The 144,179-nt window shown below is 44.6% G+C and overlaps 1 protein-coding gene across 1 annotated transcript; it reads right to left on the bottom strand.

Moving 5' to 3' along the window:
* Nucleotides 1-61,955: 61,955 nt before the first annotated feature.
* LOC136620006 (calcium-activated chloride channel regulator 1-like) lies at nt 61,956-127,950 on the bottom strand. Its single transcript, XM_066594739.1, has 15 exons — nt 127,792-127,950; nt 122,979-123,116; nt 119,266-119,416; nt 107,084-107,192; nt 90,935-91,115; nt 90,616-90,840; nt 88,710-88,934; nt 76,301-76,478; nt 72,637-72,743; nt 71,904-72,125; nt 68,230-68,500; nt 67,041-67,208; nt 65,909-66,145; nt 62,170-62,443; nt 61,956-62,067 (listed from the first exon to the last, which is right to left on the bottom strand). The coding sequence occupies exons 1-15, from the start codon at nt 127,948-127,950 to the stop codon at nt 61,956-61,958; spliced, it is 2,757 nt and encodes a 918-aa protein (XP_066450836.1).
* Nucleotides 127,951-144,179: the final 16,229 nt, after the last annotated feature.

Genomic DNA, 144,179 nt, shown 5'->3' with positions numbered 1-144,179 from the left:
CAGGTTCCCACAGACGGTACATAAAGAAATCCCACTGCAGTGCCCCGGATAGCTGCAGTTACGTGAGAGGAAATACATGTTGGCTGCAGCCCACACGCCATGCCCTAGACATTCTGTTTTGTTTTTTTTAAAGTGCCAGGCAGGTACAACTCCGCTATGGCAAGTCTGTGTGCACCTGCAGCATGGGTGGCTAGCAGGAACCCACAGACGGTACATAAAGAAATCCCATTGCAGTGCCCCGGATAGCTGCGGTTATGTGAGAGGAAATACATGTTGGCTGCAGCCCACATACCATGCTCTAGACATTCTGTTTTTTTAAAGTGCCAGGCAGGTACAACTCCGCTATGGCAAGTCTGTGTGCACCCACAGCATAGTTGGCTAGTAGGAAGCCACAGACGGTACACAAAGAAATCCCATTGCAGTGCCCCGGAAAGCTGAGGTTACGTTAGAGGAAATACATGTTGTTCTCGGCCCACACTCCATGCCCTAGTCAGTCTAGGTTTTTTTTTTTGGGGGGGGGGCCAGATAGGTAGAACACTGCGATGGGAAGACTTAGTGCACTCATAGTATATACAGACCCCTGTACTATTCCTGTAGCAAAGGTATAAGCTGACCCCAGTAACATTTATGTTGCAGAAGTCTAGGGAGACCCCATTAACATTTCTGTAGTAACAGTATAGACAGACCCCAGTAACATTTCATTAGCAGAAATATAGGCAGACCCCTGTAACATTTATGTAGCTGCAGTATTGGCAGACCCCTGTAACATTTGTGTAGCAGCAGTATATGCAGACCCCCCTGTATAATTTACGTGCCAGAAGTATAGGCAGACCCCAGTAACATTCTTGTAGCAGAAGTATAGGCAGACTCCTGTAACATTTAAGTGGCAGCAGTATAGGCAGACCCCTGTAGCATTTATGTGGCAGAAGTATAGGCAGACCCCAGTAACAGTTATGTAGCAGCAGTATAGGCAGACCCCTGTAACATTTCTGTAGCAGCATTATAAGCAGACCCCTGTAGTATTTATGTAGCAGAAGCATAGGCAGACCCCTGTAACATGTCTGTAGTAGAAGTATAGGCAGACCCCAGTAACATATCTGTTGCAGCAGTATAAGCAGACCCTTGAAACATTTATGTAGCAGAAGCATAGGCAGACCCCAGTACCATTTTTGTAGCAGAAGTATACGCAGACCCCCCTGTAAAATTTATGTGGCAGAAGTATAGGCAGACACCAGTAACAGTTATGTAGCAGCAGTATAAGCAGACCCCTTTAACATTTACGTGGCAGAAGTATAGGCAGACCCCAGTAACATTTATGTAGCAGCAGAATAGGCAGTCCCCAGTATCAGTTCTGTAGCAGCAGTATAGGCAGACCCCAGCACCATTTCTGTAGTAGAAGTATAGGCAGACCCCAGCAAAATTTACGTGGCAGCAGTATAGGCAGACCCCAGTTGCATTTTTGTAGCAGAAGTATACGCAGACTCCTGTAACATTTCTGTAGTAACACTATAGACAGATCCCAGTGACATTTCTGTAGCAAAAGTATAGGCAGACCCCTGTAACATTTACGTGGCGGCAGTATTGGCAGACCCCTGTAACATTTATGTATTTCCTCTCACATAACATTGATGTTATGTGAGAGGAAATACATGTTGGCTGCAGCCCACATACCATGCTCTAGACATTCTGTTTTTTTAAAGTGCCAGGCAGGTACAACTCCGCTATGGCAAGTCTGTGTGCACCCACAGCATAGTTGGCTAGCAGGAAGCCACAGACGGTACACAAAGAAATCCCATTGCAGTGCCCCGGAAAGCTGAGGTTACGTTAGAGGAAATACATGTTGTTCTCGGCCCACACTCCATGCCCTAGTCAGTCTAGGTTTTTTTTTGGGGGGGGGGGGGGCAGATAGGTAGAACACTGCGATGGGAAGACTTAGTGCACCCATAGTATATACAGACCCCTGTACTATTCCTGTAGCAAAGGTATAAGCTGACCCCAGTAACATTTATGTTGCAGAAGTCTAGGGAGACCCCATTAACATTTCTGTAGTAACAGTATAGACAGACCCCAGTAACATTTCATTAGCAGAAATATAGGCAGACCCCTGTAACATTTATGTAGCTGCAGTATTGGCAGACCCCTGTAACATTTGTGTAGCAGCAGTATATGCAGACCCCCCTGTATAATTTACGTGCCAGAAGTATAGGCAGACCCCAGTAACATTCTTGTAGCAGAAGTATAGGCAGACTCCTGTAACATTTAAGTGGCAGCAGTATAGGCAGACCCCTGTAACATTTATGTAGCAGAAGTATAGGCAGACCCCAGTAACAGTTATGTAGCAGCAGTATAGGCAGACCCCTGTAACATTTCTGTAGCAGCATTATAAGCAGACCCCTGTAGTATTTATGTAGCAGAAGCATAGGCAGACCCCTGTAACATGTCTGTAGTAGAAGTATAGGCAGACCCCAGTAACATATCTGTTGCAGCAGTATAAGCAGACCCTTGAAACATTTATGTAGCAGAAGCATAGGCAGACCCCAGTACCATTTTTGTAGCAGAAGTATACGCAGACCCCCCTGTAAAATTTATGTGGCAGAAGTATAGGCAGACACCAGTAACAGTTATGTAGCAGCAGTATAAGCAGACCCCTTTAACATTTACGTGGCAGAAGTATAGGCAGACCCCAGTAACATTTATGTAGCAGCAGAATAGGCAGTCCACAGTATCAGTTCTGTAGCAGCAGTATAGGCAGACCCCAGCACCATTTCTGTAGTAGAAGTATAGGCAGACCCCAGCAAAATTTACATGGCAGCAGTATAGGCAGACCCCAGTTGCATTTTTGTAGCAGAAGTATACGCAGACTCCTGTAACATTTCTGTAGTAACACTATAGACAGATCCCAGTGACATTTCTGTAGCAGAAGTATAGGCAGACCCCTGTAACATTTACGTGGCGGCAGTATTGGCAGACCCCTGTAACATTTATGTGGCAGAAGGATAGGGAAACCCCAGTAAAATTAACGGGCAGCAGTATAGGCAGACCCAAGTAACATCCTTGTGGCAGCAGTATAGGATGACCCCAGTAAGATTTATGTTGCAATAGTATAGGCAGAGCCCTGTAACATTTAAGTGGCAGGAGTATAGACAGACCCCTGTAACATATACGTGGCAACAGTATAGGCAGACCCCTGTAACTGTCTTGTAGCAGACGTATAGGCAGGCAGGCAGACCCCAGTAAAATTTCTGTAGTAATAGTATAGCCCAACCTCTGAAACATTGGGATACCATGAGCGTAGGCGAAGGTCGGAAAAATTAGTTGGATAAGAGTGTAGGCGTGGTCCCGAAAAATTAGTGTACCAAGAGTACAAGTGTACCTCTGAAAAAGTTATCAGCCGAGAAGGAAGGGAAACCCATAAACATTTTTTAAAGATACAGCTCACTGTTGCTTAATTTGTAGCAGAGCCTGGAGGCAGCCCTGTTGAAAAAATTGGTTCATGTTGCAGTCTCAACACTTTTGAAACTTTGAAAAATTGTAAAAAAAATTGGTAGATGTATATGAGCCTTTTGGGCCGCAGAAAAATTGGCCGTTCAGCGCGATGACATGTTGTTTCTGGAGGAGGAGTAGCAGGAGGAGGACTAATGTCAGAGACAGATTGACAAAGCTAAATGCCCTGTTTAACCGGTGATATAAAGGAGAGTGCTTTTATCTGTGGTCTCCTCAGGTGGGAGAGGAACGATTTTTTCCCATTCAAGGCAGGGGGCCGAGAACAGTTCCTGGGAGTCTGCCTGCTCATTAGAATGTGTCATTTTCATTGAGTGAGGAGGCTGGGAGGAAGGAGGAGCAGCAGCCAGAGGATTCAGAGTTGCAGCAGTGGACGGCGTAGAAGACTGGGTGGTCGATACATTGCTGGATGCATTTTCTGCTATCCACGACAGGACCTGCTCACACTGCTCATTTTGTAATAAAGGTCTACCACATGGCCCCAAAAATTGTGATATGAAGCTGGGGACCTCAGAAACTTGCCTCTCTCTTAATCCCGCAGCAGCCGGCTGCGATTCACCTGGACCAGGAACTCGGCCTATGCCCACACCCTCACTTGGACCTCCGCGTCCTCGCCCACGTCCACAGCCATGTCCTCTAGGCCTACCCCTACCCCTCAGCATGGTGTATTTCGAATACAGCAGACACTGAGCGGTGTAAAAAATTAGGCAATTATTGGCCTGCACTTGGAGGCTGACAGTGGTAATGTAACGCACACTGTAGGCCGAAAAAATTATATGCTGGGCTGCAGAAAGGCCTAGCTGGCTAATAGTGAGCCACTACAACTCCCAGGAGCCATGCAGTAAACTGCACACGCTCACAGGTAGCCCTAAGGAGGATTTTTTAAAAGTTTTTTCGGATAAAACCAGCAGCCTAGATAGCGTGTATTTGTCTTTCCCTCTATGAGCGGCTGTGGCCGTACACTGTGCGTGAAGTTGACGGGACGCACAGAGCGGTGTAAAAAATTAGACAATTATTTGCCTACACTTGGAGGGTCACAGCGGTTATGTAACGCACACTGTAGGCCCAAAAAATGATACGCTTGCCTGCAGAAAGGCCTAGCTGGCTAATAGTGAGCCACTACAACTCTCAGCAGCCACACAGAAAACTGCACACGGTCACAGGTAGCCCTAAGGAGGATTTTTTTCAGCTTTTTTTTTTGAAAAAGCCAACAGCCTAGATAGCGTGTATATGTCTTTCCATTTATCAGCGGCTGTGGCCGTACGCTGTGCGTGAAGTTGACGGGACGCTCAGAGCGGTGTAAAAAATTTAAGCAATTATTGGTCTCCACTTGGAGGCTGACAGCGGTTATGTAACACACACTGTAGGCTGAAAAAATTATACGGTAGGCTGCAGAAAGGCCAAGCTGGCTAATAGTGAGCCACTACAACTCCCAGCAGCCACAACAGTAATGTACATGGTCACAGGTAGGCCTAAGCAGGAGCTTTTTTGGGGTACTTGTTGACAGGATTCTACACTACCACTGTCCATGCCTCACCAGTACTGCCCCTATACTCTGTATAATTGGCTGCAGACTGAGAACGCAATAGTTTGCAGAGCCCAAGATGAAAAAAAAAAATTGGTGCAAAACTGCTCCCAGCAGCCACAACAGTAATGCACATGGTCACAGGTAGCCCTAAGCAGGAGCTTTTTTGGGATACTTGTTGACAGGATTCTACACTAGCACTGTCCCTGCCTCACCAGTATTGCCCGTATACTCTGTAAAATTGGCTGCAGACTGAGGGCTCAGTCAGATGGGCCTTTTTTTGCGCGATTTGCGCATGCGTCCGGCGATTTTATAGACACATGAGCACTTTTTATGCGCTCGTCCGATAAATTATAGAACAGAAATCGAAGATCGCACCTATCTGCGATCTGCGATTCCTGTTCTCTTCTCTATATACGCTCAATGGGGCCGGCGGCAGCAGCGCTGACCCCATGGAGAACATATACCACAAAGATCATTCTCCTCTGCCACAGCTGTAACAGCTGTGGCAGAGAAGAACGATGTTCGCCCATTGAATTCAATGGAGCCGGCTGTAGCAATGGGCTGCCGGCGAGCGCGGGATGAATTTTCGGGAAGTGCTTAAAAATATAAGCCCTTCCCTGAAATTCATCCAGAAATGTGTAAAAACACAAAAAAAAAATATACTCACCTGGTCCCGGCAGACGAAGTTCAGCCGCGGCCGGCGGCAGTTCTCCTGAACTGCTCTGAGTAGTATTCAGCAGCCGGGGATTTAAAATCCCCGCCTGCTGAATGAGCTGCCTCTGATTGGTCACAGCCTGACCAATCAGAGGCAGCTCTCACTCACACCCATTCATGAATTCATGAATGGGTGAGTGAGTGCTGCCTCTGATTGGCTCAGCGCAGGGACCAATCAGGGGCAGCTCTCAGCCACACTCTAATTCTAACTATAGCACCAGCAGCACCCTCCCTAATCTCTGCCAGCGTGTGTCTGAGGTGAGCCGCGGGCGGGACCGCTTTAAATACTCGGCGGTCACTTGATCTCACCAGCCACTCACTGCAGGGGGGTGGGATAGGGCTGGAGCGTCACAGGAGGAAGTTGTAATGCCTTCCCTGCATGTCTATTGGCCAGAAAATGGCGCAAAACATGCAAGGAAGGAAATGGAATTGACTCGAGTACCGCGTGGTGCTCGTCTCGAGTAACGAGCATCTCGAGTACCCTAATACTCGAGCGAGCATCAAACTCGGACGAGTACGTTCGCTCATCTCTACTTATAAGACGAAAGATCATTTATCTACAGAATCCCCGAAGAATGTCCTGCAGTCTATTGTTTACCCATCACCCAGTGGTCATTGTGACCCCCCCAGATGGGCAATTGCTCTGGTCAGCCTGTCGATTCACACCAGCCAATCCCAGTGTTTTTAATATCAAATCTGACCAATGTGCCCAGTAACATAGTAAATGGTCGTGATTGGTGCTTTCTAGGACAAAAGGCCATCGTTGGTGGTACTATCTCAATGAGCACTGTGATTGGCCAGTCTGTGCAACTGAACAATCACAGCATTAGTGGCCATTGTAAATTAAACGTGACCACTTTGCTTGTCTCATTCCAGACTCTCATTGCGAGCATTGTGCCCCCCCCCCCCCCCCCAGATTTGCACTGTGTTATGGGCATGCTGACCTGTGTTGGTGGCCTTAGTGATGCTCAGTTGTGGCTTTAGTGGCTGCATATCTCCATTTGTCCCTGTCACTTCAATACCATTTAATCTCTGTATTGTTCTACTTCCCTCTGTGTTGCCTGCTTCCTGCCCTTAAGTGGTCCCTGATATATAATTAATCAGCCCCTTTTGTGGGGTGCAGGGGTGTATATAATTTCCCAAATCCCTTCCAGTTGCTTCATCTGACTGGTCCTATTTGTTATCCACCTGACTGTGCTGCGTGACCCTGAGTGCTGATTGTCGATACAGTGATATATCTCTAATCAGCCCCTTTTATAACCCCCAAGTTCTTCCTACCGATGTAGCAACGTTTAATCTGTGTGGGTTGTAAATTTCTACAAGTTATCTTATCTTAAAGGAGTTACCAGCGAAGAGTGGACCAGTGTTTTGCATGAAAATCATCTTGTTACTAAAGGAATAGTTGATTAAAGACTACAGTTTGTGCTCTAACCTTGGAAATGGCGAACGGCTCGTCAGTCAAATAGTTATATGAGGACACTCTTACATATCAATTATTAGACATTTCCAGTTAAAAAAACATTTAGTTGCCATATAGAGATGAGCGAGCACCAAAATGCTCGGGTGCTCGTTACTCGGGACGAAATTATCGCGATGCTCGAGGGTTCGTTTCGAGTAACGAACCCCATTGAAGTCAATGGGCGACCCGAGCATTTTTGTATTTCGCCGATGCTCGCTAAGGTTTTCATGTGTGAAAATCTGGGCAATTCAAGAAAGTGATGGGAACGACACAGCAACGGATAGGGCAGGCGAGGGGCTACATGTTGGGCTGCATCTCAAGTTCACAGGTCCCACTATTAAGCCACAATAGCAGCAAGAGTGCCCCTCCCCCCCTCCCAACAACTTTTACTTCTGAAAAGCCCTCATTAGCAATGGATACCTTAGCTAAGCACCACACTACCTCCAACAAAGCACAATCACTGCCTGCATGACACTCCGCTGCCACTTCTCCTGGGTTACATGCTGCCCAACCCCCCCTGCACGACCCTGTGTCCACAGCGCACACCAAATTGTCCCTGCGCAGCCTTCAGCTGCCCTCATGCCACGCCACACTCATGTCTATTTATAAGTGCGTCTGCCACAGGAAAAGCAGGCACACACTGCAGAGGGTTGGCACGGCTAGGCAGCGACCCTCTTTAAAAGGGGCGGGGCGATAGCCCACAATGCTGTACAGAAGCAATGAGAAATAGAATCCTGTGCCACCGCCATCAGGAGCTGCACACGTGGGCATAGCAATGGGGAACCTATGTGCCACACACTATTCATTCTGTCAAGGTGTCTGCATGCCCCAGTCAGACCGCGGTTTTTAATTCATAGACACAGGCAGGTTCAACTCCCTATTGTGAAGTCCCTGTGGACCCATAGCATGGGTGGCTCCCTGGAACCCACCGGCGGTACATAATAATATCCCATTGCATTGCCCAACACAGCTGAGGTAGTAATGTCGTGCTTAATGCAGGTGGGCTTCGGTCCACACTGCATGCCCCAGTCTGACTGGGGCTCTTTGGAAGTGGACACATGTAGGTTAAACTCCGTGTGCACCTACAGCATGGGTGGCTCCCTGGAACCCACCGGCGGTACATAGAAATATCCCATTGCATTGCCCAACACAGCTGAGGTAGTAATGTTGTGCTTAATGCAGGTGGGCTTCGGCCCACACTGCATGCCCCAGTCAGACTGGGGTTCTTTACAAGTAGAAACAGATGCATTTATAATTCCCTGTGGACCCACAGCATGGGTGGGTGCCAGGAAGCCACCGGCGGTACATAAAAATATCACATTGCATTGCCCAACACAGCTGAGGTAGTAATGTCGTGCTTAATACAGGTGGGCTTCGGCCCACACTGCATGCCCCAGTCAGACTGGGGTTCTTTACAAGTGGACACATGTAGGTTAAACTCTGTGTGCACCTACAGCATGGGTGGCTCCCTGGAACCCACCGGCGGTACATAAAAATATCCCATTGCATTGCCCAACACAGCTGAGGTAGTAATGTTGTGCTTAATGCAGGTGGGCTTCGGCCAACACTGCATGCCCCAGTCTGACTGGTAATATGTACCTTAACAGTAACCGCGTTGGTGGTAATGTGGTGGTGACTGCGGACCTAGTAGCGCGGTTTTATTTTGTTGGTTTTCGGAATGTGGCCAGGATTAAGTGGGCTGTGGCGGGGGATGTTTTTGAGGCACTACGTGTCCTCTCCACGTGTCCGTGGTTATATGCACCCTAACAGTAACAGCGTTGGTGGGAAATGGCCTCGCCGCCATCTTGTCTTTGGGAAGCCTCTGTTTCCACACCCCAGAGACATACCATTAGCAGCGGTATAGGCAGAGCCCATAATTAGTAACATTTCAGCCGTAGCATTAGGACAGGCCCCACTAACATATCACTAGCAGCATTATAGGGGGAGCGCAGTATTCGTTCCATTTCAGTAATAGTAGCACTCAAGACAGGCCCAAGTAACAATTCCGAAGCAGCAGTATAGTGGGAGCACAGTCTTCGTTCCATTTCAGTAGCTGCAGTATAGGCAAGGCCCAAGTTACATTTATGTAGCTAAAGTGTAGGCCAACCCCACACACCTTTCTGTACCATGAGTGCAGGCGAAGAACATAGAATTTGCTATGATTACACTGTAGGTGAGTGCCCAAAAAAATTGGTGTACCAACAGTACTAATGTACCTCAGTAAAAATTGGCCATGCCCAGCCAAGATGGCAGGTGAAACCCATTAATCGCTTTGGTTAATGTGGCTTAAGTGGTAACTAGGCCTGGAGGCAGCCCAGTTGAACGAAAAATTGTTTCAAGTTAAAGTTCCAGCGCTTTTAAGAGCATTGAAAAGTATAAAAAAATTTTAGAAAAATTATTTGAGTGAGCCTTGTGGCCCTAAGAAAAATTGCACGTTCAGCGTGATTACGTGAGGTTTCAGGAGGAGGAGCAGGAGGAATATTAGACACAGATTGATGAAGCAGAAATGTCCCCGTTTTGGATGGTGAGAGAGAACGATGCTTCCATCCGCGGGTGCAGCCTACGTATTGCTTAGGTATCGCTGCTGTCTGCTGGTGGAGAAGAGAAGTCTGGGAAAATCCAGGCTTTGTTCATCTTGATGAGTGTTAGCCTGTCGGCACTGTCGGTTGACAGGCGGGTACGCTTATCTGTGATGATTCCCCCAGCCGCACTAAACACCCTCTCCGACAAGACGCTAGCCGCAGGACAAGCAAGCACCTCCAGGGCATACAGCGCTAGTTCAGGCCACGTGTCCAGCTTCGACACCCAGTAGTTGTAGGTGGCAGAGGCGTCAGGGAGGACGGTCGTGCGATCGGCTACGTACTCCCTCACCATCCTTTTACAGTGCTCCCGACGACTCAGCCTTGACTGGGGAGCGGTGACACAGTCTTGCTGGGGAGCCATAAAGCTGGCCAGGCCCTTAAAGACTGTTGCACTGCCTGTGCTGTACATGCTGCTCGATCTCCGCACCTCCCCTGCTACCTGGCCCTCGGAACTGCGCCTTCTGCCACTAGCGCTGTTGGGTGGGAATTTTACCATCAGCTTGTCCGCAAGGGTCCTGTGGTAAAGCAACACTCTCAAACCCCTTTCCTCTTCGGGAATGAGAGTGGGAAGGTTCTCCTTATAGCGTGGGTCGAGCAGTGTGTACACCCAGTAATCTGTAGTGGCCAGAATGCGTGTAACGCGAGGGTCACGAGAAAGGCATCCTAACATGAAGTCAGCCATGTGTGCCAGGGTACCTGTATGCAACACATGGCTGTCCGCACTAGGAAGATCACTTTCAGGATCCTCCTCCTCCTCCTCCTCCTCCTGCTCCTCAGACCATACACGCTGAAATGATGACAGGCAAGCAGCATGGGTACCGTCAGCAGTGGGCCAAGCTGTCTCTTCCCCCTCCTCCTCATCCTCCTCATGCTCCTCCTCCTCCTCCTGAACGCGCTGAGATATAGACAGGAGGGTGCTCTGACTATCCAGCGACATACTGTTTTCCCCCGGCTCTGTTTCCGAGCGCAAAGCGGCTGCCTTTATGGTTTGCAGGGAACTTCTCAAGATGCATAGCAGAGGAATGGTGACGCTAATGATTGCAGCATCGCCGCTCACCACCTGGGTAGACTGCTCAAAGTTTCGAAGGACCTGGCAGATGTCTGCCAACCAGGCCCACTCTTCTGAAAATAATTGAGGAGGCTGACTCCCACTGCGCCGCCCATGTTGGAGTTGGTATTCCACTATAGCTCTACGCTGCTCATAGAGCCTGGCCAACATGTGGAGCGTAGAGTTCCACCGTGTGGGCACGTCGCACAGCAGTCGGCTGCCGAGCTGCAGAGCTGCCACCAGGTTACGGCCGTTGTCACACACGACCATGCCCGGTTGGAGGCTCAGCGGCGCAAGCCAGCGGTCGGTCTGCTCTGTCAGACCCTGCAGCAGTTCGTGGGCCGTGTGCCTCTTATCTCCTAAGCTGAGTAGTTTCAGCACGGCCTGCTGACGCTTGCCCACCGCTGTGCTGCCATGACGCGCGACACCGACTGCTGGCGACGCGCTGCTGCTGCTGACACATCTTGATTGTGAGACAGAGGTTGCGTTGGAGGAGGAGGAGGAGGAGGGTGGTTTAGTGGAGGAAGCATACACCGCCGCAAATACCACCACCGAGCTGGGGCCCGCAATTCTGGGGGTGGGTAGGACGTGAGCGGTCCCAGGCTCTGACTCTGTCCCAGCCTCCACTAAATTCACCCAATGTGCCGTCAGGGAGATGTAGTGGCCCTGCCCGCCTGTGCTTGTCCACGTGTCCGTTGTTAAGTGGACCTTGGCAGTAACCGCGTTGGTGAGGGCGCGTACAATGTTGCGGGAGACGTGGTCATGCAGGGCTGGGACGGCACATCGGGAAAAGTAGTGGCGACTGGGAACTGAGTAGCGCGGGGCCGCCGCCGCCATCATACTTTTGAAGGACTCAGTTTCCACAACCCTATACGGCAGCATCTCAAGGCTGATAAATTTGGCTATGTGGACGGTTAACGCTTGAGCGTGCGGGTGCGTGGCAGCGTACTTGCGCTTGCGCTCAAACACTTGCGCTAGCGACGGCTGGACGGTGCGGTGCGAGACACTGCTGGATTGGGCCGAGGACAGCGGAGGTGAGGGTGTGGGTGCAGGCCAGGAGACAGTAGTGCCTGTGTCCTCAGAGGGGGGTTGGATCTGAGTGGCAGGTTGGGGCACAGGGGGAGAGGCAGCAGTGCAAACCGGAGGCGGTGAACGGCCTTCGTCCCACCTTGTGGGGTGCTTGGCCATCATATGTCTGCGCATGCTGGTGGTGGTGAGGCTGTTGGTGGTGGCTCCCCGGCTGATCTTGGCGCGACAAAGGTTGCACACCACTGTTCGTCGGTCGTCAGGTGTCTCTGTGAAAAACTGCCAGACCTTAGAGCACATTGGCCTCTGCAGGGTGGCATGGCGCGAGGGTGCGCTTTGGGAAACAGTTGGTGGATTATTCGGTCTGGCCCTGCCTCTACCCCTGGCCACCGCACTGCCTCTTGCAACCTGCCCTGCTGCTGCCCTTGCCTCCCCCTCTGAAGACCTGTCCTGAGTAGGCGTTGCACACCAGGTGGGGTCAGTCACCTCATCGTCCTGCTGCTCTTCCTCCGAATCCTCTGTGCACTCCTCCCTCGGACTTACTGCCCTTACTACTACCTCACCAATAGACAACTGTGTCTCATCGTCATCGTCCTCCTCACCCACTGAAAGGTCTTGGGACAGTTGCCGGAAGTCCTCAGACTCATCCCCCGGACCCCGGGAACTTTCCAATGGTTGGGCATCAGTGACGATAAACTCCTCTGGTGGGAGAGGAACCACTGCTGCCCAATCTGAGCAGGGGCCCGAGAACAGTTCCTGGGAGTCTTCCCGCTCCTGAGCATGTGTCATTGTAGTGGAGTGAGGAGGCTGGGAGGAAGGAGGAGCAGCAGACAGAGGATTCGGATTTGCAGCAGTGGACGGCGCAGAACTGTGGGTGGATGATAGGTTGCTCGAAGCACTTTCTCCAATCCACGACAGGACCTGCTCACACTGCTCATTTTCTAATAACGGTCTCCCGCGTGGACCCATTAATTGGGCGATGAATGTGGGGACGCCAGAAACGTGCCTCTCTCCTAATCGCGCAGCAGTTGGCTGCGATACACCTGGATCAGGAGTTCGGCCTGTGCCCACACCCTCACTTGGCCCTCCGCGTCCTCGGCCGCGTCCACGTCCTCTAGGCCTACCCCTACCCCTCAGCATGCTGTATTACCAGTGATTTGATTTCACAGGCAGGAAATAAATTGGCGCAAGCCTGCAGGCCAAATATACTTTTTTCCCTTTTTTGTAAAAGGAAAGGCCCACTGCATCTATTCACTGAATAATAAGTTTAATAACTGTGTTGTGCCCCTGCAAATGTGTGACAGAACTTTAGTGTTGCAGAGTTATTAACTACAGCTGAGCAAGGAATTTCACAGACAGGAAAGAAAGTGGCGCAAGCCTGCTGTAAAAGGTAGCTGGTTGCGTCTGATTTTTTTACGTTCTCCACGCAGCACACACGTACCCAGAGCTCCGAGGACTGTCAGAGGCAGGCCAAATATACTTTTTTCCCTTTTTTGTAAAAGGAAAGGCCCACTGCGTCTATTCACTGAATAATAAGTTTAATAACTGTGTTGTGCCCCTGCAAATGTGTGACAGAACTTTAGTGTTGCAGAGTTATTAACTACAGCTGAGCAAGGAATTTCACAGACAGGAAAGAAAGTGGCGCAAGCCTGCTGTAAAAGGTAGCTGGTTGCGTCTGATTTTTTTACGTTCTCCACGCAGCACACACGTACCCAGAGCTCCGAGGACTGTCAGAGGCAGGCCAAATATACTTTTTTCCCTTTTTTGTAAAAGGAAAGGCCCACTGCGTCTATTCACTGAATAATAAGTTTAATAACTGTGTTGTGCCCCTGCAAATGTGTGACAGAACTTTAGTGTTGCAGAGTTATTAACTACAGCTGAGCAAGGAATTTCACAGGCAGGAAAGAAAGTGGCGCAAGCCTGCTGTAAAAGGTAGCTGGTTGCGTCTGATTTTTTTACGTTCTCCACGCAGCACACACGTACCCAGAGCCCCGAGGACTGTCAGAGGCAGGCCAAATATACTTTTTTCCCTTTTTTGTAAAAGGAAAGGCCCACTGCGTCTATTCACTGAATAATAAGTTTAATAACTGTGTTGTGCCCCTGCAAATGTGTCACAGAACTTTAGTGTTGCAGAGTTATTAACTACAGCTGAGCAAGGAATTTCACAGGCAGGAAAGAAAGTGGCGCAAGCCTGCTGTAAAAGGTAGCTGGTTGCGTCTGATTTTTTAACGTTCTCCACGCAGCACACACGTACCCAGAGCCCAGAGGACTGTCAGAGGCAGGCCAAATATACTTTTTTCCCTTTTTTGTAAAAGGAAAAGCCCACTGCGTCTATTCACTGAATAATAAGTTTAATAACTGTGTTGTGCCCCTGCAAATGTGTCACAGAACGTTAGTGTTGCAGAGTTATTAACTACAGCTGAGCAAGGAATTTCACAGGCAGGAAAGAAAGTGGCGCAAGCCTGCTGTAAAAGGTAGCTGGTTGCGTCTGATTTTTTTACGTTCTCCACGCAGCACACACGTACCCAGAGCTCCGAGGACTGTCAGAGGCAGGCCAAATATACTTTTTTCCCTTTTTTGTAAAAGGAAAGGCCCACTGCGTCTATTCACTGAATAATAAGTTTAATAACTGTGTTGTGCCCCTGCAAATGTGTGACAGAACTTTAGTGTTGCAGAGTTATTAACTACAGCTGAGCAAGGAATTTCACAGACAGGAAAGAAAGTGGCGCAAGCCTGCTGTAAAAGGTAGCTGGTTGCGTCTGATTTTTTTACGTTCTCCACGCAGCACACACGTACCCAGAGCTCCGAGGACTGTCAGAGGCAGGCCAAATATACTTTTTTCCCTTTTTTGTAAAAGGAAAGGCCCACTGCGTCTATTCACTGAATAATAAGTTTAATAACTGTGTTGTGCCCCTGCAAATGTGTGACAGAACTTTAGTGTTGCAGAGTTATTAACTACAGCTGAGCAAGGAATTTCACAGGCAGGAAAGAAAGTGGCGCAAGCCTGCTGTAAAAGGTAGCTGGTTGCGTCTGATTTTTTTACGTTCTCCACGCAGCACACACGTACCCAGAGCCCCGAGGACTGTCAGAGGCAGGCCAAATATACTTTTTTCCCTTTTTTGTAAAAGGAAAGGCCCACTGCGTCTATTCACTGAATAATAAGTTTAATAACTGTGTTGTGCCCCTGCAAATGTGTCACAGAACTTTAGTGTTGCAGAGTTATTAACTACAGCTGAGCAAGGAATTTCACAGGCAGGAAAGAAAGTGGCGCAAGCCTGCTGTAAAAGGTAGCTGGTTGCGTCTGATTTTTTAACGTTCTCCACGCAGCACACACGTACCCAGAGCCCAGAGGACTGTCAGAGGCAGGCCAAATATACTTTTTTCCCTTTTTTGTAAAAGGAAAAGCCCACTGCGTCTATTCACTGAATAATAAGTTTAATAACTGTGTTGTGCCCCTGCAAATGTGTCACAGAACGTTAGTGTTGCAGAGTTATTAACTACAGCTGAGCAAGGAATTTCACAGGCAGGAAAGAAAGTGGCGCAAGCCTGCTGTAAAAGGTAGCTGGTTGCGTCTGATTTTTTTACGTTCTCCACGCAGCACACACGTACCCAGAGCTCCGAGGACTGTCAGAGGCAGGCCAAATATACTTTTTTCCCTTTTTTGTAAAAGGAAAGGCCCACTGCGTCTATTCACTGAATAATAAGTTTAATAACTGTGTTGTGCCCCTGCAAATGTGTGACAGAACTTTAGTGTTGCAGAGTTATTAACTACAGCTGAGCAAGGAATTTCACAGACAGGAAAGAAAGTGGCGCAAGCCTGCTGTAAAAGGTAGCTGGTTGCGTCTGATTTTTTTACGTTCTCCACGCAGCACACACGTACCCAGAGCTCCGAGGACTGTCAGAGGCAGGCCAAATATACTTTTTTCCCTTTTTTGTAAAAGGAAAGGCCCACTGCGTCTATTCACTGAATAATAAGTTTAATAACTGTGTTGTGCCCCTGCAAATGTGTGACAGAACTTTAGTGTTGCAGAGTTATTAACTACAGCTGAGCAAGGAATTTCACAGGCAGGAAAGAAAGTGGCGCAAGCCTGCTGTAAAAGGTAGCTGGTTGCGTCTGATTTTTTTACGTTCTCCACGCAGCACACACGTACCCAGAGCCCCGAGGACTGTCAGAGGCAGGCCAAATATACTTTTTTCCCTTTTTTGTAAAAGGAAAGGCCCACTGCGTCTATTCACTGAATAATAAGTTTAATAACTGTGTTGTGCCCCTGCAAATGTGTCACAGAACTTTAGTGTTGCAGAGTTATTAACTACAGCTGAGCAAGGAATTTCACAGGCAGGAAAGAAAGTGGCGCAAGCCTGCTGTAAAACGTAGCTGGCTGCGTATGAATTTTTTACTATCTCCACCCACCACACACGTACACAGAACGCTGAGGACTGACAGAGGCAGGGCACATAGAATTTTTCCCTTTTTTGTAAAAGGAAAGGCCCACTGGCACTGACTATATTCAATCAGATAAGAAATCAGTTCCACAGAAATGCAGTTATATGAAGTGCAGCAGAGCGGTGATTTTTCCCAGGAAGGCAGGAAATAAATTGGCGCAAGCCTGCTGTTAAACGTAGCTGGCTGCGTATGATTTGTTTACTATCTCCACCCACCACACACGTACACAGAACGCTGAGGACTGACAGAGGCAGGGCACATAGAATTTTTCCCTTTTTTTAAAAAGAAAAGGCCCACTGACTATATTCAATCAATAATATATGTCTTCTGGCCCTGCCTACACAATTCTCTCCCTGTAGTATTACTGACGGGCGCAATGCTCTGCACAGCTGATTTTGAAAAAAAAAAAATGCAACACTGCTAACAGCAGCCTGCACAGTACGGCACACGGTTAAATGTGGCCCTAAGAAGGACTGTTGGGGTTCTTGAAGCCTACACTCACTCCTAACACTCTCCCTGCCTAACCACCACTTCTGTCCCTGGACTATTAAAGCGGGGCGCAATGCTCTGCAGACAGCCGATTTTGAAAAAAAAAAAATTGTGCAACACTGCTAACAGCACCCTCCACAGTACTGCACACGGATAGATGTGGCCCTGAGAAGGACCGTTGGGGTTCTTGAAGCCTACACTCACTACTAACACTCTCCCTACAGCAGCTCCGGCACCAGCACTTTCCCTCAGCTAAGGCATCTGAGGCGAGCCGCGGGAGGGGCCGACTTTTATACTCGGGTGACATCTGATCGCTCCAGCCACTCACAGCAGGGGGGTGGTATAGGGCTTGAACGTCACAGGGGGAAGTTGTAATGCCTTCCCTGTCTTTCAATTGGCCAGAAAAGCGCGCTAACGTCTCAGAGAGGAAACTGAAAGTAACCGGAACATCGCGTGGTACTCGTTACGAGTAACGAGCATCCCGAACACGCTAATATTCGCCCGAGCATCAAGCTCGGACAAGTACGTTCACTCATCTCTATTGCCATACCAACAAAACAAAATGCACGTGACTGCTGTATTATTCATAGACTAAGATAATCTTTCTATCTTGGGAAAATTTGATTACAAGAGTCAGGAGGTTATTTCCTTCACTTATACCTTACAAAGCACTTTTTATTTTGCGTCACAGATTTTTTTAGTTGATATTGCTGCATAGGGCACACATGTCATACATTGTTATAGCATATGCACAATTTAGGAGATCATTTTATAATTTATACATGATAGAGTATTAGTATGAGAAATACAGATTATTTACTTTTTTTGCTGTAATCCAAAGAAGCATTTACAATTTTTTAATTGCTGTTCTATTTCACAAGAAGGGTGTAATACGCAGGCGTGTGAACTGGCATTTTGATTGCAAAAAAAACGATCGGTCTGCTAGCACGGACGTATCAGCCTGCTTTTTGCCATCTCTTCATTTTGTTCATACGAAGATACATTTTGTACCAGCGAATTTATTTATGCATATGCTGGTCTGAATAATCTGCTACTGTGGGTATTGTTCTCCATAAACTGCATGAATGTGCCGAATTGTCTATAAGTGCATCCTGTAGAAATATTCCACATCTGAGAAAGGTCTCTTAAGCTCCTACTTGTACGAAGACCCAGGTGCAATGGTTACCTCTGTACGACCCAGCTGTCAATATAAATGCTGCCTGTTTCCAATATTAGTATTTTATGACTTAATCTGTGGACACTCAGGTCCTATAATTAACTCTCATATGCTCATTCAGGCATAGTGTTAGCGTCTTCAAGAACCCCAACGGTCCTTCTTAGGGCCACATCTGACCGTGTGCAGTACTGTTGAGGCTGGTGGGAGCAGTTTTGCTTTTTTTTTCATCTTGGGCTCTGCAGACGTGTTGTCAGTCTGCAGTCAATTATACAGAGTATAGGGGCAGTACTGGTCAGGCAGGGACAGTGGTAGTGTACATTCCTGTCAACAAGTACCCCCAAAAAGCTTCTGCTTAGGGCTACCTGTGCGCGTGTGCAGTTTACTGCGTGGCTGCTAGGAGTTGTAGTGGCTCACTATTAGCTAGCTAGGTCTTTCTGCAGCCTAGCGTATAATTTTTTTGGCCTACAGTGTGTGTAACATTACCGCTGTCAGCCTCCAAGTGCAGGCAAATAATTGCCAAATTTTTTACACCCTCTTCGCGTCCCGTCAACTTCACGCACAGCGTACGGCCACAGCCGCTGATAGAGGGAAAGACATATACATGCTATCTAGGCTGCTGTTTTTTTCAAAAAAATCTGGAAAAACACTCCTCCTTAGGGCGACCTGTGAGCATGTACATTACTGTTGTAGTGGCTCACTATTAGCCAGCTAGGCCTTTCTGCAGCCTAGCGTATAATTTTTTTGGCCTGCAGTGCGTGTCACATAACCGCTGTGACCCTCCAAGTGCAGGCCAATAATTGCCTAATTTTTTTACACCACTCTGTGCGTCCCCTCAACTTCACGCACAGCGTATGCCCACAGCCGCTGATAGAGGGAAAGACATGCTATCTAGGCTGCTGGTTTTTTCAAAAAAATCTGGAAAAACACTCCTCCTTTGGGCGACCTGTGAGCGTGTGCTTTACTCTTGTAGTGGCTCACTATTAGCCAGCTAGGCCTTTCTGCAGCCCAGCGTATAATTTTTTCGGCCTACAGTGTGCGTTACATAACCGCTGTCAGCCTCCAACTGCACGCCCTAATTGCATAATTATTCAGATCGCTCTGTGTCTGCTCTATTGGTAATACACCATGCTGAGGGGTAGGCCTAGAGGACATGGTCGTGGACGCGGGCGAGGACGCAGAGGTCCGAATGAGGGTGTGGGCACAGGCCGAGTTCCTGGTCCAGGTGAATCGCAGCCGGCTGATGCGGGATTAGGAGAGAGGCAAGTTTCTGGGGTCACCAGCTTTATATCACAATTTTTGGGTCCACGTGGTAGACCTTTATTACAAACTGAGCAGTGTGAGCAGGTCCTGTCGTGGATGGCAGAAAATACATACAGCAATGTATCGACCATCCAGTCTTCTACGCCGTCCACGGCTGCAACTCTGAATCCTCTGGCTGCTGCTCCTCCTTCCTCCCAGCCTCCTCACTCCATGAAAATGACACATTCTTATGAGCAGACAGACTCCCAGGAACTGTTCTCGGGCCCCTGCCTTGATTGGGAAAAAATGGTTCCTCTCCCACCTGAGGAGTTTGTCGTGACCGATGCCCAACCTTTGGAAAGTTCCCGGGGTCCGAATGATGAGGCTGGGGACTTCCGGCAACTGTCTCAAGAGCTTTCAGTGGGTGAGTAGGTCGATGATGATGAGACATGGTTGTCTATCTGTGAGGTAGTAGTAAGGGCAGTAAGTCCGAGGGAGCAGCGCACAGAGAATTCGGAGGAAGAGCCGCTGGACGATGAGGTGACTGACCCCACCTGGTTCGCTAAGCCAACTGAGGAGAGGTCTTCAGAAGGGGAAGCAAGTGCAGCAGCAGGACAGGTTGGAAGAGGCAGTTGGGTGGCCAGGGGTAGAGGCAGGGCCAGAGCGAAGACTCCCCCGACTGTTTCCCAAAGCATCCCCTCGCGCCAAGCCACCCTGCAGAGGCCTAGGTCTTCAAAGGTGTGGATGTTTTTCAGTGAGAGCGCGGACGACTGACGAACAGTGGTGTGCAACCTGTGTTGCGCCAAGATCAGCCGGGGAGCCACTAGTACCAGCCTCACCACCACCAGCATGCGCAGGCATATGATGGACAAGCACCCCATGAGGTGGGACGAAGGCCGTTCACCGCCTCCGGGTCGCACTACTGCCTCTCCCCCTGTGTCCCAACCTGCCACTCAGATCCAACCCCCCTCTCAGGACACAGGCATGAGCGCCTCCCGGCCTGCACCCATACCCTCACCTCCGCTGTCCTCGGCCCCATCCAGCAATGTCTCTCAGCGCAGCATCCAGCTGTCGCTAGCGCAAGCGTTGGAGCGCAAGCGCAAATACGCCACCACGCACCCGCACGCTCAAGCTTTAAACATGCACATTGCGAAATTGATCAACCTGGAGATGCTGCCATACAGGCTTGTCGAAATGGAGGCTTTCAAAAACATGATGGCGGCGGCGGTCCCACGCTACTCGGTCCCCAGTCGTCACCATTTTTCCCGGTGTGCCGTCCCAGCCCTACACCAGCACGTCTCCCGCTACATCAATCGTGCCCTCACCAACGCGGTTACTGGGAAGGTCCACTTAACCACGGACACGTGGACAAGTACTGGTGGGCAGGGCCACTATATCTCCCTGATGGCACACTGGGTAAATTTGGTGGAGGCTGGGACTGAGTCAGAGCCTGGGACCGCACATGTCCTACCCACACCCAGAATAGCGGGTCCTTCCTCGGTTCTGGTATCTGCGGCAGTCTATGCCACCTCCTCTAAACCTTACTCCTCCTCCTACACAACCTCTACCTCTCAATTAAGAAATGTGAGCAGCACGTCGCCAGCAGTTGGTGTGGCGCGGCAGCACAGCGGTGGGCAAGCATCAGCAGGCCGTGCTGAAACTACTCAGCCTAGGTGACAAGAGGCACACCGCCCCCGAGCTGTTGCAGGGTCTGACTGAGCAGACTGACATATGGCTTTCACCACTGAGCCTCCAACCGGGCATGGTCGTGTGTGACAACGGCCGTAACTCTGCAGCTTGGCAGCCTCACACACACATCTTATTCTGAAACCATATGCATTATCTGAAGTTAGTGTAGGGGCCTGAAAAAGGGCACCACGTAGCGTTGTTTAGCTGTGGGGACCGGTAATATAAGAACCGGCCCTACAGGTTTAATCGGAGTAATTTTGACAGGTGATGCAGGTAACCTGGCAACCAGTTAGGTCGTTTTTATTCAGCTGCACAGGATAGAGAAAATGCCTAGAGACTCAGGTGATGCAGGTAGCATTGCAACCAAATAGGTTGTGATTGGCTGCAGACAGACTGATCAAGTGACTGAGGTGATAGATAGGGGGACACAACGGTCACAGGAGGGAGAAAAAGGAAAGAAGAAAGGAGAGGGGAAAAAATGGAGAAGAAAGAGAGAAGCAGAAAAGGAGCGTCAGCTGTGAAATGTTACTAGGATCTGTCAATAGTCTTACTACTGAAATGATACAGGGGTCTGCGTATGCTTCTACTACAAAAATGTTACTGGGGTCTGCCTATACTTCTGCCACTTACATATTACAGGGGTCTGTCTATACTGCTGCCACTTGAATGTTACAGGGGTCTGCCTATACTTCTGCTACAGAAATGTTACTGGGATCTGTCAATAGTCTTACTACTGAAATGATACAGGGGTCTGCGTATACTTCTGCTACAAAAATGTTACTGGGGTCTGCTTATACTTCTGCCACATAAATGTTACAGGGGTCTGCCTATACTACTGCTACAGAAATGATACTGGGGTCTGCCTATACTGCTGCTATATAACTGTTACTGGGGTCTACCTATACGTCTGCCACATAAATGTTACAGGGGTCTGCCTATACTACTGCTACAGAAATGATACTGGGGTCTGCCTATACTGCTGCTATATAACTGTTACTGGGGTCTGCCTATACTTCTGCCACATAAATGTTACAGGGGTCTGCCTATATTGCTGCTACAGAAATGATACAGGGGTCTGCCTGTACTGCTGCTACATAACTAGTCCTGGGGTCTGCCTATACTTCTGCCACATAATTGTTACAGGGGTCTGCCTATACGGCTGCTACTGAAATGTTAAAGGAGTCTGCCTATACTTCTGCTACAATAATGTTACTGGGGTCTGCCTATACTTCTGCCACGTAAATGTTACAGGGGGGTTCCGTATACTTCTGCTACAATAATGGTACAGGGGTTTGCCATGCTTCTGCTACAGAAATGTTACAGGGGTCTGCTTATACTGTGGTGACAGACATGTTACTGGGTTCTGCCTTTACTTCTACAGAAATGGTACTGGCCTCTGCCTATACTGCAGCTACCAAAAAGTTAAAGGGGTCTGCCTATGCTTCTGCTACATAAATGTTTCAGGGGTCTGTTTACACTGCTGTTACAGAAATGTTACAGGGGTCTGCCTGTACTGCTGCTACAGAAACGTTACTGGGGTCTGCCTATACTGTTACTACAGAAATGTTACTCGGCTCTGTCTATACTGTTACAACAGAAATGTTACTGGGGTCTGTCTGTACTGTTACTACTGAAATGTTACAAATACTGGGCTCTGCCAGTACTGCTGCTACTGAAATGTTACAGGGGTCTGCATATACTGCTGCTACATTAATGTTTCAGGGGTCTGCTTATACTGCTGCTACAGAAATGTTACAGGGGTCTGCCTATACTGCTGCTACAGAAACATTATTGGGGTCTGCCTATACTGTTACTACAGAAGTGTTACTCAGCTCTGTCTATACTGTTACTACATAAATGTTACTGGGGTCTCCCTAGACTTCTGCAACATAACTCTTACTGGGGTCAGCTTATACCTTTGCCACAGGAATATTACAGGGGTCTGTGTATACTATGGGTGCACTAAGTCTTCCCATCGCGGTGTTCTACCTATGTGGCCCCCCCAAAAAAACAGACTGACTAGGACACCGTCTGTGTGTACCTGCTAGCCACCCATGTTGCGGGTGCACACAGACTTGCCATAGCGAAGTTGTACCTGCCTGGCACATTTAAAAAAAAACAGAATGTCTAGGGCATGGCGTGTGGGCTACAGCCAACATGTATTTCCTCTCACGTAACCTCAGCTATCCGGGGCACTGCAATGGGATTTCTTTCTGTACTGTCTGTGTGTTCCTGCTAGCCACCCATGCTGTGGGTGCACACAGACTTGCCATAGCGGAGTTGTACCTGCCTGGCACTTTAAAAAAAAAAAAACAGAATGTCTAGGGCATGGAGTGTAGGCCGAAGCCAACATGTATTTCCTGTTACGTAACCTCAGCTATCCGGGGCACTGCAATGGGATTTCTTTCTGTACCGTCTGTGGATTCCTGGGAGCCACCCATGCTGTGGGTGCCCACAGACTTGCCATAGCGGAGTTGTACCTGCCTGTCCCCAAAACACTGACAGACTTGGGTAGGGTGCAGAGTGCAGATGGTTTACCCCTTGCATTGTCAATGAGGTATCCGACACCCAAACAGAATGAGTAGTGTGTGGACACATGGAGTCCCCATTGCTATGTCACTCGCAGCACCTTGGGCCACACAAGGTGTTTGCTGGGACAGAGGCTGACCCAGGGCCCGCTCACATACTTCCCACACCGAGTATTGCTGCATTGTGGAGATGTGTAGAAGTGCTGGGCTGGCAGCGGAGTCCCCTTTATGCCCGCGTCTGCAGCTCCTGACGGAGGTGGCACAGGATTGGAATGAAGATGGAACGTCAATCTATTATCAATTCTCAACAGCATTTTGGTGCTCGCTCATCTCTAGTTGCCACACCTCCCAGACAAGTTACACCCCTTTTAAACAAAAGTGATATGAGCCACGTACAATGCAAAAAGTCAACATTTTTTGCATAATAAGTTTGATTTAATAAATGAATGAAGGCCTGGAGGCTGGAAGCAAGAGGACAGAGGGGATACTAGCAGCAACCAGGGCACCAGAGGAGCAGGGAACTGCTAACTTTTATTTTATAGTATTCAGGGCAAAACTTTCATTTGGGTTGTACACTAGTAACAGCATTCTACTTATAAGGGTTATCGTACTAGAAATTTTTAAAAAAATTGCTAGAGAAAGCCTTGGTATCTTTGCATGGACTTTCTGCTCACTTTGGTTTGTGCACCAATTGTACTTTGCACATGTGTCAGTGTGTATAGCGCCCCCTACGTGCCGGCGCCAGCACTCTCACATCATTTCAAACTTATACTTTGTGTTCAGTGAACCTTGATTACTGTTTCCTGATAAACACCTTTATTTTTGTAAAAGGTATTTATAGCCCCTTCTCGTTAACTATGATGTAAACTGGATATCTGCCACTTAGCAAAGGTGCATTCTTTGCCCCAGGATACCTATTTCTGTTTAACTCCAGTCCCTTCAGTTTAACATCTTATCTACGGTATCTTTACAACTTAATGATATATAGTATCTTCATAATTCTTCTATTTTTTTACTTCGTGCTGGGAAGGAGCTCAACCTAGAGGCAGAGTACATCATGAATTGCTCTGCTCTGAAAAACAAAATGTTTCCTTATTCCTTCACGCTTTTTCTGGCATTATCAAAACCCTGTAACATTGTAATGATGTGGCAATTAAAGTTAGGCCACACTCACAGGAGTTTAAGATTACCAGGTATTACACGAGCGCTGTATGCATGTGTGCAGTAATTTGCAGGCAATCAATTACATTGCATTACGCAGTTCCGATCACATTTGTAATACGGAAAAAGAACGCAACATGTTCTACTTTGACGTGCATGTACGCGTGTAAGAGCCCATTGTTCTCTATGGGCACATATATATGCCGCGCATACACAATTACATTATATATACGTGCTGTACCGAAGTGACAGCATGGGAAATGTAAACAAAAAAACCCCAGGCAGACTGTGCTTGACAGAATTGATGAAATACGCTGTGATGCGGAATACACTATCGCTGCTGGCATGTCTCATGCAGCATTTTACACATACAGCCTCAAGAATGTAAACTATTATTGTAGTGCTATATTCCTGCTTAGACCAATTAAAAAAAAAAATTTACTACAGTAAACAATGCTTTGTATACTACATAAACATTCTTAGCATTTTTGCATTAAAGGTGTTGTGTCAAAATGCAGAATCCCTTTAGGCCTCATGCCCATGGCTGGGTTGGATTCCGACTGCGAAGCCTCACAAAGAAATCAGACCTGGTGCTCCAGCAGTGACCCCCATAGACCCATACTCACCTGTGCGTATCTGCCACGAGTGTCTCTGCCGGCAAGCCGGTGCACCTGCCCGGTGCAGGGCATGACGCGCCGGCGATGACGCAGATTCACGCTGACTCACCGCAGGACGGACGGCTTCTGCTGACTGCATGATTATCCACACAAAATAGAGCATGCTGTGACTCTTCCCCAGGAGCAGAAAATCTCAGTTGATTTCCGCTCGTGGGCGTGGAAAAATCTTTTAACATGGCATGCTATGAACGGACATTGCTGCAAAATTCGCGGTGGGGGCGTCAAAATTCGGCAGCGTAATCCGTCTGTGGGCATTGAGCCTAAAAGGGGCACTCCAGCAAAAACACGTTTCCATCTCTGCTCCCTCACTTGATTGCCTGTCACACTCTGGAGGTCTCCTCTGTGTATTCCAGCCACTTCCATGCAGTGCAGACCCTGTCTTATGCTTATCAGGCACCATTTTGAGCTTTTCTACTTTTAGTTTCACATCTATCCCATGATGCATCAGCACAGCCATACCAGTGGCTTACCATTTATTCCTGCAGGGGGGGGGGGGGACAGTTATCATTATCGTTTATATTCGCCTAAATAAGCTACAGACCATAAGTATACAGTCAGGAGTGTGAGCTGTGATCTCCTTTATTATAACTGTGTGACAGCAGCTGTGTGATCATCATCAGTTACTATGATAGGAGATGTTGTGTCCTCTCAACACAGTTTATGTGGCGTTCATGTAATAGCATGACAAAAAGTGAGAATTTGACAAAAAAATGAATACATAACCCCAAGAGCCCATGAGTTTCAAACCGAAAGAAATAACCAGCCAGGGTAACACTAGTTGACTTATATATACTGGGGGCTAGCTACATAAAGAATGAAGTTTAAAAAATCACCGGAGTGGCACTTTAAGAATGTGGGTCTAAATGTAATGAGCTAATCCCCTTATTGGAAGTATGAGGCTGAGCCCAAACCCCCATAAACAGCCCCATACCATTATCCCTCTTCTACAAAATTTTACAGTAGGTAGTATGTATTCCAGTAATTCGTGCTTTCAGGGCATTCCCCAAACTTAAATACATCAGACTGCTATATAGTGCAACTTGATTCTTTACTCCACAGAACACATTTCCACTTTTCCAGAGTCCAGTGGTCGCTTGCCTTACACCAAAACAACTAGTGCTTGGCATTGCATATGGTGAACTTAGGCTTGGGTAGAGGTGGTTGACCATGGAAACCCATCTCATGTTGCTCCTTTAAGGCTGGGTTCACACGGGACAGATTTCCAGTGGAATTCTCGTGGATTGGCCGCACCGAAAAGATTGTTAGAATTCCGCTGGAAAAGCGCAGCTGCGCATTTCCACTGCGGCCGTCTCTCCCCATAGAAAGGAGAGCCCGCTGTTTTCCACGCCGCATGGCCCTTTCTGCACGGCTTGGCCGCAGCGAGTGCACGAGATTTTTGCACAATCGCGTCCACTTTGCTGGATTAGGAGCCGCATGCAGAATTGCCGTGCGGACTGTCTGCACGGAAATTCCGCAGCAATTCTATCCCGTGTGAACCCAGCCTTACAGTTCTTATGCTGATTTCGCTTTCACAGGTAGATTGAACTCTGTAGTGAGGTTACAGAGGACAGCTGGTTTTTACATACCACGCACTTCAGCACTTGTCAGCCTTGGCTTTGTGGCTGAGCTATTGTTACTCACTTCACTATACAGATAGTCCCCGACTTGCGAACATTCGACTTACGAATTTCGCAAGATACGAACAATCTGTTCTGCACAGTATGATGTAATGCTATGGCATTACATCATACTGTGCAGGGACTGGACAGGCTTCTATCAAGCCTAATAGAAGCCTGTCCGGTCAGATCGCGGGACACTGTGCGGTTGCTAGGCAGCCTGGGGCCTTCTGAAAGACCCTAGGGCTGTCTATGCAGAGCGCCTATCAAGCCGTGTGCTTGATGGGCACTTTGCATAGGCAGCCCTGGGGCCTTTCAGGAGGTCCCTGGCTGCCTAGCAACCACACAGCGTCCCGCGATCTCATCGTGGAACGCTGTACGGGCCCCCAGAACGTCGGGTGCAGGCTGTTTCTTACAGCGGGCACCCGGCTGCAGCAATTCCGACGAGCAGCCGGCTGCAGCAGTTCCGCTCGTCAGAACTGTTAACAGTTTAAATACCGCTGTTAGAGCGATATGTAAAGTGTTAACAGTTCCGAAAAGCGGCGCGGCTCGTTAGAAATGCTGCCGCCGGGTGCCCGCTGTAAGAACAGCTTGCACCCGACATTGTATGGAGCGGGATCCACCCGCGATCCCGCTCCATACAACCATTTGTTCGGACTTGCGAACAGGCTCCTGGAACGGAACCTGTTCGTAAGTCGGGTACTAACTGTATAGTTGTCAAGAACAGATTTAGCAGATCAGGTATTTCACCAACTCACTTATAGCTAAGGTAGCACCCTATGATTGTGTTAGGCCACCTTTACACATAGCAGCAACGTTGCAGAATTTCTACAGTGAATTTTGCTGCAGAAATTCCACAACAATTACAGTACAAGCCATACACAGGAGATTTAAAAAAAAGTTTTCCACAATGAATCTGCAGCATTTTTGTAAAACACTGTGAATTGTAAATTTGCGCCTTGCCTATTTTCGCAGCGAATTTCAGTCCTTGAAATACAAGCTTTGAAATATGTGACAGATCCGCAACAAAAACCACAGCAAAAACTACCATTTAGGTTCAATTTTGGTCATTGTAGATTTGATGTGTATTTGCTGCGTGTCTTCCACTGCGGAAAGCCCTCAGCAGATATGAGCCATGTGAAAGCGGCCTTAAGAGTCAAGCCATGCTACTACTAATGTTTGTTTATGGAGATTCAATGGCTGTTTGCTTGACTTCATGCACCTGGCTACAATGGATGTGGTTGAAACACATGAACTCGATAATTTAGAGGGGCGTCTGTTATGGAAATTTCTTACAAATACTGCTGGTTCACTCTTGAGTTAGGTTGCTATTACACAAGCTAGCAGGTGCCAGCTGAATTGCCAGAGCAGTCAGTTGTTTTTAATGAGAAACCTTGCATTGCAATGCACAAATCTTGCACGATTTTCTTGGCCATGTGAAAGCGGGCTTAGAGGGGATTTCCAGTTTCAAGCTATTGATGAACTATGAACAGGATAGGTCACCAGAGGAGTATGTGGATATCTGAACATTGTTTAGAAATTGGCTTGTCAACTTCTTATTCTGAAACCATATGCATTATCTGAAGTTAGTGAAGGGGCCTGAAAAAGGGCACTACATAGCGCTGTTTAGCTGTGGGGACCGGTAATATAAGAACCGGCCCTATAGATTTAATCTGAGTAATTTTGACAGGTGATGCAGGTAACCTAGCATCCAGTTAGGACGTTTTTAGTCAGCTGCACAGGATAGAGAAAATGCCTAGAGACTCAGGTGATGCAGGTAGCCTAGCAACCAAATAGGTTGTGATTGGTTGCAGACAGACTGATCAGGTGACTGAGGTGATAGATAGGGGGGACACAACGGTCGCAGGAGGGAGAAAAAGGAAAGAAGAAAGGAGAGAAAAAATGGAAAAGAAAGAGAGAAGCAGAGAAGGAGAGTCAGCTGTGACAGTGAGTAGAGGAGAGTCTGGCTGTCGCAGTGAGGAGAAGAGGAGATGCTGAGATGCAGTAGGACAGGAGAGATAAAGAGAGGGAGATAAAGAGCTGTAGATATGAAAAGGGATGGAGAAAAGAAATTCAGAGAAAACTCCCAGTATATAAACGTGTTATACACAAGTATCTTCATTGTTGCAACTTGTATATAATTCACTGGTAATTCTCTGGAGATATCATTTGTTAGGGCTCCTTCCCACGGACGGATTTCCGCCGTGTAATACGTGGCAGAAATCCGCTGCGTTGCCCGCAGCTATTAGGTTCTATTGAACCTAATAGCACAATGCTTACGATGCGGAATTCCGCGGTGGAATTCCGCACCATAAAATCACCCGTCCTCACCCACGGCATGCTCTATTTGCCGCGGGTGTACGCGCAGGCGGCTTCCATTGCAGTCAATGAAAGCCAGCCGTCAAGCTATCTTCCACTGTAGCACAGCGGAAGATAGCGTGAAACCGCTTCCCCGCCTACCGCCAGCCGCGTCATATGACGCAGCCGGCACGTCATGTGATGTTGTGGGCGTGTCATATGATGCTGCCAGCATGTCACATGATGCTGCGGCGCGTCACGCGCGCCGAAGCGTCTTGCGGGACGTAGGACTCCAGATCCTGAGGTAAGTATTGGGGTCTCTGGGGGGGCACCGTGACCGGCTCTGCCGCGGAATTCCGCAGCAGAGCCCGTCACGGCCGTGTGAAGCCGGCCTTACTCACTGTTTCTGCTGAAGAGAATTACCTCATCTTCCTGTCTGACTTAATAATAACACCGTGTTTACTACAAGTTAAGCAGAATATCTGGCTCCGTGTGTTATTCAGCACCTCACTACTCACCACTACAATTCGTGCCCAAGGGCACTAGCCGACTAAAGCTGCCTTCTCCTTCCATTAGACGCGCTTGCGCTGTCCGGTCTTCTGCTCTGTTGAATGGGGCCGCTCCGGCGTGCTCGCGCCGGAGAGCTGGTCTGCGCATGCGCAGAAGACATGTGCGGCGCGACCACGCCGGAGCGGCCACATTCAACAGAGCAGAAGACTGGACAGCGCAAGCGCGTCTAATGGAAGGAGAAGACAGCTTTAGTCGGCGCCATGGAGACGGGGATGCCAGCACCGGAGGAGGTAAGTGTATAACTTCTGTATGGCTCATATTTAATGCACGATGCATATTACAAAGTGCATTAATATGGCCATACAGAAGTGCATAACCCCACTTGCTGCCGCGGGACAACCCCTTTAACCTTTATCAGAGACCCTTTGCTTGTGTTTACCAGAACAGAGATTAATAGTAATACAAGCTCATTACGGAGAGCCATCCTAGGCCGGGTCCAGACAGGGCTGACTTGCAGTGGACATTCCACAGCAGATCAATAATGGAAAGTCTGCCTCAAAACCCGCAACATTTGGTGCAGATTTTGTAGCGGATTTTATTGCATATTTTTGTACGGAATTCAGCCCTTCATTGAGAAGAGGTGAACTCCACAGCGGAAACGGCAATAAAATTGACATGCTGCAGAGTTGAATTCCATACTGCATGTCAACTTCCACATGGATTTTGTGCGGATTATTTCCGTAATTTGTGATTGAGATTTTTAAAATCCCTTTCACTTTGCTGGTGCTGTAAATGCCGCAGAATTTCTGTGCGGAGGGTTCTCCTTGTCTGGGTCTTCCCTTACATTTCATTCAGTCACAAACTGAAAAAAGTTTCTTGAGAGTGATTCACTGTCTTGTCATATGAACTTTGATACTGCACACCACGGATGCATGCACTATGATAGCTGTCCATTACACCAAGTCCTAATGACTATAATAAAATGATTGGAATAAACTTAATCTTCAGAGATAGACTATATAAAATATGACTTTTATTAATGATAATAATTAAAAAACATAAACCACTGTAGGGCACACCTAACTTACAACACAACAAATAGACGAACATACGGGTGAAACACTAAAGATTGGCAGCCTGGATCATACAATAGTATGTATAAAAAGTGCTCGCCAATCACATTCTCTTTAAATCAAGCCGTCCAACTATCCTGCCAGATGCCTACTGCAGGAATTACCAAGAAAATAATAATTAATAAAAAGGTGCCCACAGTCCTGAGTGCTCTATGTCCACCATCAGGACTGTGGGCACCTTTTTATTATTTTCTGTGTGAATGGGGGCAAACTAGAAAAGAGAAGGGGAATTATTGGATGAGGGTTGAATCTCAGGTTGTGGCTAGCAGAGAAGTATTAACTACAAAGGCTGAATCTATATGGCACCATCTTTGCAGTGGCCTGAAGCTCGCACTTATGAGATACGTGGCAACACAGCTCTTGTATAGAAAGTGCCTATTGTGCTTTCAACAACTAACTACACAAAGGCCAGATATGGGAGCATATAGCCCTCATTAAAGTTTGAGCGTGTGCATTGAGCTACAAACCAAATGAATAGGCTACCGGAATTTATTTTCAGTTGTATTTAGATATCTTATCTTTTATCAATTTTCTGAAGGCGGTAGCCGTACTAAAGCTTTAGACAGCCCTCTGAACTTAGCAAGTTACCTGAGCCTATATTTGGTGGTGCTCAGATACTTTATCAATATGCATCATTATTAAAAGGTGGAAGCCTGATATCCTCGCCGACCACCACCACTCCACCCTCCCCCATAAGTACTTTGCACATCGCTATCTGTGTGGTCATACTTCTACACTGATCCCTATTTGGGGAATGATCACACTGCACGATGTTGCAAATATCCACTTCGTACCCCATTCAATAATACACGTAAGGGTCAGTGTACTCGTTGTGTACTGAACTGATCATATGAGCTATAAGAAATAGCGTTTTTAGCCTCATTACCTTGGGAAATACACTATGCCTGTTATCCTATTGACACATTTACCATCCTATTTATACTAACTTCCTGATGATCCGTGGCATCTCACGGAGAAACGCGTCGAAGGTCGAAACCATATATATTAGGAGTAGGTCTAAAGTACACATCTTGAAGGGTTATGTTATACCTTAGTCATCTGAATCTCAAGCCGTACTATAAGTAAAGTGCAGGACCTCATCTTATTAAGATCACTGGGGCCTTACACCAAATAGTGACCTGTTACTTTCCCCATTGCTATGGGGCTCCTCTTTCTCTCTTGCATAACCCCAATCGGTTGTGCATACCAAAGGCGAGTCCACCTCTGGAGAGTCACTGATCATCTTGGTAATTCCTGCAGTAGGCATCCCGCAGGATAGTTGGACAGCTTGATTTAAAGAGAATGTGATTGGTGAGCACTTTCTATACATACTATCTAGAGATGAGCGAGCACCAAAATGCTCGGGTGCTGGTTGCTCGAGTCGAGATTTCTGCAATGCTCGAGAGTTCAATTCGAGTAACGAACCCCATTGAAGTCAATGCGCGACTCGAGCATTTTTGTATATGACCCATGCTCCGCTAAGATTTTCATTTGTGAAAATCTTGAAAACCTACGAAAGTGAAGGAAACGACACAGAAACGGATAGGGCAGGCGTGGGGCAACATGCAGGGCTGCATCTCAGGTTCCCAGGTCCCACTATTAAGCCACAATAGCGGCAAGAGTGCCCCCCCTAACAATTTTTGATTCGGACAAACCCTCATTAGCAAGGCACACCTTAGCTAAGCACCACACTACCTCCAACCAAGCACAATCACTGCCTGCGGGACACACCGCTGCCTCTTCTCCTGGGTTACATGCTGCCCAACCCCCCTGCATGACCCTGCGTCCGTATCGCACACAAAAGTGCCCTGCGCAGTCTTCAGCTGCCCTCATGCCACACGCTGGCCTCATAGCCACACCACCCTCATGTCTATTTATAAGTGCGTCTGCCATGAGGAGGAACCGGAGGCACACACTGCAGAGGGTTGGCAGGACCAGACAGTGACCCTCTTTGAAAGGAGGGGGCGATAGCCCACAATGCTGTTGAGAATTGATAATAGATTGACGTTCGATCTTCATTCCAATCCTGTGCCACCTCTGTCAGGAGCTGCAAACGTGGGCATAAAGGGGACTCCGCTGCCAGCCCAGCACTTCTACACATCTCCACAATGTAGCAATACTCAATGTGGGAAGTATGTGAGCGGGCCCTGGGTCAGCCTCTGTCCCAGCAAACACCTTGTGTGGCCCAAGGTGCTGCGAGTGACATAGCAATGGGGACTCCATGAGGTTACGTGAGAGGAAATACATGTTGGTTGTGGCCCACACTCCATGCCCTAGACATTCTGGTTTGTTTTTTTTAAGTGCCAGGCAGGTACAACTCCGCTATGGCAAGTCTGTGTGCACCCGCAGCATGGATGGCTAGCAGGAACACACAGATGGTACAGAAAGAAATCCCATTGCAGTGCCCCGGATAGCTGAGGTTACGTGAGAGGAAATACATGTTGGCTGCGACCCACACTCCATGCCCTAGACATTCTGGCTTTTATTTTTAAAGTGCCAGGCAGGTACAACTCCACTATGGCAAGTCTGTGTGCACCCACAGCATGGGTGGCTAGCAGGAACACACAGAGTATGCAGAAAGAAATCCCATTGCAGTGCCCCGGATAGCTGAGGTTACGTGAGAGGAAATACATGTTGGCTGCTGCCCAAACTCCATGCCTTAGACATCCTGTTTTTCTTTTTAAGTGCCAGGCAGGTACAACTCCGCTATGGCAAGTCTGTGTGCACCCACAGCATGGGTGGCTAGCAGGAACACACAGACGGTACAAAAAGAAATCCCATTGCAGTGCCCCGGATAGCTGAGGTTACGTGAGAGGAAATACATGTTGGCTTCGGCCCACAAATTCATGCCCTAGTTAGTCGTGTTTTTTGGGGGGCCAGATCAGTAGAACACCGCGATGGGAAGACTTAGTGCACCCATAGTATACACAGACCCCTGTAATATTCCTGTAGCAAAGGTATAAGCTGACCCCAGTAACAATTATGTTGCAGAAGTCTAGGGAGACCCCAGTAACATTTCTGTAGTAACAGTATAGACAGACCCCAGTAACATTTCATTAGCAGAAGTATAGTCAGACCCCTGTAACATTTACGTGGCAGAAGTATAGGCAGACCCCAGTAACATTTTAGTAGCAGAAGTATACGCAGACCCCCTAGTAACATTTATGTGGCAGAAGTATAGGCAGACCCCAGTAACAGTTATGTAGCAGCAGTATAGGCAGACGCCTGTAACATTTCTGTAGCAGCAGTATAAGCAGACCCCTGTAACATTTCTGTAGCAGAAGCATAGGCAGACCCAAGTACTATTTTTGTAGCAGAAGAATACGCAGACCCCCTGTAACATTTACGTGGCAGAAGTATAGGCAGACCCCAGTAACATTCTTGTAGCAGAAGTATAGGCAGATTCCTGTAACACTTAAGTGGCAGCAGTATAGGCAGACCCCTTTAACATTAATGTGGCAGAAGGATAGGCAGACCCCAGTAACAGTTATGTAGCAGCAGTATCGGCAGACCCCAGTATCATTTCTGTAGCAGCAGTATAGGCAGACCCCACCACCATTTCTGTTGTTGAAGTATAGACAGACCCCAGTAACATTTTTGTAGCAGCAGTATCGACAGACCCCTGTAACATTTATGTGGCAGAAGTATAGGCAGACCCCAGTAACATTTATGTAGCAGCAGTATAGGCAGTCCCCAGTTTCAGTTATGTAGCAGCAGTATAGGCAGACCACAGCACTATTTCTGTAGTAGAAGTATAGGCAGACCCCTGTAAAATGTACGTGGCAGCAGTATAGGCAGACTCCAGTAACATTTCTGTAGTAACACTATAGACAGATCCCAATAACATTTCTGTAGCAGAAGTATAGGCAGACCCCTGTAACATTAACGTGGCAGCAGTATTGGCAGACCCCAGTAACATCCTTGTGGCAGCAGTATAGGCAAACGCCTGGAAAATTAACGGGGCAGCAGTATAGGCAGACCCCCTTAACATCCTTGTGGCAGCCGTATAGGAAGACCCCTGTAACATTTACGTGGCAGAAGTATAGGCAGAGCCCTGTAACATTCAAGTGGCAGCAGTAAGGCAGACCTCTGTAACGAGTAAGTGGCAGCAGTATAGGCAGCCCCCTGTAACTTTCTTGTAGCAGAAGTATAGGCAGGCAGACCCCAGTAAAATTTCTCTAGTAATAGTATAGGCCTACCTCTGAAACATTGGGATACCATGAGAGTAGGCGAAGGACTGAAAAATTAGTTGGATAGGAGTGTAGGCGTGGGACCGAACAATTAGTGTACCAAGAGTACAAGTGTACCTCTAAAAAATTTATCAACCGAGAGGGCAGGTGAAACCCATAAATATTTTTTTTTTAAAGATACAGCTCACTGTTGCTTAATTTGTAACAGAGCCTGGAGGCAGCCCTGTTGAAAAAAATTAGTTCATGTTACAGTTTCAATACTTTTGAAACTTAGCAAAATTGTAAAAACATTGGTAGATGTGGATGAGCCTTTTGGGCCGCAGAAAAATTGGCCGTTCAGCACGATGACATGTTGTTTCTGGAGGAGGAGTAGCAGAAGGAGGACTAATGTCAGAGACAGATTGACAAAGAGAAATGCCTCGTTTTCCTGGTGATACAGAAGAGTACTTTTATCTGCGGTTGCAGCGAAAAGATTCTTTAGGTTCCGCTGCTTTCCGCTGGTGGAGAAGAGAAGTCTGGGGAAATCCAGGCTTTGTTCATCTTTATGGGTGTATGCATGTCAGCACTGGCAGTTGACAGGCGGGTACGCTTGTCCGTGATGATTCCCCCAGCTGCACTAAACACCCTCTCTGACAAGACACTAGCGGCAGGGCAAGCCAGCACCTCCAGGGCATACAGCGCAAGTTCATGCCACGTGTCCAGCTTTGACACCCAATAGTTGTATAGAGCTGAGGCATCACGGAGGATGGTGGTACGATAGGCTACGTACTCCCTCACCATCTTTTTACAGTGCTCCCTCCGACTCAGCCTTGACTTGGGAGTGGTGACACAGTCTTGCTGGGGAGCCATAAAGCTGGCACAGGCCTTGGAGAGTGTTCCCCTGCCTGCGCTGAACACGCTGCCTGATCTCGGCGCCTCCCATGCTACTTGGCCCTGGGAAGTGTGCCTTCTGCCGCTAGCGCTGTCAGATGGGAAGTTTACCATCAGTTTGTCCACCAGGGCCCTGTGGTATTGCATCACTCTCAAACCCCTTTCCTCTTCAGGAATGAGAATGGAAAGGTTCTCCTTATACCGTGGGTCGAGAAGGGTATACACCCAGTAATCCGTAGTGGCCAGAATGCGTCTAACGCGAGGGTCATGAGAAAGTCAGCCTAACATGAAGTCAGCCGTGTGTGCCAGGGTACCAGTACGCAACACATCGCTGTCCTCACTAGGAAGATCACTTTCAGGATCCTCCTCCTCGTCCACAGGCCATACACGCTGAACAGATGGGAGGCAAGAAGCATGGGTACCCTCTGCAGTGGGCCCAACTGTCTATTCCCCCTCCTCCTCCTGCTCCTCCCCCTCTTCCTCCTCCTCCAAAGCGCACTGAGATATAGACATGAGGGTGCTCTGACTATCAAGCGACATTCCCCCGACTCCTGTTCAGACCGCAAAGCGTCAGCCTTTATGCTTTGCAGCGAACTTCTCAGCAGGCATAGCAGAGGAAATGGTGACGCTAATGATTGCAGCATCGCCGCTCACCATCTGGGTAGACTCCTCAAAGTTTCCAAGTACCTGACAGATGTCTGCCATCCAGGCCCACTCCTCGGTAAAGAATTGGGGAGGCTAACTCCCACTACGCCACCCATGTTGGAGTTGGTATTCCACTATTGCTCTACACTGCTCATACAGCCTGGCCAACATGTGAAGCGTAGAATTCCAACGTGTGGGCACGTCGCACAGCAGTTGGTGCTCTGGCAGATTAAACCGATGTTGCAGGGTCCGCAGCGTGGCAGCATCCGTGGTGGACTTGCGGAAATGTGCGCAGACGCGGCGCACCTTGCCGAGCAGGTCTGACAAGTGAGGGTAGTTTTTCAGAAACCATTGAACCACCAGATTGAAGACGTGGGCCAGGCATGGCACGTGTGTGAGGCTGCCGAGCTGCAGAGCCGCCAACAGGTTACGGCTGTTGTCACACACGACCATGCCCGGTTGGAGGCTCAGTGGCAAAAGCCAGAGGTCGGTCTGCTCAGTCAGACCCTGCAACAACTCGGGGGCTGTGTGCTTCTTTTCACCTAGGCTGAGTAGTTTCAGCATGGCTTGCTGACGCTTGCCCACACCGACTGCTGGTGACGTGCTGCTCACTTTTCTTAATTGAGGGGTAGAGGTTGCGTAGGAGGAGGAGGAGGGGGAGGGTTTAGAGGAGGTGGCATAGACCGCCGCAGATACCAGAACTGAGGAAGGACCCGCAATTCTGGGTGTGGGTAGGATGAGTGCGGTCCCAGGCTCTGACTTGGTCCCAGCCTCCACCAAATTCACCCAATGTGCCGTCAGGGAAATATAGTGGCCCTGCCCGCCACTACTTGTCCACGTGTCCATGGTTAAATGGACCTTCCCAGTAACCGCGTTGGTGAGGGCACGATTGATGTTGCGGGAGACGTGCTGGTGTAGGGCTGGGACGGCACACCGGGAAAAATAGTGGCGATTGATGACCGAGTAGCGTGGGACAGCCGCCACCATCATGTTTTTAAAAGCCTCCATTTCCACAAGCCTGTACGGCAGCATATCCAGGCTGATCAATTTGGCAATTGCACGTTTAATGCTTGAGCGTGCGGGTGCGTGGTAGCGTATTTGCGCTTGCGCTCCAATGCTTGCGCTAGCGACAGCTGGACGCTGCGCTGTGAGACATTGCTGGATGGGGCCGAGGACAGCGGAGGTGAGGGTGTGGGTGCAGGCCGGGAGGCGGTCGTGACTGTGCCCTGAGAGGGGGGTTGGATCTGAGTGGCAGGTTGGGGCACAGGGGGAGAGGCAGTGGTGCGACCCGGAGGCGGTGAACGGCCTTCCTCCCACCTTGTGGGGTGCTTGGCCATCATATGCCTGCGCATGCTGGTGGTGGTGAGTCTGGTACTGGTGGCTCCCCGGCTGATCTTGGAGCGACACAGGTTGCACACCACTGTTCGTCGGTCGTCCGCGCTCTCACTGAAAAACATCCACACCTTTGAAGACCTAGGCCTCCGCAGGGTGGCTTGGCGCGAGGGGGTGCTTTGGGAAACAGTTGGGGGATTATTCGCTCTGGCCCTGCCTCTACCCTGGCCACCGCACTGCCTCTTCCAACCTGTCCTGCTGCTGCACTTGCCTCCCCCTCTGAAGACCTCTCCTCAGTTGGCTTAGCGAACCAGGTGGGGTCAGTCACCTCATCGTCCAGCGGCTCTTCCTCCGAATCCTCTGTGCGCTCCTCTCTCGGACTTACTGCCCTTACTTCTACCTCACAAATAGACAACTGTGTCTCATCATCATTGACCTCCTCACCCACTGAAAGCTCTTGAGACAGTTGCCGGAAGTCCCCAGCATCAACACCCGGACCCCGGGAACTTTCCAAAGGTTGGGCATCGGTCACGAAAAACTCCTCAGGTGGGAGAGGAACCATTTTTTCCCAATCAAGGCAGGGGCCCGAGAACAGTTCCTGGGAGTCTGTCTGCTCATCAGAATGTGTCATTTTCAGGGAGTGAGGAGGCTGGGAGGAAGGAGGAGCAGCAGTGAGAGGATTCAGAGGTTCAGCAGTGGACAGCGTAGAAGACTGGGTGGTCGATAGATTGCTGGATGCATTTTCTGCCATCCACGACAGGACCTGCTCACACTGCTCAGTTTGTAATAAAGGTTTATCAAGTGGACCCAAAAATTGTGATATGAAGCTGGGGACCCCAGAAACTTGCCTCTCTCCTAATCCCGCATCAGCCGGCTGCAATTCTCCTGGATCAGGAGCTCGGCCTGTGCCCACACCCTCTCTTTGACCTCCGCGTCCTCGCCCGCGTCCATGTCCTCTAGGCCTACCCCTACCCCTCAGTGGATTATGAATTAGATTACGAATAGAGCAGACACAGAGTGGTCTGAATAATTATGCAATTAGTGGCGTGCAGTTGGAGGCTCACAGCGGTTATGTTACGCACACTGCAGTCCCAAAACAATAATACGCAAGGCTGCAAAAAGGCCTAGCTGGGTAATAGTGAGGCAACTCCCAGCAGCCACGCAGTAAAAAGCACACGGTCATAGGTAGCCCTAAGAAGGAGCTTTTTAAAAAAATTTTTTTGAAAAAGCTAACAACCTAGAGAGCGCTTATATGTCTTTTCCTCTATCAGGGGCTGTCGCTGCATGCTGTGCGTGACTTTGCAGGCACACACAGAGAGGTGTAAAAAAATATGCAATTATTGGCCTGCAGTTGGAGGCTCACAGCGGGTATGTAACGCACACTGCAGTCCCAAAAAAATTATACGCAAGGCTGCAAAAAGGCCTAGCTGGGTAATAGTGAGGCAACTCTCAGCAGCCACGCAGTAAAATGCACACGGTCACAGGTAGCCCTAAGAAGGAGCTTTTTTGGGGTACTTGTTGACAGGATTCTACACTACCACTTTCCCTGCCTCACCAGTACTGCCCCTATACTCTGTATAATTGACTGCAGACTGACAACGCTATAGCCTGCACAGCCCAAGATGAAAAAAAAAAATTGTGCAAAACTGCTCCCAGCAGCCACAACAGTAATGCACACGGTCAGATGTGGCCCTAAGAAGGAGCGTTGGGGTTCTTGAAGATGCTAACAGTACCCTAACACTCTCCATATAGCAGGAACAGCAGGAACAGCACTCTTTCTAATCTCTGCCAGCGTGTGTCTGTGGCGGACCGCGGGCGGGACCGCTTTAAATACTCGGCGGTCACTTGATCTCACCAGCCACTCACTGCAGGGGGGTGGGATAGGGCTGGCACGTCACAGGAGGAAGTTGTAATGCCTTCCCTGCATGTCTATTGGCCAGACAATGGCGCTAAACCTGCAGGGAAGGAAATGTAATTGACTCGAGTAACGCGTGGTGCTCATCTCGAGTAACGAGCATCTCGAGGACCCTAATGCTCGAGCAATCATCAAGCTCGGACGAGTACGTTCGCTCATCTCTAATACTATCGTATGATCCAGGCTGCCAATCCTTAGTGTTTCACCCATATGTTCTATTTGTTGTGTTGTATGTTAGGTGTGCCCTACAGTGGTTTATGTTTTTTAATTATTATTATCATTAATAAAAGTCATATTTTATATAGTCTAAACTGTGAAGGGCTTGCAATAAGAATACTTGCCCGTGTGAACCAATCTTCAGAGATATTTTACAGCGAAGCTTGGATAGTTGTAATTTCTTGCTGACATAGGAAGCAGGAAACAATATAGCACAGTCTCATTGACCCAGCAATCATCTTCTCAGCAATGTAATGGGTTGTGTGGGCAGACACTGGATGGTAAAAGATGTCACCAGCCTCTGCCTGCTTGCTCCATAGAGGAGTCTGTGCCCTCTTGGTTGGACTCAAACTACTACTTTTCTCTACGTGCTATGTGGGAAATGGAAATCTCTACTCATTGCCAGATCTGTAGCACATGCAGTCTAGCTTTTCAGCCCTTATCGTTTTGTTACAAATTCCCCTCCAACTGCAGGGTCACCTTAAAGGGCTTGTATCAAGATTACAAATCATTCACAGGTTAGGCAATAACTTCCAGATTGGTGGGGTTCTCACCACAGAGACCCCCACTGATCTCAAGAACGGGGGTCACATGTCCCCCTCTGCTTGTGAATTGAATTGAGCAATGGCCGAGCATGCGTGGTCGGCGCTCCATTCATTTAAATGGGGCTGATGGAAACAACCAAGAACTTACTCATCTATTACTGCAGTCTCATTCAAAGCACTGGCGTAACTATCGGGGATGCAGGGGATGCGGTTGTACCCGGGCCCTGGAGCCTTAGGGGCCCATAAGACCTCTTTTCTCCATATAGGGAGCCCAGTACTATGAATAAAGTATTTTAGTTGGGGGTCCTGTTACAGGTTTTGCATTGGGGCTCAGGAGCTTCAAGTTACGCCTCTGCATAAAGAGGTTATTTGAAGTTGGGGGCCCCGGGATAAACTTTTGCACCCGGGCCCATGAGCCTTTAGCTATGCCCCTAATTCAAAGTGAATGTGACGTTTGCGCGCTAGCATGACCACTGCTTCATTCAGTCTCCTCCTCACTGAGGGGGTTGCAGTAGCCCCACAGTGAGGAGGACAAGGAGCATGGGACCCCTGTTCTCGAGATAGGCGGGGGTATCACCAGTGAGAACCCCCACTGTTTAGCAAGTTATCCCCTACCCCTTTCTTATTTGTTTGCCCAGGCCCAGAGGGTCACATTAATGATATTACTTAAAGGGGTTGTCTCGCGGCAGCAAGTGGGGTTATACACTTCTGTATGGCCATATTAATGCACTTTGTAATGTACATCGTGCATTAAATATGAGCCATACAGAAGTTATTCACTTACCTGCTCCGTTGCTAGCGTCCCCGTCGCCATGGATCCGTCTAATTTCGCTGTCTTCTGGCGTTTTTAGACGCGCTTGCGCTGTGCGGTCTTCTGCCTGGTGAATGGGGCCGCTCGTGCCGGAGAGCTGGTCACCGCGTCGTCATCGTAGCTCCGCCCTGTCACGTGTGCCGATTTGGACCGCACAGAGCCCACGGTGCACCATGGGAGAAGACCCGCGGTGCATCGTGCGTGAAGATCCCGGCGGCCATCTTGGTGAAGGAAGAAGGAAGAAGTCGCAGAGCGTGGATTCGGGTTAGTAATATATATATATATATATATATATATATATATATATATATATATATATATATTTTTTTTTTTTAACACATGCCTTGGGTTTGTTCTGCGCCGAACGGGGGGCCTATGGAAAAAAAAAAAGAAAACGTTTCGGCGCGAGACAACCCCTTTAAGTCATTACTGAAGGAATTATTGCTCCCTTACCCCATCTTGTGGTTAAAAGATGGTATTAAAAAGTGTGTTAATATGAATGACACCTCTAGTGGTCATTTTTATTATTAGTGTAAGAAAATGATATGACAAAAGATTTGCTTTTCTAGGTGTGAGCCTCTTAGGGTTTCCATAGTTTTAAAAATAAAAAAAGTAGAGTTTTTGCATTATATTTTAACAAGATTTTATCTATATTTATGTATGTACTGTATATACTGAATGTATTTATTTACTTATGGTACTGAAGCATTGACCCAGGCCATTTTTAAGGTCCAATGACCATGGGCGAATTTGATTTGCGTAACCCGCGCGGGAGATCCACAAATCAAGCCGTCTATAGGGATGCATTAGCATCTGCAAAACAATTTAAAGCATGCAGATGTAATTGTTTTCCCGTAAAGTCAATGGAAGCAGTCCGATCTGTGGCACAGCCACAGCTGTCACTGTGGACGTGCCGTGGATCCTCGGGAAAGCAGGAGCTTTTGAAAAAAAAAATGCACTGCACATGCGCTGGGCATGCCAGCCAGCACGTCCGGATGCTTCCACCGTGCAGAAGAAAGAAGGTCCGGCCACAACGGAGGAGATCCACACTGATCTGGACAGGTAAGAAAATGTATTTTTTTGTCCATGTCTGCGGGCATGGCTGGATTCTGCTGCGGGATTCAGCAGATGGAATCCATGTGTGCAAGTGAACAAGGAGCCTTTACCCCTTAACGACCAGCCCATAGTGTTTTTACGTCCTCCCGAAGTGGGCCTTATTCTCTGAGGACGTAAAAACATGCTTCCTGGAGAGAATAATGCCCCTCGGGCTGTGGACGTGACAGCTCCATGCTGTTGGTGTCCGCAGGTAGCTGACAGCATGGAGCTGCCATCCCGGGCTGTTCGGAGCCCCCCCCCCCCCCCCCCCCCGGCATTGCGATCGGCGCTATGCAATGGATAGCGCCGATCGCAAAAAAGTAAATAAAAGTGCAATAAAAGTTAAAGATTCAGCTGCTCTGATGGATCGGATCCATCGGAGCAGCTGAAATTACTCACCGATGTCCGTCGCACGACTCCCAGCTGTCCCGATGCTCCGGGCGCCGTAGCCGTCCTTCTGCGCATGCGCGCCTGGCGGCATTACGTCAGCCGCATGCGCAGAAGGTCCGGCGGCGCGGGAGACTTAAAATCTCCTGGCTTCCGGCTCCTGTAGGTAGCCGGGAGGCAGGAGATGTCAGCGGGGACTGCGGTGAGCGGTCCCCGGTACCGCGATCGCTGTTATCCAATGGATAGCGGCGATCGCAAAAAAGTTAAAAAAAAGTGTAAAAAAAGAAAAGTTTCACCTCCCCTCATGGATCGGATCCATGAGGGGAGGTGAAAATACTCACCTCAGGTCCGCCGATGTCCTCCGGCCGGTGTCTGGACCCCCCGCTGGCTTCTGCGATGTGCCGATGCGGCGCGCATGCGCAGAAGCCGGCGAGCCCGGCAAATTCAAAATCTCCCTGCACCCGGCTGTCACAGATAGCCGAGTGCAGGGAGATATGACTGGGGACCGCTGTATGCGGTTTCCAGTCATATGATCGCCGTTATCCATCAGATAACGGTGATCATATAAAGTTAAAAAGTAAAAAAAAAAAAAAAAGTTAAAAGTAAAAAAAAGTTTAAAAAGTTTAAGTTTCATCTCCCCTTATGGATCGTATCCGTAAGGGGGGATGAAATTACGTACCCAAGGTCCCGGATTTGTTCCCTGGTTGGATGTTGATCCGCGGATGTTACCCCAGCTTCGGCGCATGCGCCCGTCAGCATGATGGCGGACGCATGCGCAAAAGTGAAAGATTGCCCAAGAAATATAAAATCTCCCTGCTGCTGGCTACAAAAGGTAGCCAAGAGCCTGGAGATGTCACGGGGAGCCGTGGTATGCGGTTACTGGTCACGTGATCGCCGTTATCCAATGCATAATGGCGATCACGTAAAAGTTCTTTAAAAAGCGGCAGTTTCATTTCCCCTCACCGATGCGATCGGTGGGGGGAGATGAAACATCTTCTCGGAGGCTTCCGCATTTGAATCCAGATGCGATTATCCTCCATGGACCCTTCCGGCTGCTGCGCATGCGCCCGCCGGCAAAATGCCGGACACATTCGCAGGAGCCGGGAAGCCCAGGAAATGTTAAATCTCCTTGCTCCCAGTGACCAACGGTCGCTGAGTGCTTGGAGCAGTGACCGGTGGCCTCGCTGAGCGGTCCCCGGTCACATGATAAAGTAGCGAACTAACATTAGGCCGGTCACGTGTGACCGGAGAGGAATTACAGGTTCTGCATGCGCTTGATCAGCGGTAATCCACGGATCAATCGCATGCATTGGATTACACAATTCCCCCCAATTAGCGGGTCGGAATTACGTAATCCACTCGCAGAAACAGAACACAGCATGCTATATTTTACCACGAATATCTGCGACCTAGAGCCCTTTGTGCTCTATGACCGCGGATATACTCGCACCCCATATGCAAACACATTGTGTACGGGCTGCGGGTACCCGAGTCATCTCTAAGCGACGGCGCGGGAAATGCAAACAAAAAACCGCCTGTGTGAGTAGGCAGTTATGTGCAGTACGCAACCGTACGCAGGGTCACAGCCGGGCTCACAGCTGGAATCTGCTGCGGGCCTCCGCAAGCAGATTCCGCCTACGGCTACGTGAGCCCGGCGTTATTCAGACCGCTACCTGTAATCCGTAATTTACAAGGAGCCCCGGGAACGCTCGCCTTCCTGCAGTTCCAGGAGCAGCTTGTTGAGCGCCTTCTCTGTGAGACCGCTGCACCGCAGCAAGATTACAAAGCCTCACAGCGCCACTTTCTACACCCCATCCCCGCTGCTGAGGTTACGAAATACCCCCCAAAATACATGAGAGGAGGGGGGGATACCCGGTTTTCTTGCCCCATGTGCCCAGCCCAACCAGCCTCCATAATTACCCCTGTCTTCGGACATAAAACGCATTTATATTATTACCTTTATCTAATATTTAGGGAATGCCAAAAAATGGGGATGGCGGGGGGAGGGGGAGGGATTATTTTTAGGAAGTCAATTTTTTTTCCGTATAAGTGGGCAATGGGGCCTTGAATTTATTCAGTTCTGCCCTGAAATCCAGCGGGCATTCCCTCCATTATGGGCCTAGCCATGTGTCCTGTAAGTAGATTAGGGCCACAATGGGTATGTTTCTGAACAGGGGACAAACAGGGGTATCCATTTTGGGGTGAAAGTCTTCATTCCTATGTACACTTTCCAAAAAAAACAGTTTTTAAATTGACACAATTGCCAAAAAAATGAAAATCGTAATTTTTTCCTTCTGCTTGGCTTAGATTCATTCAAAAACTGTGAAGTCAAAAAAGTCATTATACCCCTAGATAAATTCGTTAGGGGGTCTACTTTTCAAAATGGGGTCACTTGTGGGGGTTCTCCATCGTTTTGGTCACTCAATGGCTCTACAAGTGGGCAATAGGGCCTAAATCTCCTTCAAGCAAAATTTCTGTTCCGAAAGCCACCGGTGGTCCTTTCATTTTGGGCCCCATTGTGCATCTAGACATATGATTAGGGCCACAATGGGTATGTTTCTGAGCACGGGAGAAACAAGGGTATCCATTTTGGGGTGCAAGTCTTCATTCATATATGTGCTGTACAAAAAAACTGCTTTTAAAATGACAGAATTACCAAAAAAATGAAAATTGTAATTTTTTTCCTTCGGCTTGGCTTAGATTCATTCAAAAACTGTGAAGTCAAAAAAGTCATTATACCCCTAGATAAATTCGTTTAGGGGTCTACTTTTCAAAATGGGGTCACTTGTGGGGGTTCTCCATAGTTTTGGTCACTCAATGGCTCTACAAGTGGGCAATGGGGCCTAAATCTCCTTCAAGCAAAATTTCTGTTCCGAAAGCCACCGATTGCTCCTTACATTTTGGGCCCCATTGTGCATCCAAACGTAAGATTAGGGCCACAATGGGTATGTTTCTGAGCACGGGACAAACAGGGGTATCCATTCTGGGGTGCAAATCCTAATTTTCATGTGTACTATAGAAAAAAGTCCTGTCTTTAAAATGACATATTTGCAAAAATATGAAATTTTTGTTTTTCTCTTCTAAATTGCATTGACTCCTGAAAAAAAACTGTGGGGTTAAAATACTCATGACACCCCTCAATGAATACGTTAAAGGGTGTAGTTTTTAAAATGGGGTCACTTGTGGGGGTATCTATCATTTTGACTCCTATGAGCCTTTCCAATCTTGGATTGGTGTAGGAAAACAAAGTGTTCCTCAAAATGCTGAAAAGTAATGTTACATTTGTACGTCTCCTAAATGGTTAAAAAAACGAAAGTTTTTCCAATGTGCGCCCAAAATAAAGTAAACGGATGGAAATATAAATCTTAGCAAAAATTTCTATATTATGTTTGCACATATTTGAGATATTGCAGTTGGAAATGTGAAAAAATGACGATTTTTTCAAAATTTTCCCAATTTTGGCGCTTTTAATAAATAAACACAAATTCTATCGGTCTTTTTTTTCCACCTAAATGAAGTACAACATGTGGCGATAAAACAATGTCAGAATCGCTTGGATATGCAAAACCTTTCTGGTCTTTTTCCATGCTAAAGTGACACGTGTCAGATTTGCAAAATTTGGCCTGGTCATTAAGGCGTAAACAGGCTTGGTCACTAAGGGGTTAAGGTATTTTAGCTTCACTACTATTTTTGTTATTAATTCCTTGTGTTGCAATGTTCCGCTCTTAGCGTCCAGCGCCAAATGAGACTGTGTATGCACAGTGTCCCTGGCAGAGCTGTGCCCGCCTCCCAGATCTGCCGCTAGCCACACCTTAACAGTATTTATCACCTAACCAGAAAAATTATAATTGCAAGCTTTGTAATGCCAGGCGTTAAATTTCGTCCTTGAGTCAATGACTAGAAAGTTTTTTCTTGTTCAAATACCAAGGCAAACTGATAAGAACTTTCCAATTATTGACCCAATGATTAAATTTAATGCCTGGTTTCAGGTACTAGCCCTCACCTATTAACTTTCCATCCAAACACGATCCTAATTTTTATTGCTCTGCCTTATCTCAGTGATGTTTCACCCCATAAAGAATGTTTTGTTTTAACTCTTAGATGCTGCACTTTTTCTCGCAGTGCTCCATTTGTTATCTCCCTGACAAAGGGGCCTGTGTGCTCTAAAAGCTTGTAAATATATTTTTTTGCCTAGTGAATAAAAATATCAGCTCTATAAGACTTTTTTGGGACAGAGCGTGCACAATGGTCTGAAAAAGAGTCAGATTTTCAGTCCACCTGTGGACTTCACCGGTGGACGCGCCAGAATGTGTGAGTACAAAAATTACATCCCCCGGCTCCTGGTCACTTCCCAGAACAGCGCCATTACTTAGTTTATGGTTCTGTTTGGAGGTGTCAGGTTCCCTTTAAATAGTGTAAAATTTGCAGGCTTTATGCTGACACTTGGTGGACATAAGTAAAAGACTTTTTTTGTATATATATTCTTTATTTATTCGTTAAGTATATAGGGAGGGGGAATACAACAAATGTGTAATCATGGTAGGCCAGCAATCACAATGGGAATCATTCGAACAAACAATAGACAGACAACAATGGCAGCTCTGTTGAGATATGCAATATAAAGTGTCAGGTGAGTATACAAAGATTATACATTGATAAAGTAAAATGAAATGGTGGGAAGAACATAATCCGGGGGTTAGTGGATATTAATTGACTGTGCAACACAATTTTTGTAACCGATAAGCAGATAGGTGGCTTATAGTAACTTTAGTGCACTGAATTCAAATAGGATATCCGTTTTTTCTGCCATGTAAGGTTTTCCAGTTATGGGGAATAATGTAATCCAATTGCTGTTGTACTTTATTTTTTAGAAATATGCCGTTAACATAGCCTAATAAAAAGAATAACAAAAGTGATTGCGCAACTATTTCGCAATTCCTGTTACACACCACACGCTGACTGAACACTATAAGGGGAGGTTTATATAACATATAGGGTGTTTCCACATGGCGGAAACGCTGAAGATCATCCACCAGTGAGTTGTAATTAATGAACTGTGTTTTTACAGGTCATTGGTTAGACTGGGACTATTTTTTAAAATTTAATAACAATATGGCTGAGCGGCGTGGATTTCTGAACAACCCAGATAATTATTGATATGTCTGTGGACAGTTCACAACAAAGACACGGCGGAGGAAAATAACATCCTTGGTAAAGCGTGCCTAGCAAAAGTATGTCGGAGTAAAGCTTGGTGTCTAAGATAGGAAGTGGCACGCACATCATCTATGTGTCCTGTAACACTCATTTCATATAGTGGCTGAAATGCAAGAGTAGAATGCCATTCGCCATTCCAATTTTATGGCGAGAACAAAGAGACCACCATACTGACTGGTATTTCTGCAGGTCAAGTACCAAAGGTTTCTCCAGTAAATAGAAAAATAAAATTCTGTATCCAGATATACCTTCTGCAATAAAACCTGTACCTCATGATGCCAGATTACCTATTCCTGATCCAATGGGAAGGTTGCCATTGGCCTCTGGCAGGGCAGCATCCCTGGAACTACTATGGTGGCCACTATTACTACTCGGGACAATATAGGGGACACTGTAGCTACTGTGGCCCCTGTGGGGGTTACTATTACTACTGGAACCTAGAGGAGGTTGAAGTCAAATGCGAGTTATGTAAAATTTTTACGTATATTACAAAGTGCATTGTAATGGCCATACAGAAGTGCACACACCCACATCACATAATGGGACAACCCATTTAATTCTGTCTCCAATCAGTGTATAAAGGTGGGTTGTTGCTCATTCTGTGTCAGGGCCCTGTATATTTTAGAGATTGTATTTTTAACAGGTTGTGGATTCCAGAATAATTTGTGAAATAGCAAGTTCTGTTCTCTATCAATGATCTTTGGAGAGTGAGTCATGATTGTGTCCCTAATAATGTGTAGGTCACGATCCTTGAAGGCAGTCTTCCCCAGATGATTTATGTGGAGTGGCCCAGAACGTCTATTCCTGGCCCCTCCATAAATGTCATACATGTAATGTTTTGTGTAGATGCACTGTACAGTAATTGTCCTGTCATTTGTTATGTGTGCTGCACAGCTGCAGTGGGTGAAGAGTTAATATCTGCATGAAGCTGGGATATGTTTGTGTATGTATCCATTTCATGTCATGTGGTATGAGAGACTTTATAAGTATGAGTGCTTGAGAACAAGGAGAGGTCTTTTGAGTAGTGGAGAGTTCCAGAATCTTCAATGGTTTCCAGAATCTTCAATGAGAGGAGAGTAGTGCCGGCCACCTGGGGGTACCTTCAACCCTCATGGGGTGAAGAGGATGGAAGAGGAAGAAAGGTATCTTCAGGACATCTATGTGAAGAGCTAGTAGCGAGTGAGGAGAGAGTGAGCATCAAGGCGAGCCCATTCCACCGTGCAGATGGACAGGGCTTTTCCAGGAGCAGTCCCGGACAGATTACTAGGACTGTCGGGCTGGTGTGATCCTGAGTATATCCCTTCCAGGAGTGGTTCCATACAAGTCCTAAGGATTGTAGTACCAGCATCATCCTGAGTTCCTCCCATACCATCTTTCTCTGTAATTGCCTGCATTGGTGTATCAGTGTACCTGTGTGAAGTGTTCCAGTTGTTACAGTAAAGTTCCCCCAGGCCCTGACCGTTCCCAGAGCCTGAGGTACTAAAAAGTTAACAGTGTGTGGACTCTGCTTATTATCGCCAACGTCCTATACCGGTGGGAAAGTAATGGTGGCGTCACCTGTGACAACCTAAAAATCCTGTTAAATGTTTATTGGCCATCCATACCCTAGGTGTGTCAGAAAGTGGCTTTGTGGCACCTGAGCCAAGGTCGCATGTAGCCCTCCGAGAAGGAGACTGGTGAGTGTCACCGTGACCAGTGACTGTTTTACCCTCCCAGCTCCTCCTGGGCCTCCTGTCCCTAGTGGACCCTTCGGGTCACCACATATGAACCGAATGTCTTGAGGTACAGAATCATCAGTTATGAGACAGCAAGATTGTAATGAAGACAGATTGGTATCTCAGATAATTTTTTGTTTAAGTGCTCTAAATTTGTTAGGGATTAGTTAGAGCAGTGGAGGAAAACTGCTAAACCAGGGTATGAGTTTGTGTTTTTTTTTATTGGTGTTATGCCAAATATTAAAGGTCAGTTCGGTAAAAGGGTTTTGGATCTCTTGGAGTTTAATTTTATTGCATGAAGTGGACCACAGTAGATGTTTTTGATTATCCTGTAGAGAGAGAAGTTTCCGCTCCACCCAAAATTTGGGATTTGATTGGCGGTGGGATCCACCAGGCAGTACAAGTGTGAGACAATCCTATAAATTTCAAAGTCTGAAAGATCTATGCCATCAGATCTTTAATAAGGATTGCTTTAATAAGAGTTGCATGCTTAAAGGGGTTGTCTCACGCCGAAACAGGGTTTTTTTTTTTTTGCATAGGCCCCCCGTTCAGCGCAGGACAAACCCAAGGGATGTGTTGAAATTTAAAAAAAAAAATTTACTTACCCGAATCCCCTCTCTGTGACTTCTTCCTACTTCTTCCTTCTCCAAGATGGCCGCCGGGATCTTCACCCACGATGCACTGCGGGTCTTCTCCCATGGTGCACCGTGGGCTCTGTGCGGTCCATTGCCGATTCCAGCCTCCTGATTGGCTGAAATCGGCACACGTGATGGGGCGGAGCTACACGATGACGCATAGAAGGGGGCGGAGCCAGAACACAGCTCGTGCCCGGACCGACCAGAAGGGAGAAGACCCTTCTGCGCAAGCGCGTCTAATCGGGCCATTAGACGCTGAAATTAGACGGAGCCATTGAGACGGGGACGCCAGCAACGGAGTGGGTAAGTGAATAACTTCTGTATGGCTCATATTTAATGCACGATGTATATTACAAAGTGCATTAATATGGCCATACAGAAGTGTATAACCCCACTTGTTTTCGCGAGACAACCCCTTTAACCCTATGACCCTTTCCCTGACAAATAAATATTGTTACAAGGTGTTTCAGCTTGGCAAAAAAATTTTGAGGGCTCTCTATTGGTAGGGTTTGAAGTAAATATAAGATTTTTTACAAACATATCATTTTAACTAGATTCTTCCTGCTGAACCAAAAGATCGTCAGGGAGCTCCAAGAGATGAGATCCTTTTCAATTTTATCGAGCAGGGGTATAAAATTTAAATTGTAGAGATCTGCAAGATTCTGGGGTATTCTTGCCCCTAGATATCTAATTTGTTTACTCATGTTTTTGAAAGGTGAAATCTTTAAAATTTCTATCCACGAGCCCGGCTCTATGTTTATGTTTAGCAATTCTGATTTGAAGAGGTTTAATTTGAAATGAGATATTTGGGCAAAATGTTAAAATTCTCGTAAAATGGAACAGATTAAGGTTTTAGGATCTGTGAGAAAAAGCAGCATACCATCTGCGTAGGAGGCTGTTTTGTGTACTCTGGGGCCACATTTCATGCCCATAATTTAGTTATTTTGTCTGATTTTGTCCAGAAGCGTCTCCATAGTTAGTACGAATAATAAGGAGGATCAGGGGCCTCCCTGTCTGGTTCCATTATTAACCCTTTCCACTGTCTGACGTATGCAGGGTATTCTTACTGTATATTACTGTCCGCTCTGTTGTTGGGGGCCTCTTGGGCATGTCCATACCACACTACTGGCTCTAGCCAGCAGATGGCGCCATTGTAAAATGGCAGAAAGAGAAAGCCCCCTAGGAAATCCTGAATCCAAAATTGGATTGCAAAGGGTTAATCTGGACTGTGGGGGAAAATTCTGCATTTATTTTGATTCTAGCAGAGGAAAGGATATACAAGGCCATAATCTTATGTATAAATACATCTGGGAAACACAATTTTTGCAGAGACCTTTTGAGGAACGACCAATCTACCCTATCAAAGGAGTAAGAAGGGCTAATGGTGATTTGTTCCGATTAGCTAAGGGAATCAGATTGAGCAATTTGGAAGTATTATCGTTTGCTTCTCAATTTGGTATGAAGTAACTTGTTCCGGGTTAATTAAACTAGGCAGAATTGATTTAATTCTGTTGGCTAAAATCTTAGCATATAATTTAACATCATTGTTAATTAAGGATATGGGCCTATAACTGCTACATAAGGGGGTATCCTTTCCCTCTTTGGTGATTAAGGTTATATGAGCTGTCAATCTTTTTGGAAAGGATTTTCTTTGCTAAGGGCTCAGTCAGATGGGCATTTGTTTGCTGCACATTTTTTTTGTGCAAAGCGCATGCACACAGAAACGTGCGTGACCAAAGCGGGCGTCACGCTGAAAAAAATGCACTTAGCTGCGTTGAAAATTCACACATAAAGTACGGTGCCATTGCTATCCCATGCTGTGGCTGTGACAGCTGCAGCAGGGGATTCCTTGGATGTGAAACCCCTGGATGCTGTCACATCCAGCAATTTCACCTTGTGGGCAATGGGGCTGGCGGCAGCAGCGCCGACCCCATTGAGAACATACAGTGAAGATCACGATCCTCTGACACAGCTATGGCAGAGGATTTCTTCATATCCGCCGGGAGTCCCCTCATCACTGCACTGTGACAGCATTGTCACAGTGTCCAGTGACAAGGGAACTCCCCACGGGGATGAAGAATTCCCTTGCCATAGCTGTCACAGTCAGGGGTGTAACTAAAGGCTCAGGGGCCGTGATGCAAAAGCTGAGCAGGGGCCCCCCTCTTTCTCTGTCTGTACCCGTACCCATACCTAACCATGCTGCACAGAGGCATAACTTGAAACTTCTGGGCCCCAATGCAAAACCAGTAACAGGGCGCCCAACTATAATGCGTTATTCATAGTACTGGGCTCCCTATATGGAGAAGAGAGCCCTTATGGGCCACCTAAGGCTCCTGGGCCCAGGTGCAACCGCATCCCCTGCACCCTCTATAGTTATGCCCCTGGTCACAGCTGTGGCAGAGGAGCGAGATGTTCTCCCATTGCTTTCAATGGGGCAGAAGCTTGTACGGCCCCATTGAAAGCAATGGACTGCCAGCAACCCCTGCAGTAATTTTCGGGAAAGGGCTTTAAATATAAGCCCTACCCTGAAAAATCATCCCTAAAATGTGTAAAACAAAAACAAATGTAAAATATATACTCACCTCCCCGCTGCTGCTGGGGCTCATTTGCATCCAGCCACTTGTCCTCCTGAACTGCTCTAAAGTGCTTTCAGCAGCAGGGATTTAAAATCCCTGCCTGCTGAGAGGGCTGCCTCTGATTGGCTGAGCACTGTGACCAATCAAAGGCAGCGCTCAGCCATTGAATGACAGCTGAGCGCTGCCTGTGATTGGTTCCTGTTCTCAGCCAATCAGAGACAGCACTCAGCCATTTATTGAATTCAGCCATTCATTGAATTCAATGAATGACTGAGCGCTGCCTCTGATTGGCTGAGCACAGGGACCAATCACAGGCAGTGCTCAGCTGTCATTCAATGGCTGAGCGCTGCTTCTGATTGGTCCTCAGGGCCTGGCCATGCCTGAGCGCCGGCAGCGGCGGGGAGGTGAGTATATATTTTAAAAAATTTTTCCACATTCTAGGGATGATTTTTCAGGGTAGGGCTTATATTTAAAGCCCTTCCCCGAAAATCACTACATGGGTTGCTGGCAGCCCATTGCTTTCAATGAGGCCGCAGAAGCGTCGGCCCCATTGAAAGCAATGGGAGAACAGCGCGCTCCTTTGCCACAGTTGTGACAGCTGTGGCAGGGGAATTCTTCATGCCAGCAGAGAGTCCCCTTGCCACTAGACACTGTGACAATGTGTAGATGAACTCTGTGCCAGAGGATGGCAATCTTCACTGTATGTTCTCAATGGGTTCGGCGCTGCTGCCAACCACCCTATTGACCACAAAGTGAATCCCCTAGATGTGACAGTATCCAGGGGTTTCACAAACAAAAAAAATCCTGAATGCTGCAGTTACGTGCGTTTTTAAATCTGCTGCCATATATTTACTGGTGCAAATTTTTGTGCGCAGGTAAAAAACGGACTTGTGACTGCTGCCATTGAAACGCATTGGTTCTAATAGATGCGCATCGCAAACGCAAAAAACATGCACAGCAAAAAACGCCCATCTGACTGAGCCTTAATGGAGTTGAAATATTGTCTTTGAATCATTAGGGCCTGGGTTTTTTCCATTTGGCCTAGCCTGAATACTTTCTTCCACTTCCTGAGGTGTAATCGGCTTATAGAATACTGTGTTTCCCCAAAAATAAGACACTGTCTTGTAGTAATTTTTGCCCCAAAAGAAGCATAGTGTCTTATTTTCGGGGGGGGGGGGGAATATTATATTTTTAACCTCCCTGAAAACTGGGGTAGGTCTTATTACCAAGGTAGGTCCTATTTTGGGGGAAAAATGATAGTTGTAATTGATTTTGTGAGTATACTAGGAAGAGTAACCAAGTCCGAAAGCCACAGATTATCTGGTGCTTATCTGCTAATGACTCTATGGGGCTTTGGATATTATATAAATAGGTATAATACACATGGAAAATTTTTGGATAGGTCCGATGTTTTATTATGTTGTTTTTGCATTTTTATCTTTGATTTTGGGAATGAATGCTTTAGCATTCTGCTTTTTAATTAGGGCTGTGAGGTTTTTTTTACCACATTTGTCACAGAACGCATAGTGTTTATATCTTGAGTAGAGGAGGTACTTTTCCGATTTTTGGTTGAGTAGCTCCTTTAGTTTAATGTGCAAATTGAACAGGTGCTTTTCATGTTGTTGTGACAAAGATTTTTTGTTGCAGGTTTCTATAAGCTTAATCTTTTCAATGATAAATGTAACCTCTGTCTCTTTTTCCTTTTTCTTCCTTGCACCTAGTTTGATAAATAAACCTCTTATTACAGCCTTATGGGCCTCCCACAATATAGTGGGGTTGAGTGTCTCCAGGGTGTTCCTGAATTAATGCTGTAGGCCCGTGTGAATATATTCAATATCATCTTTGTTTTTCAATAAATTATCGTTTAATAACTAGTTGGATGCAGACCTCCTCTTGGGGGAGATAGGAGACAGGAGACAGGTGATGAGCTGTTAAAGGTAACTAAGGTGGGAGTGAGCAGAACGTTGAAATCTCCATCTAAGCTGAGATAACCTTTGGAAAACACATGCAATTGGTGAACAACGCTAGTGCAGAAGGAGTCTTGGTGAGAGTTGGGGGCGTAGATATTAGCTATGGTGAATATCTTGTCACATATCGTACCCTTGATGAAGAGAAACCTGCCCTTTGGGTCCATTTTGGTATTTAACGCTTTGAAAAGACCTTTTTTTATCTGAGACTGTAGCTACACCTCTATGTCTTTTGCAATGGCGAAGAGGAATTGAACCATTGGGTAAAGGATTTATTTTTGTCAGTAGGGGTGTAGTTTTTTTTTTTAATGTGTTTCTTAAAAGAAAATTGCATCAACATCTTGTTTCTCTAGGCAATGTAAAATTGGTATCCTTTTCTGTGGTATATTAATACCCTTCACATTGAATAAGGCTAAATGTAGGTCAGCCATATGTAGGATTATGGGGAGTACTTTGTAGATAAACAGCATTGGCAGAACTGTCAGACAGATTCAAAGCAAAATCTAAGAACACAAAACTATAACAACCGGCCTTTGCTGGGCCGACAATAAACAGACACATTAAAAACTTTTTGCTGCTGGACTAGATTTTAGGGTGGAATCCTATGTGGTGCCAGATTATAAAGCAAGAATTAAAGATTTGAGGGGACGTGGAATAGCACAGTGGATCCATGTCTACCAGAGAAGTCTGCTAACTGCAAAGGAATAATTAGTAGAAAGCAGAAGTAGATAAACATAAGCCAACAAAAAAAAAAGGAAAACAGTAAGATTGCCATATAATGCCACACAGTTCAAGCATTGTCATTGGAAGGCCCTCTTCTAGGAAATTTGTATCAAGGGTTTGAGATTTTGTATTTTTGCGTGGTGTTACCGATGACCATGTCTCACATCTAAGAAGGGTGGGTATACTCAGGAGGTCTTCAGCTGTGGTCCAGTCGGGTATTTGAATATGGCCTAGGTCTAATTTAGCGAAGACATGCGGAAGATCTTCAGCGTTTCTGTTGGTCCAGGTTTTATTGTGACCAGATATTGCCAGGCGAAAGGGAGCAACCACTTGTAGACCATAGCTTTTTCTTTCAGCGTTTTAGTGAGGGGCTACAGCTGTCTTCTTAGGTCAATGATCAATTTGGATAGGTTTTGAAATATTAAGATTTCTTTATCAGCATATTTGATCTTTTTAGCCAATCTGACTTTGTGAAGAATCTCCTCCTTGACTTTAAAGCTTTGCAGACAATATAATAATTCTCTTATCGCTTATCTGCGTTGATTGATCTTGACCTAAATACTTGGTGTGCTCTTTCCAGGCCCAAGTCATAGTTATCTGTTTTGCCCAGACACTCATTAAAAATGGCAGTTAGAACCGCTGGTATATCTTTGTCCAAGACCAATTCAGGGACTCCTCTAATTCAGGGACTCCTCTAATTCGGGTGGTATTTCTCCTCGAATAATTTCCGAGGTCATCGATTTGTAATTTCTGGAAGTAGGATTCTTTTTGTTTTTCAATAAGGATCTCTGTCACCCTTTCTGAGTGGTTGACCACCTGAGTATAATTATCCTCCAGGATTTGTACTATTGAATAGACTTGTTTGACATCTTTTCTCAGCTCCGAAATTTCATCTTTAATCATCTGAGTAAATTCTTGGAATAAGTCTCTTATACAATCTTAGGTTGGCGAGGCCTTAGGCTGCCTGTCCATGGGCAGGTTTGCATTGCGTTCCCTGTGGTGATAATCCGGCCGTGTGGAATGCGATGCATGCTTTCCATAGCGATTCTCCACTCGCGGGCGGCAAATCGCAGCATGCTGCCAATTGCCGCGATTCTCTGCGGTCAGCCTATCTGTCAGATAGGCTGACCACGGAGATCCGTCTGCAGGCTCCTTCTCCCGGGCGGCAGCTCCCACGGCGGAGATCCGCTGCTGGATACTGCTACACCCCTGGACAGGCAGCCTTAATATAGTTTCTTAGTTCAGAGACATCCTGTGCTTGCGCCTCTTCTTCAAGATCGCTATCTGAATCTGAAGGTGGGGCTAGCGGAGATGGTGATGTGTCTTCTTCTGTGATATTCCTAGTTTTTAAGGGTTTAGGATTTTCAGGCATAAGTTTTTTTTAAGGAATTTTTTGCTTTCCAGTGACCTATTAGGTGTTTTACTATTTTTGTTTACATTCGTAATGACAACTCTGTTATTTTTCCCCATTGTATCTGCTTTCGAATATCACTCCGCTGAGAGAAAAGTAGATCTTCTTTATTCACATTAGTAAATTGCTATTTCACGGTTGATTTTCAGAGACCAACAGAACCATAGTAGAGTGATCTGTATTACACGTTGGGCTGGGAGGTTGGACTTTTAGTGTTACTGAAAATTATGTCTTATTTGTAGGCATGGAGATTTTCTTTCTGGTGAATTGAATTGAATTAATTCTGTAGAAATGCTCTATAGAGAATATATCATTTTCAACCATTAGGTGGTGGTTTAGTCTACTAGTAAGATGTCATTGATATGGAGACTGTGTGTAGTAGATATAGGTTTGTTGCTGCTAGCAGATGAGGCTTGATATGTTCTGAAGTGACTCTGGGCAGTACAATTAAGGCTAATGCCCATGGACGGATTTCTGTCGCGCTCCCCACTGCGGAAATCCGCGGCGAAATAATGCAGCTATTAGGTTCTATTAAACCTAATAGTTTTTCTGCCTGTCAGTGCTCACATGTGTGATTCTGCCGCGGATTTCTGCAGCAGGAAAAAAATTGCGGCATGTTCTATTTCACAGCGTTTTCCACAGCAGAGGTCTCCATTATTATAGTATTAATGGAGACCGTGAAAAAGCATGCGTTTTTCCATGATCACCAGTGGGGACTATTTGTTTACCACCGCGGTACTCCCACAGCGTAAATCCGCAGGTGTATCCCGCTCTGTCCGTGGACATGAGCCCTTAAGACTCTTTTCAACTGGCGCACATCTGACTCTAATATGAGACTAATATGAGACGCTGTCTCACAAATGCAGACGTATTGCTGCTGGAATGTATTGGGCGAGCAAACTGAGGTGGTCTTAAATAGCTTTGATGTTGTTAGCTCCAACAGAAAAGATATGGCTTCCTGACTGCATATTACTGGCCCCTTGTTTCAAGCCCTAAGGCCTCATGTCCACTAGGAAATCGGGCCTGCGTGGATTCTCCATGCAGAATCCCGCAGCAGGAGCCTCCTTTCCCGGGGACATGAGGCCTGAAAATAGATTTTTCTTACCTGTCCGGACACTGCGGGTTGCCGTCCGTCGCTGCCGGATCTTCTTTCTCTCTGCCTGGCGGATGTGCTCCGCACACCGGCATGCATGCGCTGTGCACTCTTTTTTTTTTCTTTTTGAGCCCCTGCTCTCCCGCGCCGGAGAGCAGAAATTCAGCTGCGGGTGTACCGCGGGACCGGACGGCTTCCATAGGCTTCTAAGCCTATAGGAGACCTGCAGAAAATGGAGCATGCTGCGTTTTCTCTCAGGTGCGGGAGAAAACGCAAATCCATTAAAATGCCATGTGCGTGTGCAAATTTCAATTCAATTGCCCGCGGATGGCCAATGGATCCCTATGGTCAAAATTGAATACGGATTCTGCAGCGGAAATCCGCAGCGGAATCCACAATTCAATTTTGCTAGTGGACATGAGGCCTAACAGTCATGGTCAGACTTCTGTAAGTGACTTATGTGGCAAAAAGTGGCAGTGTGAAGTGAAAGCAACACTCTCTTCCAGTCGTGGGTCTCGCTGGTACAGTCCAGGGATGTGAGTGGATGAACGGGCCGGGTTAGGCTGTGACCCTCTGCCCGCAGTGCAGCACTGGAGATGTCACAAAGAGCTCCACAGGAGCAGGAGAGCGTGTCCGGAGGGCACAGAAAGGTGCTCTAAAGCTTTTTCCTGCCAGATGGCTTAGATTTCTGGCTGTAAACCGCTTTTAGACTTTTTTAGGTTGGCTTCCTATTCCTTTTTTTCTTTTGCACTGTTTTTCTGTTCTGCCACTTAACAATTCAAAAGCAAGTGATAACAAAAAAATCTATTTCATTTAGTTTTCATGCAACTCCTCAGTATTATTAATTTCCACTTGCTTATATAGCACTAAATTATTTTACATCTCTGTACAAATTGTTTTAAATCACATGAATCTCTGCCCTGCATAGGGCTCACAATTAGAGATGAACGAGCACCAAAATGCTCGAGTGCTCGTTACTCGAGTCGAACTTTTAGGGATGCTCGAGAGTTCGTTTCGAGTTACGAACCCCATTGAAGTCAATGGGCGACTCGAGCATTTTTGTATATCGCCGATGCTCGCTAAGGTTTTCATTCGTGAAAACCTGGGAAATTCAAGAAAGTGATGGAAATGACACAGAAACGGATAGGGCAGGCGAGGGGCAACATGCTGGGCTGCATCTCAAGTTCCCAGATCCCACTATTAAGCCACAATAGTGGCAAGAGTGAGCCCCCCCCTCCCCCCGCACTGTCAGTGTAAAGATCGTTCTCCTCTGCCACAGCTGTAACAGCTGTGGCAGAGAAGAACGATGTTAGCCCATTGAATTCAATTGAAAGCAATGGGCTGCCGGCTATCGCGAGATGAATTGTCGGGAAGGGCTTCATGAATGGGTGAGTGAGTGCTGCCTCTGATTGGCTCTGAATGTCATTCAGCTGAGAGCTGCCCCTGAGCCAATCAGAGGCAGCACTCACTCACCCATTCATGAATTCCTGAATGGGTGTAAGATCTGCCTCTGATTGGTCAGGCTGTGACCAATCAGAGGCAGCTCATTCAGCAGGCGGGGATTTTAAATCCCCGGCTGCTGAATACTACTCACAGCTGTTCAGAGCAGTTCACGAGGACTGCCGCCGGCCGCGCTGAACTCCGTCCGCCGGGACCAGGTGAGTATATATATATATTTTTTTTTTTTACACATTTCTGGATGAATTGCAGGGAAGGGCTTATATATTTAAGCCCTTCCCGACAATTCTCCCCGCGATCGCAGGCAGCCCATTGCTTTCTATGGAGCCGGCTGTATTGCCGGCCCCATTGAATTCAATGGTCAGTGCTCGTTTAATTGAGACGAGTAACGCGTGGTGCTCGTCTCGAGTAACGAGCATCTCGAGCACCCTAATACTCGAACGAGCATCAAGTTCGGACGAGTATGCTCGCTCATCTCTACTCACAATCTAAGCTTCTTAGCACACACTAGGGCCTGTTCAATATTAATTCTATTAACCAAGCAATGGGTTTTTATTTGAAAAGAATGGGATTTGTATTCCATCAGTTGATTTCAGTCCACTTCTACTTGGTCAGGTTGTTGTTTCGGCAGGCGGTATTGTGCATACTGTTCTATTCGACCCACTTAAATCTGTGCCACTGATAAAGGTAACTAGAAGCAATAATCTTTACACTGCATCTTGTGGGTGCTGTCCATATCATTAGAGCCTCAACATTTGCATTCAGGTTCACTTGGGTCCTGGATAGTCAATCATTTAGGGCTTCAGGCATGGCTTTTATATGTGGAGATGGAAAATGAAAAATGTCAGTGTTTGCCCTGGTAAGTGATTAACATCAATGTAGAACAATACAGTAAAACCTGCCTTCACATCTAAATTCATCCCAGATCATGCTTAATTCGAGGCAATTGTACCTGCGCAAGACCCCTAATGGTAGAATTCAGTGCCGATTCTTAGATGTTTAAAGAAGATAAATTACTTGTGTAACGTCATTCAAGACAACCATTATAGATATATTTCATTGTACGTTTACTAAGGGTCACTATAGCTTGTTCCCGAAAGTGTGCCTAACATTACACAATCTCAACCCAGCCTAAGGCCTCATGTCCACGGGCAAAAGAAGAATTAAAATCCGCAGCAGATTTTACCTCTTCTCCCGCCCGCGGATCCGCATCCCATAGGGATGCATTGACCACCCACGGGTAGATAAATACCCGTGGATAGTCAATAAAAGGGAATTTTTAAAAAATGGAGCATGAAAAAAAAGTGACATGCTCCATTTTCGTGCGGGTCTCCCGCGGGGACGGCTCCCGCAGGCTTCTATTGAAGCCTATGGAAGCTGTCCGGATCCGCGGGAGACCTAAAATAAGAATAACTTACCCGCAGCGGACCGGGAAGGTCTTCTCTTCTTCACGGCTGGATCTTCTTGCTTCGGCCTGGCGGATGTGCCCGTCGCATGCTCGCGGCACGCCGCCGACGTGCCGAGTACTTCCGCCGGCCGAAGAAAGAAGATCCGGCTGTGAAGAAGAGAAGACCTTCCCGGTCAGCTGCGGGTAAGTTAATTCTTATTAATTCTTCTTTTCAGCACTCATGTCCGCAGGGCAGGAGGGACCTGCTTCGGATTCTCCATGGAGAATCCGTAGCGGGCCTGATTTTCCCCGTGGACATGAGGTCTAAGGCTGTTGTACTGAAGAATTAGATGTAGTACAGCCTGGAATTTTGTTGCTGATCTGTACATGTTGGGTCTGTTTTTCCTTCATTGGATCTGGTTCTGTAAATACTGGATTTTCTATACAATTCTATTTCAAGAGTTCACTATTCGGTAGAAATACCGTGATAACTTTCTTATCTGAACCAGCATGATTACTGCGATACCAAGTTTATATAGATTTTGTTATGTTTTCATTGTGCTAAAGCACTGAAAAAGTATTTTTAAAGAAAAAGAGATTCATCTGCATCTCCACATTCTAACATCCAAAAAATTTTTTTTTCCGTATTCTACATTCCTGGCTGTTAGAGCAGAAGCCTGGCTGTCAGTAGTCAGCCAAGCCTCTGCCTTAAAAAGATATATGTGTTTGGTTTAAAACCCATTAGGGACCATCATAAAAAAGCATATTGGTAATCACTAAGTGGTTAATGTTTTTATCTACATGTCCTATTTATTTCTGCAAAAATATATCAAAAATGAAATTGACATTTTAACACACTAATAGCGGTAGTTTTCCATTTCACACTCTCACTTGTGGATTATTTTGGTTTTTTTTACAGCAGACAATGCAGACAGTAATACTTATAATGATTCAGATAATGATTACTGCTATGCATACTATCAGTGTAATAACAGTTGGGTTCAGTCCATTAGAACTGCCTTTAGTTGTGGGATCAGTTTTCCGTCTAGTAACAGTGGTAGCCCGTTCAGTTGTAGCCCGTTTAGTGGTAGCCCGTTCAGTTGTAGCCCGTTTAGTGGTAGCCCGTTCAGTTGTAGCCCGTTCAGTTGTAGCCCGTTCAGTTGTTGGTTCAGGTGTGGGAGCCGGTGTTGGTGGAATAATGAGAGCAGCCTGGGCTATGTTAGACACATCTGATTGTTGAGAGACTTTATCAATCGCTACTAAAGCAAAGTAAAGAATAGTCCCATTTTTTATAACAATGTTTTCGGGCACAAATGAGAATGTTTCTGTTGATCCAGCTGGCGAGGGAGAAAGAGCAGTAATGTTGATTGGTGTTGATCCACTAAAGTTGGTTCTGAGGTCACTGGGGTTGATGTTCATTCTTAAGTCATAGCTTGAGGCTAGAGAAGAAGTGAAATATATAACATCACATCATTGACTCATGTTCATATATATCTCTATGTGCTGCGGAATAAGTTGGCACCATACAAATAAAGATTATTATTATCTGTAGTTTTTTTACTTGAAATATTTTATTTTATTCTTTCTGTGCTAAAATAATCTACCTCAGATCTGTCTGTCTACATAAAATGTTTGATATACAGCTGAAATTGAAATTATTTAACCTTCATTAAAAATTGGGTTTATTTGCCAAATTTCCAAGCTTTAAATAACCATTTAAATAGCTCAACACAACTAATATAACAGGTGGTTTCTACAAAATCAACACAAAATGCCACTTCTAATGACTACTGCAGGCTGAAGTATTCAATCTCTTCATGACAAGCACCTTTTGCTGATATGACCCGCTGCAAACATGATGCATAGCCAGACACCAGCTTGCAACAGTGTTCGGCCGCCTGCACACGGGCGGAAATCCTTGTGGAGTCAAGATTGGGAGGGGGGTGACGCCCCCAGCACATGATTGGCTGCAGAGCTGGATGGGCTGCAGGTCCTTGCAGCAAACTAAGCTCATGCAGCAGCTTACATGTATGGAGACCTTCACCTCCGTTCTACCCAGCACAGTGTAATGATTTATGTCACGGATGGAAGGTTTAGGGTGAGGGGTAAGTGTCACAGTTAGACCTACAGTTTTAATATAAGGCTAACTGTTACACTTACTCCTCACCCTAACCCTCCATTCATGAAACAGATAGCTGGACAGCTACTTTTCCCGTGCTTGACCACTTACAGGATTTCTCCCCTCCATCCCCACTACGGCACCGGCTGCTCCCACTGACGCACCCCCAGGAGTGCGTGTAGTGCCGTCCCTGATGCCATCAATCACCCGGCATCCGGCACTGTGCAATCGCGCTGCCGCTCCCCCTGCGGCAAAACAAGCCGGGAGCGTGGTAAGTCGCATCGGCAGTGTTGTTGCCGGGCGGCACTCCTGTACCACCGGCAAAGTTGCGTCCCTCTTGCACTCCCCCTAAATGGCAAGCAGGCAGGAGCACTGGCACTGCTGTCCCCGGTGAAGTTCCGTACTGTAGTCTCCTGTGTCGGCTCCCCCTTCGGCCAAAGCAGGCGGGAGTACTGTCAGTGATGTTCCCGAGTGTCAGTCCTCCAGCAGCATCTCTCCCGCTTCGACTCCCCTGCGCTGTAAGTAGCCTCCCCAACTCCTAGGTCCTTCCAGGACCTTTGCTTCTTGACCCTATCGGGAGCTGGGGGTGTGATGGGGGCGTTCCTCCTGTCAAACCCCTAGCTTCCGGTGGCGTCAAGATACACTAATACCCTTGGAATCATTGCCCTGTTGGAACATTCAATGACACCCAAGCTTCTTCACAGAAGGCAAGACGTTTCTCAGAGGATTGCCTGATTATTGATTGAATCCAACTTGACCTCTACATGCTGCAAGTTTCCAGTGCCAGATGAGGCAAAGCAGCTGCAAAGCATCACAGAGCTACCGCCATGTTTCACTGTAGGCAGGGCGTTCTTTTCAGTGTATGCTTTATTCTTCCTCCTTCAGACATACCACTGATTCATGGGGCTGAAATGTTCCAGTTTTGTTTCATCGCTCCCCAAACTTCTGTGGCTTATTTATATTGTATGGAGCTGACTTTTCTTGTGCTTTTGGGTCAGTAAAGGTGTCTGTCTTGGAGTTCAGGCATGAAGACCTTCAGCAATGTACTTTATTGTGCAATTAGAAATCTCAGTACCGGCTACCACCAAATCTGGCTGCCGGTCTTTCACCGTCACTTGAGGGTTTTTGACCACTTGCCTCCTCAGGAATCTGCTGGCAGCCAATGATAGCTTCCTTTTTCTGCCATGACTAGGTAGTGTAGCCAGTGGTCCTTTGTCTTTGAACTTATGAACTATGCTTCCAAATACATTACTAGGAACATTTCGTGCCTTTGCATTGCTTCTAGGAAGAACTGCATCTGCCATACGGTGCTGTAAGGACCAGCATACAGTGGTATGAACATCCCTCTAATAGCTAGAAAAAAGGGCAGAGTAGCATGCGCCTATCAGCTTCACTCACGCAAATGAAGCCACAAGGACACCAATCTAACCTAACTTCTTGATATCGCTGGGGAACTCATTGTCCTGAGTCAATCAATAAGAAATGTGGATAAGTTTTTACATCAGAGATCATTGCCTTGCACAAACAAAGAAAAAGATACGCTGGACTACTCTCTTGACTTTCTTGCCATACTTGTAAAATGCAATGGAATCTTACAATTAACAAACCCCTTGCCAGTCCAGATAGTGGAAGTTTTTCATGTCAAATGTACCTGATGCATTTTAGGGCTCATTCACAGGACCGTGTGCGTAAAACAGTGAGTGAGTCACTGAGCGTTTTACCGGTCTTTGGAAGCCAGCGGAAATAACGTATGGCGGCGAGTGCACTGCACATGACAGCGTATATCTCATGTACACTGCCATGCACAGTGTGCCTTTTGTCTTTTTTTTTTAATTCCCCGCTCTATTCTAGTGTGGTTGCATATCTATCATCGCCCATATTCAATGTATTGCATGAAAAGTGGTAAAATAGAGCATCCTGCCATCTTGTACACATGCGTATATATACGCTAATGTGAATGGATCAATTAAGGTCCATGTACTTTCATTGAATCCATTAACCACATGTCACACAGCCGTGCATTGCACATGTAATATGAAATCATGGTTGTGTGAATGAGCCCTAATGAAACCCTTGATTAGTTCCATCAGATGTACTTGAGACAACACCTGATGTGTGCTTTTATGGGGGATTCTATCCAGTGGGTTGAATAATTCTGAGACAGCAATAAAAGTGGCATTTGTATTGAATATGGGGAAGCCACTTGTCATAGTAGTTGTGTTGAGCTATTTAAATTGTCTTTGTTTGATGTGGGGTTTTTTTGAAAACGGCTGAAATTTAGTAAATTTTGCAAATAATCTTAAACCGAATGCACACGGCTGGGTCGGACTCCGTGTGCTGAATCCCGCAGCAGAATCCGACCTGGTGCCCGGCCAGTGACCCCTGCGGACCTGCCCAGATTTTTTCTCGTGTATGCTGCGAATGTGCTGGCATTATGCAGAACAGATGGCGCCGTCCCATCACTAGGCGATGATGTGGATTCCGCAGCCTGTCTGCAGGGACAGTTGCGGATGGGCTGTGGATCGAATGGCTTCCTTTAACTTCAATGGGAGCCGTCCACATGGAATCCGCGCCGAAATAGAACATGCTGTGATTTTCCCTCGCAATTGATTTCCATTCGTGGACAGGGAAAAGTGATTTTCTATAGCATGTCTATGGGCAGTATTTGCTGCAAGTATGCCTATGTGCACTGGGCCCTATTTTCAATGTTCAGTGGTGGTTGAAAATTTTGATTGCAACAGTATATATAATAATTATTTTTCTGCAGAATAAAAAATATATTCACCAGTTCCCTGGTCCAGATCATCACCAGTGGCCGTCCAAGATAACAAGATCGTATCCTTAACAATGTTTGCAGCTAAGTCGGATATTTTGTCAGGCTTATAGATATCTTGTGGAGGAGTGCCGGCTGCGGGGACATTAGACACCACAAAAGAACCTCCTGAAGCCGTTCGGCTGAACTCTCCAACAGTAAGACCTTCATCTGGAATCTCAGGACGTGGAGGGTTCAAGGTGACAGTATCTACAAAGAGATTACCAGTAAGAGTATTGGGTTATTTTAAATAATTAGGAAGTGAAAGGATCATTGAAATGTTTGGATGAACAAATCTATGCAGATTAACCCCTTGCTGCCTAACCCATCTAAATGATGACACGCAGAGTGTGCTAATAGCCTGTTCATTTATGTGTTGCCTTTAATGTCTCTGTGGTCTCTCACACTATAAATGGATGTTGCTTCTAGGAAGAACTGCATCTGACATACAGTTCTATAAGGACCAGCATACAGTGATATGAACATTCCTCTAATAGCTGGAAAGAAGGGCAGACTGCCATGCCTCTATAGCTATTATCAGCTTCACTAGCAGAAAATGAAGCCAAGAGAAACCATTGGAGCCTTAGTTCTTGATATCTCCGGAGGACTCATTGTCCTGACTCCATCAATAAGAAATGTGGATGCGTTTTTACATCAGCGGTTCTCAGAGTGTTAGGCTTATTTGCTGGTGAGGCCCAGGTCCCTGCCAGTGTTAGGCATCAGTACTAAGCAGAAAGTGGGCTGACAATGCCAGTCTCGTATTATCACTGCAGTTGCCATGGGCAGAAGGGGTGAAGGACCTGCAGTGACCATAAGTGCACAGATCCTCTACCCAGGTTAGCGAGAGTCTGGAAACTACTGGTTTTCCCTCACTTTGGTGCGGTAGGCTCGGCCATTGCACCAGCATCACCATAGATTGGTTGATGAGCACTAAATTGAAAATGTTTGAGAAGCCCTGCTGTACATTGCATGTCAGATGTTCTCTGTAACTGAAGGTACATCTTCCTACTAGTTGCTTGATGTGCGTTGAAAAAAGTTGAATTACTGTGAAATGTTATCTCTGAGCTGATCTGTATTTTACTAAAGTGCCTTAAATGTGTCTTACCATTTATGATGTATCCTGGAATGTAGAGCGCACGGTTCTTCGGGAGGACCAAGCGACTTTTAGCCTTATTATTGTTTTCAACTCGTACTTTTAAACCATATCTTCCATTTGCTGAGAACTGCGTGAAGTATCTTGAATATATTCCATCATTCTTTATAAGATCAGGGCCTGAAATCAGCATTTCATCAAGAAATTCACTTACATCTGTTTGCATCTTGGATTTAATGACATGCTTTCTATTCCCATTGTACATAAAAGTAAAAGCACATTCTCAGAAAGGCTAGAAATTATTAACAAAGAGGAGAAATATTAGCTGTGATCTAGGACATTGCAGTGTGGGACAAAGGGAGGATATTATTACTGTGCTGTCATTACTATTTGCCTACATTTCTGTATAGGCGCTGCAGTGTGGAGTATCTACAAGGTGCCACCATTATCTCTAGTGTTAGGTGAACGCTGCAATTTGCATCCATTCAGGTGTATTAGTGTTATGGTCAGACTGGCCCACTATATTACCAGATACTTCTCCAGTGGCCTAGTCTCTCTCACATTAATTGACCCCTAAAAAGGACAAGGTACCAGCGGTCTAGCAGAAGTAACCTCATTTGAAGCTGACTTTGAAGCCATCTCTTGCTACCAGGGTCTATTTACATTCTTTTCAGATAACCTAATAGAACTTATTGATAATATCTCTAGCGTATCCAATATTAACAATGTAAGCTTAGCATGCAATTAAAAGTGGATGTGCACAGGTTCTTTACACATTTCCTCTGATAGTTCCAGGAAAACCTCAGTCGGATAATGGTCAGTAGGTCTGGGTACTCAGATGTTACAGTATTGATCTTACATAGTAATGCACATAAGAGGCGAGTCACTGGCCTTAGTGTGGGTATCATTGATTGGCCGCAGCCAACATGTGCTTAGATGGCATGTGACCAGCTGCCAAGAGACACGTGCGGTCCAGAAGCGAATTCGACTGGACTGGAGGGAGGACCAAACAGATGAGAATAACCTTGTATATTATTTTACTGTATTCTCCGACTTTAAAAAAATGGTTAAGTAACTGGACAACCCCTTAAATTATTAAATGTATTAGTAGTAAAGTAGTATAACTATGTGTTTCTTAAATACTGTAGCTATAACAAACAAAAGGGGAAATTATGGCAACACTTGGTAAACACATAATTACCTGCTCCATTGTCCAGAAGTTCTAGGGTCTCTATTGATCCAGTGACAGGTTCAACGTTTGCGGTGACTTTTGCTCCGCTGACAGGTATCAGCCCTTGACTTACTGAGGCATAGATAACCATAGGGTTGGGATACTGGTTTGTATCTTGGTTCATATGAGCATTTACAACAATTGGAGGAACGTTTGCATCTGAAGCCTTAGAATTCACAACTAAACCTAAAATTTCAGCTGAAGTGCGTGAATTGCAGAGATTGTAATTCCAGGGTCCTCTCTAAAATAAAAAGAAAACCCTCATTATCATCATTACATTTAGCACAAAAGGAAAGATAGCCACAAAAAAAAATATTTGTTCAACTAGCTGCATTTTAGCAAGGGTAAGTTGTTGTCAGCTAATAATGTCCATTGTAGCAGCAGGTGAAATGTGGCATTACATGGGCAATGAGCGACAAGTGGCAAGAGGCCTGCACTCTCTGAGCGGTTTCTAAGATGTGGCTGAGGAGCCGTGTCATGGTGGCAATGAGTGCAGCACGCTCTCTGTAATCTTATGCACCTACAACAGGATCAGGACAACTAAGGGAATTAGATGTTCATGACGCCAGTGCCTGGATTAAGAGTGCTTGGTAGTGAAATAAGACTAACACACATATGTAGGTAAATATGTAGGCAGACCATTTACTTTCAGGCTTGTGGTTGTCTGCATTATTCTTATGCTTCGGAAATTGCATATACAACTTGCATATACACTGTTTAAGACTTTAGAAATGGATAAACAAACTCAGAAGAGACAGCATCTGAGCTAAAGAAGAGCTATAAAGAGAGAACTGACAAGAAACACCCTTTATAAACCTCACTAACAGTTTTGCCATTCCTGAAACACTGTGCTCAAGTGTTCTTTAGTACTCACAAACTTCTATGAAGATTCTATATTTCTTGTCTGAAGTTGTTGTCTGGTAGAAACCAGCGCAGGCTTGGAAAAACAAACCCTCTCAGTGTCTGTCTGGGGGATTTATGGGCTGCTGCACACAGGGTTTCTTGAAAGTTTAAATAAGGAGTCTCTAGTTACAGTAAAGCGGAGGAGAAGGAAGACGCTGGCTGGGTCATGGCTATCCGCTGGCTTCCTCCATGTCCATCTCGTCTACTCTCCCCTCTGAGTGACTTCTTCACTGTCTGACTCCATACTGCCAACATACTGCCTACTCTTTTTTTATTTCCGTCTTCTAACACTGCCATCAATTTCTAAGTGTGCAATGCAAAATGAACCAGAACCCCCACCTTTACTGCACTCAGGGAGCCTGTGATAGCTCTGCTAACTGACTGATTTACGATGGGGCCTCAACAACCATAACTCTTTAGTTTCCTGACTCCCTCTTCTTAATAAATAAATTCCCACCTAACTACACTTTGTTAAATGAACTGGTAGTTAAAACAGTTGCTCTTAACTTGCAGGTAAAGTACTTTTAACCTGTAGTGCCAGTCCAGGTCACTACTAGAGATGAGCGAGCATACTGGTCCGAGCTTGATGCTCTTTCGAGTATTAGGGTGCTCGAGATGCTCGTTACTCAAGACGAGCACCACGCGGTACTCGTCTCGATTAAACGAGCACTGACCATTGAATTCAATGGAGACGGCAATACAGCCGGCTCCATTGAAAGCAATGGCCTGCCGGCGATCGCAGGATGAATGGTCGGGAAGGGCTTAAATATATAAGCCCTTCCCTGCAATTCATCCAGAAATGTGTAAAAAAAATATATATATACTCACCTTCTCCCGGCAGAACGATGTTAGCCCATTGTCATCCCGCGATCGCCCCCAGCCCATTGCTTTCAATGGAGCCAGCTGTATTGCCGGCTCCATTGAATTCAATGGGCTAACATCGTTCTTCTCTGCCACAGCTGTTACAGCTGTGGCAGAGGAGAACGATCTTTATGCTGACAGTGTGTGTGTGTGTGGGGGGGGTCTCACTCTTGCCACTATTGTGGCTTAATAGTGGGACCTGGGAACTTGAGATGCAGCCCAACATGTAGCCCCTCGCCTGCCCTATCCCTTTCTGTGTCGTTCCCATCACTTTCTTGAATTTCCCAGGTTTTCACAAATGAAAACCTTAGCGAGCATCGGCGTTATACAAAAATGCTCGAGTCGCCCATTGACTTCAATGGGGTTCGTTACTTGAAACGAACTCTCGAGCATCACTGAAAGTTCGACTCGAGTAACGAGCACCCGAGCATTTTGGTGCTCGCTCATCTCTAGTCACTACACATGATTGTCATTCATGTAATACATTGGACAATCCGAGTTGTGAGCTTGTTAGCAGCTCTCTTTTGTGACTCGTATGGAGATCCTGAGTGGGGAATTGCCCCCTATGATGTCCATATAAGAAAAACCCTGTAAAGGGGACCTGTAAGAAGATATCCTAGGTTTTTTACATTTGCTTTGCATATAACTAGAGATGAGAGAGTATACTCGTTTCGAGTAATTACTCGATCGAGCACCGCGATTTTCGAGTACTTCAAGATTCGGGGGGCGCCGGGGGGCGGGGGGAGGCGTGGCGGCGCGGCGGGTAGCAGCGGGGAACAGGGGGGAGCCCTCTCTCTCCCTCTCCCCCCCACTTCCCGCTGCAACCCCCACTCACCCACGGCACCCCCCGAATCTTTTCGGCCTAGTACGGAAGTACTCGAAAATCGCGGTGCTCGGGCGAAAAAGGGGCGTGGCCGAGTACGCTCGCTCATCTCTACATATAACTAATTCTTCTGTTCTTTGTTCAAAAACCCATTGTTTGTACTTGATCTGTCCCTATACAAGGAAATACAGTTGCAGGCCTACACCAATTTAGAGATCAAAGCTTCGTCTGATACAGAGCTACAAATCCACTGCACAGATGGCAAGTTAAATCATAACATTCAGACTGCCTTCCACCACCACAACCGGCGAATGGGACCTTACTGCATACTGTTGGCACATTGGACTTAATAATAGCACAGTATGCAATAACCTACTATGCTCCCCCTAGTGGTGACAAGAGGCATAAAGAATTTTATCATTTAACTGTGCAGAAGATTTGGAGCTCTGTAGCAGCAAAAAAATAACAATTACTACTAAAAATATTTATTGGGAATCATTGCAGTGTATTAAGCTTTTAAAGGATATTATCTTTAAATGGATGCCTACCTAAGGGTGGTTTCAAACGGGCGAGGAAATCATGCGATTTTCTCGTGGTGCAAGAGTTAATAAATAAACAGATTAGGGAACCAATGATTTACAATGGTTTCCTTCCCATTTGTGATTTTTTTCACTGATGTGATGTTGAGAGAACAAAAATCATGGCATGCTCTATCTTTCTGCGATGTGTAATTTTATTTTATCTCCCACGTTTCCCTATGGAGCCTTCTTTTAATTGCATTGCAACACAACAAACTTCTGATGTGATGCGATTTTACCATTAGAAAGTCCTATTGACTTTGCGATAAAAAAAAAATCACATGTTTTTATTGCGCAATGTTATTGCGGGCGGCAGTGAATCGATGTGAGATTATTTTTTTAAAAAGCATCCCTAACGCTCATAAATCGCAGGAACAAAGACGCAATTTTGCCGCGATTTTCCCGTGTGGAACTAGCCTTAAGACTATTTTGGTTCAAATAAAATAGTTTCCTTTAAATGACAAACAAGAGAATGTTACCTCTGCTGTTCCTGGGATTGCCAGCCTTGATGATTTAGCCGTGTTGTCACTAACAAATTCTGCCGAAGTATACGTCTTCCCCTTTGGATCTTGCAAATTAATATTTGGTACTGTAGTTTGCCAAGTTACTAGGAAGAAAGTCTCATTCCCCACTGTGGTATCAATGAAAACGGTGCCGTTCAAACATCCAGCTGGTTGGAGACTTAAGGCGGTGCTTTCCAGCTGTTGATATAACATTTAATATCATTGAGTTCTAATGTTATTTGCATCTGCACTGCAGTTAAAGGGATTCTATAGTCAGGTTCATACTGCTGGAGCCACAGTCAGCCTGAATCCAGGGGGCACCTGTTGCACTTGTGGGGGTTTTATTCTGAAATGCTGGAGTGTTTCAGAATAAATACACTAAGAAGTTTGACTCTGAGCTGAGCTGCAAGTCACGGGGGCCTCTCCCCACCCGCTGCATGAAGACTGACAGCTCTCTTCCCTTCAGTGTATACGAGAGAGCTGTCAGTCTACATGTTGTGGGAGGGGAGAAGTTGGTGCAACCTGCCCCTGCGACCCGGAGCTCAGTTCCAAGTCAAACTTTACAGTGTATTTATTCTCAAATACCGTTGCATTTCAGAAAAAAAACAAGTATGGAGATAATAAGCATCTCTAGAAGTGGTCTGGGCAGCATGAGCCTGATGACAGAATTCCTTTAAGCTAGATAGAGCAGAATGAAACAAGCTTTTACCTGTATAGACTGCTTGGTAATGTCTCCATCATTAGCTGAAACTGCACTGAAGGCATTAATTAAACCATTGTTATCCACTTTATCTGTGGCTAGATAAATTGTTCCACCTGGAAGAAATCATGAAATTATAATTTATTTTCTGTATCAAAAGATCATCTGTCAATTATTGCTTTATGCAATCACTATATTCATAAATAAACGGGGTTGTCTGAGATTTAAAAAAAAAAAAAAACCTATAACCTCTGGTAATGGTATTAAATTGAGAAAAAACCCAATACTCACCTTTTGATCCCCCTTTACCTCAGCACCCCATCTCCAGTCCCTACTACTCCAGTCCAGAAAGTTTCTGCAGCTGTCTCAGGCCATTCATCGTTCTTCACGTGGCCCCTCAGCTAATCACTAGCCTCAGTGGTTATGTGCCGTTCATGCACAGATGTCCACTGAGACTAGTACTTGGCTAAGCGGTCACGGGAATGATAAATGGCATGTGACCATTGCAGCAATTTCCTGGTCCAGAGTGGCGGTGACCAGAGAAGTGGCGCTGAACTGGAGGGGGAGAGGCCAATCAAAAGGTGTATATAGTTTTTTTTCTCTATTTTATACCATCACCAGCTGTCTGTGTTATTTTTCTTATTTTGAACAACTCTTGTAAGTGTTTTTATTTGTATTATTAGCATTATAAGTACGTGAGGTCTGGTACATGTGCAGGAGGGTGTGGGAGATGTGTCCTATTTTTTTGGCTCAGTACCTGTAGAGATTCCATTTGTAGCTATATGGAGCTGTATTACAGGGATATTCTCTGTAGAATGTCTCTAATTATTTGATATGTAAAACATATATATGTGTGTGTATGTATCTCCATAGATATGAGTTACGATTGTGACCAAGAGGGGACTGGGTACGCACACGGGTTTCTGGCAAACTGACCCTGTTCTACAAGGGAGGTTGACCTGGCGCTACCTAAGCGGGGACATTGCCCCAATAAGGGCAGCCCAGCAGTCCTCGGATCTGGGCCCTAGCTGATCCTAGGAGCCACGCACCAGAACAGGACACATACACATGGCAGAATGCAAACACTAATAGCAGATGATAAGCTGAATATAAATGCGAGGTCTTAGTTTATACATTGGCCAATGAACTTAAGCTGCAAGCTGCGGCAAGGCCCCTCGTATCTTGCAGTCCCTACACTAGCAAGACACATCTACTAGAGGGCCCTAGGGGCCAACCTAGCACAAACATAGCAAACAAACTCAGCAAACCAAACTAACACAAAATAAACGTACAAACAGACATGAACAGCAAGGCACAGATCACACAGCAAGCTGCAACAGCACACAGATAGCAGGTCACACAGCAAACTTCAACAGACAAGTATTCATGACTGCTCACCCTAGAGGCCATACAGAGACTGACCAGGAGCTGGGTTTATATGTGAGCACAGAACCAGGAGATTGGCTAGCAGGAAGAACCACACCCAGCCAGCTCAATCAATTAATCCTGTGAGGGCTGTGCTGCTAGGTAGCCTAGAACTACAGATCCCAGCAGCACACGTAACAATATGTTAGGGCAAATGTATCCTATGTCCATATATGTGTGTGTGTCTGTGTGTATATCTCTCCATATAATACTTTATACACATATGAATTTAACCATGGAAATCCTTACAATGAATGTACTGAAATTATTACTGAAATTCTTTGTATTGAATCCATTGTACTGAATTCCTTACAATGAATGTACTTTAGACACATATGAAATTTATATCCTTTATGTAGGCTTAACTGATTAAATTACTAAACACTGCCAGTGTATAAGCTTAAGGAATGTAACTAAGTAATGATCCTAGAAATGGGTAACATTCAGGTATGGCCAGACAAAGTTAAGTCTGGAAAGGTTATAGACCAACCAAACAACGACCCGGAGGAAAGTTCTTCCTTGAGACCAACATCACTGCACATAAGGAGGACCAATAATAATAAATGAATTGTAATAAGCTATACATATTCATAAAAAAGGTGTCTCTTAGCAAGTTCTGTGTGGCCAGTCAATTTTGTGGGCAGCTCATAGCTCAGCCCTTTTTGAATTTGGAAAGCAAGGCTATACCTATAGTGCTCCTGTTTGTGCTAACAGTGTATTCTTTGGCAGCATGTTTACTCTTTGCATTGCAGCCAGTATAACCTGCCCGTGCATTAGGTTTATTTCACTTTTCAGGTGCTGTTTAAACTTGTGTTTTTTGTATGGAGCAATTTTTTTTCTGTCAGATTCATATGGAAACAACAAAGAAAAACATTAATATACCTGAAATTGGAGGCATATAGAGCAACAGTAACGCCCATAGATTTGTATAGGTCCCTTATTAAAGGAGATGTCCCGCGCCGAAACGGGTTTTTTTTTTTTTAAACCCCCCCCCCGTTCGGCGCGAGACAACCCCGATGCAGGGGTTAAAAAAACAAACAGCACAGCGCTTACCTGAATCCCGGCGGTCCGGCGTCTTCAATACTTACCGCTGAAGATGGCCGCCGGGATCTTCTACCTCCGTGGACCGCAGCTCTTCTGTGCGGTCCACTGCCGATTCCAGCCTCCTGATTGGCTGGAATCGGCACGTGACGGGGCGGAGCTACACGGAGCCGCTCTCTGGCACGAGCGGCTCCATAGAAGACTGCTGAAGACCCGGACTGCGCAAGCGCGGCTAATTTGGCCATCGGAGGCCAAAAATTAGTCGGCTCCATGGGAACGAGGACGCCAGCAACGGAGCAGGTAAGTATAAAACTTTTTATAACTTCTGTATGGCTCATAATTAATGCACAATGTATATTACAAAGTGCATTATTATGGCCATACAGAAGTGTATAGACCCACTTGCTGCCTCGGGACATCTCCTTTAAGGCTACATACACCTCAGAGAGTTGTGTGATTATATCACAGTAGTGTAAATGAGGCCAAAGAGTGGGTCCACACGGGCTGGATTTTTCCGGGAATTTCAATGTGGACACTGCTCACAGAAATGTTGCAGCATTTACAGTAGCAGCAAAGTGAATGAGATTTTGAAAATCTGATCCACAAGCTGCAAACAAAAATGCACAAAATCCGAGCAGAAATTGCCATGCGGCGCGGAATTTAATTCAGCAGCATGTCATTTGTATTGCTGTGTCTGCTGCGGAGTTCACCTCTTCTCAATGAGGGGGTGAATTCTGCACAAAAACCCGCATCATAATCGGTACTAAACGGTGTGGGTTTTGAGGCAGACTTTCTATTGCTGATCTGCTGCAGAATGTCTTCTGCGGATATTCCACAGCTAATAAGCCCCGTGTGGACCCAGTCTTCGAGTATTTTCACACAGGAGCGATGGTTATTCTCTGAATGAAGGCGTTACACTCGGAGATCTCTTCAAGCTGCCCATTTCCATTTAGAGTAAACAGGAAGATATTCCCAGACTGCCTGTTTAAATAAGTCTTCTGTTGCTGGGATTTTAAAAGAGCTAAAAACTCACCAACTCCGACAAATGGGCTCACTTACTCACTTACTGGCTCTGTCAGGTCCTGTGTTTACATGGGACAACAGTCGCCTGTAATCGCTCTTTTGAGTGATTACTTGGATGACTATCAGCCTGTGCAAAAGTAACTTAATACCCTGATTTGTAATAAGAAGACATATGAGTGCTGACCTGTAGCTTTTGCAATTTCTTTGAGTTTCGGTTCTTCAGCAGTTCCGAGGAATATGACATGAATTATAGCGCCACTCTGTATAATTTTTTGGGCACAAAGGTTGGTATCAAAATTATCTTCTCCATCTGAGAGTAATAAGACTTCTGTTCCATCAGATGATCCAGATTGTAAATTTACCTGTACGGTAACATGATATATGGATAAAAATAATACATGGTTACTTCCTCTTTTGTTATCCTTAAATGAAACATATTCTCTAGTTATTTCGAAAACCTATTTCTTTTCATCTTCACATTCCCCTTCAATTCCAGATTCCTCCAAGCTGATGTTGGAATTATAGAATTTCAAAAAATCACAGAAAACAACGTAATTAGTGATACTCAGATACAAGGACAAGGATGAACAGTTATTCCCAGCAGCATCCAAAAAAGACATAATGTTATAGGGAGGTTACACAGGTGCAAAATACTGATGAAAAGCCACTCACATACCTACTATACATGAGGGGGGGGGGGGGGCGCTTAGTATTATACTATACTTTGGTTAAAATCGTATCAACTCTTTTAAAAGGCCACTCAAGCAAAAACATACTTTCCCATCCCCGCACCCTACACCTGATTGCCTGTCACACTCTGTGATCTCCTCTGTGTATTACAGTCACTTCTATGCAGTGCAGCCTCCTGTCTGACGCTTTTCAGACACCATCTTGATGTTACTTTGACTTTCACACTAATTTCATGATGCATTAGAACAGAATTACATGATCATCTACAGGCTGTACCATTTCTACAACACTGCCATTACCATCTGTATTCTATATTCACCTAAATAGGCTACAGAACATAAGTATTCATTCAGGAAGATAAGCTGTGATCTCCTCTATTATAACTGTGTGACAGAAGCCTCTAATCGTCAGCAGTAACTGTGATAGGAGTGCCTGTGTCCCCCTCTAAGCAGTTTCTGCAGTAAGGTCCACGTAAGATTATCATACAAACTGAGGAATTAACTTGCAACTGAACACATAAACCCTAGTAAATCTGAGCTGGCCAGAACTGAGATCACATAACCATCTGAGTAGAAAAAGGCCAGGAGTTTCACATAGAGAGAAACAAGGTAATACTAGCTGACTTAAAAAATACTGGGGAAATAGTAACATAATGACTGAAAAATAAAATTCCTTGGGTGAATATGTTGTTGATATACTCGCTTGGATTATACTTATTACTTGGTCCTTAGGAGTATATTTATATTCAGATTTTTTTCCTTATGACTAATTTTTATTATGTTTTTTAAATATCTTACAATGTCTATTTATACCAGTTTTATTGGTTTCTTTATGTATAATTATCTGTATTCATAATAGATGTAGGTATCTCCAATGATCACTAGATGGCAATGAAGTCCTAACTTAGGGCTCACTCACAAGGGCGCATGTGTACAACGCTATGGGGACACGCAACATTGTATGCTTTGCAGCCCATATGCTCTGTCAGGAGAGAGTCAGCAGAGACCACGTATGGGCTGCATGTGGCACTGACATGCCTGAGAATCGGACGACACGGACATACACAGTGTGATTTTTTTACATTTTTTTAATCCCCCGCTCTGTTCAGAACAGAGATGCATATGGAAACACTTCCCATAGGAAATGCAAGCAAAATAACGCATCGCAAGATAATCTGTCCACCTCAATACAGTAGCTTTATTCCCTCCACAGATGAGCAATCTTACTCAAAATGACCATCAAAAGTACAAATTGAGAGACTCATATTTGTCTCCCTCCTCTGGTCCCTCATCAGATCATATTTCAACTGCTACTGCTATGATGAAATCCATGTTTCAAGATTTAAAATAATCTATATAAAAAGATATAAAAGATGTCGTTGCAACTATGCACACAAATATTACAGCAGTTGGAGAAATTGAGGAATTCGTAGTAGCTCACAACTCTCTAGTGGATGCCCAAAACATGATGGAAGAGAACATTACAGTCATGAAACATACACTTGCTGACCTAGAAGACAGCTCTAGGAGAAACAATATCAGATTCCAAAACATCCAGAAGACATTCAAGATTCAAACCTGATAGAATTCCTCACTGATCTTTTTGTGACTATTCTTCCTGAATCAACTCAACAAGACCTCTTTATTGATAGAGCCCACAGATTGCCCAAACCAAAAGATTTGCCTCTGGGTACACCAAGTGATGTATTAGCCAGATTCCACTTTTATTGCCATAAACAGGCTCTCCTCAAATCTTCCTTCAAAGCTGTAAACCTTCCTGTTCGCTTTCAGCAGATTTCTCTGTTCCCCCGCTTTGTCTCCAGCAACACTTGCAAGAAGGAGGGAGTTTGCAAGATGCACCAAGATATTGAGAAAGGAGAAAGTCGCTTGCAAATGGGGCTTCTCAGTAAAATAACTTCTAGTCAAATATGGTACCTCATACAGCATCTCTTCGCCTAAAGAGATGGATAACATCTTTGCCAAGTGGTCCCTCAATCTACCGCAAGAAGCTCCACATCGCTCACCATCTAAAAGACCTTCTGTCACATCTGTCTCCCGAGACCTCTGGTTCTACAGGTGCTCTGGAGTTCTCCTGTTGGCGATTGTGCTGGCTGGGTGAGTGTCTGTTAGCCAGTCAGCCAATCACCCTGGGTCAGTACACATAAGAGCTGTCTTCTCAGGTGTGTGTGTGTGGTCAGCTGTCTCTGTACTCATTCTGTCTCTGTCTGTGGTGTGAACAGGTTCTATGTGTGGTGGCTGCAAGAAAAGTTTGTTTTGTGTCTGTTTGGTTGTGACGCTGGACTCCTAGTAAGTATAGGGACTAACGGTATAGCCAGGAGCAGTGAAGTGGCCTATTAGCGTCCATGTTTTGATCAAAATGTCAACTAATACCTGGCATTTATAACTTTTACATCTGCTACTAGTGTTTGTGTTTGCTGCTGCATGGTGTGATTATGGCTCTGTTTGTCTTCTTACTCTGTCCAGTTTTCCCTGTTGGTGGTGGCAGGTGTTTGTGTCCTATCCAGGGTGCGTGTGTTCCTAGGAACAGAAAGGGCCCAGATTCAAAGACTGCTGGGCCATCCTTTACTGGGGCAATGTCCCCGCTTAGGTAGGTCTGTGTCACTAACCCTAGTAGAAGATAGGGAGAGGTGCTAATTTGTGGTGGTTCACCTGGTGTTCCTTACCCTCTTCGGTGGGGTTCGTGTGGGCCCGATTCTCAGTTGCCCACATGAACGTAACAGCTTCTTCACTTACCCAATCCGGGAACAAGGTATCCCGAAACAAACAACCCTAATCACCCACTTAACTACAAAAGAAATTAATTGATACCAAGCCACAAGGGAACTGTTTTCGGTGCTTCTCGCACAACATGTTTATCTCACGGTGACCCAATTTAATAATTTTATCCTTCTTTCTCTCATGTCTCATTTTTTACATATCCCTGCTATGTAAAGTGGAAAAGGGTATCACTCCACATTGTTTGCTCTCTTTCGTGCTTCACCCCTTATCTCAGATTGGGGATAATGTCCTGCCTGAAGCTATCCTTTTTAGGTTTACTTAGAACCTGGACTAGTACTAAGTAATATCGTTATTGTTTTTTCTTTCCCAACCGTGTTTAGGTTGGGATTCTGGATCAGGCTATTGCTACCTATTCTTTATAAATCACTGGACTAGTGTGCTTGCTTGGGAAATGGCATGGGGACAGGCATTGTGTGACCCTAAAGTTGTCCTTTGGAGATTTCCACAGAGCCCAATCAATAATTTTGATCAATGTTACCATGGTATTTAAGTTTTTTTCACTAAATGTAAAAGGACTAAACAGTCCACATAAACGAACTCTTTTTTAAGCAAATCAAAAGTCAAAACTGTGACCACTTCTGTGCTTAGGAAACTCATCTGAATGCTGAGGATGAAACAAGGCTCAGAAACAATGCTGACCCACATGTTTTCTTTGCTCATGCTGTAAAAAAAGAGGTGCTCTTATTGCTGTCAAAAATACTATTGCATTTGGATGTAACAAAGTTGACAGTGATGGTAGATATATTATATTGATGTGTATAATTTATGTCTCCCTCTCTACCATACTGACCTTTTATTCTCCAAATTTCAAATAAAAGACCTTCCTTTGTGCAATGCTTGACCATCTTATCAGTATCAAAAGAGGGGCCACTATTATATATGGTGATTTCAATATAGTCCCTGAATTGGCTTTAGGTAAAATGCCATTAAGACATCTGATAGATCCCAAAACATTCATGATTTGATCTTTTAGGATGGGGTGTGTGATGTGTGGAGAATCTAACACGCTAACAAAAAAAATTTCTTTTCACTCTAACCCACACACAATGTACACTCATATTGACTTCTTAGTTGGCAGATGACTTTTACAAAAATTCACTTATTCCCATATTGATCTAATATCTTGGTCGGATCATGCCCCAGTCTCTATCACAATCAAAGAAAGTTATAACTTGAGCCTCCAAGGAGTGGAGGGAGTAAATAACTATTTTCTCAACAGCTCCAAATTTTCTCAACAAGTCTGAGACACTCTCACAGAATATTTTAAACTGAATGATACAGGAGAAACATAAATCACTTCAATATGGAATGCACATAAGGCAGTAATGAAGGGACACTTTCTAAAACAAGCTGTTATTGAAAAACGACAACAACTGAAGGATATAGACAATCTCCTACATTCTATCAGATGTATTGAGTATCAAAACAAAAAACAACTCTTAGATAAACCTTGCTGGAACTCAAACAACTCCAATTTAAACTACACACACTCACTTCTACTTAATAAATATGAGCTGCACCTTTGCAAAGCCAAATTAACTCAATACTCCCCAGGCAATAAAATCTCTAAATTCCATGCCATTAGGATTAAAATGAAAGACCATAATTAACTATATTCCTCCAGTTTCTTGTCTAAACCAGTCATGATTAGCAATGGCACTAGACAGGTCTGTCCCATGTCTCTATTAATTTTTGCTTTATTAATGGAACCATTTGCAATTCAAAATATCAAGGGGATTAAAATAAGCGAAAAAGACCACAAAATAGCTTTATTTGCGGATGATGTCATACCACTGTCAAATCCTACTACCTTCCTACCCGCCATGTCCAAAATAATTGAGAATTTCTCCGAAGTCTCATATTACAAAATTAATTTCTCAAAATCACAAATCCTCAACTTGGGAATTAAAAAGCCCTTAGTCATGCATTTTACCAATATATACAAATTTGCCTGGGCCAAAAATTCCATACCATACCTAGGTATTTCTCTAACTTCATCCATGTCAAAATTATTTGAAACAAATTACAAACCTTTAGTTCCCTCAATCAAAACGGACTTAGAAAAATTTAAAAATCAGGGCATTTCCTGGTTGGGTAGAATCTCTCTAGTTAAAATGATGGTTCTTCCCAAAATTCTTTACTTCTTCCATAATATTCCAATACAATTGCCAATCTCCTCTCTTAAAAACATTCAATCAATTATACAGACCTTCATCTGGAGAAATAAAAAACCTAGAACCAAAGCGGACATCCTCTTCCAACACCAAAGAAAAGGAGGCCTAAGCTCCCTCTCAATCATCCAATACTATTGTGCCACCATTCTAGAACAGCTAAGATGCTTTTGGCTTAATAATTGTTTAAAACTTTGGGTCCCACTTGAAAACTCTTTAAATGGTAAATTCTTGTTCAAAAACCACCTTCTAGCTCATTTACTTTTTAAAACATGACTCCCTTTTCATTTATGAACAATCCAAGCTATAACAAATGTGTGGGAAATGGTAGCTATCAAAAGAAGGCCTCTCTTTCTTTCCAAAGCTCATAAACATGTTTAATGTGCCCGAAAAGACTTATTTAAATACTTCCAAGTTTGCCATGTTTAACAAAAATCTCCCAGTCCCAACAGAACCAACATTCCTTTGAAATTGGAAACCTGGCTGAACTCTTTTCAAGAGGCTAATAAAGGCATTTTGGTACGTTACCAAATTCTAATCTCTCATACAACTCAGTCTCTGGCATCTATAAAAGAGAAATAGGAATCAGACCTACAAATCTCAGTAAGAGAAGGCCAATGCTAAAATAGTTATTCCTCCATCTCATTGGTATCCGGATACACTAATCATCTAGAAAATCTATGTAAATTACTATACCATTGGTATCTCACTCCCCAGAGACTTCACAAAATCTCCTCTCGCTATGCTGATTTCTGTAGGAGATATGGCTCAATAGACAGAATTTTGATCCATTTCCAGTGCTTTTGCCCTTAGATCTCAGGTTTATGGACCCAGATTTTTCAACTAATGTCCACCCTATGTGACATACAGATACCCCCTAATCTAGCTATGGCTCTTTTAAATATACATTCTGACCAATTACCATACAACATGTGTACCTCACTGCTACATATTCTGATAGCATGATTTTGGAATGGCAATTCCATCCCCTCCATTTCTGATATAATTAAAGTAGTGAATAGTAACAGTTGGTTTGAATATATGTATGCTTGTGCTTCTAACAAAAAGGGGTACATTTATGAAACTGGGAAATCTGGATCCAAATTAATTTCTGTTACATGCCAAACTCTTACGTACTTTAACTTTTTTAACTATACAACTTTATCGGTTCATCGACCTGTTCCATATGTTTTTCTTTTATACTTTTCTTTTTATTTCTTCTTTCACTATGTTCAAGCTATACAATTTACATGTTATGTATAAATTTGTCCAAAGACTACCACCTCAACGATATGGCAATGATTATCTCCATATTTTGAAAACTTTTGAAAAACTGTTCAATAAAAATTGAATGTTCAAAAAAAATAAGAAATGTTTCCCTGATGAAGATTGGGTGTGAATAGGGTGCTACAGAGATTTCAGCTGACGCCCATGTAAAAGAAAGTGAAAAGTCTCTCATGCAAGCTTATGCTAATTTTCTTGAGGAAACCGAGAGACTTGAGAGAAAAAGAAAATGCTTGCAAAGAAACCATTCAGTGTGAACAGGACTTTAGTAAAATGCAGATAAGAGTCCAGGAGTTAGAGATAACGTGTTGCAAATTAAAAGGAGATTCTACAGATGCACATATTCAAAATACAGATTTACACGATCAAGTTGCAGTGCTGAAAATGCAGTTAGCCCAGAGAAATGGTGAATGGGATTTGCAGATAACTGAGCTTGGGGAAAGCATAGAAATGGAGAAAGCTGCTTGCAGCCAGGCACAGAAGCAAACAAAGCTCTTCAAAAACATACTGCACATTAAGGAAAAGCAGGAAGAACTCTGTAAGTGACTGGTGTCTCAGCTACAGATGAGCTTGGATGAGGTAGCTGAGGAATATGAAGCTCAAATCCTGGAACTTAACCTGAATCATGCTCTAGTTGCGGTGGAACTATCCAAACGCTAAGAGCAAGCTGAAAAGGTGAAAGCAACTTTGGAAAGTTAGTGTACTGTCTGACCCATGAAGTGAAGGTACTATGGGAAGACAAGTGTGAGTCTGAATGCAAGAGTAAGGCAGTAGAGACGCAGCTTCAAAAGCTACAAAAAAAATCACTGAAGGTGACAAAGTACAGCAAAGCTGTCTGGGAAGATTAACAGACTGCGGGTGGACTTGGAGGCTCAGATTGAAGAGTCTCAGAGGCTGGTGCAAGAAGTGATGTGCCAGAGGATTGGACTTAGTGCACACCTGAACATAATGGAAGCTGAGAGAAATGTGTTCCTCAAGCAGTTAGAGGAAGATGCAAAAACTAAGAGAAACCTGCCAAAGCAGATTTCAACACTTCAGGCTCAGGTGTCAGATATGGAAAAGAAAATGGAAAAGAATACTGCATGCTTAGGTTCTGTTGAAGAGCAAAAGAGAGAAATTAAAAGAGAATTAGAAGCTACAAGTTAACAGTATGAATAAAAGGCAGCTGCTTATGTTACATTTGAGAAGTTTAAAGTAAGTCTTCAACATGAGTTAGAAGATGTTACCGTGGAGCTTGGTCACTAGCATCAGAGTTTGTCCAAACTGTAGTAGAAACAGAAGCTGTGTGAACATGGGCCTGCTGAAGAGAAAATCAGATCTGCAAGATATGCCACCAAATGTGAGTGAGCTGAAGAAAGGGCTCGTGAAAATGAGAATGAAGTGCTAACTTTGATATGCGCCCTAAAATTAATGATGTTAGAGGAAAAGGCACAAAAGGTACAAAAGTTCACCAGGAAGTTAGGCGCAAAGAAGAAACTCTTGGAATCAAATAGGTGTGTTGTTATAAGAAGGTTCAGAGACTAGAGAGGTCTAGGACCCAGTTCAGACAGAAAAGGAAAAAAGATTTTGTTGCAGCACCAGGAAAATTAAATACATGCAGTGGAACCAGCCAAATTATGCTTAGAAGGTAACCTGGGCATTATATGTGAACAGGTTGTAAAGACCTGCAAAGACTTGAGGGAAGAAATCACCTCTTTAAGCAAGAATAAGGGGACTGAGCAAAAGTTGGAGGCTGGGCAATCCTCTTAAGTAAAATAGGTTGCTGAAGCTGAGGAAGCCACTAAAGCAGAGACTGGAAAAGATGCCTCAGAAGTTACAAAGTGTAGCAGAGCAGAGTCAGTAGAAGCAGATTCCACACAAAGACTTAAAAAGAGAGCAGTTAATGAGAAAGGGCTAGTTAAGTCACAGACTGAGAAAGATGAGGTGGCAGCTGGGACAGTGCCAGTGCCAGTTAGAGAACATAAAGAAATTGAGCATGAAGAAAGTGGCTTCACACGTAGAGACCCCTGATCCTGGAATTTTGACCCCAGAGGGGGTAAAAGCTGTGATGCGGCCTACAACCTTTATATGGGGGGTATGTGGCAGTGCAGTACACAAAAGGGCCCATAGAGGGCTGCAGACAGGACTTCTGGTACTGTAGTGAAAGGATTAATGCTGATGGGTGTGGCAGGAAGCAATGTAAAAGTCTTGGGTCCTGCCACACTCAGGGGAAGGTACAGCTCAGTTGAGCTTGAAGGGCTGGTAGCCCAAGGTCCAGTTTAGACCAGTGAGGTCTGTTGCAGACCAATTCTGGGACCATCACGCATCTGATGGAGGTTAATTGATTCTGAACAAGAAGATCTACAGCGGGAGCACGGAAAGAAGCTGTCTTTTTCTTCTACACCGCATCTGATGGAGGAGGACGTCCAGTAGACACCCGAGCAGGGTAGTGACGGTAGTCCTGTGGATTGTGAACTCTAAATTATGGACATTTGTATGCTGTGCACAATTGCGGTGTAATGCTGAATAAATGCTGGCAGGTGACAGTCTTATGATCTCTGTTATCTCCCTTCTTTAACGAGAGATAACAGACATCATAAAATTGTAGCATTCCTTAGCTCAGTGGACTGATTAGGTATTTGTCTCTTTGCTCAGTTTGTCTGTTATTTTAAGTCTTGAGTGTGAAACAGTCTCAAATTCCTGTGTGTGAACATTTATTTAGATCAAGAGGGGTGTCCTCTCTGCATCTGTATGTTATATTTGTGCCTCATTCAAACCAGTTTCATGTTAGCCTGATGATGGGTTGAACCCGAAAGCTCACTATAACATCATGTATGTTTGTTAGCCATTAAAAGGTATCATATCTACAATCTTACTTGGTTTATCTCATTGAGAACAATCACACTTTGCTCAACTGGCTAACATGGTACCAAACCCCCTTCTCTTTTGTACACTAGCTGAAAACAGGTTCATAAGCTATTGACATCTGTGCGCATGTATATATGTGTGTATGTATATATATATATATATATATATATATATATATATATATATATATATATATATATATATATATATATATATATATAATCTGTGTATTTATATACATACATTGTCAAACTAATCAAGCACCTAAGAGGAGTTCTCGGAATCAAATGAAACTTTATATTTGTGATTGTAACATTGATATAAGTAAGTGATTACAATACTAGAGCAAAAGGATAATTTATTGTGGAAAACTGAACACTTGAAGGGAGGCTCTAGTACCCTGTTGGTCCACCTCTAGCTTGGATGCAAGATGTGATGCGGGAGGGCATGGAGGCATACAGGTTCCATATGGTATCCTTCCGCATATCAGTCCAAATTTGCTGTAACTGAACCTCTAAATTGTGCAAACTCGTAGGCTGTCGAAGTTGACATCCCAGATATGCATGTTCATATATATAAATCTGGTGACCGGGCAGGCCATGGAAGTGTGGCAATGTTGTGGAGGCATTCCTATGACACCCTTGCTGTGTGCAGCTGAGCATCACCTGCTAGAAAATGGCTTTTAAAAGTCCTGTCATGAGAAGTGACACAAGTGGCTGTAGGATGTCATTGTCCCTCCTACCACTACAAAGGGTGAGTGACTGTCATATGTGATGGTCCCCCAGAACATCACATCAGCAGTGGAGGCAGTGTGCTGTCCCATAGCAAAGGCAGGATTGAGGCACTCACCCATGGGTGTCCAGACATGAACATGGCCATCTTCAGTGCCCAAACAAAAGCTAGTTTCATCTTTGAAGACAATCCGACTCCACTCTGTAGCAGTTCAGTTTTGTCATTCATGACACCACTGTAAATGGAGGCACCGGTTGGTGTCAAATGCAGTATATGTAATGGGCACCATGAGACCAAATGTCATTTATCCAAGCACCTGGAAGTGCTACTGACAGACATACAGGCCTACAATGATGCTGCCACCTGTCTTGGGATGGCAGACAACAAAACAGTTGGAGCTTGCAGGCTTGTTGGACAATCAGACAATCCTTACTTCTGGTAGTCTGTCGAGGGCATCCTGAAATCAGTCGCCTTGTATGCATGTCTTCACTAATCCACTGGTCCCAACACCTCCTAACAGTCTAGTCAGAATGGCACAGGTGGCAGGCAATTCATTGATATGACCATTCAGCTTCTCACATTCCAATGATATGCCCCTCTTAAACTCTGTTAAATGGGCAAAATCTCTTTGATTGCATTGTAGAGGCGTGTTTAGTAGTCAACAAGTTTTAGACAAGTGCAAAAAGAGGTCCAATACACACAAGTAGCCTCTGAGAGGCTTTTTATAAGTCAATAGTACAACTACTTCTAGGGCCTTCGGTGGCAAGACTGTTTATGTAATCACGTCATAACTCTAAACATTTGTATATCTGCCTGAGATGTAACTGCATGCTGAGTTTTGCAGCAAAACAACTACTCCTTCTAGGTCAGACCTGCACAACATATTCGGGCCACGGGCTACATGTGGTCTGAGAGGATTTCTGGCGGCCCGCAGACTGTGACATAACTATGATGTGCAGTGGCTAGTTGCTAGCCTCTTGATATTATAGTCATGTTACAATCCGTGGCACAGTCATATCACGCTAGACTCTAGCAGAAAGGCCTAAACCTTACCATTGCCATGACATGACTATGCAGAGTAAAGGATCCTTAGTGAATAACAGTCATGTGACCAGCTGCACAGTTATTAAAGTCTAGAAAAGTTCTATAGGCCACAGAAGTGGCATATATATATATATATATATATATATATATATATATATATATATATATATATATATATATATATATATATATATATATATATATATATATATATATATATATAGATCTGGTGCTAGAATACTAAACCCTACCACTCGTTTCACAAACATCTGAGTTGACCTAATATATTTTGGGTAGACTGCATGCTGAAAGGTTTACTGTGAGCAGCAGATTTGTGCTGCAGTTGTGGATCAGAGTTGGGGTTTGAGGCATTTTGGACAACACCTTTAAGGAAAAAAATAACTTGCTCCCAGTCTTGTAAGGAAAAAGTCTGTTGACAAAAACTTGTGGGAGTCACTCTGTGAAGGTACACAACCAAACCTGTGGTGATTTTCTGTGGCATTAGTTCTGGTAGCATGGGTGCTGTATGACGTTTAGTTAGAGGCCAGATGGCCAGGTTTGTTTGACAGTCATGCATTGTGAAATATGGTATACAGTGTGAATACTGCTGTGCTGCATAGAAGTAATACATACTGGTGAAGTCAGATTTTTAAGAAAATTTTACATTGTAGAGTGTTTTCCTGAGTGTGACGCCATGCATCTTATGAGGAAAAGATAGCGATCCACATGTGACTCATCCCCAGTTTGTCACAATACTTAAAGGGTCACAAATCATTTGAGTATGTGAGGCTTGGGATAGTCCTGCACTCGCAACACCCAGCAACAGCTGATTTACACCTAAATGGTTGTCCTGTAATAACAAAATGGTCGAAGGTCTGCCAGGATGGGAGGTGCCCTTACTGAGCTCTTCTTTGTTCAGAAACATGAAACGAGGGTCCCAAGCAGGGCACCCTATTGGGTCATATGAGTATGCCATCTTGACACAACCCCTTTAAATACAGAGAGAAGATATCCTATTGTACATTACCTGAATACCAGCCTGAAGTCCAGAACATATATTTGTTCCTCCACTTGCTACTGTTGGAAGAAGTTTTCTTAGATTCTGACGTTGTACATCGCTTTTTATTTGGACTAATGATGATATTGTAGAGGCACTGCTTGAAAATGTTACCATTCCAACGTGAGAATCAATTTCAATGATTTGCATGAGAAAAACGTCTGCGGCCTGGTATAAACGCCCAATACGATTACTCTGAAAAACAAAGAAACAAATACACAAATGTTTTCAAGTTTTATGTGAATAACACATATTTAATTGGTTAGACATGATGAAGGACAGAACTTGATATAGTAGAAAGTAAAGGCTTAATGACCAGATTGGGTTCTTCCTTCCATTTTTTGTATATGACTACCCAGTTCCTGAAGAGTTGTTAGGTCCAACTAAAAAATGCATTGAACCAATTAAACCGTATTGAACATACGAATTGTAGACTGAATTGGGTTGAACCCATCCCATTGGGGTGAGTCCATTAACCAAGTATTTAAGGTTCATATACATCAGGTTATCGTTGTTTTACTCTATTCTGACATTGTGCAAGCTTATATATAAAGGCTGACACACTTTCTACAGGGACCTTCATTTTTTTGGGAACCCTGTGAAAAAATGACTAGTACCTAAGTATCCATTACGGAACTTTGAGCACGCAATAAGGGAATCCATAGATACATCTCTTTGAGATACCCCTAGTACCACACACTTGGATACAGTTATTATATGTGGTTGTCCTGTCTTAATAGTCCACCGTCCTTTGACTTTTTAATAATCTATTAATAAAGAATTTATAATTTTAGGATTCTTATCTGTGAATGTGATATAGTAGAAAGTAGTATGCATTTTTAATAGTCTATTGTTATTTGCAGGAAATAGGAAAGAAAAGTACTTTAGGGGGCATTCACAAGTGGAAACACAGCAAAACCATAGGTTACAGCCGAAAATCCTCAGCATTTTTTTTCCCTCCACACATGAACAGGTTTTGCTCTAATACCATTCACTTTCATAGTAAATGTTTCCGCAGCGTTTCCACAATGTGTGATTGCTTACTATAAAAGTGAATGGGATTAAAACAAATCCTGTTTACATGTAGAGGAAAAAGAACGCTGGGGATTTTCTGCTGTAACCGCGCTATAATTTTAACCTGCAGTTTTTCGGTGGATTCACTGCAGAAAGTCTGCAACAAAACTGCAGCATTTCCACAATGTGTGAATGCACACTTACTGTAAGTACAGGTCAATATAGCCTACGTGCACCAAAATCTTCTGAAATATTGCTGAGAAAAGATATAATCCACAAGTGCTAGATCTGGAGAGATGACCTCAGGTCATAAACCGTAGTAGGCAGACAAAATAGGGCAGATTTACCAACCCTGTTAAGTAATTTATCACAGTGGTTCATACTGAATGATAAATTTGGCACATGTTTAGACAGTCTTTGACTAACTTTATACCAACTATTGGATTTTGGAGTACATTGTCACATTTGAGCCATACCCCTTTTCCACTGAGCCACGTCCTTTTATCAAGCAAGATACAGTGGATTATTCATTTTGGTGCATTTGTTTTATTGGCACGTTTAAGACTTGATGCAACATTCAATGCCAGAAATGTGCAAACTTTTGGCAAATGGTTTGACAAGATCTAGGTACGATCACATTAGTAAATCTGTCCCAAGACAACAGGAGTAAAATGGGCCAGGCACTCTGAGCAATGCAGCCCAGTTGTCCTATAGGTTGGTGGGGTTTCATGGACCCAGAACCCTACTTTATTGTCTTTATGAAAATTGGAACATCTGTTCACTTACACTTGACTTTGCTCTTAGTCTGAATTAAGAACAATGTTTAATCACCGAGACATTAGCTGTTATAGGGAATACTTACAGTAGCCATGCTTCCAGACACATCCATCACTAATGTTATCACTCTGTCCGAAAACTGTAAAACTGTGACAGTGGGATCCGGTATAGTGAGGCCAGGAGAGGGCTGTGTGGACTTTATATCAGCGGAGCTCGCAATCACATCCCAAGTGCTACGGAAATTGCATTTTTCATTTTGCAGGTTTGAAGCTTCAATGTTATGGTTGCTGTCATTGCAGAAATTAATGACCTAAAACAGTAATCACAGTGTTAATTTCTTTCAAAAGAGAACATATGCCAATACACAACTGTCTCACTGAATGTCAGAGTTTACTTATACTTACAGGAGGAATAGACTGCATGTACATTAAGGATGCCGTGACCGTCTGAAACTGCTTAGGCACAAAAAGACAGCCTTCTTCATAGAGCCCAGTGTTAGGATCAATTTTACAATTATCAATCTTACACGACAACGTTCCTTGACATCTCCGTATTCTGTACGCACCTTCAATGTCAGCAGAACACCTGGAAATCACAGTTACAATGTGAGACTTAGTATTCATACTAATTATTAGGCCCCATAAGCATTACGCTGTTAAAGCAATTATTCAGCAACAACATAGAAATAGTGCTGTATGTACAATAACAACTAAAAGCTGAAGTGCATATAATAAGGCGAATGTAATGAAACAAAGTGAAAGATAAATAGCTGGAGGGAAAAGGAATTATATTAACCAATACCGAAAATACAAATACCAGTTACATTAAACGCAAGATCGGCAGAATCTATATCACACGTATTGCCACACTCTGTATCACACCTATTGCCACGCTCTGTATTACATGTCTCGCCACACTCTGTATCACACCTATCGTTACATTCTGTATCATACATATTGCCACACACTAAATAACACATATCGCCACACTCTGTATCACACATATCGCCGCAATCTGTATCACACATATCGCCACAATCTGTATCACACGTATCACCACTCTCTGTATCACACGTGTCGCCACACTCAGTATCACACCTATCGCCATACTCACACACTCTGTATCACACCTATCGCCATTCTCTGTATCACACGAATCATGTGATACAGAGAATGTCGATAGGTGTGATACAGAGTGTGTATCACACTCTGTATCACACATCGCCACACTCTGTATCACACATATTGCCAAGCTCTGTATTACACATATCGCCACAATCTGTATCACACGTATCACCACTCTCAGTATCACTTGTATTGCCACACTCTGTATCACACCTATCGCCACATTCTGTATCACATATATCACCACACTTTGTATCACATATATCGCCACACTTTGTATCACACGTATCCCCACTCTCTGTATCACACATATCGTCACACTCTGTATCACACTTATCGCCACACTTTGTATCACACCTATTGCCACACTCTGTATCACACATATCAGCACACACTGTATCACATATATCGCCACACTCTGTATCACATATATTGCCACACTTTGTATCACACATATCGCCACTCTCTGTATCACACCTATTGCCACACTCTGTATCACACATACCACCACACTCTGTATCACATCTATCACCACAATCGGTATCACACGTATCACCACTCTCTGCATCACACATATAACCACTCTCTGTATCACACGTGTAACCACTCTCTGTATCACATGTGTCACCACTCTCTGTATCACACATATCGCCACATTCTGTATCACACATATCGCCACACTCTGTATCACACATATCACCACACTCTGTATCACACCTATCACCAAACTTTGTATCACACCTATCACCACACTCTGTATCACACATATTGCCACACTTTGTATCACACCTATTGCCACACTTTGTATCACACATATCACCACACTCTGTATCACATGTATCACCACAATCGGTATCACATGTATCACCACTCTCTGTATCACACGTATCACCACTCTCTGTATCACACCTCTCTGTATCACACATATCGTCACATTCTGTATCACACGGATTGCAACTCTCTGTATCACATGTATTTCCACTCTCTGTATCACACGTATCGCCACACTCGGTATCACACTTATTGCCCACTCTGTATTCCACTTATTGCCACACTCTGTATCACACATATCGCCACACTCTGTATTACAAGTATCACGTCAATCGGTATCACACGTATCACCACTCTCTGTATCACACGTATCACCACTCTGTGTATCACACATATCGCCACATTCTGTATCACACATATCACCACACTTTGTATCACACCTATTGCCACACTCTGTATCACACATATCAGCACACACTGTATCACATATATCGCCACACTCTGTATCACATATATTGCCACATTTTGTATCACACATATCGCCACTCTCTGTATCACACCTATTGCCACACTCTGTATCACACATATCACCACACTCTGTATCACATGTATCACCACAATCGGTATCACATGTATCACCACAATCGGTATCACACGTATCACCACTCTCTGTATCACACATATAACCACTCTCTGTATCACACGTGTCACCACTCTCTGTATCACACGTGTCACCACTCTCTGTATCACACATATCGCCACATTCTGTATCACACGTATCACCACTCTCTGTATCACACATATCACCACATTCTGTATCACACATATCGCCACACTCTGTATCACACATATCGCCACAGTTTGCACCACACCTATCACCACACTCTGTATTACACATATTGCCACAGTTTGTATCACACCAATCGCCACACTCTCACACTCTGTATCACACCTATTGCCACACTCTGTATCACACCTATCACCACACTCTGTATCACACCTATCACCACACTCTGTATCACACCTATCACCACACTCTGTATCACACCTATCACCACACTCTGTATCACACATATCGCCACACTCTATATCACACATATCACCACACTCTGTATCACACCTATCACCACACTCTGTATCACACCTATCACCACTCTCTGTATCACACCTATCACCACTCTCTGTATCACACGTATCGTCACACACTGTATCACATATTACCACACTTTGTATCACACCTATTGCCACACTTTGTATCACACATATCACCACACTCTGTATCACATGTATCACCACAATCGGTATCACATGTTTCACCACTCTCTGTATCACACATATCGCCACATTCTGTATCACACGGATCGCAACTCTCTGTATCACATGTATTTCCACTCTCTGTATCAATCGTATCACCACACTCTGTATCACACTTATTCCCACACTATGTATCCCACTTATTGCCACACTCTGTATCACACATATTGCCACACTATGTATCCCACTTATTGCCACACTCTGTATCACACATATCGCCACACTCTGTATTACAAGTATCACGTCAATCAATATCACACGTATCACTACTCTCTGTATCACACGTATCACCAATTTCTGTATCACACATATCGCCACATTCAGTATCACGCATATCACCACACTCTGTATCACACATATCGCCACAGTTTGCACCACACTCTGTATTAAACATATTGCCACAGTTTGTATCACATCAATCACCACACTCTCACTCTGTATCACACCTATCGCCACACTTTGTATCACACATATCACCACGCTCTGCATCACACCTATCGCCACACTCTGTATCACACATATCACCACACTCTGTATCACACATATGTCCACACTCTGTATCACACCTATCAACACTTTCTGTATCACACATATCACCACACTCTGCATCACACGTATCACCCCACTCTGTATCACACGTATCGCCACTCTCTGTATCACACGTATCTCCATTCTTTGTATCACACGTATCGCCACACTCTGTATTACACTTATTGCTACACTCTGTATCCCACTTATTGCCACACTTTGTATCACACCTATCGCCACACTCTGTATCACACGTATCGCCACACTCTGTATCAACCATATTGCCACACTTTGTATCACACATATCACCGCACTCTTGCTATGGCATGACATCATACTGCAAGAGCGATCAAAGCATCGCTGGTTGTGGTCCCCCCTGAGGACTAAAAGAAAGTTAAAAAGTAAAAATAAAGGTTTACTAATTATTTAAAAAAAGTAATAAAAGTAAAAAAAAACTTTTGCCATATTTGTAATAAAAATCTAAATAATGAGGCAAAAATATGTATTTGGTATCACTGCGTCCATAAAAGTCCGATCTATCAAAGTAATGCATTATTTACTGAACATGGTAAACGTTGTCCAAAAAAAAATATATAAAGAATGCCAGAAATGCGTTGTTTTTGGTCACCCGATCTCCAAGAAAAAATGTAATAAAAAGCGATCAAAAAGTCGTTTGTATAAAAAAAATGGTACCTACGGAAATGACAGGACGCACCGAAAGATGGCAGAATGTGTTTTTTTTTCCATTTCTGTTCATTTAGAATTTTTTTAAAAGTTTTTCAGTACATTATATGGTACAATAAATAGTACCATTTAAAAATAAAACTCGTCTCACAAAAAACAAGCCCTCATACAGCGACGTCGATGAATAAATAAAGGAGTTTCGATTTCTTAAAAGGGAGGAGGAAAAAAAGAAAATGGAAAAAAGCAAAAAAGCTCTGTCACTAAAGAGTTAAGTTATATTAATTATCATTGAGATAATATACAAAATCCAGTACCAATGCTTCACTGCGATCTCTTATAATAATATCATCTATGAAGCGTGCATACTAAAACTATTAGAATTTTATGTGGGTTAGAATTAAAGTAAATATATTGTTCCTCCCACCAAGCCATCATCAAATTAGCTGGTTTCTGAGAGAATCTTGACCTCATGGGGTCCCTCGTTATCTGTAGGTAAAAATTATCATCAAAAGCAATAAAACTTTTGTTTTAACAAATACTCTTCACTCATTACGATACATTCTTGTAGCTTCTCACTGTATATACTGTGTTTTTGAAGATGATATATAACAGCAACTATAGCGAATTGATGTGGAATATGCAAACATAATCTTTCAACATCACATGTCAACCACTGTAGTAGCGCAGTGCACGGAATGGCCTGTAGGGGGCTATAGATAGTCATTCTGGTGTCTGAATGAGAGAAACACCTGTGGGTGTGGCAGGAAGTAACATAAAAGAATCAGTTCCTACCACACTCAGGGGAAGTTAACAGCTCAGTAGAGTTGAAAGAGCTGCAAGCCTGAGGTCCAGTGTAGACCAGTGAAGGCCTCAAGTCTGACAAGGAGGACACCCCTAGACTCATACCTTGGTGAGGTCCAGTGTGAATGGAGTAAAGGCCCCGAGTCTGACAGGGAAGACGCCCCTAGACTCACATTATGGATAATGAACTTTGTATGCTGTACCTGTGTTTGCTGTGTATCTGGAATAAATGCTGGCAGGTGCCAGATTTAAAGTAATACAAGTCTCTGGAGCTTAATGTACAAATGTAACAACCATTCTTATGAAAGTTGGCAGTCCAGTAGGTGAGTAACCTCAACTTACCACATATGATGGAGGATGTGCAGGCAAGGAATAGCGCAAAAAACTGCAGAGTGATGGATGCATTTAAAGGGCCAGGAGGCTGAAAGTGGGGTTGCCATGGGGCAAAGAAGATTTGCCAGTTGTGTTTGAAGGGCCAGGAGACCAAAAGTGCAGTTACTGTGGGGCATTATAGGTCCAGACAAAGGACAATTGGGAAAACAAGTTGGTGGACTGTTTTTTTTTTATTTTGTTTGTTTGTCTATGTTGTACTGTGCAGCCAATATGGCATTTGTTGAGGGAGCTCTGCTGGGGTTCTGTGCAGGATGGCACAGTGAAAGCTGCATAATGTAAATGGACATTTAATTAAGTGTGCAATTAAATAAATGTCATAAAATGTTTTCCATAAATGATAATCCTGGAATGTGTAGAATTGTACAGGGAGTTCAGCCACCACTGATGGGCAAGTGAGACCAAATATGCTTCTAGTAGTAGAGAGAAGAAATAGTGAAAATAATGCATTTAGTACTATAAGTGTAGGAATTCTCGAGAGAGGAGTTACCGCTGGAGTTTCCTGTGAAACTGAAATAGTCACTAGTAGCAACCAAATGTCAGCTGGAACAACAGGTAGTACTAAAAATGCAAGGAAAAAAGAAAAAGAGAAAGAAGACTGCTTCTAGTAAAACAGAAGGTGTGGTCAGTGCAGACCCTGAGGTCCAAAGGGAGACAGACAGTAAACACTTAGAGTTCAGGAGGAACTTGCCATGATGTGGGCTGTCCTGAATGCTATGGTAAAGCAAGGTTTACTGATAGAGGAGGAGACAGAAAAAGAAAGGATGCTCTCCAAGAAGCTGCTCAGGTGAAAACAGAAAGTTTAACTGTCTTAAAGCAGAATGCACACCTTAGAACAGGAGCGCCAAACTCATTTTAACCGAGGGCCACATTTGCCTTATGGGTGTTTTCAAAGGTCCAATTGTAATTGTAAGACAGTGTAGTTATAGTAACAGTGACCCTCATAGTGGCTCCAGTAGTAACAGTGACTGCCACAGTAGTACCAGTAGTAATTGTGGCCCCAGTAGTAACAGTGACCACCAAAGTGACCCAGTAGTAATAGTGACCCCCACCTCAGCCTCAGTAGTAATTGGTCCCTGGTCAGTCAGAGTTCCTACAGGCATTCCACTCACCCATATGCTGCTGAGCCTGTAACCACTGTCCTCTCTCCTCGGTATCTGCATGACAAACAGGACGGCACACACAGACACAGTAGGGAAGAGGTCAGCAGTCACAAGGTGAGCAGTCAGCAATGGGGCGACTGCTGACAGAGCTAAACTGTCTCTCTCTGCCCGACGGTATCCCAGGCTCAGTGTATACTTGCCGGACAGGCCATCTGAACGGGCGCATGGACGGGAGATGCAGCCATAACACGTGTGCCTTAGAAGATTAGCTAAAGCTGAAGCTGATCACAGGTTGTTGCTGGAGGAGCAAACCATTCAGTGTGGAAATGCTTAAAATAATTGACAAGTGAGAATGAAAAATATGAGGGCTATGTTTCAAAAGCCCATAAAAATACAAGATCTCAGGAATGTAGCTAAAGATGAAATTGGTCACTGATTATATCTGGAAGCGCAAGCTGCACAGTGTGAACTAGACTGTAGGAAGATGCATATGAGAGCCCAAGAGTTAGAGATGATGTGTTGAAAGTCACGAAGAGATTCTACGGATGCATGTAATCAAGTTACAGAGTTGAAAAGGCAGTTAGCAAAGAAAAATGGTGAATTGGAGTCTCAGATAAGTGAGCTCCAGGAAAATCTGGAAATGGGGAAAGCTGCTTGCAGCCAGGCAGAGAAGCAATAAAAATCCTGGAATATATACTGGACTTCAAGGAAGCACAAGAAGCACTTCATGAGTAAGTGGTGACCCAGCTCTAGATGAGCCGGGATGAGGAATTGAAGTATATGAAACGCAGATCCAGGAGCTTAAAAGGAATCATGCTCTAATCATGAAGGAACTGTCCAAATAGTTAGAGCAAACTTAAAAAATGAAAGAAACCTTGGAAGAAGCCAAACAGGCCTTGGAAAGGGACTGTATTGAATTGACCCATGAGGTGACGGTGCTATTAGAAGACAAGTGTAATCTGAATGTAAGAGAAACATGGCTTGAAGAGCTACAAGTAAAAATCAATGAAGATAACATAGCACAGGCAGAGCTGTCTAAGAAGGTGAACAGACTGCAGGTGTAAATGGAAGCTCAGATTGAAGACTCTTAAAAGCTGATGCAAGAAGAGACATATCAGAGGCTTGGCCTTAGTGTACACCTAAAGAGAATGGAAGATGAAACAAATGTGTTCTTCAAGCAGTTAGCGGAAGTTGCAGAAACTAAGAGAAACTGTCAAAACAGATTTCAACACTTCAGGCTCAGGTGTCAGATATGGAAGAAAAATGGAGAAGAATACTGCATGCATGGATTCTGCTGAAGAGCAAAAGAGAGAAATTCAAAGAGAATTAGAAGCTACAAATCAGCAGAATAACAAAAAAGCAGCTGCTTATGATTAACTTGAGAAGTTTAAAACAAGTCATCAGTAGGAATTAGAAAATGTTACTGTAGAGCATGGTCACCAGATTGTGTCCAGACTGGAGAAGAAACAAAGGATGTGCAAACAGGGGCTTACTGATGAGAAAATCAGATCTACAAAATAAGCCATTGAATGTGAGCATGCTGAAGAAAGGGCACGTGAGAAAGAGACTGAAGCAATAACCTTGACACACACCCTGAAAGTAGTGTCAGAAGAAAAGGCCATGTTTCAAAAGTTTGCCGAAAAGCTATGTCTAAGGATGAAACACTGGGAATTGAATAGTTGTATTGCTAAAAGGAAAGTTTGGAGACTAGAGAGGTCTTAGACCCAGTACAGATGGCAAGTAAAAGAAAGGAAGATCTTGTTGAAGAATCTTAAAAATGAAATACAAGAGCAGATTAGCACCAAGACAGAGGCTGAAAAGAGAACTCTGGTACGGGAAAAGCTCAAGAGTATGTTGCAACAACCGGTAGCAGCAATCAACACTCTGTTGGAGAATCTTAAAAATGTTATACAAGCAGTAAAGTATGCAAAAGTATGCTAAGAAGGTGACCTGGACACTACAGATGAACAGTTTATGAAAACTGGAAAAGTCTTGAAGGAAGAAATCGCCTCTGTAAACAATAGTAAAGGCATTTAGAAGGTGAGGGCTGAGCAACAGATAAGGCTGAGCAATCCTCTAAAGTATAAGAGACCAAAGAGAAGTGGAAGCTGAGGCTTCTGAAGCTGAGAAAGTCACTTGAGAAGCAGAGAGTGGAAAAGAGGCATCAGAAGCTGCAACAGAAATCTTGGAGAAACTACGTCAAGATAGTGCTGTCAAATCTGGACAATTGGAAACACCGCAGCAAGAGAATAATAACTTCAAAAAGCAAACCCAGAAAGTGAAGTAACAGTTATTTCCAGCAGAATGTAATAGTAGAAGCCTATTGCAGGGATGCTAGCTCCAAAAACCAACTCATCCATGAACTGAAAGCTACCATGAAAAAGTTAGATTTAGAGGTAAAAGAATAGAAGTGGAGAACGAAGAGTCTGGGTACAGACATTACAAGTGTTCAAAAGGTGAGGAAAGTCAAACACAAAGCATATGAGATTGCAGTTGGGATCCTGAGCCAACATCTTGAAGAAGCACTGACTGCGAAAAAAACAATGGAATCTGAGCTCAATAAACTTAAAATGCAAGTTTCTAAAAGAGGCAGCAGTCAAGCTTTTCAGAAAAAGTTGAATGAATTAAAAAGTGAATTCGAGACTATAACCATGTGCAAGAAGTTGCAGAGAGTAGCAATACAGGGCAGTATCCACCCAGTGGGGTCGGAAATGCTGATGTTCTGCTCGACAACATCAGGGCCACTCCTCGCCGAAACGTAGGTTACTTGTGTCATGCCACCTGGTCACTATAGTCATACTTTGCCTTGCCCAGATCTGCAGGCCGTCGCTATGACTACCATGCTGCTTCCAGCCGCGTCATTGTGACACACCTCCAGGAGTCTCCTATGAGCATGGAGGGTTGGCGTCCACCATGTTGATCTCGTGAAAAAGACGATCTGGAGTGTGGCGCAGTGATCAGACCCTATGACGAGCAAGGCCTTTATTATCAGGTCAATAATACATTTGAGCACCCATGCTGGCAGCCAGGATGACATATTAACCAGACGGGTGAGTTGTTCTCTCCACCCTCTCTTTCCAATTTGTATACTGATTGGGTGATCCTGCATGCTCTAATTTCTGAACAGACTCTCCAAAATCTATGAGGGTAGTTAGTCACTCTTTATATGAGGGGCTGTGAATTCATTTTTTGCCACAGCCACTATTAAGGAAAGGCTACATTCCTCTTTTGCTGCTCCCCATTAGCAATCTCTGGATTACTTAATCCTGTGTAATTCTACTTTACGGTATGCATAAACTCATGCACGGTCAATCCTGATTCCCTCGGCAGCTACAAACTTCCTTACATGTATGACTTGATTTTGTAGTGACTTCAATCTTTTATCTATGATAAAATTAACGGTTCCTTCCTGGGGTAATGATACACCTCATCCACAAATAGTACAGTTGACCGCGCCACGTTGCCTTGGGTCATGACCGTGTACTTGAGACATCTGGTCAATTGATACTCTGCCCGCAGTTGTACCTCCATTCAGTTGTTTTATTGCCCTACAACCATTGATCCATACTTTTACGTCCGTCTAGCCCTATATTTTAACAAGGTAATTAATAAAGTATTATGTTTTAGCATCTACTCTGTGAAGGATCTCCTACAATACTAGACTGCTCCTGTCTCTGTGAATATATTCTAGAATGCAGGGAATCATAATCTTTGTGATTTGCATATTTTTTCAATTGGTATTGCACTTTATCAATGGTAATTATGACTTCTTTTAATTTTTCATTCTCAGACTCAATGATGACACTCACTAAGGTAAGTGCACATTCAGACAAAGCAATATTCCATTTATCCATGATGGCTTGTGAAAAGATGGTAGTGGGAACTTTCTTTAGGCGTAGGCCCCGCTGAATCATTTTACATTAAATATAATTCTGTAAAGTACTTTGATCCCACCACACTTTTCACTCCCGTTTCTTTGCTTTTTCCAGTGCAACAAAAAGTTCTTTGCATTTTGTGTACTCCATTGATTGAGCAGGTGTGGATCCAAAAACCGGCACTAATTTATTTAGACAGATTTGTGTTTCTAGATCACATTCACTTCTTTAAGTTGGAAAATGTGCATTTAAATTAAATGTTAAATTTATGCTAAAACCGGTTATCATGTTTCTACTTCCTCTCCAGTCAGTAAGTCTCAAATTATGAATTCCAAAATACATGACACAGCAGTATCTTCATCTGGTTAGTAGATAGTATTTACCTCCCCAGTTTAACGTAAATGTTTTCAGATGCTCGGGCTGACCGTGAGTCCAAATGCACGAATAGCAACAACAATGGAGAAAAGCCGGGTCCTTAAAAAAAAACGTATTTTATTCCAAAAAATCTATAAAATTAGAAATGGTAGGTACTGCGTTTCGAAAGGCACTTCTTTCTTGATCACAGCTAATAAATTGACTTGGTACTTCCCCGTAAAATCAATTACGGACCAATCATTATACATATAAATCATATGTGCACATTATCACAAGTTAATAATTCTCAGTGTTGGTTGTTGCAACTGTGTGGGTTGTCGAGCATTTAGGTATGCGATTAAAATTAAAAATTTTAAAAGTGCAGATGGAAAATCGGATCTGTAAAAAGGCATTCTAGATATTGAAGTTAGGAACCTGTTTACCAGTGGGTTAAATTTTAAAAATGATTTGCTATATATTTATTAAAGAGAAGGGAAACCGAAAGAAAAGGAACAAAAGGGAAGGAAAAAAAGAAAGAAAAATGTGTTTGTTTTGGGTTTCACTATCAAGCTTCCGGAAAAGCACACATATGATTTAAATGTATATTGATTGGTCCATAATTAATTTTAAGGGGAAGTATCAAGTCAGTTTGTTAGCTGATGAGGTTTTGACCTTTGATTTTCTATTTATACATTTTTGCTCTTTGAATTTTTTAATGTTTTTATATATATTAATTATATTTCTTTGATTTAATTATTTTAGACTGAATTGATGAGAATGATTTTATGTGTTCTTATGCATACATTTTGTTTAGTGTTACAAGAATTTTTGTTACTACAATGAGTAGGATAGGAATGCGCCACAAGGTTCTCAAAAAACTCCACTCCACTGGGGTTCCGCAAGTACCCGATCCGCGTATTAACCGGAGAGCTGCAGGACATTAAAAAGGGTTCCCTGATGCAGGGTAACCCTCACAAAGAAATATATAATACAATATTGTTAGAAAAAATTGTCACCGCACTACAAGGTACTTTGTATTGTATATATGAAGAACACTTTGTCTTTAGCGGTATGCGTAAAGGTAAGTGATAGTGTAGGACAGACACTTACAAGGGAGGAGGGGGGTGTGTAGATACAGAAACCCCCTCCTTGAAGTGTAGACTCCAATCACAGACGATGGTACACACCGGTGTTCTGGATAAAATCCAAGGTTTTATTAAACAATCCATCGATTGTGGATAACGTATTAGACAGGCAACGCGTTTCGGTGTCCTGATGACACATTTCTCAAGCCATATGATACATAAAAAACATAAAACATGTACTCACATTTATAATGAAAACGAAAATGAAAATGCTCGATGCATCCGTGGGTAGCGCCATTTTGTGGGTGGGGTTTACTATGATAATGTATGACATGGTGGTGGGGGGAAGGGCCAGCGTTAAAATAACTGGAGGATGGAATAAAAGTTAAATTTGGGTAATTGTAAACAAGTGTGTGTGGATTGGGTGCCCAGAGACAACTTTCAGATTTGCAGGAAAAAACGAGCAACAGAATGTTTAAAAATCAAAGTATCGTGTAGGGGGAGTGATTGGACACTGGGGGCGTGCTTAGTAGCGCGTTCTGGTCACGTGGGGACCGTGTACCGCGTCATAATGGGGGAGGGGCTAGTGTATGCCACTAACACGCTGAATTGGCGTGCCGTGTCATTAAGCTCGATGAAGCTTATTGGATGGCGCGGTCACGTGGGGGCTACGTGACGCGTCATCGTCATGAAAGGGGTTTGTAGGTGACGCGGTCCGCTAAAGACAAAGTGTTCTTCATATATACAATACAAAGTACCTTGTAGCGCGGTGACAATTTTTTCTAACAATATTGTATTATATATTTCTTTGTTACTACAATGGATTTGTTGCAACTTTGGTCTGATAGAAATAACTTCATGCGTCTTCATATGAATTTTTTTTTTATTTCAATTTTTTTCTATTTTCTTCTGTTTCAATCCCTCACTCTACCCTTTCGGACTCGATTTTAAACTATTGTTTTTATTTTTTTACCATCATCATCGTTGTTATGATATATATTATGTTAGTATGTCTCCAGCGAGACTGAGCAAGAGGCGTGTTTGTCTCAAAACGGTTTCAAAGAAAAGACGTGCCTGCCTCAGAACACTGTGTGTTTATTTGCTTGCTTTCATTAAAAGAAAATATATTTTCCTTCAAAACTTGAAGCTTATCTACGTCTGTCCAAAAAGGTGACGCCATTACATCAGTGATTTTTCTTCTTTCCTTCTCCTAATCAAATTTGGATTGGGAAGGGTGTCGTTTCTCCTTAGAGAGAGCACCTAGAATGTTTGTAGAGATTTATAAGGCCTTCCATGCTCCTCTGGGAAATATGCAAATATCAAGATGAAACAAAATACCTACATACTTTAGAGATGAAATGATTTCAATTGAAAAAGTGCTATGTTTGTCCCAATCTGAGAGAGTAAATAGGTATTTAAAGGGGTTTTCCATCGCACAAATACTATTTATGAGCCAGGGTCCATCGTTTTGGGAACCTGGGTTCTGTAAGCACCACTATACACAGGGGCGGAGCGAAATCTGCGGCTCCAAGCTCTGTATAGTGGCCTGCACTTGTAACTGTAGGAGTTGTAATTAAAATCAATGGGAGCTCCGCCTCTGATTCCCAGCACCAGCCACTCCACAGGGTCACTGTGTATAGTGGCTTTGACAGCATGCGCCTGCTCAGTTGATCATCCAGGTTCCAGAGTAGCAGACCCTGGCCGATCAAGTATTAGTGACCCAACCAAAGGACAGGTTATCAATAGTATTTGTGCCTAGAAATCCACTTTAAGCATTGTTAGTGTAATATTGTAAGTTACTGTACAAATTCTCATTTGTTCTCTTTTCGCAGTCAGGATCCAGAGAATGACAAAGGGGAGGTGATGGAGAAACAAGAAGAAGAGGTTGAATAGCTGAGCAGCAGATGTGAGACTAGATTTTATTATCATTGAGAGAGGTTGAAGACTGATATCACAGTTTCTTTTTCAAAAACAACAAATGTTGTTGACTTTTTTCAGCATTTCTTTTGGCAAAAAAATGCCCTGTCCAGATGTTTGGTGTAGATTAATAGTAAATTTTAAAATACCATACAAATATTGCAATAAATGCGTTATTCTTTAATTGCATTGCGCTCTTTGAGTCCACAGTGTTTATTCAAAACTGCAGCGTGCTTTGGGTATCACTTTTTTCCTGGTGTTTTCCCATATGTTTCTCTATAGGAAGCAAGACAGAAATCGGGTGTAAAAAAAAAACCTTGCTCAACACACAGACCCCATCTGTGTGCTCTATGATTTTCAAGAATCTCCTACTTTGAAAGAACATTTCTTTCCCGTGAAAATGGACTAGAATAGCACACACTGCAATTTTTTGCACAGACTATAAGTCCATGTGAAAAAAAATCACACAAATGAATTGCTTAACCTCTTAGTGACTAACAATACGCCTTTTGGTGGCCTCCTGAGCTGGGCCTTATTCCACACAGCTATCAAAAACTGGCCTCCCTGTGGAACAGAGCCATGGGCCCAAGGGGTGTCACAGCTCCAGGCTATCACCTACCGGGGGTAGGTGGGAGTCTGGAGCACACACTGAGAGTTGCGATTTGCAGTCCCCAATCGTCTGATCGCCTAATATATATTGGCGACAGAATGAAAGTAAATCCTGGTGCGCAAAGGGTGCCTGTTTCAGCTCCCCTCAGCGATCAGATCACTTTGGGGTGCTGAAACGGCTTACATGAGGTCTGCCGCCATCTTCTTCCATCCTGGCATCTTGTCTCCTTGTACTGCACCTGCACTCGCCGGCCAAAACGGCAGGCACAAGCACAGTAGCAGGAAGGACCCCGGGGAAATTTGAGATTTCTGTACTCTCTACTACCAAAGAGACCATTGAAAAGATACCGAAGGGCTGCGGTTTGTGGTTCCCAGGCAGCGATAATAGTGACCTCATGCAAGATTAAAAAAAAGTTTAAAAAAGTAAAATAAGTTAAAGCTTTAGCTTCCCTCACAGAATGGATCCGTTAGGGGAGCTGAGAATACTCACCCTCGTCCTTCTTGATGTCCCACGTTGTTCTGGTCAGGACCTGACGCTGGCGTATGTACGAGCGCCAGACATCATACATCACATGTAGGGATGTATGATGGGAGGCTCTAAAAACTCCCTGCTCTCCGCTAGTATGAGTAGCCAAGTGCAGGGATCCATCACTAGCAACTGCTGTATATGGTTTCGGTCACATGATCGCTGTTATCCAATGGATAATGGTGATTATGTAAAGTAAAAAAAAAGTTTCATCTCCCCTCACGGAGACTACGTACCAAAGGCCCCCGGATTTATCTGCGGACCCTTCCCCAGCTCCGGTGCATGCGCCCGTCGACAAAATGGTGGACGCAAGTGCAGAAGCTGGGGAGGGTCCGGGAAATTTAAAATCTCCTTGCTCCTGGCTACTAAAAAGTACTCCAATGGGTATGTTTCTGAATGCAGGACAAACAGGGGTATCAATTTTGAGGTGCAAGTCCTCATTTTCATGTGCACTATAGAAAAAAAAACTGTCTTAAAACGGCATATTTGCAAAAATATGACTTTTTTTTCTCCTCTAAATTGCATTAACTCCTGAAAAAAAACTGTCAGGTCAAAATACTCATAGCATGCCTCACTGAATACATTAAGATGTGTACTTTTTAAAATAGGGACAATTGTGGGGGTATCTATCATTCTGACACCTATCAGCCTTTGCACTCTTGGCTTGGTGTAGGAAAACAAAATGTTGCTCAAAATCTTATTAATATTAAATTTTTACGTCTTCTAAATGGTTAAAAAAATGTAAATTTTTTCCAATGTGCTTCCAAAATAAAGTTAATAGATAGAAATATACATATTTCTTATCAAAAATTTGTACAGTATGTTTGCACATATTTGAGATAATGTGAATTTTCTCAATTTTGGCATTTTTAATAAATATGCACAAATGCCATCATTTTTATTCACCATCTAAATGCAGTACAATATGTGGCAAAAAAAAACTATCGGAATCATTTGGATATCCAAAACCTTTACAGAGTTATTCTATGTTGAAGTCAGATTTCCAAAATTTAGCTTGGTCATTAAGGCGTAAACAGGCTTCTTCACTAAGGGGTTATTGACTAATATGGGTCTGCATGCTGTGTCTTGGACACATAGACAGGACACGGACATGTATTACGCCCATATGAATAAGCTCTTAGCCTTCAACTAAATGCCATTCAGTCCCCATCTGATTTCTCACAAAGTCTTAACAGGGCAGTGCTGGACAGAATGAGGAGGAAAATTATAACGCCAGCTGGTTGTATACAAGTGGCATGAGTGCAAGTAGTGAGATTATTGGATTCTTGGATTGAACAGAAGAAACAACTTTTTTTGAGGACTGAGGAGGGTTATAGATGAGCAAACATCTCTATGTTCACTGTGTGCACAATTCTATGTTATTAAACCATGAAATATGTGTTTAATAGTTTAATATGTTATAAGTGACCGGCTTTGAAATTTCATACAATATACTAATTCAAATGTCTCACCTTGTAGCCTCAACTTTGCCATTCTCTGAAATATAGAAAGGTTTATCCAAGTTGTACTCATCAAAAACACCCCATCTGAGATGAGCCCACTCATGAACAAACACTCGACCTGAAAGTAAACAAATAATTTCAAAATCTTTTATTTTTTATTTTAGAAAAAAGATAAATCAGTACAAATATATTTATAGTAGCTAATTTTTAAAGATTTTTTTAAGCCTTTCGAAGTGCATAATTTTAACACTAGCCTACATCTTTCACAATGTGGTATATGTCAAACATATTCTTGATGTCCATTTACCTGACAAAGGCAAAAAGAGTGTATTTTTAGCCTATGCTTGGCTGTGTAAGAAAGTTCGGATCACTCGCCTATTGGTTGCTGACCCATTAGTCCAGAAATGGGCACCACCTGCAGAAATGGCTTTGGAGACTTACGTTTCTTTAAACCTGGCACCTACCAGTTTTATTGCACACCACACAGCATGGCATATACAGCATATTAATGTCCATTATGCAGAGTTCAGCACCCGCAGGGTCACTATCCCCACCCCAGGTGTCTAGAGGGTGTCTTCTTCTATCCGACTGGCATGATGGTTCCCGAAAACTGGACCACACCAGACCTCAGGCTCAAAGTCCTGATGGCTGCTCCTACAGCCTTTCTGGCTAGCAGCCAGTATTCCCCTTGAGTGTGGTGGGAACTGATCATTTTATCTCACTTCCTGCCACACCCACAGGTGTTAACCCTTCTCTCTCTAATACTAGAAGGTTTGTCTGCCACTCCCTACAGACCCTTCTGTGTACTACATTTCTATAGCTGGTTAACTCCAGTATGACTTTTCAATAACTGTATCAGAGAGCACAGCTGACTACATTTTTATATTCGGGGGCAAACCACAAAAACATATACAGTATCTGGGTTTAAACAAATAGGTGTGATTTTGTCCAGTTATATGGCCATTATAATCATGGCAGCATTATGGGACAAAATGAAACCATTTATTTCAATTGTTTCATTTTCACTAGTGCTATGCTTGCCTATAAATAGTATGGGCGAGAAAAGATAGGACTTGCCCATCTTTCTCGCACGTAGTTAATGCGTGTGAAAAAGAGAGGGCAAGACTTGTTTTCCCGCTTTTTTTTAAACCCGAAGTCTGAAAGGTAAAAAAAAAAGATTTTTATTTACCTCGTTCATGCGCAACTACACTCCATACCAGCAAGTGTAGTTTCGCATATACCCATGTAAAGAAGCTCTCTTCCTGTATATGTTTTGCTCTTACAGTTTTTTCCTTTCGCCATCAGTTCAAACTCAGGGCAGTTTACCTACGTGCAGGAAACATAGGGCAGGTTCTATCTTTTCTCGGACGCAAAAGTCACAACTGAGAAACGAGGTGGTGAAAACGAAACCCCGGAAATCCCATTAAGATCAGTGGTTTCGTTATACAGCTGTGATTAATGACAGTATAAGGGGATAAAACCACGCTCATCTAAATCCGCCCTCAAACATACATACTTAAAGGGGTGGTCTCGCGAAAGCAAGTGGGGTTAAGCACTTCTGTATGGCCATATTATTGCACTTTGTAATATACATCGTGCATTAAATATGAGCCATACAGAAGTTATTCACTTACTTTCCCTGCGCTGGCGTCCCCGTCTCCATGGCTCCGTCTAACTTCAGCGTCTAATGGCCCGATTAGACGCGCTTGCGCAGATGGGTCTTTTCCCTTCGGCTCGGCAGCAGCGGCGTTCTGGCTCTGCCCCCTTCTACGCGTCATCGCGTAGCTCCGCCCCATGACGTGTGCTGATTCCAGCCTCCTGATTGGCTGGAATCGGCACATGTAACGCAGGCGGAGCTACACGATGACGCGTAGAAGGGGGTGGAGCCAGAACACCGCTGCTGCCGAACCGAGCCGAAGGCAGAAGACCCTTCTGTGCAAGCGCGTCTAACCGGGCGATTAGACGCTGAAGTTAGACAGAGCCATGGAGACGGGGACGCCAGCGCAGGGAAGGTAAGTGAATAACTTCTGTATGGCTCATATTTAATGCACGATGTATATTACAAAGTGCATTAATATGGCCATACAGAAGTGCTTAACCCCACTTGCTTTCGCGAGACAACCCCTTTAAGTTAAATACTTTTTAGCAACATTTCTCCAATTCCTTTACTGATTTGTGCAAGTCACTTAACCCTTTAAAGGGAACCTGTCTCCACCAATGAGCACTATAAATTGCTTTGCCCATAGACCAGGCGTCGAGGAGTCCGGGGATGTATTTTTTATACTCACTGGACTCAAACTCCTCGTTCCTGTTCTGTCACCTGCTAAAGTCGGCGCCAGCAAACTCATCTCAGTGTGTATGTGCAGACAGCCTGCAGAGATGAGTTTGTGGATGCATGCTTGACACACACACTGTCCTCTATAAAAAATGCGCACAGCCCGGAGAAAGACGTCCGCTGGCACCGATTTAAGCACGTGCAAAAAATGGTGACGAGGAGCTGGGGGAGTATAACAACTGCATCCTGGGAGTTGGCCTATGAGCACCATAGCTTAGTTTATGGTGCTCATAGGTGGTGACAGGCTCCCTGTTAAGTAAGGCTGTCATTTGATTTTACAAGTGTAAACTATATGTGTTATAGGATGTGCCAGAGGTGAATGATGACAAATATATATTTTTTCATCAGATGCTCCAATGCAGAAATATCCTTCTTGCTGCGCCTTATGCGGAATGCAAATGATTAGCAAACCTGTGCAATGGGCAAATCATCTCCTGCAGGACTGAGGTCCTTTCCATCTTCTTCAGTCTTTAACATGCCCCTCCAATACACTGTGCATTTCAAGATCCTCTGCACCTGCACCGCACCAGGAGACTCTCTGCAGGGACTCTCTGGTGGGCATCCACATTATAAAGGATGTCATGCACGATTAGCGTGTCCTGTAATGCACTACGGCAGGGGTGTCAACTTCATTTTCAGCAAGGGCCACATCAGGATTACGGTGACCTTCAAAGGACCGATTGTAAGACAGTATAGTAAGGGCTCGTTCACACAAGCGTATTTGCGTACATTATATGCAGTGAATAGAAGACATTGATTTCAATGCGTTCATTCACATGAATGTATATTTTTACACAGCATGAGCTATTATGTTACTACGCACCCCAGTAGGCCATTGAAGTGAATGGGCCGTGCCAATACGTGGTGAATGCGCAGGAAATCTATGTATTCACTGCATATTTGTGCACCATTTCAGTGGGCCCATCTGCGTTCTTTTTTGCATGCTCAAATATGCAGGCATGTGCAATTTTCGATTGCGCAAATATGCAGCGTATTTATGCGGACGAAATACAATTACGCCTGTGTGAACGAGCCCTAATAGTGACCCTCATAGTGGCCCCAGTAAAAATAGTGACCCTGATAGTGGCCCCAGTAAAAATAACAACCCCCACAGTGGCCCAATTAGTAATATTAATCCCCTCAGTAGTAATACCCCCATAGCAACATTAACCCCCCTCAGTAATAAGATTAACCCCCCCCTGAGTAATAATAATAAGCCCCCCTCAGTAGTAATAATAACCCCCTCCCCTGGTAGCAATAATAAGCAGCACCCCCCTCGGTAGTAATACTAAGCAGCCCCTCCTCGGTAGTAATAATAAGCAGCCCCTCTCGGTAGTAATAATAAGCAGTTCCCCCTCGGTGGTAATAAGCAGCCCCCCCTTGGTAGTAATAATAAGCCCCGACTCGGTAGTAATTATTAAGCCCCCCTTGGTAGTAATAATTAAGCCCCCCCCCAGTAGTAATAATTAAGCCCCCCCTCAGTAATAATAAGCCCTCCTCCTCAGTAATAATAATAAGCCCCCCAGTAATAATAAGCCCCCTCAGTAATAATAATAAGACCCCCTCGGTAATAATAATAACCCCCCCTCGGTAATAAGCCCTCCCTCGGTAATAATAGTTCCCCCCTATCCCATATACTTACCTCCTCCTTGCTGTCAGCGCCGCTCCCCCTCTGCTAGCGCTGAGCCTGGGTGCACACTGACATCAGTGTGTAGCCCGGAACGCTTCCTCCCTGAGTCCTCTCCTGCGGAACTGAAGAGCAGGGGACTCAGGGGAGGAGGATCCCGGCTGCACACTGACGTCAGTGTGCGCTGGAAACAGCCCTAGCAGCATGATTACCAGCGGGGAGCTACGGCACCCCAGCTGGTAATCGCTGCAGTGGTGAGCGGCGTTGGCACGCTGCGGGCCACAAAACACGGGGCAGCGGGCCAGATTTGGCCTGCGGGCCTTGTGTTTCATACATGTGCATTACGGGACCTGGCACGTGTGCGTAACATAATTTATGATGTCGACAGTCACCAGGGAGACACTAAACATGTGCTGAATACCCACACAGAAGTTATGTTCTCAGCATGACCCCTTTAAAGGGGTTGCCCAACTTATTGCATTTTTGTGTAAACAAGCTCCACATGTGCAAAAATAACAAATGAGCCCAGTGGTAATGCAGTAGCAAAAGTGGCCTGTAGAGGGACTCTGAGTGCAGTTACTGTGTAGTTTAGTTAACCTCAACCTGAAAGAAAGGGTTAACACCTGCTGGGTGTGGCAGGAAGCAACATAAAAGTCTGTTCCTGTCACACTCGCGGTGTAAGTTACAATTCAGTAGAGCTGGAAGGGCTGAAAGCCAGATGTCCAGTGTGGACCAGTTAGAGGTGGTGAAGGAGCTGCATCAGGAACTTGAAGAATGATCTGTGTGGACCACTTTGGGCCAATCGCCCTCCAGATACCCCGGGAGGGGTTAGTGACGTTCTGGGTTTATGTAGAGATATGCAGGGCAGCAATGTGTTGGTGACAATAGAGAACATTCACCCACCCTGTGGGTTGTGAACCCTAGAATTATGGACTGTGTTTATGGTATGCTGAGATACATTTGCTGTGTTGTACAAATAAATGCTGACAGGCGCCAGTTCTAATGAGATCCATGTCTCCCGAGCGTTATCTACATGTGTGGTGCGCCATTTCCGATCCAGAGGCGATAGAACCCAACTTGCCACATCCTGTACTCACCTCTCCCGCCTTTCTGCTGTGTCCAGCACTACATCTTCCCTATGATGTGTTGTTTACAGGCTGCAGCAGCTTGTAGACGGGACATCCCAGCTGACACAGCCAATGACAAACTATAATTATAACAAGGGGACATCCACTATGTCTTTACTGTAAGAGCTGCAAAGTTGTCATAGTAAAAGGGGTTGTACTAAGATTTACAGCAAACCAGTCTAACCGTGATCAGATAATAATTAGAGATGAGCGAACGTACTCGTCCGAGCTTGATGCTCGGGCGAATATTAGCGTGTTCGGGATGCTCGTTACTCGTAACGAGCACCACGCGGTGTTCTGGTTACTTTCAGTTTCCTCTCTGAGACGTTAGCGCGCTTTTCTGGCCAATTGAAAGACAGGGAAGGCATTACAACTTCCCCCTGTGACGTTCAAGCCCTATACCACCCCCCTGCTGTGAGTGGCTGGGGCGATCAGATGTCACCCGAGTATAAAAGTCGGCCCCTCCCGCGGCTCGCCACACATGCCTTGTGAGTTAGCTCAGGGACAGTGCTGTTCTATTGGAGTTGCTGTAGGGAGAGTGTTTGTAGTGAGTGTAGGCTTCAAGAACCCCAACGGTCCTTCTTAGGGCCACATCTACGTGTGTGCAGGCTGCTGTTAGCAGTGGAGAAAATTTTTTTTTTTCTCAAAATCGGCAGTGCAGAGCATTGCACCCGGCATTAGGGACAGAAGTGGTGCTTAGGCAGGGAGAGTGTTAGGAGTGAGTGTAGCCTTCAAGAACCTCAACGGTCCTTTCTAGGGCCACATTTAACCGTCTGCAGTACTGTGCTGGCTGCTGTTAGCTGTGTTCCTTTTTTTTTTTTTCTCAAAATCGGCGGTGCAGAGCATTGCACCCTGCATTGATACTACAGGCACAGAATTGTGTAGGCAGGGCCACAACACAGTTATTAGTAATTGAATAGGCACAGTGGGCCTTTCCTTTTAAACAAAAGGGAAAAAAGTATATTTGCCCTGCCTCTGTCAGTCTTAAGGGCTCTGTGTACGTGTGTGCTGCGTGGAGAACGTAAAAAAATCAGACGCAACCAGTTACGGTTGAGTGCAGCCTTGCGCCAATTTCTTTCCTGCCTGGGAAATACCTGCTCTGCCACAGTTAATAACTCTGCAACAGTAAAGTTCTGTGACACTTTTGCAGGGCCGCAACACTGTTATATTAGTCATTGAATAGGCACAGTGGACCTTTCCTTTTAAAAAAAAGGGAAAAAATTATATTTGCCCTGCCTCTGACAGCCGTCAGGGCTCTGGGTACGTGTGTGCTGCGTGGAGAATGTAAAAAAATCAGACGCAACCAGCTACGGTTGAGTGCAGCCTTGCGCCAATTTCTTTCCTGCCTGGGAAATACCTGCTCTGCCACAGTTAATAACTCTGCAACAGTAAAGTTCTGTGACACTTTTGCAGGGCCGCAACACTGTTATATTAGTCATTGAATAGGCACAGTGGGCCTTTCCTTTTAAACAAAAGGGAAAAAATTATATTTGCCCTGCCTCTGACAGCCGTCAGGGCTCTGGGTACATGTGTGCTGCGTGGAGAACGTAAAAAAATCAGACGCAACCAGCTACGGTTGAGTGCAGCCTTGCGCCAATTTCTTTCCTGCCTGGGAAATACCTGCTCTGCCACAGTTAATAACTCTGCAACAGTAAAGTTCTGTGACACTTTTGCAGGGCCGCAACACAGTTATTAAACTTATTATTCTTTCACTAGAGGCAGTGGGCCTTTCCTTTTAAACAAAAGGGAAAAAATTATATTTGGCCTGCAGGCTTGCGCCAATTTATTTCCTGCCTGTGAAATCAAATCACTGGTAATACAGCATGCTGAGGGGTAGGGGTAGGCCTAGAGGACGTGGACGCGGCCGAGGACGCGGAGGGCCAAGTGAGGGTGTGGGCACAGGCCGAGCTCCTGATCCAGGTGTGTCGCAGCCGACTGCTGCGCGATTAGGAGAGAGGCACGTTTCTGGCGTCCCCACATTCATCGCCCAATTAATGGGTCCACGCGGGAGACCTTTATTAGAAAATGAGCAGTGTGAGCAGGTCCTGTCCTGGATGGCAGAAAGTGCTTCGAGCAACCTATCGTCCAGCCACAGTTCTGCGCCGTCCACTGCTGCAAATCCGAATCCTCTGTCTGCTGCTCCTCCTTCCTCCCAGCCTCCTCACTCCACTACAATGACACATGCTCAGGAGCGGGAAGACTCCCAGGAACTGTTCTCGGGCCCCTGCTCAGATTGGGCAGCAGTGGTTCCTCTCCCACCAGAGGAGTTTATCGTCACTGATGCCCAACCATTCGAAAGTTCCCGGGGTCCGGGGGATGAGGCTGAGGACTTCCGCCAACTGTCTCAAGAACTTTCTGTGGGTGAAGAGGACGATGACGATGAGAAACAGTTGTCTTGCAGTGAGGTAGTAGTAAGGGCAGTAAGTCCGAGGGAGGAGCGCACAGAGGATTCGGAGGAAGAGCAGCAGGACGATGAGGTGACTGACCCCACCTGGTGTGCAACGCCTACACAGGACAGGTCTTCAGAGGGGGAGGCACGGGCAGCAGCAGGGCAGGTTGCAAGAGGCAGTGCGGTGGCCAGGGGTAGAGGCAGGGCCAGACCGAATAATCCACCAACTGCTTCCCAAAGCGCACCCTCGCGCCATGCCACCCTGCAGAGCCCGAGGTGCTCTAAGGTCTGGCAGTTTTTCACAGAGACGCCTGACGACCGACGAACAGTGGTGTGCAACCTTTGTTGCGCCAAGATCAGCCGGGGAGCCACCACCAACAGCCTCACCACCACCAGCATGCGCGGACATATGATGGCCAAGCACCCCACAAGGTGGGACGAAGGCCGTTCGCCGCCTCCGGTTTGCACCGCTGCCTCTCCCCCTGTGCCCAAACCTGCCACTGAGATCCAACCCCCCTCTCAGGACACAGGCACTACTGTCTCCTGGCCTGCACCCACACCCTCACCTCCGCTGTCCTCGGCCCCATCCACCAATGTCTCGCACCGCACAGTCCAGCCGTCGCTAGCGCAAGTGTTGGAGCGCAAGCGCAAGTACGCCGCCACGCACCCGCACGCTCAATCGTTAACCGTCCACATAGCCAAATTTATCAGCCTTGAGATGCTGCCGTATAGGGTTGTGGAAACGGAGGCTTTCAAAGCTATGATGGCGGCGGCGGCCCCGCGCTACTCAGTTCCCAGTCACCACTACTTTTCCCGATGTGCCGTCCCAGCCCTGCACGACCACGTCTCCCGCAACATTGTACGCGCCCTCACCAACGCGGTTAGTGGCAAGGTCCACTTAACTACGGACACGTGGACAAGCACAGGCGGGCAGGGCCACTACATCTCCCTGACGGCACATTGGGTGAATTTAGTGGAGGCTGGGACAGAGTCAGAGCCTGTGACCGCTCACGTCCTACCCACCCCCAGAATTGCGGGCCCCAGCTCGGTGGTGGTATGTTCGGCGGTGTATGCTTCCTCCACTAAAGCACCCTCCTCCTCCTCCTCAACCTCTGTCTCGAGGTTGGACCGACCGTTGGCTTGCGCCGCTGAGCCTCCAACCGGGCATGGTCGTGTGTGACAACGGCCGTAACCTGGTGGCGGCTCTGCAGCTCGGCAGCCTCACGCATGTGCCATGCCTGGCCCACGTCTTTAATTTGGTGGTTCAGCGCTTTCTGAAAAGCTACCCACGCTTGTCTGACCTGCTCGTAAAGGTGCGCCGGCTCTGCGCACATTTCCGCAAGTCCCACACGGACGCTGCCTCCCTGCGCACCCTGCAACATCGCTTTAATCTGCCAGTGCACCGACTGCTGTGCGACGTGCCCACACGGTGGAACTCTACGCTCCACATGTTGGCCAGGCTCTATGAGCAGCGTAGAGCTATAGTGGAATACCAACTCCAACATGGGCGGCGCAGTGGGAGTCAGCCTCCTCAATTCTTTTCAGAAGAGTGGGCCTGGTTGGCAGACATCTGCAAGGTCCTTGGAAACTTTGAGCAGTCGACCCAGGTGGTGAGCGGCGATGCTGCAATCATTAGCGTCACCATTCCTCTGCTTTGCATCTTGAGAAGTTCCCTGCAAAGCATAAAGGCAGATGCTTTGCGCTCGGAAACAGAGGCGGGGGAAGACAGTATGTCGCTGGATAGTCAGAGCACCCTCCTGTCTACATCTCAGCGCGTTCAGGAGGAGGAGGAGGAGGATGAGGAGGAGGAGGGGGAAGAGACAGCTTGGCCCACTGCTGACGGTACCCATGCTGCTTGCCTGTCATCCTTTCAGCGTGTATGGCCTGAGGAGGAGGAGGCGGAGGAGGAGGAGGAGGAGGAGGAGGAGGAGGAGGATCCTGAAAGTGATCTTCCTAGTGAAGACAGCCATGTGTTGCGTACAGGTACCCTGGCACACATGGCTGACTTCATGTTAGGATGCCTTTCTCGTGACCCTCGCGTTACACGCATTCTGGCCACTACGGATTACTGGGTGTACACACTGCTCGACCCACGCTATAAGGAGAACCTTGCCACTCTGATTCCCTAAGAGGAAAGGGGTTCGAGAGTGTTGCTATACCACAGGACCCTGGCGGACAAGCTGATGGTAAAATTCCAATCCGACAGCGCTAGTGGCAGAAGGCGCAGTTCCGAGGGACAGGTAGCAGGGGAGGTGCGCAGATCGAGCAGCATGTACAGCCCAGGCAGTGCAACAGTCTTTAAGGGCCTGGACAGCTATATGGCTTCCCAGCAAGACTGTGTCACCGCTCCCCAGTCAAGGCTGAGTCGGCGGGAGCACTGTAAAAGGATGGTGAGGGAGTACGTAGCCGATCGCACGACCATCCTCCGTGACGCCTCTGCCACCTACAACTACTGGGTGTCGAAGCTGGACACGTGGCCTGAACTAGCGCTGTATGCCCTGGAGGTGCTTGCTTGTCCTGCGGCTAGCGTCTTGACGGAGAGGGTGTTTAGTGCGGCTGGGGGAATCATCACAGATAAGCGTACCCGCCTGTCAACCGACTGTGCCGACAGGCTAACACTCATCAAGATGAACAAAGCTTGGATTTCCCCAGACTTCTCTTCTCCACCAGCGGACAGCAGCGATACGTAAGCAATACGTAGGCTGCACCCGCGGATGGAAGCTACGTTCTCTCTCACCATCCAAAACGCGGACATTTCTGCTTCATCAATCTGTGTCTAATATTCCTCCTCCTCCTCCTGCTCCTCCTCCTGAAACCTCACGTAATCACGCTGAACGGGCAATTTTTCTTAGAGCCACAAGGCTCACTCATCTAATTTTTCTAAACAATTTTTATATGTTTCAATGCTCTTAAAAGCGTTGAAACTTTAACTTGAACCAATTTTTCATTAAACTGGGCTGCCTCCAGGCCTAGTTACCACTTAAGCCACATTAACCAAAGCGATTAATGGGTTTCACCTGCCCTCTTGGTTGGGCATGGCCAATTTTTTGGATGTACATTAGTACTGTTGATACAGCAATTTTTGTGGGCCCTCGCCTACAGTGTAATCGAATAAATTTTTAGCCCACCTGCATTACAGCTGACGTGACGTTACATCAGCTGTGTTGGGCACTGCAATGGGATATTTTTATGTACCGCCGGTGGGTTGCAGGGAGCCACCCATGCTGTAGGTGCACACGGAGTTTAACCTACATGTGTCCACTTGTAAAGAACCCCAGTCAGACTGGGGCATGCAGTGTGGGCCGAAGCCCACCTGCATTAAGCACGACATTACTACCTCAGCTGTGTTGGGCAATGCAATGGGATATTTCTATGTACCGCCGGTGGCTTCCTGGCACCCACCCATGCTGTGGGTCCACAGGGAATTATAAATGCATCTGTTACCACTTGTAAAGAACCCCAGTCTGACTGGGGCATGCAGTGTGGGCCGAAGCCCACCTGCATTAAGCACGACATTACTACCTCAGCTGTGTTGGGCACTGCAATGGGATATTTTTATGTACCGCCGGTGGGTTCCAGGGAGCCACCCATGCTGTCGGTCGACAGGGACTTCACAATAGGGAGTTGTACCTGCCTGTGTCTATGAATTAAAAAGCCCGGTCTGACTGGGGCATGTAGAGACACCTTGACAGAATGAATAGTGTGTGGCACAAAGGTTCCCCATTGCTATGCCCACGTGTGCAGCTCCTGATGGCGGTGGCACAGGATTCTATTTCTCATTGCTTCTGTACAGCATTGTGGGCTATCGCCCCGCCCCTTTTAAAGAGGGTCGCTGCCCAGCCATGCCAACCTCTGCAGTGTGTGCCTGCGGTTCCTCCTCATGGCAGACGCACTTCTAAATAGACATGAGGGAGGTGTGGCATTAGGGCAGCTGAAGGCTGCGCAGGGACACTTTGGTGTGCGCTGTGGGGGGGAGGGGGGGCGGTTGGGCAGCATGTAACCCAGGAGAAGTGGCAGTGGAGTGTCATGCAGGCAGTGATTGTGCTTTGTTGGAGGTAGTGTGGTGCTTAGCTAAGGTATGCATTGCTAATGAGGGCTTTTCAGAAGTAAAAGTTTTTGGGATAGGGGGGGCCCACTCTTGCCGCTATTGTGGCTTAATAGTGGGACCTGTGAACTTGAGATGCAGCCCAACATGTTGCCCCTCGCCTGCCCTATCCGTTGCTGTGTCGTTCCCATCACTTTCTTGAATTGCCCAGATTTTCACACAAGGAAACCTTAGCGAGCATTGGCGAAATACAAAAATGCTCGGGTCGCCCATTGACTTCAATGGGGTTCGTTACTCGAAACGAACCCTCGAGCATCGCGATAATTTCGTCCCGAGTACCGAGCACCCAAGCATTTTGGTGCTCGCTCATCTCTAATAATAATCACTGGACTCTCTTCACTATAAAAAGGGGATGTCCTGATTTTTTGATTTGAAGATTTTTTTTGTGCTGATTATTTTGTGATTTTTAGAAAACTTTATTGATTCTTGTTTTCAAAATAAAACAAAATACATTTCCTCTTATCACAGTAAATATTTGTTCATTTGCACACTAGGCCAGCATAACATTTTAGGCATCAGAACTTCACACTCAATAATATTAGAAGAACAAGATATTGTATAATACAACTACCAACAAAAAAGAAAGAACAAAAAGCTTCTCCTTTTACCTCGGGGTCCATAGGTTTGGATGACACTGTCATCAGTTACAAATTTTTGGGTAAGGTGAATGAATTGTCCTGGATCCCCACACTGTCCATACTGTTGAGTATAAGGTTCATCTCCATACTTCAGGTTCGGACTGTCGATGATAATATCTGCCTATCATTATAAACACAGGAATACATTATCATTATGGTAGCAATCGTGATTGCAAACCATTAACCCTTTCACAAAATCTGACGTTTATTAGCATAGGATATATATGGGGTTAGTATGGAAGGGGCTTGGGAGCCGAACACACTTCAAATGCAGCAGGTGCCGGCTATCTATTACAGTTGATAACCAGCCAAAGTGGTCATCAAAGATAACTCAGATCCTAACTGTTGACTTTTTAAATGCTATAGTGAACGCTGACTGTGGCAATTAAATGGATGACAGAAGAAGAGGATCTCTCTTTCCCCCCAAACTGCCTTTTTGCAATTAGATCGCAAGGTGCTGTCATGGACCTCAGCCTATTAAGCCGTGTTTGCAGCAGGGCTTAATGAGATGCTGACAAACATTTAATATATTGCTATTAGAGATGAGCGAGCACCAAAATGCTCGGGTGCTCGTTACTCGGGACGAAATTTTCGCAATGCTCGAGGGTTCGTTTCGAGTAACGAACCCCATTGAAGTCAATGGGCGACCAGAGCATTTTTGTATATCGCCGATGCTCGCTAAGGTTTTCATTTGTGAAAATCGGGGCAATTCAAGAAAGTGATGGGAACGACACAGCAACGGATAGGGCAGGCGAGGGGCTACATGTTGGGCTGCATCTCAAGTTCACAGGTCCCACTATTAAGCCACAATAGCGGCAAGAGTGCCCCCCCCCCCCGCACTGTCAGCGTAAAGATCGTTCTCCTCTGCCATAGCTGTAACAGCTGTGGCAGAGAAGAACAATGTTTGCCCATTGAATTCAATGGAGCCAGCAATACAGCAGGTTCCACTGAAAGCAATGGGCTGCCGGCGATCGCAGGATGAATTGTCGGGAAGGGGTTAAATATATAACCCCTTCCCTGCAATTCATCCAGAAATGTGTTACAATAAAAATATATACCGGCGTATAAGGCGACGGGGCGTATAAGACGACCCCCCAACTGTCACCTTATATGCCGGCAATACAGTGGAGCAAAGAATAAAAATCATTACTTACTTCTTCTGACGTTCTGCGGCGCTCCTGCAGGCTGTTGCTCCCTCCTGGTCCACGGCAGAGTATTGCTTTCTGGACGCAGGGCTTGAAATCCCCGCCTCCAGAAACACAGCCAATCACAGCCATTCAATGACATCATTGTCATTGGCTGTGATTGGCTGAAGGCACGTGTGTTTCTGGAGGCGGGGATTTAAAGCCCTTCGTAGAGAAATCAATGCTCTGCCGGGAACCAGGAGGGAGCAACAGCCTGCAGGAGCACCGCAGAACACCAGGAGGGAGTGACAGCCTGCAGGAGCGCCGCAGAACGTCAGAAGAAGTAAGTAATGATTTTTATTCTTTGCTCCACTGTATTGCCGGCGTATAAGGTGACAGTTGGGGGGTCGTCTTATACGCCCCGTCGCCTTATACGCCGGTATATATTTTTATTGTAACACATTTCTGGATAATTGCAGGGAAGGGGTTATATATTTAACCCCTTCCTGACAATTCATCCCCGCGCACGCCGGCAGCCCATTGCTTTCAGTGGAACCTGCTGTATTGCTGGCTCCATTGAATTCAATGGGCAAACATCGTTCTTCTCTGCCATAGCTGTTACAGCTGTGGCAGAGAAGAAGGATTTGTCTTCTATATGTTCTCAATGGGGTCGGCGCTGCTGCCGCCGGCCCCATTCAGCACATATAGAGAAGATTTATGGCCTTAAGAAGGACCGTTGGGGTTCTTGAAACCTAAAATACTCCTAACACTCTCCCTATAGCAACTCCAACACGATAGCACTTTCCCTGAACTAATGTCAGAATGCATCCGTAGTGAGCCGCGGGAGGGGCAGATTTCAATACTCGGGTGACACCTAATCTCGCCAGCCACTTACTGCAGGGGGGTGGTATAGGGCTTGAACGTTGCAGGGGGAAGTTGTAATGCCTTCCCTGTCTTTCTATTGGCCAGAAAAGCGCGCAAATTTCTCAGGGAAGAAAGTGAAAGTAACTCGAACATCACGTGGTACTCGTTACGAGTAACGAGCATCTCGAACACCCTAATACTCGAACGAGTATCAAGCTTGGACGAGTATGCTCGCTCATCTCTAATTGCTATACTTAAGTTTAAGTCCCATAGTCTTGTCTCCTTCTCCACATTGTGCCTCATAGCAACCCCATCACAGTTAGGAGAAGGAAGAGACCGAATGAAGTGTCAGTCACGCATGTGCAGTATCACTTCCTTTATTTTCAATGGCACTAATGGAGATAGCTGGTGCTGCACAGTGAGCCCACAATGATGAGAAGAGGGGGAAACAGGACCCCCGTTCTTGGGATCGTGGGGGTTCCAGCATTGAGACTCCCACTGATCAGACTATATGTCTATTCTGGTTTAACGCCTTTAAGTAATGGAAAAATAAAATTATATTACAGGCTGAAAACCACTGTTATCCCAGTATATGTATAAAAAAAATCAACACAATAAAAAAGAGCAGAACTGTTATTGCTGTGTATGTAAAAGTCCAATCTATTCAATTTTCATTATTTATCTTGAACAGTGAACACCATAATAAAGAACGCCAGAATTCTACTTTTTTAGTCACCCGATCTCCCTAAAAATATTGAAAGCGAAATGATCAAAAAATTGTATGTACTCCAAAATGGTACAAATAGAAACTAGAGCTTATCTCGAAACATACAAGCCCTATTTCAGCTCCATCAACGGAAATGTAAAAAAATTATGGATGTCAGAATATGATGTCAAATGCAATTTTTATTAACAATTTTTTTTTAAATTAGCATAACCTAAAAAGCTATATACATTTGGTATCACCATAATCATACTGACTCATAGAATTCAGGTACCATGTCATTATTACCACACCATGAATGTGGTAAAAACAGAAACCCTCCAAAATGGTGTAATTGTGTGTTTTTCTATTTCATCCCACTGAAGATGGCTGGTGTCTGCATGACAGGTAAAACCTCTTGAGAGACAGCCCTAGAAAATCCGCCACCATAGTAAACTATACAGCAGACCCAATGCCATTTAAAAAAAAGTTCTGTTTGCTAAGGGGCACCAGACGTTATTATGGAATTGAGCTTTATGAAGTCTCCTGACTGTGAAGAAGACTGTGTACTTCATCACTTCTAGAAACTGAATTAATCTATTGGCACATCTTTGACGAGTTACTCCCATTAATTACAGCCAAAGTACACACTCCCTTCTGTACTATCACTTGCTACTTGTATTTTCAACATTGACGTTCTTGGGATGTTTTTTTAAATTAAAAAATATCTGCAGCATTATAAAATATAACAAACACATTTTTTTCTCTTCAGCAGACATAATTCTATTTATTGAAAACAGTAGGAAACTAATGATTCATTCCATTTAAAGAGCTTGTGCCAAGATAAAGTTATCAACTATCCATCTTTTTTCAGGATCATAAAGGGTCCCAGCAGTCGGATACCCAAGGATCATAAAGTAATCCCCCAATGAACAGGGGATAACTTTATATCTTGGCACAATCCCTTTAAGTCATCCTGGCTTTTACTGTACCTTATCATATGTTTCTGTTTTCGGTCTTCCATAGTTATTTGCAGTCCAGGATTTGGGAAGCAAAATCTTCACACTTTTTATGTAGAGCCTTTTGCCTGTAGCATCAAATAGAAAACTTGTAGCTTCCTTCACCATTTCCTTTGGAAAACAAAAAATGTAAATAAAATGAAAGTTAATTGCCGCTATCCAAACTATCATGACAGAGAGCTTGATCAGACTAGAGTGGTTTTAGCGCAGTAGAGGTGCGTGAGGAGATCGCGGCTATACTGCACTAAAGATTGCGTGAATGGGTGATTTCCAGCTATTAAGTCCTGAGCTTGATTAGGTGTGAAATTTCTCATTCACGCGATCAGGAGGTGCATGTTGCGATCAGGAGGTGCATCCAGCTCCCAGAGTCTATGGAGACTCCCATGCATCATGCACCAAAGATGGGTCAGGTCCTGTCTTTTCACGCACCACGGACCTTAGATGCCGGCCTTGTAGCCACACGTGTCCTATCTTTGTTAGGTGCGAGTACTTTGCGCGTCTAATATTCCTTCTTGTGAACGCTTCTATAATAAACCATTGGTTCTATTAGACGCGATCTTTTCACATGCCTATAATGCGCTAAAACCACACTTGTCTGAACGAACCCTAAAGCAAAGACACCACTGAGCGCCATTTTTCATTTTATATTGCATTACCTACAACAATCCTAACGTGATTGTCGTCAGCAAGAGAAACCAAGTAATCTTGTAGATATAATGCCTTTCAATGGCTAACAAAAATACATGCTGTTATAGAAAGCTTTCAAATCTACTTAGGCATAATGGAATAGATCTGAAGATGCATAAACACAAGAAAAGGCACAGACATGGAGTGATTAATTTGCACTTTAAATAATACCAGAACAGGATGAGCAGAGGAGTAAATACTTAAATAGTCAACTGATAAGAGATGCAAAAGTTTTATGGTCCTTAAATTGGTGTTAGGGGGTCACCAGGCCTGTGTGTTATATCTGCTATAGATTTCTTATAAGAATCTTGCCTTCATTCTGAGTCATAGTCTTTATTATGGAGCTGCATACGGAATTCAGCAGGCTTCTGAGCTAAAATCTCCCAGCATTCTTTAATGATAGAAAGTCTGTACTGAACTTCTTTAAACTGCAGTCTTTATGTCAGGGACTGCAATGTAAGTTTTCTGATGTAGAGTAAACTAACTATACAACTAAATGTGTTGCAAGAAAAATCCACAAGAAAGCACACATTGTGCTGCTTTTTATTGTTTGCCTATTGACTTACAACTAATGTATACACAGTGTTTAAAAAACACAGGAAAAAACACCGCAAAAAGCAGTGTTTTTCTGAAAAATTAATTTAAGACTGGTATCTTAAATACAAGTCTTAATATGGTTTTCCTTGCCACAGCTCTTCACGTATTAGGCGCAGCTTGGCTTCTCAGTGTGCCTGCACAGAATCTACGCAGGTCCAAACTGACGTACAATTCAGTTTTTTTAAAAACACTACATGCATTTTCCCAAGTGTTTTTGAATAGCACTTTGCTTTAATTCACTTTTTTTTTTCTAGCTCTTTTTATAACCTGAAGAGAACTCTATACAACAATGGCATTAAAAATGTCAAACCTATACGTTGCTGCGATTGCAAAACAATAATAGTTACCCAAAAAATGCATGAGCAAAAAAATATACCACCACATGCTTTAATATTTCCCCATTGACTTCCAGCTAAAATATGGCTAAAATTCTATGTGTGAAGCCATATTTAACCCCTTAAGGACATGGCCTATTTTGGCGTTGAGGACCAAACGATTTTTAGTATTTTTCATCTCCATTTTTCAAAAGCCATAACTTTTTTATTTTTCCGTCGGCGTGGCCGTATAAGGGCTTGATTTTCTATGCGGCGAAATGTAGTTTTTATTGGTACCATTTTTGGGTACATAGACTATATTGTAAAACTTTTATTTTTTTTTTTATGATCGTAGGGAGAGAAAACGCATCAATTCTGCCATAGATTTTTTGAGTTTTTTTTAAAGCGGTAATTATGCAGCTTAAATGACACACTACATTTTTTTCTGCGGGACAGTATAATTACAACGATACCAAAATTCTTATTTCTTTTTTAGGTTTTTCCACTTTTAAGGCCTTAGTCACACGGGTGTTTTTTGCGCGATTTGCGGATCGCAAATCGCGTGACCGGGGCCAAGAAAATCGCCCGAAAAATCTGCTCCTAGCCGCGTTTCATTAGAAACGGGCTGGAGCTGTCCAGCGCATTGAATTCAATGGAGCCGGCAATACAGCCGACTCTATTGAAAGCAATGCGCTGCGGGCGAGCGCAGGATGAATTGTCGGGAAGGGCTTAAATATATAAGCCCTTCCCTGCAATTCATCCAGAAAAGTGTAAAAATAAAAAAAATCTATATACTCACCGTGTCCCGGCAGACGGAGTTCAGAGCGGCCGGCCTGCAGTGGGTGTGAAGGGGGTGTGAGTCAGACTTGCCTCTGATTGGCCTCTGACTAAGGCCTTAGACAATAAAAACCCTTTTTTGGAAATTATTATTTTTTCTAAAATCACTGCATTCAAAGTCCTATAGCTTTTTTTATTTTTCCATGGATGGAGCGTTCTGAGGGCTTATTTTTTGCGAGATGAGCTGTAGTTTTTATTGTTACCATTTTGGGGTACATATTTTTCTTATCACTTTTATTGCATTTTTTGGGAGGCAAAATGCTAAAAATTAGCATTTTGCCTCAGTTTTTTAGTGTTTTTTTTACGCTTTTTGCCGTGCTGAATAAAAAGCATGTTCAATTTATTGTACATGTTGTTACAGACGCGTTGATACCAAATATTTGGGATTTTTTTCTTTTTTTATGCTAATATGAGAAAAAGCATAAAAAAGGGTGTTTTAACATTTTTTTTACACTTTTATTTTTTGTACTTTATTTTGCGCTTCTTTCTACACCATCTGTGTCCCCCTGAGGGACTTAAACTGCAGCCCTAATGATCGCTACAATAAGGCATGGCAGGACTTCTCTCCTGCCATGCCTTATCGCTTATTATAGCGATCTTAGGCAATGGCAATACAGGACGCCGGTATTTGGCATCCTGTTGCCATAGCAACCAGCTGGCCTCTCGTGATGTCATTGCGAGAACCGGCTCAAGTCAAAGAGGGTGCGCGCTCCCTCTGTGAACCCTTTCCCTGCCGTGATGTACTTAGATCACGGCAGGAAAGGGGTTAACAGCGGGTGGGCGCATCTCCAATGCCCCCCGCAGTCGCAGCCAGAGGCCGGCTGCTAGTGACAGCCAGCTCCCACCAGATCTGCTATGATCTCGCGCTATCCCTATGATGTAAGGGTACGTCATTTTATGGGAAGTACCCCGCTCCCATGAAGTACCCTTACGTCATGGGGAGGGAAGGGGTTAAAGAACTATCTTGCAGCCAGCAAAAAAATTATTTTTTTGCGCAATGACTGCCATTACCTTTCTACTGCAAAGATAAAAAATGGGCAGCTTTTTAGGGTTCATAAACCTAGGCAAATAAGATCATGAGGTTCATCAAAAGGGGCATAGGGGGAAATTTATGCTTGCATGTACACCACAGTTGTGTCATTTTCAATCTTTTGCATAGATCATACTTGTTCAAAAATGAACAACTTGTCCCATCCACTTCACCACCTTTGTAGGAAGTGGATGGGACAAGCTGGAAAGGAGGGAGCAGCCCAAAGCCAAGAAACATGTAAATTATAGCTGGCATAGATTTATTGTGGTTCATGGTCATCTTGAAGATGTCTCAAATATGTGAAGAAAATTAAAATTAAATCTTGGTATTTGTATAGCGCCAACTTATTACGCAGCGCTTTCAGGTAATTATTACTTAATTACCCCCCACCAAGCTGGGTTCTCATTTTACCGACCTCGGAAGGATGGAAGGCTGAGTCAACCTTGATCTGGCTACCTGACTCACGTGGGGATCGAACTTGCAACCTTCAGGTCGTAGGCGAGAGCTTACACTCTGTGCCACACAAGGCTCACTGAAGAAGCTATTGCCTCTTCCTACATTTGTTGCACTTCAATGCAATGCAATCTTTATTAAGACTGGTGTAAAACAATGCCAGTCTAAGTAAATCTCCACCACAGTTCTATCACCTTACAAGTCAGTAGGCAGACTGCAAACTCAAAATTATGTACAGTTTTAGGCACCAAGACACAGGAAAGACGTAGCAGAGCTTGAGTGGCTACAAAGGTGCATAAACAGTAATAAATGAAAAATAAATTGTCTTCAGAGTCCAGAAAAACTAGCAAAATTAAGGTTATTTAGTTCAGTAAAAAGACAATTGAGGGGAGACCTAATGAATATAAATAAATAAGAGGTACCAATACAGAGATCTCTGTCATGATCTGTTTATACCAAGGACTGAATCTATAACAAGGAGGCATCCTATATGTCTAGAGGAAAGAAGATTTTTACACTGACATATAAAGGGGTTCTTTTCTGTAAGAGCAGTGAGACTGTGGAACTCTCTGCCTGAAGAAGTTGTCATGAATGCAAAGGAGTCCTGGATGCCTTTCTTTAGTGTAATAATATTACAAGTTACAGTTACTGTTCTTTTTGGAAATGGGTCATCATTATTCAAGGGATCCTTCGGATGTCCAGATTTGGAATCCGTTAGGAATTTTTCCGTATGATAAAGAAAATAGTTGTTTCTTCTATGGATAAAAGGCTTAACTAGATGGATGGATGTTTTTTTCCGCCTTACAAGCAATATTAATATACTACATCTTTATCATACACTATAGCTTAATATAATTCTAATTCTTACCTTAATTTTCTCAATGATCTTGAGATCTTCCTGGACATTAGGATTGACAGCGATAACTATATCATCATATCCTCCATTAGTGAGTTTTACCATGGAACTCTCACTTTTGGCAAAGATGTGAATAACTAAAACTAATGCAAAAATACTTTTTGGTGTCATGGCCAAGGATTACGCCAACTGTATCAGCATGCTACTGTATATGAATATAGTTTCCTCAAGTGCAACATTTATATACCCCAATACCTTGTAAAAATTGTGTTTGGACTTTGTTTAGCCTTAAAATGAATCTCTTTACAGCGCAGTAAATTGAGATTAGTCATCATTTGGCTTAAAGGAGAAAAGCTAAGGAAGTTTCTGTGTTTTCCCCTCATGTACATTACAGCAGGAAGTAATATTACAGCTTTTGAAGCAGTTCTTATTCTTTAGGTTGACTCAAAAGCTAGGAAACCCTCAAATATCAGAAGCTTATAATGTTGAATTCCTTTTATCATAGTACTTATTACATATGCTACCATTTGCCTTCACTAACTGAAAATGGCCACTATGATCTGTAAACAGTGGGTGTACTGTAGGACGGCAAGATTTTTACACATAACTCGGGACATAGGGAAACAGTGCTCCATGTCCAACAATAAAAACACAAAAATATTAGGAAATGTTTTAAAAATAAAACTATTTTTGGAAAAAGAACAGATCACATCCTGGTGATAAATTTTAGAAGATTTCCTGTTACTTGATTTGGATAAAGTAAAAGCCTGATCTGAGTTTCAGTGTCCTCAAACATTGTACTGATTTGCAACGTTTTTATAACATGAACAATATTAGCTGTTTTTAACAAAATTTTGGGTGCCGATTTTAGATCTGACCCTAAAAATGGCCACCATGTCAAGTTTTTTAGTTATTGGGCATTTAATATATTTGCTGTCTTTCAAAACTAGTGCTTCTAGGCATGTAGAATGACACTAGATTTTTTTGTTTTTGTATTTTGCCACCTAACATTTTTCAGTTTAATAACTGTCCACATGCTATAGGAATTAAGGAGACTTATGAAAGCATGAAAAAATTCTCACTGCAATACAATATGACCAGTTTAAGTAGTCAATATGTCGAGATCTGAGAGTGATATCATTTTTGCTTGGGATTCACTGTGGCCTCCCCACATTTTGCTATTTTCTTTGTATTTGGACTAGTAGGAACACAGCAAAGCACTACAAAATGAAAGACTAGTCTAAACTAGCTATTTTCATTACTGGAGAGAGTAATGTTTGTCACAAAAGTCTAGTTAAAGGGGTTGTCCCGCGAAAGCAAGTGGGGTTAAACACTTTTGTATGGCCATATTAATGCACTTTGTAATATACATCGTGCATTAAATATTGGCCATACAGAAGTTATTTACTTACCTACAGGGGGTCCCCCCCACCTCCTGTGCTGGCGTCCCCGTTTCCATGGCGCTGACCAAACTTCTCCTCTGGTCACAGGATCAGTCGCGCTTGCGCAGAGACGATTCCTCTTCTGGATGGTCCGGGCTCACGAGCTGCGTCCTGGCTCCTCCCTCTTCTCTACGTCTTTGTGTAGCTCCGCCTCCATCACCTGGTGCCGATCAGCCAATGGGGTGGCTGGAATCGGCAGTGGAGCACAGACTGCAGAAGAACATCCACGGTGCACCATGGGAGAAGACCCGCGGTGCACCGTGGGAGAAGACCAGCGGCGCCATCTTGGAAAGAAGAATCTTCAAAGTTGCAGAACGGGGATCCAGGTAAGAATTTAAAAAAAAAAAATGCGGTATAAGGCCTTAGTCAGACGGGCGTTTTTTCACGCGATTTGCGCATGCGATTCGTGTATATATAGAACCAATGGTTCGCTATGGTATCGGTCACATGTCTGCTTTTTATGCGGATATGCGATAAATTATAGGACACGACGATTCGCAGATCGCGCCTATCTGCGTTCGGCGTTTTATGTGCGCACCAAAATAATTTACTGCAGCTAGCTGAGTTTTTTTCGACGGCCAGTCTAAGTTTCATGCGCATTTTGATGCACACGGTGATTTTTCTCCGGTCAGACGGGCGTTTTGCTGCGACAATTAACGCAGCTAGGTGCAGATTTTCCCACGATTTTTCGCCCCCGGTCACGCGATTTGCGCATGCGCATCCGACATGCGATCCGCAAATCGCGCGAAAAAATGCCCGTCTGACTAAGGCCTCAGGCCTTAGTCACACGGGCGTATATACGCGCGTAAAAAAAACGCATGACCATGTCCATTGCCACCAATATGTTCTATCTTTTGTAGGTGCGTTTTTACGCGCGTATATACGCGCGTAAAAACGCCCGTGGGCTTTTATGCGTGTATATACGCGCGTATTTACACCCGTGTGACTAAGGCCTCACTGTGGACTAACTAGGGGTCTGTGCAAAAAAAAAAAATTTATGTTTTGGCGCGGGACAACCCTTTTAATCCCTCTAATATTTTGCTATTACAGCTTCATATCAAACTCAAGTAGGGAAAAACTTTGTAAAGGCTGTGGACAAATCTGAATCAGGTTTTGTGCACTAAAAGGGGCATTCTAGGTTTTAACTATTGATGACTTATCCTCAGTACAGGTCATTAATAGTTTATCAGTGGGGATCCACCACTCAGGATGATGATCTGCTGATCCTTCTGCTCACTGCCAGTGCAGCAGGGACAGATGTTGTCATCTGCGGTCAGGGCCGGAAGTGTAATAAAGATTTCACTCCCGCTGAAATCAATGGAAGTGAGGCCTTCTCCTACATTTCTGGCTCTGCCTGCAATGAGAAGTCGGATGTACAATGGAAGGCATTACTTCCTTTGATTTCAATAGGAGCAAAGTCCTTTACAAGCATTTGAGACCTTCCGATATTGACCCCTGGCTTTTCTCCTGACAATGCTACCTGCCTCCTCCTGTATACTGTGACCTGAGACCACCTGTAGCCAACTCTTGGCTCTCCCCTGACTTCTCTCTGGACCTGCACTGCTGCTACATTTGCAGCTATAGTCTAGTACCAGAAATGCTGCAACATGCTAACACCAAAAAGAGGAGTGCGTAGTGCCCACTTTGAAGAAACAGGAACAGTCCACTCTGAAGTTACAGGGTTTCAAGAGTTTTGTGCCTCCTACCAGAAAAGGGTTGCAGGAATGCAAAGAGAGATCGAGGGGTTACAGAGACAACTCCTGGAGATGTGCAATTTAGTGCCGGATGTCCGTATGCCATTGCCAGAGGAATTTGGTGGAGATCATCACCAATACTGAGGTTTCCTAAATCAATGCCAAACCTATTTCCAGATGCAGCCCACTTTGTTTACCAGTAACAGGAAGAAGGTATTCTTTATCATCAACCTCCTCCCTGATAAGCACTTGCATGGGCCTCGCCATATCTGGAGTCCAACAGTATTCTCTTTGATAGCCTCTCTGCCTCATGATTGCCATGGATCAAATCTTTGAGGATCCCAATCGCTGTACCACAGCTAGGTTACACAGCCTATGACAAGGGCAATGCTCTGTTGCAGAATATACAGTAGAATTTCATTGCTGGGTTACTAGATACCATGTGTAAAAAATCTGCACAACAGAAACAATTTTGTTGGGCATTATCTGAGTGTGTAAAGGATGAACTTAGCAGAGTGGAGACCCCTGGTAACCTTGAAGAGTGTATTCAGCTATGCATCCAAATTGACCAGCAACTTTTCAAGCGGTGAAAGGAGAGACTCCGAGGTTTGGGCAATAATCCTACTTACTCCTTCAGTCAATCCACATTAGGCCCCCAGCCAAGGACTAAAGACATGCCAAAACTGATGCAGGTTGATGTCATCCATAAACCCCTTTCCACAACTGAAAAAGAAAGGTGCTGTGCTGAAAATCTGTGTCTTTATTGTGGAAGCACGGGACATTATGCCTTAAAGGGGTGGTCTCGCGAAAGCAAGTGGGTCTATACACTTCTGTATGGCCATATTAATGCACTTTGTAATATACATCGTGCATTAAATATGAGCCATACAGAAGTTATTCACTTACCTGCTCCGTTGCTAGCGTCCCCGTTGCCATGGTTCCGTCTAACTTCGGTGTCTTCTTGCCTTTTTAGACGCGCTTGCGCAGATCCGTCTTCTCCCTTCTTCTCCCTTCGGCTCTGCTCGGCAGCATCGGCATTTTGGCTCCGCCCCCTTGTACGCATCATCGCGTAGCTCCGCCCCATGACGTGTGCCGGTTCCAGCCTCCTGATTGGCTGGAATCGGCACATGACGGGGGCGGAGCTACGCGATGACGCGAAAAGGGGGCGGAGCCAAAACTCCGATGCTTCCAAGACCAGCCGAAGGGAGAAGATGCATCTGCGCAAGCGCGTCTAAAAAAGCAAGAAGACACCGAAGTTAGACGGAACCATGGCAACGGGGACGCTAGCAACGGAGCAGGTAAGTGAATAACTTCTGTATGGCTCATATTTAATGCACGATGTATATTACAAAGTGCATTAATATGGCCATACAGAAGTGTATAGACCCACTTGCTTTCGCGAGACCACCCCTTTAAAGTGTCCAAATACGTTCCAGAGAACTCTAGCCCTAACCAACATCAAGATCATGACCATTCCCGCTGTCACAAAACAAGGAGGTGCCACCAAACAAGCCTATACACCTTTAATTCAAGACGGTGTGAAAACCCTTCCTCTGTTCCACCATTTTGTCCTCCCCATAGAGATCTTATTGGGAAGTCAGAGGATACAGTGCTCAGCTATATTGGATTCAGGAGCATGAGGAAACTTCATGGACTTAAGATTTGCTCTTGATAAAAACATTACAACCAGACCTAAGCCCATACCTGTTGATGTGGAGACCATGGATGTCCTCGGAACCAGCTTCCAGCTCATTTCTTTTCCTAAATTTCCGGTGATTCTCAGGATCCCCTGGTTTTGTCCTCATAATCCCTTTATGAGCTGGGAGTCAAGGACCATTGCCTTCCCTTCAGAGTTCTGTATAGAGAACTGCAAGATGGCATTATCCGTCCCCAAACCAGTGCCAGACCTTGAGGATTGTCAACAGGACTGTGAGAAGTTACCAGCTCAGTACCAAATGTTCAGAGATGTCTGCAACAAGAAGAAAGCTAACCAACTACCACCTGATTGGCCATATGATTGCCCCATGGAGTTGTTCCCTGGGGTTTCTATTCCATTCAGGCAGATCTACAACCTTTTACAACCAGAATTGAAGGTACTCGGAGAATACTTGGATGAAAACCTGAAAAAGGGGCTCATTCAACCCCCTTTTTCCCTGGATGGGGCACCAATATTCTTCGTGGAAAAGAGCGGCTCAATCGTGAGACCATGTATTAATTACAGGGAATAAGATAACAATTAAAAAATGCTACCCCCTCCCCGTGATTCCGGAATTACTAGAGAGACTCCGCTCTGCTAAGATCTTTACTAAACTAGATCTAAGAGGGGCTTATAACCTTGTATGGATTTGCCAATGGGAGGACTGCATTTAGAACAAAGTATGGTCATTTTGAATATCTGGTAATGTCGTTCACCCTTGGCAATGCTACAGCAACCTTCCAGCACTTCATTAATTACGTATTTTGAGACCTGTTGGACCAATTCATGGTGGCATACAGTATGTCGGTGACATCCTTATCTTCTCTGATAATTTGGAGGAACATCGCAGGCATGTCCGGGTGGTCTTGGAATGACTCCAAAAGAATCAATTCTTTATCAAACTAGAAAAGTGCGAATTTGAACAAACTCAGATGCAATTCCTAGGATATATTATTTCTCCAGGCAGCAGAGTATAGACCCCAGCAAGATTTAAACCATCACTGATTGGCCCATTTCAAGAAATGTAAAGGATGTTTAGCGCCTTATCATATTTGCAAATTTCTACATAAAATTTATTAAGGACTTCTCGAAGGTCATCTCTCCTATCAGCTCCCTCTCAAAAAAGGCACAAGTGTTTTCTTGGTCCCCGGAGGCACAGGTTGCTTTAGAGAAACTGAAGACTCTTTTCACTTTGGCACTTGTGCTAGTCCACCCAAGACCAGAATTGCCTTTTGTTGTCGTGGTAGACAGCTCCGACTCCACAGTCATAATGAGTCAGAGATAGGATGCAACTACATCCTTGTGCATTTCTGTTGTATACCGTAACCATCCACAGAAAAGAACTATGACGTTGGGAACAAGGAACTTTTGGCCATCAAGGTCACTTTCACTGAAGGAGACACCTCCTGAAAGGAGCTCATCACCCAGTAACAGTCCTTATTGACCATAAGAACGTCTCTATACAGCCAAGAGGTTATCGGCAAGACAAGCACGATGGGCCCTGCTTTTCTCCGGGTTAAACTTTGTTGTTTCCTACAACCCTGGTTCCAAAAATGGCAAGGTGGACGTCTTGTCCAGGATTTTTTCTGAAGGGGGATCAAACATACTGTACTATTCTGTCCCCATACATTTTTTGGGTATAGTGCACTCAGAAAACCTACTAGCAAAGTTTAAAGGACAAAATTTACTCTTTTCTGAGTCGTCCCTCTAAGGATGTGGAGCTTGTTTTAAAGAATGAACTGTGGATGCAAAAAGACCAACTATATGTTCCCGAGGCTGGTTGACTCAAAGCCTTTAAACCTGTCCATGATTCCAAGCTTGTTGTTTACGTTGGGGTCACAAAATCGTTGGAACTCTTGCTTCATTTTTCTGGCGACCTGACTGCAAGAGGGAAGTTAAGAGGTATGTCACCTCTTGCAACCCATGTGCTCAAAACAAGATGCAAAGGCTTGCCCTCTGGGTTTTCTACAACAACATCCAGTTCCATCCACACCATGGGGATCTATATCTATGGACTTCATTGTGGATCTGCCCCTCTTGAAAGGAATGACTATCATTCTTCTTGTCATGGACCCACTTATGAAGATAGCTCACTTTATCCCCATCAAAGGAATTCCCAATGCCGATCACATCGCGGAGCTGATGATCTGGGAATCTTTAGACTACATGGAATTCCTGATGATGTGGTCTCTGACAGAGGTGCTCAGTTCACATCAAGAGTCTGGAAACACTTCTGCACAGCCCTGAGAACTACCGTGAATCTATCTTCTGCCTTTAATCCTCAGTCTAATGGCCAGACCGAGAGAGTGAACCAGACTTCGGAGCAGTATTTCCACTGCTTCATTTCCCAACTCCTGGATGACTGGGTGGATTATTTATCGACAGCGGAGTTCACCTTCAACAATGCCCAACAGGGCTCAACCACCCAAAGCCCATTCTACGCCAACTCCTGTCCTGACTGTCAATCACAAAATGATGGCATTGGATGAAACTCAGAAGAAGTTGAAGGAAGCCTTAGAGGAAGCCCAGGATGCCTGTAGGAAAGCGTTGGACTGACACCGCCAAGCGGCCCCTATCTTCCAGGTTGGACAAAAAAGGTATGGTTGTCTACCAGGAATCTGAAGGCCCATGTATCCTCTCCCAAACTTGGGCAAAGATTTATCAGACCCTTCTCAATCTCAGAAAGGGTCAGCCAGGTGATATTCCACTTGAAGCTCCCGGGTAACCTGAGGATTCAACCCATCTTCCATGTGTCCTTGTTAAAACCATATCAGGAAAATACCTTTGTCGGAAGACAGCAACCACCTCCCTATCCATTAATGGTTCAAGGCCAAGATGAATTCATCCTTGATTCCAGAAGACATAGGGGAAGACTACAATACCTTGTGCAGTGGCAGAGATATAGGTGGGAGGAGAATTCCTGGGAGCTGGACCAAAATATACATGCTCTGAAGCTCCACAAGAAATATCCAGGGAAGCTAGCCACTGAGATGTCCGGAGGTCATCCTTGAAGGAGAGGGCTACTGTCAGGGCTTGAACCCGGGACCTCCTGTACTCCAGTCAGCAGCTCTCTCTTTACAAGCTACATCTCTAGTTAACATGAAAATAGGTCTATGCAAACCAACACAAACTCCAAAACATCTACTTTTGGTTGTATGTAATCAATCTGCAGTCGCTGAAATGAATAGTCTGGCTATGGCTTGTAGGAAGAAGGTATCTTGACCAATTGGCTTAGGTTGTGAGGGGTGCATACCAGTGTAGAACCCTGAGGCAAGCCAAACAGAAGACACTATATCACACGTAAACTCCTTGGATTGATAGGTTGGCCCATGCCTCAGGTGTGACATTATGGAGTACAGCATGCGAGGGAGGCACAGGAGCATTGCTGTTCTCCTCCTTTCTTCTATCACTCCTTTTCCTCCCTTTGAGGTCTGCTACTGCAATTTAAGCAACAGAAAGATATCCACACCCGCTTCAGGTGCAACCAGGTTAACAGCCATTATCTCATTCAAGGGGAGTTGAGCTGCTGTTTTGGCTGTTACATCTGCTCTCTGGTGCCCTAGAGCCTCAAGAGTTTTCTCCTTAGTATGAGCCTGGACTTTGGTGATAGCCACCTTTGTGGGAAGGTCTAAAGCCTTGTACAGTAAAAACACTACTAGAGATGAGCGAGTATACTCGCTAAGGCACATTACTCGAGCGAGTAGTGCCTTAGCCGAGTATCTCCCTACTCGTCTCTAAAGATTCGGGGGCCGGCGAGGGTGACAGGTGAGCTGCGGCGGGGAGCGGGGGGGGGGGGAGAGGGAGAGAGAGCTTTTTTCCCCCGCCGCTCCCAAATCTTTAGAGATGAGCGGGGAGATACTCGGCTAAGGCACTACTCGCTCGAGTAATGTGCCTTAGCGAGTATACTCGCTCATCTCTAAACACTACCTATGAATTCCGGATTGGCTTACCCGAGGACCCCATGAAATTTCTACTGTGCAGCAAAAGATGCAAAATCGTGTATGAATACAAATGTGTACCTTAAGTCAGTGTAGACATTGACAGTCTTACCAGCAGCCAGCTTACATGTTTCAGTGAGCAACATTAGCTCTGCTTCCTGAGTAGACTTCCCAGGAGAGAGAGTGTTTTTTTGTACAATTACCTCATTGTTGCATAGTCTGTTTTGCTTGTTCATTTTCATAATATCTGAAACCATCTATGAAAACTCAAACTCTGTATTTGCAATGGGAGTTTCAACAACAATTTTAAGATCCTAGTTTAATTGCCAATTTAGTCTCCAGTCAATCATGCAATTGAGATTCAAAAGTATGGTCTGCCCCTGCCACTCCTACGTCCCCCTCCTAAATTCAGTGGAAGTAATTAAGCTGTATTTAGAACTATACGCCTCTTGATTGAGATATGTGAAGGTGCTAGTATGGGGAGTCTCATACTTAGTGAGTCTGGAAGCTGATAAATGTTTAGTTTGTGCTTTTTGTAGTTCTTACATGACCACACGAGGGACCATGACAGTATGGGAGCCCACAACACCTCTGGTACCTGTGCAAAAGCTTGTTGCAAATAGGAGGAAGAATTGTCATCACAATCTGCAACCATAAGCATTGCACAAAAGGTGGTTAATTGTGGGTTCATTAAGGGACTAGTAACCCTAATATTGTTTGGGGTAGATTCAATTGTTGCTTGTATATCTGTAAGAATGTCTGCCCCTAATAAGTTAACTGCGCAGGTCTCTGATTTAAAAAATCTATCCACATTTTAAATGTAACACACTTTTAACTAAAATTCTTGTTATTAATTGGAAATGAGATATGCTTTAACCCCTTAGTGATAAAGCCTGTTTGTGCCTCAATAACCAACTAATTTTTCAGTGTTTTTCATCATCGCATTCCAGGAGCCATGACTTTTTAATTTTTCTGTTGATATACCCATATGAGAGCTTGTTTTTCGTGAGAAAATTTGTATTTTCTAATTGCATCATTTTGTGTACATATAATGTATTGTATAATTTTTTTTTATGTTTGTTATTTTTATACACCAAAAAACACTTTTTTTTTTTTTTTAAAGATTTGCTTTTATTTCGCTGCATTCCAAGAGCCATAGCTTTTTTTTGTTACCTTTTACAGAGCTGTATGGAACTTTTTTTGTGGGATGAACTCTAATCTTCATTTATCCAATTTTTGGGAACAGATAACATTTTGATTGCTTTTTATTATTCCACTTTTTCTGGAGGCAATATGTGACATGCTTTTTATTTTCACAATACAGTATAAGGCCTCGGTCACACGGGCATTTTTCCCGCGATTTGCTGATCACATAACGGATGGGCATCCGCAAATCGCGTGACCGGGGCCGACGATTCACTGAAAAAGCTGCACTTTTCAGTGAAACCGCCCCACACTGCCCACTATCCTCTGCCACAGCTGTTGAGGAGAATGATGATCGCCCATTGAATTCAAGGAGCCGGCAATACAGCCAGCTCCATTGAAAGCAATGGGCTGCCAGCGAGCGCGGGATTAATTTTCGGAAAGGGCTTAAAAATATAAGCCCTTCCCTGAAAATCATCCTAAAATGTGTAAAAAAAAAAAAATGTATACACACCTTTCCCCAGCAACCGGAGTTCAGCCGCATCTGGCCGGCAGTTCTCCTGAACTGCTCTCTGTAGTATTTAGCAGCCGGGGATTTAAAATCCCCGCCTGCTGAATGGGCTGCCTCTGATTGGTCACAGCCCTCACCAATCAGAGGCAGCTCTCACTCACCCATTTATGAATTCATGAATGGGTGAGTGAGTGCTGCCTCTGATTGGCTGAGTGCAGGGACCAATCAGAGGCAGCTCTCAGCTATTGAATGACAGCTATTGGATAACATCGTGGGAGTCCAATAGGTGAGAGAGGAAGCCACTTTCTCTGTTTGACTTTTACATGCCGCAGTCGCTCTGACTGGGGCATGTAAAGGGTTAAATAGGGGAAATCAAAGGACCCTGCTGTTAGAACAAGAGCCTAGTAGTCCAAGGCTTCTAATGCTGTGTCGTCTTTTGACAGCACTGGCCTCTAAAGCCCTGAAATTGTCCCCTTTAAAAGACATATGGGCGGTCATTAAGGGGTTAAGTAAAACCTTGTTATTAATTTGACTCTGTTTGTAATAAATATACCTATCAGGCTTGTCAAGTACATAATTATCTAATTTTAGTATCATAATTTAATAGTATTGAAATAAGTAGAACCTAATATTGGGAATACACCACGTACTTGGGCTATGCATATATCAAGAATATATATTTATACCAGTCTAGCAGAGAAGTGTATGTCCAGTTGAGTGAAGTGTGTATATGTGTGTATGTGTGCATATGTATATATAGGGGCAAAACCATTTCATACTCTTCTTCCCCTCCCTCTTCCTACATTACCTAGGTCCACTCCTTGTGGTTTGGTTCAGTGTTTGAGTGTTTTACAATTTATGTTCAGCAATCCAACAAGTACACATACCATATATAACATAACTAGCTGATATACCCGGCTTCGCCCGAGTTAATTAGGTACTGGTGTTTATCTGGTGTTCACACGGAAAAGCTTATGAAGTCGTGGTTACTTTAGAGATACTGAGGAAAAACAAATGTTCACCATTTTGCATAGTTCTCTGCGTTACCCAGGAAATACCACGGGGAGGTAACCATGCGATGTTTCCTTTATATAAAATGACATCAGGAAGTGAGAGAATTAGATTACATATGTAAAATTTGGACACTAATTCTTTTGCGCTTAGAATTGAATAATCGAGTTGGGACCCATTAGCTTTTCCTATGTATGACATAATCAATGCTCGTGCCAAATGTCCCGTTTCTATGACACCGGAAAGTGAAAAAATTACATTCCACACATAAAATTTCGACGCCAATTCTTTTGCGCTAGAATTTAATAATCGAGTTGGGACCCATTAGCTTTTTCTATGTATGACATAATCAATGCTCGTGCTAAATTTCCCGTTTCTATGACACCGGAAAGTGAAAAAATTACATTCCACACGTAAAATTTGGACGCTAATTCTTTTGCGCTAGAATTTAATAATCAAGTTGGGACCTATGAACTTTTCCTATTTATGACATAATCAATGCTCGTGCCAAATTTCCCGTTTCTATGACACCAGAAAGTGAAAAAATTACATTCCGTACGTAAAATTTGGACGCTAATTCTTTTGCGCATAGAATTGAATAATTGAGTTGGGACCCATTAGCTTTTCCTATTTATGACATAATCAATGCTCGTGCCAAAATTCCCGTTTCTATGACACCGGAAAGGGAAAAAATTACCTTTCGCACGTAAAATTTTGACGCCAATTCTTTTGCGCATAGAATTGAATAATCGAGTTGGGACCTATGAACTTTTCCTATTTATGACATAATCAATGCTCGTGCCAAATTTCCTGTTTCTATGACACTGGAAAGTGAGAAAATTAGATTCCATCCGTAAAATTTGGACGCTAATTCTTTTGCGCATAGAATTGAATAATCGAGTTGGGACCCATTAGCTTTTCCTATTTATGTCAAAATCAATGCCCGTGCCAAATTTTAAGTTTCTAAGGCATTGGGAAGTGACAGATTTAGATTATGTACGTAAAATTTTGACGCCAATTCTTTTGCGCTAGAATTGAATAATCGAGTTGGGACCCACTCGCTTTTCCTATTTATGACATAATCAATGCTCGTGCCAAATTTTATGTTTCTATGACACCGGAAAGTGAAAAAATTACATTCCGCATGTAAAATTTTGACGCCAATTCTTTTGCGTTAGAATTGAATAATGGAGTTGGGACCCATTAGCTTTTCCTATTTATGACATAATCAATGCTCGTGCCAAATTTCCCGTTTCTATGACACCGGAAAGGGAAGAAATTACATTCCATACGTAAAATTTGGACGCTAATTCTTTTGCGCATAGAATTGAATAATGGAATTGGGACCCATTAACTTTTCCTATTTATGACATAATCAATGCTCGTGCCAAATTTCCCGCTTCTATGACACCGGAAAGTGAAAAAATTACATTCCGCACGTAAAATTTTGACGCCAATTCTTTTGCGCATAGAATTGAATAATCGAGTTGGGACCCATTAGCTTTTCCTATTTATGTCATAATCAATGCCCGTGCCAAATTTTAAGTTTCCAAGGCATTGGGAAGTGACAGATTTAGATTATGTACGTAACATTTCGACGCCAATTCTTTTGCGCTAGAATTGAATAATCGAGTTGGGATCCAATTACTTATCCTACTTTGGAGATGATCTATGCTCGTGCCAAAATTCATGTTTCTACGATATCGGGAAGTTGGAGAACTTTTGGCGAGTCAGTCAGTGAGTGAGTCAGTGAGTCAGTCAGTGAGGGCTTTCAGCTTTAGGCCTTAGTCACACGGGCGTTTTTTCACGCGATTTGCGCATCGCATGACGGATGCGCATGCGCAAATCGCGTGACCGGCGCCCAAAAATCGGCCCAAAAATCGCCCGAAAATCTGCTCCTAGCCGCGTTTCATTAGAAACAGGCCGGAGCTGTCCAGCGCATTGCATTCAATGGAGACGGCAATACAGCGGCTCCATTGAATGCAAGCGCTGCGGGCGAGTGTGGGATGAATTGTCGGGAAGGGGTTAAATATATAACCCCTTTCCTGCAATGCATCCTGAAAAGTGAAAAAATAAAAAAAATGTATATACTTACCTGCTCCCGGCAGCTGGAGATCCCGGCGGCCAGCCTGCAGTGGGTGTGAAGGGGGTGTGACTCAGGCTTGCCCCTGATTGGCTCAGCGCTGAGCCAATGAGAAGCAAGTCTCAGTCACACCCATTCATGAATTCATGAATGGGTGTGACTGAGATCAGCCTCTGATTGGCTCAGGCTGAGCCAATCAGGGGCAAGCCTGAGTCACACCCCCTTCACACCCACTGCAGGACGGCCGCGGGGATCTCAGGCTGCCGGGAGCAGGTGAGTACATCCTTTTTTTTTATTTTTTCACTTTTCAGGATGCATTGCAGGAAAGGGTTTATATATTTAACCCCTTCCCGACAATTAACCCCGCGCACGCCGGCAGCCCATTGCTTTCAATGGAGCGGCTGTATTGCCGCTCCATTGAATTCAATGGGCAAACATCGTTCTTCTCTGCCACAGCTGGAACAGCTGTGGCAGAGAAGAATGATTTGTCTACTATATGTTCTCAATGGGGTCAGCGCTGCTGCCGCCGGCCCCATTGAGCGCATATAGAGAAGAGAACAGGAATCGCAGATCGCAGATAGGTGCGATCTGCGATTTCTGTTCTCTAATTTATCGGACGAGCGCATAAAAAGCGCTCATGTGTCCGATACCATTGCAAAGCAATGGTTTTAAAAAATCGCCGGACGCATGCGCATGCGCAAATCGCGGCAATAAACGCCCGTGTGACTGAGCCCTCATATATATAGATATAACTTATACATGGGCCCTTCACAAAAATAACAGATCCATATTATTTGTTATCAGTACCGACAGTCCTAATTCTCTTGTACAGCAAATATCACAAATTTTCAATTCACATATCTTGCACAGGTCATTTTAAATCCCTGTACATAAACATCCTTTTATCTAACTTCCTTGTAACCTTCTGCACAGTAACACTTACTGTGACATTTTAATTGACCTATCTTTTTTTTTTTCTATCACAATCTGATATCCAGCCTTCAAATTCACTTCAACAAACTTGCTTAACTTTTGAATTTACTCCATTTCTCCATACCTCCACATTCACTTTCTCTTTTTCACTGGATAGATTCCAATCTCTGTGCTAAAACTTAACCTTTAATAATAATAATTAAAAAAATAGAGAAACATCTGATGTACACAAAAAAGGTGGGCATACGGCACCTACATAAAATCAAAGGGAGGAAAAATAGTGCAATACCCAACAGTGGATAGACGATGCGCTAACAGAACAATCGCATCATTTCTAGCGTATCCAAGGACTTTATGATATTAGTCACAGGAATGACATGGGGTGTTGCTCTAAACTTCCTATATGTTTTCTTTAGCTAGGTGAATTGGTGCTGTATTCCTTTAGCATATAATAGGAGTGGCTTATTTTGTCTCAATGTACAGAAAACAATATCCAAAAGGATAATGAATAAATGATGCGCTGACAAATAATCCGCATCAACTTACACAAAGTCCAGTGACTTTATAATTTTTAGTCACTGGAATAACATTCGGTATTATACTGCACTCCTAGTAGATGTATTTTCCTTAATTAGGTAGATTGATATTGTATTTAAGTGACACAGAAATGGTATAAGAATGGAGGGCCTATTCTGTGTCACTATCAGATGTCAAACTAAAGGTGCCTAACAAGTTTACCCCAGAATTCATCAGCAATCCCCAGAGGTAATTACTGTGATATAAGATTGCTTCTGAGGTGCATTTTCAGAGTTAAACTGATTTATCCCAGAATTAACAACATAGTCTGGGAATAACCTATGAGATTCAAAATTACTTCTACAGTCCTACGCGTTTGCGCCACAATAGTGTGGCCTCATGAGGAACGTGTAATTTCTATACAAATATGTTGGTGTTTTAGATCAACTCCAGATAGCAGCAGGTGAAATCACCTCCAAAAGCTTTTTCCAAATGTTCTATACTCTATATATTGTGTGTACTGGTTTAAAGGAGATGGGTTAAATAACTCCCAGCAAGGTGGTTGCTGAAAGATGGCATAATCTCTATCTTGCACCACCTGCTCATAAAATCCCCCCCACCAGAGATACACAATACAACACATGCCCGATTTCCCTTTTATACTCCTTATATCCACCACACATCACTGTATCTAAAACTGCTTTCAATTATTTGCATTTCAGTAAGCAACTATTATCCCTAAGCCATCTTCTCTTTCACTATTAAACCTTTTTCATCTTTCAATGTTTAAACATCCCTCGCAACTTATACCTGCTGTCTTTAACATACGCTGGCATTGCTTTACCGCATCTTCACCCCTTAGTGACCAGCCCATAGTGTTTTTACGTCCTGCCCAAGTGGGCTTTATTCTCTGAGGACGTAAAAACATGCGTCCTACAGAGAATAAAGCCCCATGGGCTATGGACGTGACAGCTCAATGCTGTCGGTGCCCGCAGGTAGCCGACAGCATGAAGCTGTCATCCCGGGCTGCGGTGACCCCCCCACCCCCCACCCGGCATTGCGATGGAGAGAGCAGATCGCAATAAAGTAAATAAAAGTGCTTAAAAAGTAAAAGATTCAGCTGCCCTGATGGATCAGATTCATCAGGGCAGCTGAAAATACTCACCCGCCTTCTCCGCGCTGCCCGCTGAAGATCTGGTCCTCCCGGACCTGCCGCCGCTCTTCTGCGCATGCGCGCCAGACGATCACGTCACGCGCATGCGCAGCAGCCGGGGAGCCCCCGGCAAATTCAAACTCTCCTGTCTCCTGAAGGTAGCCAGGAACCAGGAGGTGTTACCGGGGACCGCGGTGAGCGGTCCCCGGCCCCGTGATCGCCGCTATCCAATGGATAGCGGCGATCACGAAAAAGTTTTAAAAAGTTTAAAAAAAGTGCT

Source organism: Eleutherodactylus coqui, chromosome 3 (genome assembly GCF_035609145.1).
Source record: "Eleutherodactylus coqui strain aEleCoq1 chromosome 3, aEleCoq1.hap1, whole genome shotgun sequence".
NCBI lineage: Eukaryota > Metazoa > Chordata > Amphibia > Anura > Eleutherodactylidae > Eleutherodactylus > Eleutherodactylus coqui.
Note: the sequence above shows the minus strand (reverse complement) of the source record. Positions and strands in the feature narration are given on the sequence as shown.

Coding starts and splice junctions, on each gene's coding strand:
- LOC136620006 (XM_066594739.1), bottom strand. CDS start 127,950: ATGACACCAAAAAGTATTTTTGCATTAGTTTTAGTTATTCACATCTTT. Junction 72,126..72,636: donor TTACCAAGCAGTCTATACAG/GTAAAAGCTTGT, acceptor TTATATCAACAG/CTGGAAAGCACCGCCTTAAG. Junction 67,209..68,229: donor ACTTCTGGACAATGGAGCAG/GTAATTATGTGT, acceptor TGCTGATTTCAG/GCCCTGATCTTATAAAGAAT.